At 38.9% G+C, this 114,520-nt stretch overlaps 15 protein-coding genes and 1 non-coding gene across 25 annotated transcripts in view; 10 read left to right on the top strand and 6 right to left on the bottom strand.

Moving 5' to 3' along the window:
- The first annotated feature begins 1,892 nt into the window (after window positions 1-1,892).
- bloc1s4 (biogenesis of lysosomal organelles complex-1, subunit 4, cappuccino) lies at window positions 1,893-5,981 on the top strand. Its single transcript, XM_063898862.1, has 5 exons — window positions 1,893-2,277; window positions 3,576-3,647; window positions 3,754-3,855; window positions 4,325-4,453; window positions 5,020-5,981. The coding sequence occupies exons 1-5, from the start codon at window positions 1,963-1,965 to the stop codon at window positions 5,116-5,118; spliced, it is 717 nt and encodes a 238-aa protein (XP_063754932.1). The 5' UTR covers window positions 1,893-1,962; the 3' UTR covers window positions 5,119-5,981.
- A 636-nt stretch (window positions 5,982-6,617) lies between these two features.
- Window positions 6,618-9,495, top strand: LOC134875208 (nuclear transport factor 2-like). 2 transcript variants are annotated; one of them, XM_063899675.1, is made up of 5 exons: window positions 6,618-6,775; window positions 8,068-8,188; window positions 8,343-8,414; window positions 8,571-8,669; window positions 9,182-9,495. In XM_063899675.1, the coding sequence occupies exons 2-5, from the start codon at window positions 8,084-8,086 to the stop codon at window positions 9,296-9,298; spliced, it is 393 nt and encodes a 130-aa protein (XP_063755745.1). In that variant the 5' UTR covers window positions 6,618-6,775; window positions 8,068-8,083; the 3' UTR covers window positions 9,299-9,495. The 2 variants fall into 2 exon arrangements, with proteins under 2 accessions (XP_063755745.1, XP_063755746.1); XM_063899676.1 differs by having other exon boundaries at window positions 6,684-6,817.
- Window positions 9,496-9,664: 169 nt separating this feature from the next.
- On the top strand, window positions 9,665-14,506 carry rrm2b (ribonucleotide reductase M2 b). Its single transcript, XM_063899673.1, has 9 exons — window positions 9,665-9,875; window positions 10,736-10,900; window positions 11,327-11,443; window positions 11,610-11,743; window positions 12,387-12,481; window positions 12,577-12,710; window positions 13,117-13,221; window positions 13,430-13,543; window positions 13,777-14,506. Exons 1-9 carry the CDS (start codon window positions 9,828-9,830, stop codon window positions 13,927-13,929), a joined length of 1,065 nt encoding a protein of 354 aa, XP_063755743.1. The 5' UTR covers window positions 9,665-9,827; the 3' UTR covers window positions 13,930-14,506.
- A 662-nt stretch (window positions 14,507-15,168) lies between these two features.
- On the top strand, window positions 15,169-22,696 carry mtdha (metadherin a). The gene is given in 13 exon segments (XM_063899101.1): window positions 15,169-15,589; window positions 16,425-16,523; window positions 16,709-16,820; window positions 17,070-17,237; window positions 18,136-18,186; window positions 18,395-18,513; window positions 18,515-18,569; window positions 18,965-19,042; window positions 19,141-19,212; window positions 19,418-19,545; window positions 19,731-19,841; window positions 19,938-20,037; window positions 20,144-22,696. Coding segments are annotated over 13 exon segments (1,509 nt in total). The 5' UTR covers window positions 15,169-15,241; the 3' UTR covers window positions 20,212-22,696.
- A 2,874-nt stretch (window positions 22,697-25,570) lies between these two features.
- laptm4b (lysosomal protein transmembrane 4 beta) lies at window positions 25,571-37,703 on the top strand. 2 transcript variants are annotated; one of them, XM_063900129.1, is made up of 8 exons: window positions 25,571-25,826; window positions 27,112-27,229; window positions 29,087-29,160; window positions 29,269-29,391; window positions 29,719-29,817; window positions 32,211-32,306; window positions 32,559-32,589; window positions 35,669-37,703. In XM_063900129.1, exons 1-8 carry the CDS (start codon window positions 25,734-25,736, stop codon window positions 35,857-35,859), a joined length of 825 nt encoding a protein of 274 aa, XP_063756199.1. In that variant the 5' UTR covers window positions 25,571-25,733; the 3' UTR covers window positions 35,860-37,703. The 2 variants fall into 2 exon arrangements, with proteins under 2 accessions (XP_063756199.1, XP_063756200.1); XM_063900130.1 differs by lacking the exon at window positions 32,559-32,589.
- Window positions 37,704-40,142: 2,439 nt separating this feature from the next.
- Window positions 40,143-42,767, bottom strand: rpl30 (ribosomal protein L30). The gene is made up of 5 exons (XM_063898432.1): window positions 42,677-42,767; window positions 42,514-42,562; window positions 41,868-42,013; window positions 40,833-40,963; window positions 40,143-40,245 (listed from the first exon to the last, which is right to left on the bottom strand). Exons 2-5 carry the CDS (start codon window positions 42,532-42,534, stop codon window positions 40,193-40,195), a joined length of 351 nt encoding a protein of 116 aa, XP_063754502.1. The 5' UTR covers window positions 42,535-42,562; window positions 42,677-42,767; the 3' UTR covers window positions 40,143-40,192.
- Window positions 42,768-43,332: 565 nt separating this feature from the next.
- LOC134874713 (nematocyst expressed protein 3-like) lies at window positions 43,333-49,605 on the top strand. The gene is made up of 3 exons (XM_063898841.1): window positions 43,333-43,723; window positions 46,040-46,411; window positions 48,942-49,605. The coding sequence occupies exons 1-3, from the start codon at window positions 43,633-43,635 to the stop codon at window positions 48,953-48,955; spliced, it is 477 nt and encodes a 158-aa protein (XP_063754911.1). The 5' UTR covers window positions 43,333-43,632; the 3' UTR covers window positions 48,956-49,605.
- An 87-nt stretch (window positions 49,606-49,692) lies between these two features.
- Window positions 49,693-53,235, bottom strand: rida (reactive intermediate imine deaminase A homolog). Of its 2 annotated transcripts, none has more exons than XM_063898842.1 (6): window positions 52,990-53,235; window positions 52,148-52,253; window positions 51,934-51,988; window positions 51,761-51,829; window positions 50,477-50,532; window positions 49,693-50,203 (listed from the first exon to the last, which is right to left on the bottom strand). In XM_063898842.1, the coding sequence occupies exons 1-6, from the start codon at window positions 53,052-53,054 to the stop codon at window positions 50,147-50,149; spliced, it is 408 nt and encodes a 135-aa protein (XP_063754912.1). In that variant the 5' UTR covers window positions 53,055-53,235; the 3' UTR covers window positions 49,693-50,146. The 2 variants fall into 2 exon arrangements, with proteins under 2 accessions (XP_063754912.1, XP_063754913.1); XM_063898843.1 differs by lacking the exon at window positions 52,990-53,235 and adding an exon at window positions 52,727-52,885.
- Window positions 53,236-53,349: 114 nt separating this feature from the next.
- Window positions 53,350-60,728, bottom strand: stk3 (serine/threonine kinase 3 (STE20 homolog, yeast)). 2 transcript variants are annotated; one of them, XM_063898839.1, is made up of 11 exons: window positions 60,509-60,728; window positions 59,247-59,327; window positions 58,931-59,059; window positions 58,456-58,570; window positions 58,001-58,165; window positions 57,699-57,866; window positions 57,375-57,512; window positions 56,727-56,852; window positions 56,442-56,646; window positions 56,097-56,290; window positions 53,350-55,906 (listed from the first exon to the last, which is right to left on the bottom strand). In XM_063898839.1, exons 1-11 carry the CDS (start codon window positions 60,529-60,531, stop codon window positions 55,754-55,756), a joined length of 1,497 nt encoding a protein of 498 aa, XP_063754909.1. In that variant the 5' UTR covers window positions 60,532-60,728; the 3' UTR covers window positions 53,350-55,753. The 2 variants fall into 2 exon arrangements, with proteins under 2 accessions (XP_063754909.1, XP_063754908.1); XM_063898838.1 differs by having other exon boundaries at window positions 53,350-55,912; window positions 60,509-60,726.
- A 335-nt stretch (window positions 60,729-61,063) lies between these two features.
- On the top strand, window positions 61,064-63,543 carry polr2k (RNA polymerase II, I and III subunit K). Its single transcript, XM_063898844.1, has 4 exons — window positions 61,064-61,174; window positions 61,380-61,447; window positions 63,083-63,175; window positions 63,302-63,543. The coding sequence occupies exons 2-4, from the start codon at window positions 61,387-61,389 to the stop codon at window positions 63,322-63,324; spliced, it is 177 nt and encodes a 58-aa protein (XP_063754914.1). The 5' UTR covers window positions 61,064-61,174; window positions 61,380-61,386; the 3' UTR covers window positions 63,325-63,543.
- Window positions 63,544-64,157: 614 nt separating this feature from the next.
- On the top strand, window positions 64,158-73,607 carry spag1a (sperm associated antigen 1a). 2 transcript variants are annotated; one of them, XR_010167115.1, is made up of 9 exons: window positions 64,158-64,714; window positions 66,197-66,296; window positions 66,878-67,030; window positions 67,717-67,874; window positions 69,599-69,740; window positions 70,750-70,876; window positions 70,985-71,122; window positions 71,787-71,887; window positions 73,071-73,607. XR_010167115.1 is itself a non-coding variant. In XM_063898840.1 (8 exons), the coding sequence occupies exons 1-8, from the start codon at window positions 64,369-64,371 to the stop codon at window positions 71,790-71,792; spliced, it is 1,170 nt and encodes a 389-aa protein (XP_063754910.1). In that variant the 5' UTR covers window positions 64,158-64,368; the 3' UTR covers window positions 71,793-73,607. The 2 variants fall into 2 exon arrangements, 1 of the variants encoding a protein (XP_063754910.1); XM_063898840.1 differs by having other exon boundaries at window positions 71,787-73,607.
- A 200-nt stretch (window positions 73,608-73,807) lies between these two features.
- Window positions 73,808-94,755, bottom strand: LOC134874709 (E3 ubiquitin-protein ligase RNF19A-like). Of its 2 annotated transcripts, none has more exons than XM_063898837.1 (10): window positions 94,607-94,755; window positions 83,867-84,685; window positions 80,450-80,658; window positions 80,101-80,245; window positions 79,653-79,815; window positions 79,275-79,389; window positions 78,831-78,989; window positions 77,465-77,678; window positions 77,112-77,255; window positions 73,808-76,778 (listed from the first exon to the last, which is right to left on the bottom strand). In XM_063898837.1, the coding sequence occupies exons 2-10, from the start codon at window positions 84,496-84,498 to the stop codon at window positions 75,965-75,967; spliced, it is 2,595 nt and encodes an 864-aa protein (XP_063754907.1). In that variant the 5' UTR covers window positions 84,499-84,685; window positions 94,607-94,755; the 3' UTR covers window positions 73,808-75,964. The 2 variants fall into 2 exon arrangements, with proteins under 2 accessions (XP_063754907.1, XP_063754906.1); XM_063898836.1 differs by lacking the exon at window positions 94,607-94,755 and adding an exon at window positions 93,261-93,409.
- LOC134875563 (U1 spliceosomal RNA) lies at window positions 94,599-94,763 on the top strand. Its single transcript, XR_010167229.1, has one exon. It is a non-coding gene; the product is annotated as a U1 spliceosomal RNA (small nuclear RNA).
- A 2,485-nt stretch (window positions 94,764-97,248) lies between these two features.
- Window positions 97,249-109,406, top strand: ptpn2b (protein tyrosine phosphatase non-receptor type 2b). The gene is made up of 10 exons (XM_063898993.1): window positions 97,249-97,493; window positions 98,245-98,335; window positions 98,441-98,541; window positions 100,289-100,387; window positions 102,211-102,348; window positions 103,385-103,594; window positions 104,011-104,172; window positions 104,822-105,021; window positions 105,122-105,217; window positions 108,576-109,406. Exons 1-10 carry the CDS (start codon window positions 97,437-97,439, stop codon window positions 108,595-108,597), a joined length of 1,176 nt encoding a protein of 391 aa, XP_063755063.1. The 5' UTR covers window positions 97,249-97,436; the 3' UTR covers window positions 108,598-109,406.
- Window positions 109,407-109,956: 550 nt separating this feature from the next.
- Window positions 109,957-113,520, bottom strand: psmg2 (proteasome (prosome, macropain) assembly chaperone 2). Its single transcript, XM_063898994.1, has 7 exons — window positions 113,320-113,520; window positions 112,246-112,417; window positions 112,101-112,159; window positions 111,788-111,906; window positions 111,526-111,705; window positions 110,438-110,558; window positions 109,957-110,277 (listed from the first exon to the last, which is right to left on the bottom strand). The coding sequence occupies exons 1-7, from the start codon at window positions 113,374-113,376 to the stop codon at window positions 110,197-110,199; spliced, it is 789 nt and encodes a 262-aa protein (XP_063755064.1). The 5' UTR covers window positions 113,377-113,520; the 3' UTR covers window positions 109,957-110,196.
- Window positions 113,521-114,240: 720 nt separating this feature from the next.
- The window catches only part of zgc:136493 (uncharacterized protein LOC692276 homolog), a 5,591-nt gene continuing 5,311 nt past the window's right edge, over window positions 114,241-114,520 (bottom strand). For all 4 annotated transcript variants that reach the window (XM_063898453.1, XM_063898452.1, XM_063898455.1 and 1 more), the window contains one exon: window positions 114,241-114,520. This exon is cut by the window's right edge and continues 166 nt beyond it. The gene's annotated coding sequence lies outside the window, so the exon portion shown is untranslated.

Below are 114,520 nucleotides of genomic sequence, written 5' to 3'. Positions count from 1 at the left end.
TTGCATCACTTGGTCACTTAATTGTGGTGCAGTTTTGTAGGTTTGGTTGAAATACAAATATAATGTCACATGACCTTTGATAATTCCAGGTCACCTTAAACAGGTATAATCCTGAAAACAAAAAAAAACTCATCAGTTTTTAGTTTCATTCCCACAGAAAAAGAACCACTGCTGGCAGTCAACAAAGTAAACAATCATGGCAGAGGCTGACATCCCATTTCTTCCAGCAACAGCACCTCCTATAGACGAAGAATGCATAACCAACTTGTAGGGTTATGACTTTATTTTTTCCTGGTATTAATGGAAGTGTTCATACTGTTTTGTAGCTGCATTAATCTCATGAACAAATGCCCCCTCAGTGAGCAAACTAGGTAAAGCCTGACTGATTGCTCATAAACTATTCAATGATAAACAATGAATAGCTCTTTCATTGTCAATGCAACCTACTTTCCATTATGTCATTTTGAAGTTTATTTGAAAACCCATGCCTGTTGTAGGCTGTTGTTAGGTTGGGTAAGAAACACAGGTCTAGTTTCAATGCAAAATAATTTGCTCTAGACATCACATGGTGAAGAAGCAATATCTGAAGGTTAACTCTATTATTTCAGACACAACAACTATGTATGTTCAACAAACAAATACCCCAGCTTTGTCTGAGGTCAAAGGCCTTCCAGCAGGAGCAAACTCCTTTCACCTCTCTGCTAATGAATGTTTGTCTGCTTTGTTTACCCTACATGCCACACTGCTCAAACAGCTAATAGATCATTGACACCCGACTGGTTGTTTGCTTTGGCTGTAGTCTGCTCCACCAATCAGCAGCAGATTGGAGTGTTTTTGTAGAACCCAAAATCCTGATACACAATCAATCTTGACTATCACTATCTCTGACTTTCAATCACAGGTGACCAGCATAGGAAGTATAAATGTTTATATTTTCAAAAGAAAATCACATGAATGAAGTCCTTGATGTGAAAAGTTTTAACACTGATTTGTGACAGAACAATGCTTCTCACATGGGACACAGATACTAGGCTGGCAATTTCGAGACTCAAGTGTACACTGATTAACGCTGACAAAGTAATGTTGAAGTTTAAATTAAAAACTGCACATCTGAAGTAAGAGTTATTCTAAATTTGATGTGCAAAAAACTTTTAGGAGATAACTTTTATGCCGCCCATTCAATTATTTTTACTAGCCATTTCTAAATGTATATATAATATTGAGGGGGGATCCATGGCTGAATGCAAAGTAACTTATTTGAGAGCTCATTAACTCTTTTACAATTTGAATATTTTGAAATGTGTAATAAACCTTAACCAATGCCATGCTTCTGCATCAGTTCATTACCGTGCAATAATTCTGGCTGCCATCTGCTGGTCGACATTGCAACGACATGAAATGTACAAAACGAGCAATGAACATGCATTCTCCAACCGATAAGGCTTTGCTTTTATCCAATTTGTTGACGATACAACCCAATGTCTTAAAAAAAGGAAAGACAAACTATGTAACGTCATATATATATTTAAAGCATTCATTCTGTTTAGTAGTTGTAGAAGCAATTTGTCATATACTGAATTAATGTGCAGTACAGTGCTACTGTAGTGCTCTTATAGAGACATTACATTATATTTGTCGATTTCAGCAAAATATTTAATATGCAACAAAATCTTATCCTTCACTTTGATGATGTAATAGCCTACATTTTGGGGTAAAATTGGACAGAAAATATTGATTCTAGCAAATTTTACATAGCATATCACAAAATCAATTAATGTTGTTCAAATAAAGGGAAACAAATAAGCTGTAGTTTATAATTTAAGTGGGACTAAAAGTAAAAGGCTGAAGTTTGCAACTCGCAACACTGTTCTGACCCTTACGAGCCACCGTCCGCTGCTCGACACACGTGATCCAGTCAGTTGACAAGGCAAAACACGGCAGTAGATCAGAAAGACGGCCGATATGGACCATCATCGGGTGGACAGGGTGGGCCTGCTGTCTCCCTTGGAGGAGTCCAGCGCTGAGATCAGCAGAGACAGCGGCATCGTCTCACAGAGTGCGAGCAGTCTGTCCATGGTGAGTGAAATCCTCAGCAGCGGCACCGTGTCGCAGAGCCCCAGCTTTGGCGCAGCAGCCAACGTTATCTCTCAAAGCCCCAGCCTCAACGAAGCAGCAGAGCCCGGGACACCAGACCTTCAGTCTCCGGAGCAGGACGAGGAACTGAGACACACCGCCCTCAGCTACTCCTCCTACATCAAGGCGACAGCTGGAGAAGAGGTTTGTGCTCAGAGCCGCCGCCAGTTTATTTAAAACACTGTAACTAGCTAAGTTAACGTTAGCTCTTTGTTTATGAAGTACTGTATCACATACTGCATTATTATTACTTGGCTCCAAATCCACTAGCGAGCAAAGCAGTTACTCTACCATAACTGCTAATTGACGTGGTTGCTATGCAACACTTAAGTAGTGACATGATTGGTGTGCTGGCACTGGTTCGTGTCTGCCATAACAGACCTTGTGATGTGGAGGTATGTCATGCCACAGATGGCAGGCTGTAGTGGTTATGTAGTAGCGAGTCAAGTTCTTAGTCAAAACTGTAAAGCCCAAGTCAAATACAAACGTACTGTATGCAGAGGTGTAAGAAATAGCATAATGTGGAAATACTGTAGAATTATAGCAATTATTGTTATAGGAAATGATATATCATTTGTGCTTTAAACTCCATGAAGTTCGGTACTACTACGTGTGGGCAAACAGGCTAATGCCTTCTGTAGTTCTGAAGAAAGCTTTCAAATGTAAAAATAATTTAGATTATGTCATTGTTATTTCTGCCTTGGTATTGTGTTTCTGTTTGATTAGTGCATGTATCCTTGCATAATTGTTGACCACATAATAGTCTTTACATTTATATAATGTGATAATATGTGGTGTAATCTTTCCTTCCTGTCAAAAGGACATTAGCTGTGATCATGTTGATTGTGTATGTCCTTTGTCAGGAAATTAAAGATTTACTGTATAAGTGAAAAGTCTAAAGACCAAGTAAAGTCACGAGTAATTAGTAATTCCTTACTCAAGACTGACATGCTTGAGTCCAAGTCATGTGACCCTACATTCAAATAAAACTGCTCATTTAGATTACTATCACAGACATAAAGGTTAAACTGAAAGTCAATTCAAAACAATATCCACACCAAGATGGTCCCTCAGTCTTCAGCTTTTACAGACAGTTGTATATATTTGTTGGAACTCAATCTGTTTTCTTATGATGGTCGACTGACCAAAATGCTGTCACCCGTAGTTGACATTAACTGAAAATGCGTGAGCTAGCTAGCTGGCTCTGTTGGAAGACAAAGAGCCCTGTGATTCAGCCCTGTAGTCCATGCTCACTCAATTTAAGGGCAATTGATTGAATTCCAGCTTTAACTGGTGTGTGGGGTTGATAATAAAGTGCACAGAAACAGTCTCATAAGCCCCAGGCTGGCAATCGATTAATCGGATGTCATTTCAGTTACTTTGTTTCTACATAGTTTGTGCACTTTTACAGATTATTATTATTATTATTTTTTTTCCTCTAGATCCTGTGCTTGGACAAGAGCTTGGAAGAAATGCTGACAAGAGTGGATGAGTTTGTTGGAATGCTGGATATGGTAAGCTATGACACTGAAACAACATATGAATGCACAGTATCCTATTGTATTCTCATTGAATAAAATGCATATTTGTCTCTCTTTTTCTGTTGGGTTTTTGTTCTAGATTCGTAATGATACCTCCCAGATAGTAAATGAAAACCTACCTCAAATCCAGCAGAGGTCAGATGAAATGAGACAAATATATAGAAGAATTGATAAGTTGGAGGTGAGTGATCATTTTTTTTTTGGGTTAGGGTTAAAAAGACTTAAATAATATAACACACATAGTTTTCTTGGTAGTGGGCCATGAAACTTTGGATGCAACATAAAATAAACAAGATTTGTATGCAGTGTTTTAGTCATTATTAACCAAGCAAAATATCCTCTTTGCAAGAGGAACGACTTTGAAACATATTGTAAACAAGATCATCTTCATTGGCTGGTTGTTTCCCCTCTTAAATAACAGAATAAAAACACTGGTCTATAAGCGCAGAATGTTCCAGTTGTTAAAATGCATAGAACCCACCCAGGAACCCATAGGAATACATTACTGCATAAATAAGCAAAACACTGCATAGGCTTGCAAAACTTTTAGCTTCATGTATGGTTTTTGTGTGTTTAATTTTCTCAAATGGTCTCAAACAGTGTGCATAGATCTCAATTGTATGTTGTTTTTGCTTCTGGAATGCCTGCAGGCCTTTGTAAAGATGGTGGGAGCTAATGTCAACGCTATGGAGGATCAGGTCGTGCAGGCAGAGGGAGAACTAGGAACGATACCCGGTGCTTTCAAGAAGATCTTCCGCAGTGTCCCAGGCTTCTTAAATGTGAGAACGCCTTCATGTATTTTGTAATAATTTTGTATGCTCAGTACCGATAAATGTTATGTTTGTTTACATACTAACTCTTATGGAAAAAGCAGGAAATGGTGTGGTGTAAAGCAATGATGTTTTCCAATAAACATTAAGAACATTGTCCAGCAAGATAGAATAGATAGATAGAATTGGAGGATAAACCCTCTTTATTTGTCACATGCATGCACACAGCAGAGCACACACAGTGAAATTAGTCCTCTGCATTTAACCCATCCTAGTACTAGGAGCAGTGGGCAGCTATCGTGCAGCGCCCGGGGAAAACGAAATGCGGTCTCTGCATTTGACCCATCCTAGTGTTAGGAGCAGTGGGCTGCCATTATGTACGGCGCCCGGGGAGCAGTGTAGGTAACCAGTGTCTTGCTCAGGGACACCACGGTGGCACTTGGTCTTTCGGGGACTTGAACTGGTGACCTTCCAGTTCCCAGGCCAAGCCCCTATGGACTTCGCCACCACCGCCCTAAAGCAAACACAACAAACAGCAATTGTGTAACAATATTCCTGTGTCCATTTAATCACAGAAACCGGCCAGCCCCAGAAGAACAACACCACATCAGCGTCAAGAAATCCCCAGCGTGTTCCGGACAGATGATTATTTCACATCACAGCCAGAGCAGTGACATCGAGAACATTGAACACAACACTTGGTTCTAACCTCAGAGGCCTGTTGGGTGAAGACTATAGAGACCACTTTTACTGCCATCCATTGCAAAATGATGTATTGGTGCAGGGGCCTCAACAAAGCAATAGTAGCCTTTCTGAACAAGTCACTGGAAGTCAAGTGCGGGAAGACATTCTGCATTTTTTGGGTGTCATTTTCCTGGCAGCAACAAGCACTGAACTGTAGCAAAATGTTTTTAAAAGTGCCTAAATGGGTCTTATCTCTGTCACACTTGTTTTTCCATTTGTGTGTAAAACAATGTCAGATGTTTGATTTGATTTGAAGTCAGGTGGACAAAGGAATCCCCCTTGCCAATAGGACATTGTAACCAAGGTACAATAGGAGGAACTGTAAAGATCTAACGATGCATTACATAAAGAATTAACCCAGCTTTTTTATAAATAACATTCCTGTTACTTGTGTTTGTAAAGACCTGCACGCTGTTATGATTTAATCTGTATTTCTAATATCTCATCACTCTCCACGACACAATATTGATCTCCTCTACTAAAGCATTTAATGTCTTCCATTTCAGGACATTTACATTATTGATAGCCTGATTAAGGCTCTGTGGGACATTTGCCGAATCTTTCATAGCACCTTTTAAAATAAAGCACACTTTAGGATTTGTTAGATCGTAGTTCATGTGATTCAGTTTTGTAACAATAACTGGAGAAAGCTTTAATCTCGTCCTTGGGAGACAACTGTACCTAAGAGATGTGATGTAAACCTTATTCATCCAACAATCAATGGCTACAGCTATAGTTTATTCTTTGATTAATGGTTTGCCAAATAGTTTGAAATAAAGACATTTAATTTACAGTTTGATCTCGTTTTTATGTTCTTTTAAATAATCATTTCACAGATGTTTTTGCCCTATGTTTTATGGCCCTTTTTTTTTCCCTTTACCCTACAACAGCCAAAGGCAGTAACTATTCTCACATTCGAACTGAGGAAGATATGGCTTCAAGGTTTTTGGACTGTCCCGCCAAATGTGTTATTGGTAGAAAGTTGGTGATCTCCTTAAGTTTCCATAAATTTATGGAAGTATTAGTTAAAGTTACTGCACTCCGCCTTTATAATACCTTCAACAGCTTTAGGTTTTGCCAATTAAAAGTACAATAATCAATTTAAGTATTATTTTGTATTCCTAGTGTCTGTTTTGAAATAATTAACAGAATTCTTAAGCAACTAAAATGTAAACTTTGAATAATATATTTTTTGTTAGCAGCTAACAACATCTTTGAGCCCTCAATTTAGTTTTTCAGACAACATCTCCATTTGGCCTGAAACATTCCTGACTCCCTTTCTAGGGTTGAGTCTGAATGTATTTGCTCTGAATGTAGTATTTACATCATCCATGTGATTGACAGGACTAGAGTCCAACCATTTTACCTATACCGTACTCCTGAAACATCCATGGTTGAAGGTGGTACAGTCGGGGAGAAAGAGTTCCTGACAGGCTGAACACAGGGCAAAACTATTTCAAAGTACTTAGCTCTTATTGGTCAGGTGTAAGCGACGTCATCATTTTGTCATAACTCTGAGGAAGCGGGAACCCACCATATTGCCTTATTGCCTGGATCCCCATGCTGGCTCGCCCGCCTATCGAAAAAGTAAGCTTAAACTTTTGGACACGATAAAGTACTGTTTTTAAGGTTAGTGATACCAAACAACAGCTTCCCCACTTGTAGTAACACGGTGTTGTAAAGACGAATATAACAGCGAGACCGCATTGAATGAAACGGTTCCGGAAAAAGTCGGATCTATGTGCTAACACTAGCTATAACTTTACGTTTTTGAATGGCGGTGACACTTTCTGTAGCTAACCCCAATGCTAGTCCGCTGCTTTCTGATGGACCTGATTCTGGTTCTAATCTTTTTGGGACTCATTTAATATTACAGATTGTGTGGCTTTGTCGAGACGTTACTCAGAGCAACTGACAACTTTTATTGCATGACTAGCAACTTCCACACTACAATTCAGCATTAAAAGTTTGAATTGTTGGTTTTGTCCCGTTTATCTGTTTTATCGATCCAACACTGGGAAAACTTGACACAAAACCCATTGTTAAGGAAATTCTCCAGCTGTTAATGCGTGGCCAAATTAACCGGCTGCATAGATAAATAATACGGTTGGCATGAATTAATTTCAATGAGAGACCACCTTCACAAATCACCTTCTACCACAACTTTCAAAGTGTTCCCAATATCAAGACATGGCATATCTGGGAAGAATGTTCCCATAGTTTTGAGTAAATATCCTTTTGCAGTGTTACAGTACAGTGTCAACATACCATCACTCTTGCCAAATTTCTTACCCTACGTGTCCTGGAACTATTACATTAAGTCGTACATTTTACAGTTTATTTATTTAAATAGCAATAACTGTAATACACTTTATTTCATTTCATTTTACTGCACACTATTTCATTTTACATTCGGTTATTGTATATATCATATTCATGTGCATATGACATTAAAACCTTTGAATCTTCAATGAAGTACAGTGTTAAAATTAAGGCAACCTGTCGTAGAATAAAGGTGTGAAAAATGTAACTCTAAAAATGAGCCAAGGTCTCAGGTTGATCTCTTCTCTATCATGAGTCAAGTTGTTATAATTGTGTATTTAATTGAGTGATTGGCATTTCTATTTAGGGTTGAATCCTTGGAACAGTACCATTTTGACATGTTAAAAGTATTAACAAAGAATACACAGTTTTTATTAAATGTGATCATGCCTGATTATGATGGTTGTGTTTTTACATTTTTGTATGTAATGTTCAAATAACTGAAAAGACCAGAACATTTCTATGTTAGAAAATATCTTTATGAAGTGTCATCAGTAAACAGCCCTTATTTGACTGCAGCTTTGACTGACTGCTAATTACAATACTTTTTTTTACAGATCCAAAGCTTCACAGATGGCTTGCGAAAAAGAAATATGGCAAAAGATTGGGGAGGGCTTTGTCCAAGAATATTACAACCAGTTTGACAATACCAACAGGACAGGACTGGGTAACCTATATGTAAGTGTGTTCATTCTCCATTTAATTATTATGTGTATTGATAACATCAACACTTATAAACCAACTAAACACACTGAACATTCGTAGTTGAAGTTACTGTTGTAGATACCGGATTCATGGTCAAATAAACATTGTGTGCTTGTAATTTCCTCAGTCTCCTGATGCCTGTTTGACGTGGGAAGGTTCACCTTTTCATGGGAGAGAAGCCATCTCTGGCAAATTAGCAGTAAGTGCCCTTTCTCATTGTATGCAAACATGTGAAAAAAGTAGTATCAAGTATCAGAGATGAGGAGCAGGCCAGTTTCCAGTCTGTTATCTTGATGTCAAAGTATCTTTTGTGTTATTGTACACTACTAATAATGCTAATGTTCCCCATTTACAGAACCTCCCTTTCAAGCGTATTAAACACATTATCACAGAACAAGACTTCCAACCCACGATAGATAGTTGTATCCTCATCATGGTGTTTGGACAGTTGCAGGTGAGCTGGAACATTTTTGTAAATAATCTTGGGTCTGCATATGTTAAAAAAGCAAGATGTATACAAGCGCCTGACTAAAACGGAGCAAGGTGCGGTGGAAACACTTTCCTTCTATAATGTTTAAAAAATAGGCTATAAATATAGTGGTATTTAATATACATTTCTTTCGAGAAAGATTTGTTTGTCTTTGATCTGATGATGAACAAATTATGAGTTTGTGAGTTGACATATAATGCGTATTTTGCCAAAGGAGAAATATAATTCATTTGTAATTATATGTTTCGCATGTTTATAAATAACATTTGGTGATTGACCTGCTACATCTGATTGTCTTTGCTGCTATAGTCCAAACAGCTGTCTTAATTTACAACTAACATGTTCTTTGAATATTTCATGAATGGTTAAAGAAAAGTGCTTGTGTGATGTATGCATAATACATTTCTGCTTTGGTTAAAAAATAAAAGTCTAATCGTTGTGCTAACAAATACTTCCAAAACTGTTTTTTGTAACAGGTAGATGATGATCCACCAATGGCCTTTCATCAAGTGTTTATGCTGAAGTGCCAAAATGGTGCATGGGCATGCACAAATGATGTGTTCCGGTTGGGGATTCACAACATACCGGTGTAGTGATCTGGATTTGTTGGTTAACACACTTTGACATCCAGCTCGGAGTTCATTTTTATAGTCATGCTTTCATTCCAAACACAAAGGAAAATGTGAAAAATATCTCCACATTTTCACTTCATCTGTCGGCATGCTATTTGTGTTAAACATTTCATTTTAAATTGCATTCCTATCAAATTAAAGAATTTATCATTCTGAAAGACTGGCTATTTTGTTCTTGTTTTACTTATTTTTGGTCATGAAAAAACTGCATTATGAGGAGTTGTACTGGATTTAAAGTGATAAGATTTCAACAGAGTTATTAAAGTCCATTCATACTCCTTATCGGATTTTATTTTTGTGGTTTTGTAATGTAGCATGTGTTGTGTATGAACACTAGAGGCGCTATACTCCCTCTGTGTGTCACTTAAAGGGTTTAAACAACAAAGCTACAGCTGCGTCCACACAAGGTTATGAGACAGAGTAATAGGTAGAAGCACCACGTTTAGCTCTCCGAATGACAACGACGGTGAAATAACAGTCTTCTCAGGAAATGGACCTCTTGAATATAAGTCGGCAGTCTGACCAACTTAAAGAACCGGTAAGCATGTTCAATACATAACTAGTAGCGCGAGCTAGCAAGAGGATACGTAACGTCAAGAACAACCTACACATTTATCAGTGTTTACTAATAAATGGAGGCCTTGTAAAGTCAAGCATCAGCAATTTAAATATTGTTGGTTGAATAAATACGATGTTAAATGTCATTAACTGGCCTTTTCTGCTGATGTAAGCTAACGTTAGCTAACCTTGTAGTGTGTTGTGGGATAAAACGACCGTCGAGAAAATGAAGTTCCTTTTGGTAAAACGATTCATAGAAAGTGAAAAAAAGATTTCTGTAAGTGACAAGTTATTCTCTAATTGAAAGCCTTTCATTGACGTGTGGTTATAAGTGCGCAGCCGCACTTTCCAATATGTTAACATCTATCAGAATATCTTCATTGTCACCATAAAAAGGTATCAAACAAAGATCAGTGGGACATTTTTCTTAATGCAGTAATAGAATAGACACAAATGAATAAAAGCAGAGGTAGTTGCAATGACAATGCACTGCAATAAGAAGGCACTAAGATTAGTTTAAATGTCAATGTTCATATTTACACAATTGACAGACGATAGGATTTAAATGTACAAAGTTTAAAATGTTTTATATAACTGTTCAGAAATATAGTAATAAGTAACAAGAAATGCTAAAAAATAAAATAGCCATAAATATTTTTAAGTCATTGTCGGTACAGTCTTTGAGGGGTGGATGTGTGTGTTTGTGTTTGTTAACAGTGGTTGTAATGTGTTTTTTGGTTGGACAGGGATGAGGATATAATGTAAATATATTCAAAACAAACCAGAAACAATACTTTATCAATTGTGAGGTGACAATGTGTTTCCTTGGTGTACTTTTAGAATGGCTTCAAAGACAAAGACCCAGACTGTCAAAATGGTACGGAGAAAGAGGAAGAACCGTTGCTCCGGGACAACCCCAGACGGTTTGTCATCTTCCCCATCCAGTACCCCGAAATCTGGAGGATGTACAAGCAGGCTCAGGCCTCCTTCTGGACGGTGGAGGAGGTGAGTTTCAGTTTTACTGTACAGAGAAAATATTGGTGTTTCAATCAATGGCTTGCTAAAGGGAACATTTTCTTTTAAAGTATAGTCACATCACTTTGAATTGAACATGTAATTCAATATGCTGTATAAACCTGAATGTGCAGTATAATTTAATTCAATATAAATGAAATAATACTGTATTATTACATAAAAAAAGAGATTCTGTTTCTTTTTTCCGGTTTCCCACAAATAAATACTTTTGTATATGTTAAAGCCCTACATAACAACAACACACCAACAAAACTAAGAGAAACACTGTCATCCCCCAAGTCTGGTATTGCTGGACAGACGTGAATGAAGCATGTTATCATGGGAGAACCTGATTAAGAGACAGAGAGCATCTATGACAGAAAGTTGTAGGCCTACTAATGATGTTGCTTCGTTCAGGTTGATCTATCCAAAGACTTGTCACACTGGGACCGTTTGAAACCTGAGGAGAAACACTTCATCTCCCATATCCTCGCCTTCTTTGCTGCAAGTGATGGTATCGTCAATGAGAACCTGGTGAGGGATTTTGGATGTTGCATACGTTTTAAGATTGTGTGCTTTTTTGGAACGTTTGCTGGGTAAACAACAGCTGGCACTAATGGATTCAGAGCATGATTCTACTTTCCACTAATAATGTGCCAGGGTAAAAAAAAGAAGATGTTTTTGTTTTTTTGTCTAACAGGTGCAGAGGTTCTGCCAGGAGGTGCAGGTCCCTGAAGCACGCTCCTTCTACAGCTTCCAGATCCTTATAGAGACTGTTCATTCAGAGATGTACAGCATGCTCATCAACACATACATCAGGGATCTGAAGGAGAGGTTAGTTTTCTTTATGGTCACATCCTGAGGGAGTCACTCTGACAAACTTACATGAAGGTGAAAGGTGAATTTGAAGCAATTTAAATCTACATTTTTTTTGTTATGTACGAAATGAGCAAGCAATCAGATTACACAGCTAGACATGTTGTGGTGCAATGAAACAAAGCTAACATTTAAACAAATAATAGGTAACTACATCTTAGAGACAAATTTGTATACAAATTCAAAGCCAACCGTTACATTTGCACCTGTTTATCACAGGCTGAGTCTACTCCCCCTTTGTTGCATTCCCAGCTGCATCAGCTTTGATGTACCTGCAGGTTAGGAAGATAACAATCTCATAGCCTCTTTATCAACAGGGGTTTCACAACAAGTTTTTGAACAGAGTACATATTTTGCTGCATTCCATTCAGTCGTTTACTTTACAAGCGTTCCACTTTCAGTTTTAGGCTAATACTTGATTTGGATATATTTGTTGAGAATTGTGTGTAAAATATTGCATATATTGCATTTCCAATAGTGGCATCAATAAAACAAGAAAAAAGTGCAAGTAATTGAATGCTATATATATGTACTGTATTTGGTATGCTGAGGCTATATGTTTGAATACAGCAAGTGATTTTGTATAATATGTGGGTTTCAGGGACCACTTATTTAACGCAGTCCAGACATTACCTTGTGTCAGACGAAAAGCAGACTGGGCCCTCCAGTGGATAAATGACAGCAAATCCTCATTTGGTAAGGAAGATGGAACTTTAAATACATCATATTTATATATATAGAGAAGCTTCTTGTTATCTGTAATTAATAGGTTTGACACTTTCTGTCCTCAGCGGAGCGCATTGTGGCCTTTGCGGCAGTAGAGGGCATCTTCTTCTCCGGCTCTTTTGCTGCAATCTATTGGCTCAAGAAAAGAGGACTAATGCCTGGCCTCACCTACTCCAACGAGCTGATTAGCAGGGATGAGGTGAGATGAATTTACAAACAAAAGACTTGTTGTTTGATCAAGGGCAGCTGGAAGAAAATACAATGGTTTACAAAATGGCGAGAGGGATCTCAGGCTACAAATATAAACTCCTGGCTTTCAGGATCAAGCTTAAGTTTAACTCAAATCTTGGACACACTTGCGTAATGGTTAGGCTGTGCAGGCAACCACAATGCTGACACACACGCAAAGAGTATATTACGACCTTTTTCAAATTACAGATTGGTCTAGGTTTCACATTTTTTAGAAACATTTGGAATAAGATCCAAAACATTTTTAAAAGTTGTTTTGAGATATTTGAATATGGAAATGGTACTTATATCTTCAATGGAGGATGTTTTCTCTCTTTTTATCAACTACTCTGACATGTATCCGGATGTGTTTTTAGGGTCTGCACTGTAACTTTGCCTGCCTGCTGTACAGCTACCTGGTGAAGAAGCCATCAGATGACAGAGTGAAGGACATCATCACCAAAGCTGTTAGCATTGAGCAGGTAATCAGCTAATGTTGGAGAGATATACTCAACCCAGAACCCACATTATAATTTGTGTTAACATACAGTTCATCTCTGCTTGTTTGTTACTGATTGCATTGTTTACATTGATTACCATTGCTTTACACAAGATATAATTTGATTAAAATGATATAGAATCTAAATCTTATTTAATCTAGACTTTTCTTTAACATATTTTATGTTGCAGGAGTTTCTGACAGAGGCCTTACCAGTGGACCTCATTGGAATCAACTGTTGTCTGATGAGGCAGTACATCGAGTTTGTGGCCGACCGGCTTCTAGTTGATCTCGGACTGACCAAGGTAACTTTTATATAATATACATACATACTTTTATATAATATACATACTGAAGGCCAAATGGTTATTACTCATTGAACCGCTCTATACTTTTGTTAGCTGTGTTAAAACATAGGATCCCTGGAATGAAAATGATTGAAGTCAAATAAAACCTTTGAACCTAACATGATAAAATAAATCAAGATGAGTTTGAAATAGTGAAACATGTGAGTGACCTTTTCTCTCCTTAATCTAAGGTATACCAAGCTGAAAATCCTTTTGACTTCATGGAGTCTATTTCACTGGAGGGAAAAACCAACTTCTTTGAGAAACGAGTAGGGGAGTATCAGAGATTTGGAGTTATGTCAAGCATGACGGGCTGTGAATTCACTCTGGACGCAGACTTCTGAAAAGGAAATAAGATTCTGTTACATTTTTTGTTACATTTCACCTTTTTATTTATTTTGTTAAAGAACTTATTGTCTAAAACTGGCCTAAAGTGTTGTTATAATATTATCAAGGAATTACAAAGGACAAATAAATGGTTGAAAGGTTAAAGCTGCACTCACACATTTTTTCCTACAGTTTGGTTACTCAACGTTATTTATTTATATACTATAGTATCATACAAACCCGGTGCCCAAAGTTCTTCACATAGACAAACACCGGGGATAAGAAATTATGAAAATAACATTAAAATCTAAGGTTGTAACATCACTCCAAAATTACAAGCCAGCGTTAAAGAAAGGTTTTTATCTTTAGAAATAGAAAGCTTGCTATTTATATCCAAAGGCAGTAAACTCCACAGCAAAACATGAATGTGTTTGGTGATAGGAATGATTATTCTGTTACTCATTGGAAATGTGAAGTTGGTTAATTGTTACTATATGTTTTATGAAGACTGCAGTTCTGGCATCTGGCCTTTTATGGTGGATTGCTAAAACATGTTGTTATTTTTACAATAAAAATGTTTTTTGTAAAAGTGAAGTAATGTTTTTGTTATCAAAATGTATTTGTGATGAATGATCTGTGTGAGAAAGCTATCAGAGAGGCACATTTATTCAACACCCTTTGTTTCAAATGTGGGTGATTAGTTGTAAACAGAATTTGATTACATGATTTGGTTCTGGTCCAATGTCTCAATTACTCTGGTCAATATGGTTTGGATTCAAATGATCACAATTATTCAGTGTTAATCAGAAGTGGAAGAAGTACTCAGATCTTGTACTTGAGTAAAAGTCCTGAAATCAAAAGTAAAAGGAAAAAAGTATTCGCATTAAAATGTAACAAAATGTTAATCCAAATCTGCAAATTAACTCAAATGTATTAAATAAATTTAGTGGAGTAACAGTACACGCTTTACCCCCTAATGGTAGTGGGGTACAGGTGCAAACTATCAAACATTGAAATACTAAAGTAAAAGTCCCTCAAAACTACCAAAGTACAGCACTTGAGTAAATCTACGTAGTTGCTTTACACCACTGGTTGTAAACATGGTTTGATTACAATATTTTATTCTGGTAGAAGGCCTCAATTAACCCAGTTAATATTGTTTAGATTCACATGATCACAATAAATCACTGTTCATTTACTGCGTAGTGTAGTTTTAAAGTGATTTCTCTATCAGTCAGATTACAATAGCCACTCCTCCGTTAGCATACGGATGTTGGTAATGATAGCTGACAGCAGTGAGCTAACGCTAGCGTTTCGTGGTTTGGAAAGATGGCTGTGGACTTGCGAGGTTTTGCTTTGGAAAAAGCCGAACTGATTTCCAGCCGCTTGAAAGAGCTGCTGTCTTGGGGACAAGAACATGTCCGGGCTCAGTTCGGGGTAGATTTGGGTCTGAAGCCTGAAGTGTACCCGACTTGGGTCATCCTATCTACGGCCGCGGTGGGTCTGTTCCTGACACTCTCACTGTCCTGGGCCGCCGTCTGTAGCGGTCTGTTGGTCGGGAAAAAGCGGGGATCCCCAGTCCCCCAAGGCAACGGAGAGCCAGGCAAGGCCAATTTTGCTAAAACTGCCAAACCAGAAGAACAGAAGAAGAAGAACAAAAAGAAAACGCTTGAAAAGGTGGGCAGGGATAAGGAGCTGCTGAATCATGGTTTATCAGAACAAGTGCGTCTATTCATTAATATCTCTTAACATAATTAACGCTAAACCAAGTGTTCACCCAGTTAGCGTAACCTATTTGTTACATGTTTACTCATCATTTATCAGTGAAGTTGAATGAACGTTAAGGTAGCCAGCTTTGATTTGTCATACATCACTGACAAGCTAAAGCCAACGTTAGCTTTGTTTACACAACAACAAGATATCTATGAACGCCATGTGTCCTTCTCTCAAAATACAAAAATAAACCAGTTAGCTAAATATACAATGAATCATGGTATCTCTTTTAGAATATGATGCTAACTAGCTAGCTGGTTATAGCGAACTGATAAGCCACTGTAGCTAACTAACGGTTCGTGCTAACTGGTTAAAATGTTATCGTAGGCCATCAATTATAATATAAAACACACTGCCCATTATAAGCACACTGCTTGCGTTCACACGTCTCATTAAAATAGTGACTTATAACGTGAACATGGTATGGTTTACACATTGCTGCTCCTAAAGCTGCGAACGTAGGTAGCTATTCTACAGCCTTAAGTGTTGTGGTCAGGTGTAACACGTCATTTAAAAGTGAAACACCGTAAATGCATCCTGTGTAGTTTAAGAAGTCTTAGTGGATTCCTCCTTCCAAAACGTTGATGGGCAATTGTTTTATTGTATGTTTATGAAGTGTACTTCAAAATTTTAAAAAGTTAGTTTCTTCTGCAAATTAAAGATGGGTGAACATACTTCAGATTGTGTTTGCTGAATGGATCATCAACATTTTAATTTGATGTCTTTGTTATTACCCCAGAACACTCAATCCAACGGACAACCAGTGGCTGTAGCACAACAGGAAGCTAAAGTGATCGAGGTTGTTTCCAAGCAAGCCCCTCGTATCAGAACCGAGAAGGTATGTTTGAGAAGAAACCGATGATGGGCAGGACAGCCAGTTTTATGAGACAGTTTTGTTGTTTGAATGACATCTACGAGTGTGGCATGGCCTAATTAAAAACCGGTCTACATAATTGACATTTGTATTTTTCTGTTGGATCGCATACTTTAATTCAATCTCTATATTCTTTTTTCCATCAACAGGTGCATGAGGTACAAGCCCCGGTGCAGGTGAAAAAGAACAAGAAGAAAACCAAGACAAATGTGCAACCAGTACAGCATGTGTCTACAACTGATGTTAAGGAACCTGATGATGGTAAGACTAATTTATTTTCTTTTTTCATAAGACTTGTTTGTTTTACCCAGTAAATGCCTGTCGTTCTCATTATTCTGACTTCTGCAGTTTTTTGATTTGCCTACATTTACGATTCAGTTTATCTGTTGGAGCCGGTGTCTTGGTTAAATAACCCACCAAAATTCATACCCAGTCAACATCTAAAATACATTGCTTTGCAGACGGTAAGTCGCCTAACCGCTTTAATTTTGTTTATTTGTATCCAACCAGGTGCATGGGAGACCAAAGTCAGTTACCGTGAGAAGAAACAGCAGCGCAGGAAAGACATGGGCTCTGGGGACTCTAGTAGCCCAGGAGGGGTGGAGGCTCCCAAGAGCAACGCAGAGGCAATTGTGGCTACAGTATCTACCCACACCAAGAAAAACAGAGCAAACCACGGTACATAGCAGTTTGACCAACATTTATTTAAGATACAATGTTAAACAGGCATTGCCAGGTGTAATTTCCAGGAGGGGCTATTTATATAGCACCTTTCAAGACAAGTGCTTTACAAAAATGAAAGACATTAAGAGCATTAAGAAGTAGTGCAGCATAAACACAATATAAAAAGGCATTTAAAAACAGTAATTTAAGAGCAAAGATAATAAAATAAACACAACAGCTATAGAATACATAAATAAAAGCTACAATGCAGAATAAAAATTAACTTGCAATGTTAGATAAGAACAGTTCGATTAAAAGCAGCGGCAAAAATAAATGTTTTCAGCCTGGATTTAAAAGTAGTAAGAGTTGCAGCAGATCTGAAGGGTTCTGGGAGTTTGTTCCAGATATTTGGAGCATAATAACTGAACGCTGCTTCTCCTTGTTTATTTCTAAGTCTGGGGACAGAAAGTTGACCCGTTCCAGAACACCTGAGAGTTCTGGATGGTTCATAATGTAGCAGGAGATCACAAATGTATTTTGGGCCTAGACCATTCGATGCTTTATAAACCAGCAGCAGAACTTTGAAATCAATTCTTTGACAGACAGGAAGCCAGTGTAAAGATTTCAGAACTGGAGTGATATATGTACCTATCCTTCACAGTGATTATTGTGGCGAAAATAGTGATTGGATGTTTATACAATGTTTGTAATTGATTGAATTATTCCTTAGATTCTTTAATATAAATTCACAGTTATTCTATAAATGTTACTTTAAAAGCTGCAGGAAATATTCTAAAAAACGTAAGAGTGTCTAAGTGGAATGTAGTTTATATTCCTGAATTTAACCGTTTTAAAACATTCCCCTCATATCTATTAATATTGCATATTACTGACGCATATTTCTCTCAAACAGACTCCCTGCATTCAAAAGCCACTGGAAAGGGGGAGACAGCTACTGGAGCTGGTAAAGACAAAGATAAACTATTATTCTTAAGTAACTGAGATTGTAAAAAATGAAACTGATTCCTTTTTGAAAATTTGATTTTATTACATGAGCTGAGATATACATGAATATGATTTCCTGGGTTTGGTAACTCAGTAATCTCAGCTCTAAATTACAGAAACTGCCGTTAGAATTTAGAATGTCTCTGAGTCTGTGTCCATGTCCTCAGTGACGTCCAGCCGCAGAGAGGAGCCTTCAGTCAATGGAGGAGGTTGGACTGACATGTCTGTTAAGATCCCACGTCAGATGAGTGCTGTGGATGGACCTAAGTGGAGTGCCGCCAGCACAGGCCACACAATACAGGGCCCCACCTAAGCCTCAATCCTGGGGACAGGAGACACAAGGTACATCCTCGACCTGGTTAGGCCTTTTCACTACAAAAATAAACATTGATGCAGAATTTACAGTGCTCCAGTCATCATTGAAGACTATGTCCGACTGTGCCCTCTGCTGGACAGAAGGGGCATAGACGTGACATTAAGGATTTGTACCATCATTGCTAAAACATATTATTATATTGTAGAGGGGTTGGGCTATTCTCAACGACAGTATAATGTTTCTCTACATCTACCATTATTATAGAAAACAGTAGGAAAAATATATTATTCTTAAATCAATATTTATTTTCTTATTTTTTGAATGAGTTGTCGGACGATGCCAAATCTGATCTCAACTGCTGTTTGCCAGAACAGCATTCCAACCATTCAATTATAATGTCTTGGTGTGTTCTCCCCTGCAGCATGGAGTAGCATTGATGGCCGTATAAAGACTGAGCCAAACACTGTGAACTTCTCCATGTTGGGACTAAACACCACAGGTTGGTATTGTTACTGTTTTAATTTGAGCAATAACTCATTTGGTATGCTTTTCTTTTTAGTACTTCCATCTCTGGCTTAATCACCTTCTAATTTTTAGACTCAATATCAAACTCAATGGAGCTGCAGTGGGCGAGATGCCCTGGTGTTGATGATGAATGGTCTGGATTCAGTGAGTATTTCAGCATCCCGTTTCATGCAGGACATACTTCTAATATAGCAGATAATAAAAAGTAAAAGTTCCAAAAGTATTTAGAGATGGTGTGTAGTCCAAACTTTCAAAATGTAATAAATGGGGAAAATGTCCATTACTCAAAACTAACATACTTATGAAATGGTATTGTTTTGTTTAACTGACATCCTGTGTTGTTTTTTAGATGGGATAGCAGCTGCAGACCCCAGCTCCGACTGGAATGCCCCGGTAGAGCACTGGGGAAACTTTGAGGCGCCAACTGTGGTAGCGACACCAGCTCCTCCACTGAAGGAACTGGCTGCACCCAACAAGGTTTCACTGACACTCAGCCAAATCACACGCATGGATAATTAGACATTTTAAAGATTCATGTATCGCTTTGTCTTAAGAACATTTTGAGGAGGCTTTTTTAATGCTTGTATGTCTCTTCTACTCAAGACTGTTAACATAACATGTGTTCGTAATTGTCCAGTAAATGTCTGTATTTGTTTTGGAAGGTATCAGAGGATGAGAAGGACATTGATGATGTGGCCGGTGGAGCCGCCAAATCCAAGAAGAACAGGAAAAAGAAGAAGAAATCAGATGAGGAGGCTGCATCTGAGGCTCAGGCAAGTAAAAAAAATACACAAAGCTGTCAGATTAATATCTTGTACAAACGGCAGCTTTCCAGTTTGTCTAATTGCATTACATTTCTTTGAATGTAGATGGTGAGCACAGTTCCTTTGGTCAATACAGCACCCAAACCCCAAGAGCCTCCTGTGCTGACCTCAAAGAAGCAGAACCCAAGCATATCCTCCTCCCAGAGTAAGTGTGCACAGCTTTATAGTCACTCACAGGGATGAAATAAAACAATAATAATATGGTTCTAAAAAAAGACGTGCTAATGTTTCTGTTTTTAATCTACTTGCAGAGAAGTCTGAGCAGACTGCGGAGCCTCCGAAGGGCTCCCAGAAGAAAAAGGTCAGACGGGAAACATGAGGTCATCACAGGTCCATATAAAACATATGCAAATGATTGTAAAATGTGTCACATGCAATAATTACAAGGTACAGTGTTTCTTTCTGAGCTACATTAACAGTTTGTCAATTACCAATACAAAGAGGAAACAAGCAGTGAATATCACATGCTTGGCTAAATACAGTGATGAATCGTGGTCCTATGGACTTCAATCTTAACTAATTTGCACTATTTGCTACACTGCGACCAGAGTGGAGTTTCAGGCAAGGTGGACTTGCAGTGGAGGTACATGGTTATGTAATTATTTTTTATGACATCAAGGGTGTTATTCCCTCCAAGGGTGTATGTTTTATCCCCAAAAGTAGAAACAAAATACAGGTTTTATTTAAATGTTTTGTTGTGTGAAAATTTTACTTATAATAGAAGCAAACATTTTTGCTCCCTAGAATATTGCACTTTGTTTTGTTTCCAATTGTTTGCCCCTGTATCAATTACTGAAATGTGTGTGAGGATGGGTTCCGATTTGTTCATCTTATTAAAACACTTGCATACCTGTACGTATATTGAGAGAAAGTTAAGGGTTGCTCGGATCAGACCCCCGTTTTGTCCTGGCCACGATGTGAGACACTTAAAGAGCTACAAAGTCAGAAACACAAGTCCACACTTTGTTTTGTGAAAAATATTAATCTAGATTATGGTTCAAGCTAAATTTCTATATGGATGGGTATTTTTCAAATCATTCTTTATTAGTACAACATTCGGTTTTACCGCGTTTTGGATGCTGAGGTGTGATTGATACGTCCCGACAGTCAGGGCTACAAAACCCTGACCATAAAACTACACACGACTGCCCTGACAAAGGTGTTCTCTGACTGCTGAAGCCTCATATTAGTTTTGGCAAAACTCTAGCCAGCATTTTGAACAGCAAAAAAGCATTTTGTACATTGTTAGTCAATCTATGAAGGTGTTACAATACAGACAGTATGGAAAGAAGATATTCTTATTATTATTATAGTGACTTATTACTCTTTCAACGTACAAAGTACATACAAGTGTTGTGTTGACATAGGTTTGTGAATCCTTTGAGTAACATCTCATAAAACTGTCATTTGAGTATCAACACTTGTTTCTTGTGGGCTGTGTAGTTTGTAAAAGCTCCTTTAAGAAGAAGGGCAGCTGTTATCAGGTCGTTTCACAGCAGTAAAGAAATGTTCCCGGCCTTAGAAACTTCTCCACCTCTTCACTGACCATAAGAGCGGTGTTAGTATGTTCCATCCTATCTTACCGTCTCCAAATATGGTTAGATACACTGAGGCCTGAAACTGTGATGACAATTTTTAGCACAAAATGGCTGAACAACTCATCAGTTTTGGATGAGCTCAGAATGTTTCTTCAAATAAAAGTAAAAATGTGGGTCATGTAAACTGATTGTAGAATCCCCTCGAGGACTCTTGATAACTTTCATGTTATACAGTTACATAGAGAGCACAGTAACTGATCGGAACCACCAGGGGGCAATGTATTCTGAAGAAGAGCAGTTGTGGGAATATCCCATAAAGCAGTCAAAATATTGAGTACCGTCCGTCCACGTTTATCATTTTGTTTGTGTTGGTCTTTTTCTGACTAGACTGTGCGTTCATTTTTTAGAGACTGAATGGTCCTTTCTGCTTTTTTAAAATGTCTTCTTCCTGTTTTTTGTGCTAGAAAAAGCCACGCCATATGTACAGATTGTAAGGGCTTTTTCCAGTCCTGTGATTGCACTGTGCTGACGGCTATATTGAGTTCATTTTTATGTCGATACATTGTTTTTTACTACCTTTTTGCAGAAAGTGAAATATGAAATTCCTTTTGATTAACCTAACTCCCCCGGATTTATGATGGGGATTTTTTTTAACATAAATTAAGAATGAAGACGTACACAAAGATATGATAAGGAGCAGCTTTAATTCAACATCAAAGTTGTTTTTAAACAAGACAAACACAATTACACATATTAAAGGAATTCAATTCCATTGCCTTAACCTGTAGTTGTATAGAACGTGCATTTTTTTAATATAGTTTTCAACTTATTGCAAGCTTTGATGTCAGAAATTAATTTCATCTTGCATGACTTTGATAATAGTACTTGTGTACACAATATGAAATGAATGATCTCTTGCTTTAACTGCTGGTACCAGCTTTTTTTTTAATGAGACGAGTTGCATTTTTTCTTTGGGCATCCAATTTACAGACACTGACAGGAGTCTGTTGTTGGAGGTCAGAGAGCCTTTGTGCATCGAGGTGTTGATCAGCATAGTTATTAGTGAAACTGATAGAACAAAATGATACGTCGCTGTGGCTTCAGGCGCCCTTTCGTGTTTAATTTCTACTGATGATTAAATGGATTTAATCAATGTATTTATATAATTGTCTCTAGGACATTGTTATGTGAATGGCTTGTTTATTAAGGAGATACAAATGATATTTCTATGTTTGTTTGGTAAAAATAAATGAGAATTGCTTGATATCACATTGTCAGAGATGCTTTTTTTTTGTCTTTTAAGACTGACACGACCTGAAGCATTTGTTAAACAAGTGAGGGAATTTACACACAACATGTAATGATCATTTTCACCTTTCCCCACACAAAACAGGATATCAAAACCACAGTGTTTACCATGTTTGATTTGCTATTTGAAGTCAGCTAAATCTGGGGGGTTAAAAAGCACACACACTGACCTCCCACAACAGGAAAATCTGGCAAGATAATATCTAAAACCATTGAAAAAATCTGAGCTTCGCTGTTTGATTCTTGTGTAGTGTGTGCCCCACATAAAGCCGACTAACCAACTCTATGGTTTTAATGTGACACAACACAATGATATTAAAGACAGGGCCTGAGGATAAAATGTTTATATTTATAGATGACTTTGACTGTTACATCCAGAGCTCCTCAGGCTAATTATATCGTTTTATATGTTGTCCTGAATTAGCACTGATGATCTGGCCACCTTTAATCATGTTTTAATGCCAAGATAAACTTAAAGTATGACTTAAGGGGCATTTTAATGCAGCAGAAAACCACACGCAAGCCATTCTGATATAAAGGTTTTTTTCTTCCTGTCCACCGGTCTCTAGTTTGTATGTATTCTGTCATACTAATCCCAAATCTATGATTAATACAATATGAGGATTTGTTATGTTATGGTAAAATCTGTATCAGCAGCCAGACCCTGGTAGAAGTGACCCTCCTGTGAGGCCAAACCGCTGCCCAAGTCAATGTAGTGAGGCAGTCGCATGGCACGCTCACAAAGCCTGACCCCCTTCATCTCATCGGCCTCTCCATCTCCTAAATCTCAGCTCTTTTAGGATTTACCCGTTTTTAATCTCCCAAAAACTCTGACTGTCCCTGTCCATTCACCTTCACTTTAGGGGGATATCAGATTTTGTTCTCATTATTCTTCCCTGCCAGAGGATTTTTGTACCCTTTTTTCTTGTTTGTTCATGTGACAGTCAGATATATTAATAATGTTAAAGGCCACCCTCTAATGGATGGTTCTGCAGTTGCTCAAAGCCCTGCTCTAAACAATAACTCGCTAATGCCATTTAAAAAATAGATTCATCAAAATGTACTGTGTCTGAAACCCATAGGCTTCACATATTACAATGCTGAACAAAGTTAGTATATTGTTGTGAAATCAAACAGCCGATGTAACAAATCAGTTCACCCCAACACTGGCTATGCGATTGTTTTGCAGCAGGTCTGAGAAAAAAAGGAGGCTTTGTATTTCTGCTCATTATGTCAGAGGCACTAACATGACATCTCCTGTTTAATATTTCATAAAAACTCTCTTTGGTGGAAACGGTTTGAAGCTAAAAAAAAAAATGGACCATTAGCTTGAGATTTCCTCTTCAGATTGTGTTCCAGCTTTGAAAGAGATGGCAGTCTGGTCAGTATTAAGTCATGGCAGGAGAGGAAAATCCCCTAATGTGACGATGATGCGGTCCACCCACCAGAGCTTAGTGTGTGGTCACTGGCCCATCTGTCAGGCTTGATCCTGGATGTTCGCACAGACAGAGAGAGAAATTGACATAAAATTAGATATGTGTCTCTCGTTCAAACACTGCAATAACACACAGCAATCCTTTGTTGTGTAATTTAGATTGAGACAGATATTTAAAAAGGATGGTAAATGCTTATACAGTGACATCTCAGTTGGTTTCATTGTATGACCTAATGTCAAGAATATATCGATGTATAAAATCAGGACACTGATTGGTCAACCTGCCTAATTTTAAGAGGCCGTCATGTGCTTTATGAAAAGTGTAACAGTTGCATGAGGGCACATACAGATTGACCCGCTACAAGAAAATCTAACAAATCTCACTATTTATTGCAGTTTTTAAATACAATATGGACATTACAGTAGCATTATAGTTGTACAATACACTTATTGGCAAAAAAAACAGAACAGAACCCCAAAGATACATCAAACTTTACAACAATACATCCAGAGGTACCACATATGAATCCACAAAAAGTACAACCACCAAATGCAGGTGTGTCCATGGATGTATTAGATTTGAGAACAATGTTTTTTTTCTCTTTTAGCCTCTTTTAGTTATTTAATACCTAAAAAAAACAATAAATGTTGTTGTTTCTCTAACTTTAGATGGTAGACAGTTAAATAGCTCTTTTAACATAGAGGAATGATCTTCCAAATTAAGTTTTGGGCTATGCAATTTGACAAAGGAATCCTCTCTTCTTTCTCCTCTCTGAACTGTGTTCAATTTTCCCAGGTTGGAACAATATAGGTCTCTAGGAAGTCTAAAAATCACCCCTAAACAGATATTAATGCAGGATTGTACATCATATAAAGACAACATCAGATCAAATAATGATGTTTTTTAAACTAGATGTAACTTTAAGACACAACCTCATGATCAAGTGAATCTAGCACTGATTTGACACCCATATCATGTAGGATGGTCTGTATTGTGCATTAATAGTGCATATTCCCAAACAAAACACAGTTTTTAAGGTCCACAATTTAGCCCTGACACACTCATGATATACTATTGATATAGGAAAAAGGACTGTTTGAGTGTTGAGTTTAAGGTCCAATGCACAAACGAGCACACACTCTACTAATTACTTCAGGCAATGGTAATGTTTTGACACACATTCGGGACTTCTTCATTGTAAAAGTAAAGTAGGACATATTATTACATTTCTCCCAGGAACAAAGTGTCACCACAGGAAATGTGTGAGTAAATGTGTGACAGCAACATGTAATAGCTGAACTGAAATATGTTGTTCGCATCCCTCGGTGAAAATCCTGGTCACGTGACTTCGGGATGAGCCAGATTAAGGGCTCTGGTTGTTGCCAGTCCTCCTCCAGTTGAGGAAACAAGCGAACATCGTCTCTGACATACACTGGATGTGGTGGTCCTAGCTCCAAGGACGCCAACTATTCCGTATTTTTTTAGGATCCTGTAGCGTTGAATAATTCATTTTCGGCGGCATTCATGAAATAACTTGAAATTCATAGCAGGATAACATCATGATTTCGCCGTGGGACCGGTGGTACTCGACGAGCTGCTGCCTCTGCTGCCATGTACGGACAGGCACCATTATTCTGGGAATATGGTATATGGTAAGTGAGGTTTTACACTCGATGTCAGGTGCAAAATGACAACAAATAGGGCTAAAAATGTAGAAAATTAGATGCACCGCTTAAGTTAGTTTGACCACAATAAAGCTATGTTAGCTAGCTGCTGCTGTTTTTTCTCATTTGTTTATCGCTTTCACTCATTTGGGAATTGCCATTTTGAGGATGCCCTCGGTTTAAAGAGTAATGTAACACAATTGAACTACGTTGCTAGTTAATTAACAGCTCACTGACCCTATTTTGGTTATACAGATTACAACGTAACCATATAACAACATGTATTGTGCAGCATAGTTTGCCGCCTGTTATTATTTCTAAGCTTACATTGACGTTTCACTTTTTGTTGTGCTGAAATAACATCACCTTAACATCCTATATGTTTTTTACATACATGTGTTTTATAGTTTGTTTCTGTTGTTGTCCAGGGCATAACATACAGTTTTAAACATAGTGCAATAAGCCTGTTAAATCCCTGACCTTTCGTAACCGTTAGTCCCCCTCTCTCTGTGACCCTACTACTAATCAACTCTTGTGTTCAATGAGAGCCAAAGCCTCACAAAGAAACAGATTGTGACCTCCATACCATGCTTTTACTTTCCACAGTGACATAAATAAGACATATGGTCATTTCTTCTAATAAAGCTGTTGGGACAGATGATTTACTGCACCTGTCTTAACAGTTCACCAAATACAATATAGGCCATCCATGTGATTGCTGAAACAGTTGGCAAAGTGTTCGATAACAATTGTGATAATCAAGTCATGATTGTATTGACTTTAAGCATCTATAATCTGATCATTTGCTGCTTTTCGCTGCGGTCATTGGGAATTTAATGTATTTGGATGTTTGACTGTTATTTGCACAAAACCAGCAATTTGAAGATGTGACCTTGGGCTCCTTGAATTTTTCATTTGTGGCCATTTTCTCACATTTCTTATCAGACAAAAAAATAGTCGAGTACTTTAATAAATAAAAAGAATAGCCAGTTGCAGTCCTTATCAACTTTTCATGAAGCTATATAGGACATTTGTCCAGTAGATATAACCACACTTAGCAGTTGGCCTTTATCAAATCATGAAGAGTAAATCAATTCAAAAACCTTGTCTAATAATCCTTCACCTAACCCGGGATTACTTTTCCATTTGAATTACTTTCATCCCACTCCAAAAAAGAACCTGATACATTTTTCTGAAGGTTAATCCAACAACGTACAAATGAATAACTTTGCTTTAAAATGTAATATTAATATTGATCTTGGTTTCCTCACAGCTCATCAATGCGGTGGTTCTACTCATCTTGTTGTCGGCTCTTAATGACCCAGTTCAATACCGCTACCACCTTACCAGCTCTGAACTGGGAACTGACATCGACGTCATGGACGATGCAAGTGAGTGAAAATAATCCCCTTATTGTTTCATATGTGAGCGTTCTCTATATTTGATTAAATGTCCTCAATGAAACGAGCAGTTATTGTTTCTTAAAATTTCATTAAATATTGAATACAATTCATGTAATTACTTCAGTTGTCAACTATACAGCACGGCTATTTCTTTAAAACAGGACCCTAGTGACATGTAATGGACAAAACATTTGAACAAAAATACAAAACACGTTGACACTGTTGTCTTCGTCTACCTACAAATGTTCTTATCTCTATACTTAAGTACAATATTTTACATCTCACAATTGTTATTTTGGAACACTGTAAATCTAAATGAACTAACTACCGAGATAATATCAAGTGTCATGGCCTTAACAATATTATTCTGGCAGCTCTGTCCGACAGTGCCTATTAAAATCAACAGCATGTCCTCAAAGCGCTGTGTGTTTTTACAGCTCTAAAATCATTATTCCTTTCTGCTCACCCCTTTTCTTTTTCCCAGAGTGCTGCTCTCAGCACAGACATAGCTGAGTAGGCTCGACTCCTCACAGAACAAATCAGTGTGCATGTGTATTTTCAGTATTTCCCCTCCAGCTGCTATCATCATCACAGTCGCCTCTGGAACACCACGGTCCCTGTCACTAGCTACTCTGATTAAAAACGACTGCTCCAGTTCTCTTTCTGATTAAAAGGTCCATCTTGCCTGACGCCGTTGTTGTTTGTGCAGCATCAGTCAAAGATTGTGAAACAGCGGGAAAAGATGGAGACCAGCTAATGCTGTGGTTTTGTAAAAGGCTGGTGTCCAACCTCACTGTGACCATATGCATAGGTTTAATTAAACTTAGCTCAGATGGCCAGTATTGGGTGAGGGGTGGCAGTGCATCTATTTATGCATGTATCGTTTATTTATAGTATGTGTTAACATCTGTCCCTCTGTCTAGTGTGTTGCAAGGGATTATGATGGTATGGTATCATCATTTCCTTGGTTTCAACACAGTATCATTACTGTAATATCGCAGCTGCTCAGTCATGATGATCTACAGAAGTTGCAATCAGTTTTTCATTCTTTTTTGATGTTAAGTCATTGAATTTGGTATGTTTTGCCCTTCTTAATAATGCAGAAAAAGAGGACCAGAGATTAATTGATTCTATTGTTTCACTGCTAGTACTGTTTATGATCCCTTTCACCAAACAGTACTAGGTAGACCTCCTGTTTTAACTTGATGTCAGTGAATCCCTTGTAGTTCAATTTAGTTAAACTCAATAGGCTTTATTGGCTGCTGCCAAATCACAAAAACAACTATTTGAGACGATGAATGCAATAAAAAAAGGGATAGAATTAAATAAATCATACAAAAACTGTTCATTGTAAAGGTCTTCCTTCTCTATTTCAATTCTATTAACTCGTATTTTTATTCACTTGAATTTTCATGTTCACTTTCAATTCACTCAATATAATATAAAAAGTGAGCACTAGTGAAATGTGACTTTGTTTAACAAGACAAACAAAAACCATGCGATGCAAAGTTTGAACCTTCTATAGATAACATAATGATCTTTGTCGGGGAAATGCAAGATATACTCTTTCTACATTTGACCATAAATGATAGTAAAACAACAAGATGTAAATGGATAATAAAGGACAGCCATTCATCTATAAATAAAAACATTAAATATACTTTGCTAAAGGGAAGATTACAAGCGTCTCATCAGTCAGTTTTCAAAGATGTAACTTGAAAGTGAAAGGGGCTTTATATTTAGTTACATTTAGCACAAATTGCATAACAATTAAGCACGTACAGTGAGGTCACTGCGCGTCACGAGTAATCTGTTCTCATGTTGTTATGTTTGTTTGTTTTCCAGATATCTGCATAGCCACTGCAATATCCCTGCTCATGATTCTTATATGTGGCATGGCAACATATGGTGCTTACAAGGTGAATAAACAAGCCATACAAATGAAATTCAACCGGACGTCTGAACTGAAGAAACAACTTGTCTTTTTTTCTGAGTCTCTTCATCTATTCTCAATCTCTCTCACATAGCAACATGCTGCTTGGATCATTCCATTCTTCTGCTACCAAATGTTCGACTTTGCCCTTAACACACTGGTAGCCATTAGTGTTGTTGTTTATCCCAACACGGTGCAGGACTACCTCCAGCAACTGGTGAGATCTATTTACCTACAATCAAATCTCCTACTTTTAATTATGTATTTTCAAACTGCAGGGTGGTTTTTGTTCTTGAAATATTGTATAAATGTAGAGTTAAGTAACAATGGAAAACATTTAATATTATGGAGTTGTTCACTGCTTTTTAATTCGTGTGATAACTGCAGAATAAAACAGGTCTTAGTTATGTTGATCAAGAGTCTATTTCTTGTAGGAATGAAGGTGAAGGTTGGAGGTTTTATCAGATGCTGATGTGTTAAAGGACACTTTCTGTCTTTTGTATCACTCCTGTTTATGTTATGTATGTGTATCCCTCTGTTTCAGCCGGGGACATTCCCTTACAAAGAGGACATCATGTCCACCAACAACATGTGCCTAGTTTTTGCAGTCCTGCTCTTCATTGGCTGCATCCTCTCCTTCAAGGTGAGCTCACAGAGCGTCTTTATCTCTGAAGATTCAAAGCGTCTGCCTCGCTTTAGCTTATTATTTTAACTCCATCCATCCATCTGAACATGAATAGAAAAAGGTATACTTTGAAAATGAAAATATGCAACACGTCTACACACTACACACACACACTGAACATGTGTCCCCTGTAGAGCTGCCTTTTTATAGATGTGCCTGTCATATTGCAACATAATTAAGTCAATTAAGTCCCACACTGTGTGCATACCATGCACTACGAACCATATGGCGTGTGTAATGAATCTGCCAGTGTGAACTTTCCCGTTAACAATGTTTTTCATGGGATTATCACAGCGTCGGAGAGCAGCGGGTCAGGGACAACAGGAAACCAACTCCAGTCAAGCTTATTCCCCCTTAATGCATGGATGACTCTCCAGGCGTAGCAATGCTCAGGGGCTCCGGGATGAGATAGGACAGGAAGTTTCAGTCATCTGTACAATCAAATCAAGTTGTTTTTCCTCTAAGCTCAGATTGGATATGTTCTCGGCAGATATCCAAAGCCAGAGCCGGGGTTTTATGATAGGAAGCAGCAACTGGAAGATACACTGCTGACTTTACAGAGAGAAGAGTTCTACATGTCGTGTCTCAGGCAGAGAGGCACAGTAGTATATGGGGTAGTTTAACTGCTTAAATTTCAGCATTTTAAGAGCAAATATAGATTAATATCATCTGAAATCTACCAGGTAAAATGAGTAGAACCTGTTTTGTATTGTCAGTACTGCACTGTACTGTATATATTAGCTATTGTAGTGATGATTTTTGAGTCAGTTCCCTGGAAAAGGGCCAGATCTGAAACCTCAAGGACGCGTTGAGTTCTGAGCACACAGGCAACACCTGCTAAAGTTCCTGCTGAAGCCAACATCCTCCACTTGACTGCACTTGACAGAAGAATATCTGCATGAATGATGGATACAGATAGACAGGAAGGGAGCAGGAGAGAGAAAAAAGGGATGCTGATGGACAGATGGGCGGATGAATAAAGAAATGTAAAGTATATGGGCAGGAGGTTCGAGCTCAGACTTCATATCAGTGCGTACAGCCAGCCACGCACATTATCATTGTGATTGAAACTGTCGGTGTCACAGCGAGGAGGTCGGCTCAGCAGATGGTAAAGTGATTGGAAAGCAAGCAGCCCGGTTTCCTGGTCGGTCCGTTGCGCCTACTGCTGGCAGAAGTAGCGACTCAGCAGGCTACTCACACACATACACGCATGCACAATGAACCTCCTGTTCTTCTGCCAAGTTGGACCAGCCTCACCAGAGTGCTACCGTAGCTTTTTACTGAGGGCAGGAGATGCCTGGTCAGTCGTCTTGGCTGAAATGTTGGTGAAAGAGCAAGAAGGACAACATTGTCCAGGAAGATATCCTTACATTAGTACAACTGTATCCAATCCTGAACTGTTATGTCCAAAAGGTAGCTAAAAGAGTGCTGCAGGGAGTACAACTGTTTGTAGGCCATCCCAGAAGTTGGCATCATGGATCACTCGACAAAAAGCCAATGGGTTGTTTCTATTTGATTTTGGATTATTGCCAAAATTAAGCTTTGTGGCCAACAGGTTTGAGACATACTTTTTTTCAGCAAGATAATATTCAGAAATGCACTCTAACTTGGGATTTTAAAAGTGTAAGTGCAATTACACAAAGTAAAAAGGATAATATGAGGCTATAACCCACCCAAAAATACAGCTGAATAACTACAATGTCCACATCACTGAAAAGATGGTGAACTTGTTTGGATTGATGACGTTTAATATCCCTTAAAACACGTACTCTCTTTTAGCTAATTGTTCATCGACTGCCTTTTAAAGTGAAGGCTTCAAAATGTGGGTTTTTTATGGGCATACTATGTCGTAAATCCCTAGAAGATAGAGAATATACCCTTAATCGTCCCAAAGACGTGAAATGTACATTCTGCATTTGACCCATCCTAGTGTTGGGAGCAGTGGGATGACAAATGTACAGCGCCCGGGAGCAGTGTAGGGAACGGTTCCTTGCTCTTGGTCTTTCGGGGACTTGAACCGGTGACCTTCAGGTTCCCAAGCCAAATCCCTATAGACTTCTCCACCACCGCCTCCTTATTTCAGGCATCTACCCATTAAACAAAACATCGACCTTGACATGAGGGAACCATAAATAAAAAATAGCTGACAAATGTTCAGGTTAGGACTCCTTTCTGCAGCACTCTATACCAATGTTCTATAAGGACTTGATATGACGCATCCATGGCATCATCATCCCTAACCTTCAGGGATGGATGAGGTGATGGCAAGCAGCCTCAGCAGTAATGAGAAGTGGAGCTGATGGTGTTAAAGGTCCCTGTTTTTTTTTCTTTTCTCACCTTCCCGGGTACAGGCCTACCTGATTGGCTGTGTGTGGAACTGCTACAGATATGTGAGCGGCAGGGGCACCACGGAGGTCCTGGTTTATGTCACCACCAATGACACCACGGTGAGTCCTCGCATCCACCCTCCTCACCACAGGGACAACTCTAATCTCCCTTTCTCAGATCATGATATAATTGCATTCACACAGCATTTTAGTGGCTTACAACGTACCTGTTTGTGGTAAAAATACATCCAGTAAAGGCTTTGAAAAGTAGCATTCCTCACTAAGTGTATCATGTTCTAGGCTCAAGCTCTGTGAAGTTTTATAACCCTATACTAATATTCAGATTGTATTTACATGTGTATATTGTTGCAGCTCAATGAGTTGATACCTCTAAATGTACAAGGTAAGGATTAGGCATCACTCGTAATGTGACATGTATGTAATAGATTACATAGCTAGATGTGTGCTTAGAGTAGCAGAATCTTTTGAACATTTTTGAAAGCAGTAAATGCTTAACTCATCAACCTCAGATTGGAAAAATGTTAGGAATACATATAACGCAGGAGGAATCTGTTCTTTACGGGAAACACTTTCCCTGCTGACAATTTGTATTGTAATTTGTGGTCTTTAAATAATAATAATAATAAAAAGATTAGAGCATACTGTATGCGATGGAAACTTCTGAAGCAATGGATACGAAACTCAGAGAGACATGGGAGAGCTGGAACTTGATGGCGAACATTGACAAGACATTTGCTGCAGCCACGAGTCGACAGAGCGGTTGCCCGACCAATAGTGAAAGCCTCCACTGTAGGAACAAGTTTGAACTAGTTTCCAAATGGATAATCAACATTCTTCCAGCGCCAGACTAAATAACAACGGACACTATATCTAAATAAAACTTGTATGGCAATAGAATGTGCACACAAAGCGCACCTGGAGCCAGATAAATAGGCGCCCAGATGTCCTAAACAATAAACTGTCTCAGGTCAGCTTGTGCTCTAGTCCTAAAATGTGCAAAACAGAGAAGCCCAGGCTGCCCCTCCTTAATGAAGATAACAGCCACCCAAGGCCGTTAGCCTATGCCAGGGGAAGACACAGAGGAAGGAATAAATGATGAACTGTGTCAAAGGTTACCTACCTAAGCAAAATATCCCCTAACTCTGTAAAACCTATCTATATCATCAACTTATCACAATAAAATCAGTAATCTCCTCCACATATCACAGTATGTATTGCCAGTTAACAGTCGATCAGAAGCATCTCGGTTGTCTGACGGTCAGTGAAGTGTCATTGTTGCTGTGGGTAGCAGCACAGTAGGTGCTGTAGATCCTCCTGAGCTGTGATTGGCCGGCTTTGCAGAGCCGGCTTTCTCCCTCGTCCATCATCCCACTTCGTCCCCGTCAGTGTTGACTCATGGGGTTTCTGAGAGGCTTTAGCGTCGTCACGCTTTCCATTTGTCTGTCCGTCTATCCGTGTGTCTGTAATCCTCCACACCGATACACAGCACATTAATCTGTCTCACCTGCTGTCCTCTCAATATGTAGCACCTCATCAGTCCATTTGTCCTTCCTCATGGACCTGACTCAGGAAGTAATCCATAGGGATTTATATCATACTGTGTGTCCTATGTCCACATTTCCAATACTCAATATGTCTGAAATAGAATACTCTGTTTAAAAAATACTTTATTAGGAAAACATGTTGAATGTAAAGCGTGCAGAGAGCCAACATAACCAAATTGTCAGTTCGGGTTAGCAGGAAATTACAGAAAATGTCTTATTTATTTTGTGTAACAAACTACATAAACAATATTAGTGTGTTGCTCAATGGTGCCCTTTTATTGTGTCTCAACCAGTGCCAGTGCATTCCTATTGAAGATTCATCGGGACAGATAAAGTAGAAAAGAAGAGTTATGTCCCCCAGTCATTTTTAATTTAAATATTTTCCAGTGGCTTTACCAAGCAAATATGCATATGCAGGATAAATAGCGATTAATAAATTAGCGTACATATATCTAATAAAGTACACAATCTGATGACAGCCTTATATCATTACATTAATGAAACCCAGTGCAGTTGTATACTAGAAAATATAATATTTGAAAAACAAAACAGCTGAGCCATCTAGGTCAAAGTGAAGGCTGCATGTTAATAAGAGAAGTATCTAATTACATCAAATATCCATGGCTCATCGTTTAGGCAGGATAAACAGCTCATAAAAGTATGGAAAGTGACGCGGTGTTTAATCACTGCCTTCCCTCTCCTCACGGTGGTGAGTGAATAGAGGTCTCCATCTATTTTTACTATTAGAAAGCCAGCAGTGTGTCTGAATGGCTTTTTACTGCCTTGAACATCAAGTACCCAGCTGCTTATCTGACGTGGTTTTATATAAACGCCATTAAAATGCACCAGGGTCTTCTCTCTCTCTCCCCTTCCCCCTTCTCTTTATATATCTCTGACCGTCCTCTCTTTTTCTGGACATGTTACATAATTGTCTGCTTGTCTGCTTCATTTCAAATCCTCTCAGTGATGTTTTCGCCGGGCCTCTCTGGCTGCTTCACAATTCCATCCCCTCGGAGCATATTCTCTCTCTCTCTCTCTCTCTCTCTCTCTCTCTCTCTCTCGCCCACTGAATTAGCAGCAGGGCTGGTTTTATAACACCGTTCACAGAGAAAAAACCGAGAGAGAGGCAAGGCACTCTGGCCTCTAGAGCACAGGGAAGTGTGTGTGGATGTTGATTGAAGTGTAAAAACATGGAGAAGAAACCAGCAACATCTACTAAGGCTGTATCTGAATCTCTGTCTATCTATAATCAAATGTACTATACTAAAGCGGCAAGAATGGAAAGGAAGGAAGGAAATGAATGGACTATAATGACACCATCAGCATTTCTTAGCTTTTACTAGCAATCCTGTCTATTGGAAATAAATGCGTAATGAATCGCACGAAGGAAGTGCGTCAACCTTTACGCAAACAAAACAGAAGGGGATGAAGCTTTTGATTTTTGCCAGCTTTCCAGTATGCATGTCAGTTCTTTGCAGTTATCGGACAGCGCAACAAAGACGTAACCGTGGAAAACTAAATGTAGTGTGTTGGAAAGTATTGCTCGATCTGTGTAAAGCAATCGCTCCAAAAATGAGCTCAATACCGGCATAAACTCATTTGCATTTCGCTGACGTCATCACACATAAAGCTTAGTAGTGGTTGTGTCGGTTGGAGCGAGGCAGAGACTCCACATGTGACTGCGTTTACTCTTATGTTTTGGAATATATTTCATACTTTTATCCTGTTGGCGTAAATAACTCGCTAAATGTGTTGCTACTAGTAGCTCTGGTAGCACCACCAATGATTCTTGAAACCCCATTTGGAAATGCTGGGGGGGGGGGGGTGGTTGGATAGTTGTCTTTTGCTCCTCTTAATTACGACACTCATTGGTATGCTTTGGAATGAGACACCTTCTGTTTTCTTGTTACATTTCAGGTTCTGCTGCCCCCGTACGAGGAGGCCATCGCTATACCCCCGAAGGATCCCCCTCCCCAGTATATGGAGGCATGAGGGACGTCCCCCCTGCTGGACCCCATACCCCAAACACCTTCCACATTTCACTCCCATCACTAGGACCCAAACGCTGGCTGGAACATGTTGGAAAGCAAGACAAAACAATGTCTTAGAGGCCGGTTTCATCTTGGTTCCCTGCCAAACGTATATTAGATTAGGCTGACCTCCATCATCTCTCCCCACCACCACCCCTGGTTGTTGTGATGTAATTTCCTCCCCCTACCCTCTCCTCTGTCTTCCTCCAAGGACAGTATCGCAGCAGCTCCACCTGCCACACCCCCCGTGGCAGCTGCCGTCCCACAGGCAGCATCTAAACTCTGGCTCCCCCCCTGAACACTCTGACCCAACTTAATGTGCACTTCTCTTTGAGGGAAACGTGCACCGGTTCGGCCACCAACTGTTAAACCCCCCGATACTGTGAATCTCCCTCGTGGTCTTTGTCTAGAAACAAACTACCTGAAGAGAGTTAGCGACAGAGAGAGTGAGAAGGAAAGCGACATACATGATCAGTTATGCAAGAGCACTTTTTTCAGAAATTGACAAATTCCTTAATTGAATGTAATGTCGAGGTATTTTTGTATGACTTTTTTGTATAACAGTAAAAATCTGAGAGAAAAAGAAGTGATAGTGAAAGGCTGAAAGGTTGTGATATCATCTATGTACTCATGGTGTGTGTCCTGCAGGAAATCGTAATGAAAATCCTCGACCAATACCAACTACGTCTTCCTGTTGTATCCATGTAAACACACTGTCTGTAATCCATTGACTGCCAGTGAAAAACCTTGTTCAACCCATTGATCTCCATCACAATATTCCAGTTTGCCTTCCTGTCTGTTCCGAGAAAGAGTGGCATTAATGATATCGTTCATAGAAGCACACGAACGTAAATATTTCTCACACTACAGGTTCACATCCAAAAAGGCAATACACAAGCAGTCAAATCTATAATGTGTGTGTGTTAAGGCGTGTTCTTATGTTCCCGTCGAGCTGCAGCTTCAACAGCATCATGTGTGTATTTTATTTTTTAATGTGTAATCTGATCTTTTTAGTTGAGATAACTTAGCTGGACTGAGGGCATTTTCCTATAAGAGCTGCTGTACATGCAGAGACTGTGTGTGAGTGTGTGTGTGTGTGTGCGTGTGCGCGCGTGCTGCGAGCGCTACGTGACATTATGATGTAACTCCTGATTCCTTTTATATGTAGTAAACATTTTCTTTGCACATGCAGCGATATCCTGTAGAGGTATTTCCTGTGCTGGTGACCTTTTTTTAAAACTAACCTTTTTGTTGATTTGATGGCTCTGAATCTAAAGCATTGATTTAGCTTAGCATAGTAGCACAAAATCAATATACAGTATATAAAGCTAGAGATGCTTGTCTTCTGGCTAAAGGTATTCAGGCAATTATGAGAATTAATAATGGAGCAAACCATATTAGACACACCTAATCCCCTTTTTCCAATAATTCCTATGAAGTATTTGCTATATCCTGTAAAAGGTTGCACTTTCCTTCAGACTATGCAACATTGCATTCAAGCACTCCCTAGTACCCTGAAGTGGTTTGATACTAATACTGTAGTTGATAATGTAGCCATTGCTTGGCCCCTTCAGTGTTTTCCCTGTGAATTTATGACCACTGCTTTTGCAAATCCAACAAAGCTGAAAATGTAATTGCACTTTAAAGTCAGCGTGAGCTCACTGGGATCTGTTTTTATTTGACCTTTACCACAGTATGCTGTAGCTAACATGTATAAAGTATGATCAGCTCCAAATCAGTGTTTTGCATTTTTAGAGAAGAGGTTTGTACAGTGTCTCGACCGGTGGATGGCTGATGCCTCGTTTAGTTAGAATCACTTCCAAGACTGTTCTCCATTTCTTTTCCACTCAAACACATCCTCTTGTTGAATCTGCATGAGCTCATGTCTCCATTCTGAATAATAAAAAGCAAAATCAGTCAAAGTGTGTGCTTCTGTACTTGTGTACTGATTGAGTGAATGGACCTATTTTATACTTAAGATTTTTACCTTCATCTTTAAAAATAGAAATGTATGTATGAACACACATTTCATTTAAATGACCCCCAGAAATTAGGGGGAAATTAGGCTGTATTTTAATGTATTTTGAAGTATTTAATGTCAGTGATTCACATTTGTTAACAATAGTTGTCTATTCATAAAAAAAGAGGATATGCTGCTATGCATGCGTGCATCCTGCTGCCCTCACAAACTCAGCATCCCTGAGTGGATACGAACAATTTGGCAGATCAGCGAGGATTTACACTGCTGCCTCAAAATGGACGCTGGCATTACCTTGAGACTGACAGCGGGCTACCAGACAGACACGCTCACCTACTTTCTGCCACTGGGACAGGACGGGGGAAACAAAACATAAGTGGGTCATATTTTGTTCCTTTTCTTAGTTGGATAAAGGGTTCGTACAATGACATCAACAAGTAGTAAGAGGAATCACCAGCCAAAAAATGTTTTTTGAAGAATTGATTAGCAGATTTTTTATGACCTGGTTAACATTCAGATTCTCCTCTAAATGTTCCTGCAACTATTTCAAATATCTACAAACAATTACAGATTCTTTCAATATATTAGTGTACACTTACTATCAAGTAATACCTCTACTCAATGTGTGTGGAAACTCATTGTATGTATTGTTCTGTGTGTTATGACATTTCCCAGAGACAGTGAGGAGTTTTTGATCAATGAATGTTGTGTGAGAGAATATAAAGCACTCAGCACCCAGTAAACGTTCACTGAGGTCACATACCATCCAATTTATGTTCCTATACAAGTGATCAATATTGAATTTGCTCTATGGATCCTCAGGGTCTGACACTCGGTTGCCTTGTGATTGTGATTGATTTTTTATTCATAGTTCTTCTAACTGGAAAAAACAATATACCATAAAGATCAGCAAAGAAAAAATAAACTGTACAGTAGCCCTAAAATGTGAAGTGCTGGAGGAGGAGTTTTATTTATGTTGGCGATTGTTCATGTGTGTTAAATTAAACCTTGTTCTGCAACCTCTTTTAAAAATGTCTTAATCTAGGGTAATATAATTGGGAATAAGAAAGAAATAGTTTAGGAAGGCATGAAGTGCGTTTAAAAACTGGGTCAGCAGACTGGACGGATGATGGACGGCTTATGTCTCTGGCAAGATGTTTGAGCCAAACCATGAAACTTGATGCTGACATCTATGGGATTATGTTACGGTAGAATATCTCTTTCCAGTTCATGATTATTTCATTTTCATCATAAGCAAATATAAAAGTGTGATGGTAATGAGGCATGATCCAAAAATCAGCAGTTGAGCCACTTCTTTTATTCTGCAGCTTTTTACCAAATCCCATGGTCCTAATCAGTGTATGACTTTCTTTCAGTTCAGTTCTTTTAGATAAAAAAGTAAATAGTCCCGAAAAAGGTCTGTGGCGGCCTCAATCTGATGTCCATCAGCATTACAGAGGCCTAATCCACCTATGCTACTAAACTGCTTATCAGCAAGGCACTCGACCCCTACCAGCTGCAGCAGGGCATTGACGCTGCAGTGTGACCTCTGGGAAAACACTACAGTGGTATTGCCTTTTATCCCCCTTTAAAAGTTTACATGCAGAGTTGAGTTGCACCCGCTGCCTATCGTCAACATCGTGATGTTTATTACGTATACTCTGCAATGGTTATGAGGCGAGAATAGAAGAAGCTCCATACCCAAGACCATGTGGGGTCTTACTCTAGGAATCACAATCAATGATGTACGAGTATTATTGCTAAAAAAAAGTCGATTTAGAGTCGATGGAGAATAAATGTCAATATAACTGAAGGGCTGCTTCAAAGTGCATCTTACACTCATTTCTCAAGCTGAACTGCATGATCACTCAATTATCATTTTATAGACGTAATGGGTGAAGATGGAGTCTCTTTACGATGGCTTCAACGTAAATAGATTTGTTTTTCTCCTGTGGCTAAAAATTAATGAACCACCTTGGCTGGCATTGAGAGGTATATTCTCCCTCAGGACATTAACATTGTGACAGGCATCCATCATTCAAGCCTTTAATATCTCTGAAAGGACAGAGTCCTATCTCGAATACAGTCAATGTGCTGGATCCAATACCACAGACCGTCTTCCCCAAGGTTTATGATCAGGGGTCAGTTGGGTGGATCATCGCACACACGAAGAACGATCAACTGTTTAAAATATTCTGTGACATGTGTAACTGTTAGCGATGCAACAGCTACACAGAGAGGATTTCCAACAGACCTAAGAATGTTATCTGTGAGTTTGATCACCTCTAAAGATTTCAGAGGACGCTGGTGCTCTCTGGTGGACACTTGCAGGACTGGCATTGTTCCGACTTATTTTGGATAATAAAGAAATAACAGCATACAGTTTACTGTTAACACCGACTTTATTTATAACAACGGGGCGGGGGAACAGCTCTACTGGGGTGGCTGCTGCTGGTCTGGCATGCTCCTGATGATATCAGAATCGCCTGTGGAGAAAAAGGGCAAATCAGGAAACTCTGTCACCAAATGTACAATGCACTGCATGAAGCAGCTTATTTATAATACCTCGTAACAATATAAAGAGTAAACATTATTGGGGGAAAGTACCACTTGTTTATTCATATGATATTTTAAGAAGGTCAAGAGAAGTGTTTTAGCAGTCGGATGTGTTGAGTTGCATGTTTATTAATGCAGTATACATCATACATGTGGCTAGTCTCTGCAGCTTAAACAAAGATTAAAAGTGTACGAAAACATTCACAATAGAAGCTAAAAAATGTAATAATTGTATAGATTAAATACAATTGTGTCAGAATTGGCCTACCAATATATTTAGCAAGGAATCGGTTTGTTAAATTAAAATCTGTATTCCGTTGAGCAGAATTAAAAATGATGTTGTGAACTTTTTGGTGTTCGAAGTGCTGAAGTTCAGAGCTGCTAGGAAAGTCCCACTCAGCGCTAATATAACTTCAGCAGCTTTGCCCAAACATCCAAAGAACAGGCTCAACGTATTTGGCATTAAAAAGGAGAGGGCTCAAATTGACAGCACCAAAATGCAGAGGTAGGAACTCACCAGGGTCAATGATGGCCAGTGTGCACACCCTGAAGTATTTTCCGCAGGCTGTGCCGAGCTCAATGTTGTTCCCACTGTAGTGGTGGACACCAGTCTTGGCCAGCATGGCATAGTACTCAACCTCAGATTTCCTGGACAGGGCAGAAAGAGGAAAAACGTTAGCCAAAGTAAAAGATTCAAATGCAGGTGACCCATGTTTAAGACAAAAGGTGCCAAAACTAAACACCAAGAGTCAGTTTGTAACCTGACAATACATCTAAAGTAAAAGAGGCACTATGAGAGTTGTAATTGCAACATTCAATGCTAAACCCTCCTCTCTGGCTTAACCAGGGTGGGCTCTGCAGATAGACACTGCCACACTTAGTGTATCATTAGTAATGATTGAGATTATTTTTGTACCACTGAGATAAATGGTTTTTATAACAGAATCTACAGCTTTTAAATCTTCAAAAAGCTGAACATAACTTAAAGGCCTGGATAAATAAACAGGCCAGTCACTATGTTGTCCTACAGTTACTATTAAATATTTTAACCAATCTCTGTAATATCTGAAAAGGCATACACGCAATATTTAGTTGCTGTATTCTCTGTACATAAGATAAGTTGTACCTTTATTAATCCCTGTGGGGAAATCCGAGACATAATAATAACGGTTTATTGTTTCAAAATAAACATAAAAGAATTAAATGAAAAGTACTGAAATTAAGAAATGTGCATTCACCACAGAAAAAACAACAATTAAACACAAAATGTATAAATTACATAATTACTATATAGTCTGTTAACAAGTATGATATACCTTAATTTAAAGTGGTAACTTGTGCGATGTTGTCAAGTTATGTGCAGATTCACTGAATACGTTTTATATAGAAGCTATAGACTTATCTTTAATAGTTAAACACAATCCATAAACATACATATGCCTCATGACTTCTTGCTTGCAACAACAAGCATACAATAGCTATTGTTTCCATAGAACCATTCAATACATCGTCATTGAAAACACAGCTACATATCATCTTCATTGGGTATTACCTGAGGGCAGGGCAGTTGTTGGCCAGGATGACCAGCTTGGCTTTTCCCTGACGGATCATCTTCTGGGACTGTTTGTAGCCCAGCACGTATTTTCCACTCTTCATCACCAGCTGGAGACGGGAGTTGATGGACTCCATGGACTTTTTCTAAACAACAGACACCTCAAGTTAGTGAAGATTCACAGGCTACATATCCAACTTAACTACTTTCCATCGTTGTGTTCATGCAAAAAAAAAAATCAAAGTGGGACATAAATGTGATATTTAACAAACGGAATCACGGCAAAAGTCAGCAGATCATAATGTGTTGTTCACGTACATTAATGGGAGTGTTACTACGGTTAAGACATTTTTCCTGGTAGATTTAGCATAATAGCATTAGCTACGCCGCAGTGTCATCCCAGCTACAAATGTTTATCGACAACCGTATGCACGGCAATAAACAGAGGGACAGTCGAAACATGCTTTCAAACTTTAACAACCGCTAACAATTTAAACGAAACTATGAAAATCGCGTGTAAATAATTGCGTTAACACATAGAGGTACAGTGCTAGCTAGCAGGCCTCAACAGAAACACGTCTCCACGTGAAGCAGCAGCCTGGCCCTGGTGCAGCGCGTGCAATCGGCTCGAGCAAACGCCACTCACCGTTTTCTTTGCGGCCACCATTTTTGCGGTTTAGTCCTGACCGGCCAACCTGCGGACGAGAGGAGAGGAGGAGAAGACTGTCGTTAATGTGTGGAGACTACAACAGTGTTACAATGTCGAATTCCTGGTGATTTTTATAAAGAATACTCGGAGCTCGTCTTACTGTGAGTTAACTCCAATATGGCCTCGGAGAGAAAGGAAGTCCCATCGTGCACTGCGCGGCTTTCTGTCGGTGGGTCTGCGCAAACGAGTACTGCGCATCATGCTGATTCTAGAGCAGCACAATTAAATGTATGAAAATATTTTGTTTGTATGACAGTGTATGACATCAAGCAAACATGATATTGACTCAAGCATGTCCCTTTTATTCAAATATCTTTATAAAAAGTCAAAAACATTAGTAATCTATAGTATAGTATCCCATACAAATAATCATAGGATGTACTGTAGTATGCTTATTGATTTCCAAATAGCTACTAATCTATATTAAGTGTTTAGATGTTACATCTATTATGTTTGATCAAAAATCTAATTCAACACTAATTTTGCTTTCACTTGATGATTTTGTAATGTTTTGATTGCAGAACTTTAATTATAATGGAGTCTCTTTATGTTTTCGTATTGCTACATTAAGGATCTGAATTCCTTCCAGTGGATTAATTCAGTGTTAAGATGTTTGATTAATTGCAATTGACAGTGGGAAAGATGTGATTTTGGCAGGTAACATTTGAACTTCCCAGCCCCAAGAGGTGGCCGCTGCACTCTGACTGCATAATGTATTTTCGCCCCTGCGCCAGCCTCCTGGAAACAGCCTAAGTTACAGAACACAACAGAAGCCCACATTTCACCTGTGTGACCAACTGTTTAGTGACCTGTAGCCACAACACAAACAGCTCAAGGCTTTTCTGGAGGAGGAAGCACGATGTGCAATTACGCACGGGACTAAAGGAATTTGACTAGCAGCCTGTCTCTATTTGTTCTCGTCGCGGAGACTCGCTGTCCAAAGCTTGGAGTTCTCTCCATTTAAAGAGCCGATATCTATGCACGACGTCACCAACGCCTCTCCTCATCCCACATCTCTGAAGTTTACCATCCAGTCCTCTATGAACACAGGGCAGGATGGGATGCTCCACCAGTTCCCAAACTTCAGCGATAGATCCGACTCGACCTAGTGCTAAACCCGAGGAGAGCAACGGAGCCAGCACAACAGGTGATGCTCATATATGTTCTACTTTCTGAGATATACTCTAAAATACAAACGAAATATGTAGAAGTAGTATGTTAAAATAGAGCTGTTGTAAAAAGTTCATTGGAAGCGATGATTTTCTAACCAACCTTACATTCTGTAGTTTCATATTTTGCATATAAAATATTGATTATGTGTTTTTTGTAGTGTGAGATTCATCTTATAGAGGTAACGCACTGAACAACCACAATTGCTTGATTCACTTTAGAGATGTAATTGAATGTGACATATCTGTAAGTATCAATTATTAATGTATTAATCAAAGTATTTTAGATATGTATTATCACCTTACAGTTTAAAAACGCCTTGTAAGATGTGGTTGGTAATGTTTTCATTGTGGAAGTTCACTGCCATCTCCAAATATAGTTGCATCATCAACACAATTCTTATGTGGTGAACGCTTCTCTGATAAAGAGGATCCTATCTACATGCAAATTATCCTCAATGTATTTCTCACTGTTCAGTATTTGATGTCTGTAGTTTTAGTGAGCCAGAGCTCAAAGTGACAGAATGGGAAAGTTTATTGTCATTATTTAACAGCGGTTTCTGGCTCGGTCCTCCCTGCGAGGGAGAGACAGTGGCATCAAAGCAGATTTGGTGACAGTCTACAGTTTCAAAAGGAAATGGAGAAGCTACTTAGAAGTTCCTTTGTTGTAGTATAGGCTATAGATGGCCCGGCTGCAGTACTCAAACTAACTAACAGAAGCTTTAATGTTAAACATCAACAATGCATCCTGTGTTTAAATTTAGCTAAGGAAACGTAAACACGTATGTGTAGGTTGTATGCTGTCAAATGTTAATATTTGCCAGATTATTAGAGATTACAATGAATTTGACTGTGTGCGAGCACTGTTTCACAGAACTCTAAAGAAGATTCACTTAGTGGGACCCCCTCTGAGCAAGTGTCTCTTGCTCTAAATCTCTCTTTGCAGTTCTTAAAGAGATATCACAGGCCTGTATGGAGACACATGCATGCAAGCTTACATAAGGATAGTAAAAATGTGTACCCTTAAAGGTATATGATGACATGAGAAACTGCCACTGACTCTGCACGAGTGAGTTTTAAGCTGATGTCCTGCAGCTGAAACTGACCTCAGACCTTCCAGTGGGTGAAGAGTAAAAAGAGAGTTTCCCCCCTATGATTCTAGTGTGTCATTGTCGTTGTCAACTAGCAGAATAGTTTCTGTCTTTGCTTACAAGTTTTGGGGTTTATCAGCTGAAAGACATTGAGAAGCAAGGTGTTCCTGCTATTATCATCTTGGAGGTCAGATGCAAATTTGTCCGCAACTTTTCTTCTTTTTGCATGTGGCTGCTTTTCCTTTGTCTGGTCCTACTTGTCATCCCCAAGACAGAAAGATGACATCCATTAACCCGAGGTTCAAACAGTTAAAGCAAACCTTTAAAGAACACCATTCTTTCTTTAACTCAAATATTGTGACAATTATGATGCACTTAAGAAAGGAACATACATCTTATTCATTCAAACATTGAAGTTTGATGATCAAGACTTCTTTTATCCATGCAAATACACTTGCAATGCAAATCCTTCTGAAGAAATGAGTACATGGTAGTCACGCACAGTATCAAACACACGGCAACCTGTCAACAGAGCTATCTGCAGCATGAGTGTGTTAATGTTTCTTAGAAACTCTCCACATAATCATTAACAATTGTGGTTCCAGTTATGTGACAGGGGGGATTCTTTTAATCTTCTTGTTACTTCCTTCACATTGCAATTGTTATTCACTGGTGTTTTGTTTTTGCAAGTTAGGAGTCAGCATGCAAACAACTATTATTGTATTACTTACTCCATTTTCAAAGTATGATACATGACAGTAGACATTATAAGACACAAAATATCTGTATTTCCTTCAAACTTATGAAATACAGTTGGAGTATTAACCACATCCTCGCTCCTCAGTTGGCCCAATTTTAACAAAATGTTTTGCATGGCACCCATAATTATAATAGTGACGTGTTAACTCTCTGGCTTTGGGTTATGCCAACACTGTAGCCATAATGTAGGCAACACAAACATCAAGTTAACAGAGCACAGTATTGATGCCCAAACAAAATAATATCCAAATGTGTACACATTTTTTTACTCGAAGCAGACAGAACAATTTCATTAGAGGCACATGGTTACCCTAAGCAACCTCAGAATATAAACACTAATTTGACTCTTGACCCTGAATTTTATGTTTTATTTATTGGTTTTAGATAATATCTGGATTTTTTTAATCAGGTGCCATTTTAACAGGCTACTTTTGTTCCTGACAGGGGCGGGCAATGAGAATGGTAAAGTAGCTGAGGACAGCGAAACTATTCCCGACCAGACACCTGCTGGCGGAGGCGATGCTATGCCTGCAAATAATCCTGCTGCAGCTGCAACATCTGCAGCCAGCACTCAGGAGCTTCAGTCTGCTCATCCTCCTGCAGAGGCAGCGGCACCTGCAGATGAACCGGCAGCAACTCCTGCGGAAGAATCGGAAGCAGCGCCTGCAGAAGAACCGGCAGCAGCTCCTGCAGAAGAACCGGCAGCAGCTCCTGCAGAAGAACCGGCAGCAGCTCCTGCAGAAGAACCGGCAGCAGCTTCTGCAGAAGCTCCAGATGCAACACCTGCAGAAGAACCGGCAGCAGCACCTGAGGAAGGTAGGTTAAAGGGTGTGAAAACTTAACTTGGACAGGTCAATGACAATCTTTTCCTTTTTTCGTTTAAGCGAATTTTAAGGACTTCCCAATATTGTTGGTAGAAACTGAATGTAGGGGAATCTTTGTCACATCTGTGAAACAGGTATTTTCTAACCACATTTGGAAGAAAACATTTGTCAAAATAGTGTGGTGTGACATTACAGGAAGGTAAGGTTTTTAGGGGTAAAAGTAAAGTTGTTACCACTGACCAGCAGAAACCTGAGCACTGCTCCACCTCCTGCATTAAGACCCAATAAAAACAGTGCACAGGTACATAATGTCCCTCCCGTTTTTCCCTAGACCCCCCACAGTCCCACTGCAATGTTAGTAACCAGGCGATACCCAACAACACACAGGCATGGCTTTTAATGAACACACAGGGGCGGCTCCAAACATTTGTTTATAAGTCACACATCTGATTATTTAGTTAGTATTTAAGAATCTGTCTTTGCAATGGATTAATGAATTATTTTGATTGTTAATTTCATTATATTGAAATATCATATTTGGACACACCAAGGAGTCTGTCATTAAGGTGCATTCTTGAAAATGTATTTATGAATATTTTAAGTTGTTTAAAGATACACTTTAATGAGACAATACTACAGCATGGGGGCTAACGTTTTAAAATTGATTAAAGATTGATTTTATGTTTTAAAATTTGTTTTGTTCTTACATTCAGATTTAAAGAAAATGTCAGTGCTAAACACTTTGACATTTCATTTATTTGGCTTTGAATATTACATTTTGTCAAATAAAAAGAGAACAACGATTTCTACCATAGAAGAAAAGTAAATCCAAACTAAATATTTTTCAAGAGTAATATTAAGTGGGGATAGATGTAGGATGTTTAAAAAGTGATGACTCATGCCTGAACAGTCTGTTAAAGTGTAACCATTGTCCTTTGAGGTTGTAACAGTTGTTAGGGCTATAGACCAAACATTTCGCTTTAACTATAGCAGGATCCACTCCTGATGTGCCTGCAAAGTCTTCAGCTTTTTAAAGCTCTTTCAATTATAAAAACGTTATGATCATGCACAAAACTGGTTGGTTTCAATTATTTTATTTCCAAGCTTTGTTGTTAGGATATGGCACGAACATTTCCTCCCAAACAAAACACACAATGTAGTCAAGATCCTTTTGTTGTCTCTGGAGAAAAAACTGAACCTGTTCACCTCTCTGGTAACAGGGAGATTAGCTAAATTACAAGTTAGTTATTACGACGCAACAATAGCTGCTTTGAATTCCATAAGAGTGACTGATCGAGTGACTGCAGGTCTGCACAGTGAGGATCCCTGCACACTACATTATCATCTATACATGGAGGTGCTCCACAGGGAGCTGTGTAACACAATGCAGTATCACATCACATGCTATCAATTCAATTATTGCTTCATGATGCAAATGAAAGGCAGTCAACTCATAACATCAGCTCTTCGTTTTCCTCTTAGTCTTATGCAAAGTGTCTTCCACTGCAATGCAGTTTGGAGAAAGATGACAAGGTAGTAAAGTTACAGTACTGGCTTATGCAATGGGGGAAACAAATGTATTTCTTACATTACCATATACTGTATTGCCTCCACCAATGTTGGGTTTCTATTGTTTTGATCTACCCATACCTTCAAGCATTTATTTAGGCAGTTATCTGGAGGAGGCGCCATCACTTGTTCAGTGCATACATACATTTAGATATATGGTAATGTCAGCACTCTCCTTACCCTTTGTCTGCACTTGACTGACCCCCTTTAGTGTCCAACTTTAATCACTTAGTTCAACTTTCACACAGCTGCAGTTGGCCGGCCTGCACACACCTTGTGTGTGTGGCTCAGTTTGTGTGTGTAGGTGTGATACCAACATTTTGTTGTCAATGTGGTTTCATTAAGGTGCAATCTGAGTCCACAGAGAAACCAGAGCATGCCAACATGTATAGGGCTTTCACTGACAATGAGCGATGTTGCCCCTGTTTCACAGCCAATGGAGGGAGATGATCGAGTGTCACTTAAGCAGCTCAAGCACTCCTGATGGTCAGGGGTGAGGTTTGGTGAAGTCTTAAAAACAAAAGTCATGAAAAGTCACATTTAGTTTTAATTTACATAGTTTTACATCTTGAGTTTAAGGGTATTACAGGCAGACTCAGTAACAGTATCAGTAACTGGTCTTAACGTTATTTTAAAATCATAATCAAGCATATTAACTTACGTCCTCCAACGGCATCAAGCCATGCAGGTAGGTACAGGTTTTATTTGTCTAGTGTTTTGGATTTCTGCTGCAAACATATAATAGAGGGGATAGACATTTTTTGTGGTGCTCATAGCATTGCAAAAATACATTTGGAACAGTTGTCTTGTCTGTGAAGAAATAAACATTTGGTTACTCATGCTTATCGACAGCTTGCTCTTGTAATTTATGAAAAAAAATATGTAAACCAATGTTTTTATTGGTTGTTAACATCTTCGCCACCTGAACATATTTCCCCTCTTTTTGTTTTCAGCTCCCAGTGAGTGAGGAGCAACAAGAACGACTGCACAGATGAGTTCTTGGAAGTTTCTATCTTTGTTTGTCTGCACAAGTAAAATTATGAGTAAGATGTTGCCTTGTTGCCAAGATGCAGACCCTGTGATGAAAAACAACTTTCAGTCAGTGTTCCTCAGTCATCACTGTGCCTTTTTCTCTTCATTACATTGTATGGCAGCCATTTCTGCTTGCAAATTGTATATTAACATAGCTCTGTGGCACTTATGTGTTTTCATCATTTCAGGGTAATTCAAATGATAAATTGTCATGGAAATTTCTATTTATTTTCTGTATAGAATTATATTACAAGATTATCTTTGATTAAACTTGAAAAACATCCTATACTTTTCTACAAAATCATCACTCTAAGGAAACCAAAGCCAAAATATATCTGATTTATGAAATCATATTCTTCTTGGGTTGCTGGCTTTGATTTTACAAACGTGTTTGTAATGAGTATGAAGAGCTGTTACTATGAAGTTAAACTTATGACTGTTAAAATTTATATAAAAGCATGAATGAGAAAAGTGTAAATGCTTTTTTTTGTTTCTGTCATGATCTCTCTCTCTCTGGGAAGACTTCCTGAAATCTGTTATAAGCTATAAACTGTCAAAAGAATAAAAAAAAAACCCACCTTAAAACGTGTAATGCATGTCCTTTATTTAAGCTGGATGAATACACACTATGTCGGATGTTTTGTGTCAGGATGAAATAATCTTTATAGGACAGGAGGTTTTCCTACTTTTTATTCATTAGTGAGAGCTGTACTTTCAAAATGTGTTATAATATTTATCTGGAAAAAACTGGATATGACTATCAAAACCAGAAACTGCACCAAGAGGAAGTTGAATCTGGCCTCTAGGGAATGTTAGACCGGTTATACAAATACAATCCTTGTTTATCATTACAGTTCCTTTTTGTGAATGAAGCGTTGATACATTTTAAGTTTTTAATCTTTAGTTTAATAACAATGAAAGTATTTCAGCAGTACAGTCAGCTGTTAAATCAGCCATTAGACAAACGTCTATCCTAGGACCTGAAATTATGGAAAAAGAAAGTCAACAAGATCCTAATTTGGTCTTTCATGTGTTATTTGGAAATTCCTTGAAAGGCTTTCACTGTACAACTACAAAAGGTCACTTGATGGTTGCTCTACAGCTTGTGTGTGATGGGGCCATCTAGTCAGGAGTCTGAAAGAGGACCGAGAACAGCGACTGCCTCGATCTCCACCAGCCCGCCCTGAAGAGAATAAAAGAGACAATGATGTGGAAATTTGGCAATCTGGGTATTACGTTTTTTTGAATGCAAAGCTTCTGTACAGTGATAATGGAACAATGTTGGTGCTGAAATGTGAGGGACCAACAATAAAATTCGGTAAAAACTAATATAGAGAACATAGATGATAGGAAATACAGGGCTTGCACAGCTACCATAATCTCTATCAGTACAAATGTATAGGAAGTACACGACAAGGTACTACAGTTTTATTTTGGTGGACATGTTTTTACTTACTCTGGGAAGAGCAGCGACTTGATAGGCAGCTCTGGCAGGAAAGTTACTGGTGAAAACTGGAAGAAAAACATTTATATTATAACTAAAGCATATTGGGAAGAGACATTGAAAGATATTCTGGCATTTCACACAAGAAAGCAGTCTTATAATAGAGAGAAATCCCCACATGCAAATACAAGAAATCAGTAATCAGAATGTCAACACTGTTTCCTAGAAAATCACAATTCAGAGGAAAGATGTCCTCTCCTTGCTTTCCTCAGGGTCAGGGAAAGTTTCCTGAATTGAGTAAAGTCAGATGGGAGAGCTCAGAGCCTGTACCAGAGGCAATGGCCCGTGCAGGAAAGCTTGCTCTGAGGGTTTGGTTACATCAGTGTGCCTGCACAGCGGTGTCCATTTACTACTCAGTGGGCACAGCGGCTTCCATTACATTGGTCTGTTGTGATCCAGCAGGAAATGCCCTGACTGAGCAGCCTGTGACAGGAGGCCGAGGGAGCCTCCAGAGAACTGCTTCACCAGCAGGTGTTTCCTGAGAGATGTTGGTAAAATATGAAGCACTGCAGGCAGAGATCCTGGAGTTTGCCACTGGAATAATGAACTACTATTTCACTGTGAATTGCGATCAACTGTGTACTTAATTGAAACACTGTTTACATTTGAACGTAAGTTAAAATCTGTCCGTCCCTTTACACCTCTCAATCTCCCCATTTCAACACTGTCACTTTCTAATCAAGGTTAAAAGTGGGAAACTGTACATTTTAAAGCAATGAACATATTGTGAGAAAATGTAGGATATGCTGAGACATAAGCATATGGGATAACATTTTTTGAATCTAAATGAATTATAATATCATTTCAATATAAAATGTTTTTCAAAATTAATTCAAATGTATTAAATCCAGATATTAATTAACAATTTGAGGAGGGATAAGGTAGAAGACTTATCGATTCAAGCACATTTAATTATGCCTTGAATTATAAAATCAAAACGCAATTGTAGTAAACTACGTCAGTTTGACATTGTAAAATTATTAAATTATAACAGTAAAGGTAAAAATATGAATGTGAATTAACTAAGCTGTTTGTATAGACCACTTGACAAGCGGAAATAACAGCAGCTCTTACAATCTTGGATAAAGGCTGCCTCTTAGTGGCTGAAGAGTGTGAAAAAAATTAAAACGTACAGTACATTTCATGAACTTCCAAAAATGTACTATTTGTTTACAACAATCTGCGTAGTAGCAGAAACTTTAAAGCAGCAAGCGTGGAAATGAAGTATTGTTTTACATGTTTTGTAGACCTCATTGACGCAGTTGAAGTCGTTGATATCAGCGAGCAGCACAGTCGTCTTCACCACTGAAATCAGAGAGTTTACTCCGTCAGAGAGTTTGTTACGTTTTAACATTTAAGCTATATAAAAACACATAATAAGCAGCAGCTAAGTAATACTGAGATCTCACCGTTGGTGTAGTCACAGCCAGCAGCCTTGAGGATCTCCCCCATATTGACGAGAGCCTGAGGGACAACACACATTGTGAGCGACATCTAATATCCCCTTTGATAATCTTGAAGGTTAAAATTAAATCACTTAAGGAAGGAATGATAATGATTACTCTGTGGAAGAAAATGTCAGACAAAACCCAGAGATAGATAATCTGTCACGCTAAGTCACACCTGTTTGGCCTGGGCCTGCACGCCTCCATCTACCAGCTGACCAGAAGCCACCTCCATACCCAGCTGACCCGAGATGTACATGGTCCTGTCCACGACCACCGACTGACTGAAACACAGATAAACAAATGTTTGCTGCAGGTGCACTTTAAATATCTGAACGACATGAGTGTATCATCAGTTCAACAGCCATCCTTTGACATTCCCTTTTTTCTGGTTGTTATCAAGGCACATTTTATTACCCATTTTACCACCAGACACTACAATAGACAAAGAACCTTGAACCTTATAGATACATCAGAGGCCATTCTGTGTGAAGTCACTCCCCCCTCACTGACAGGGGATTGGCCAAAGCAGAAACTCCCCTCATTCCCACACTGTGCACTGTCTGAATTAAAATCAAGAAAACTAACTAGACTCCACACTTTTTCCCCCTTCCAAGTCCATTAATAGTTTTTGAGTATTCAGTAAAACATGCTTTAATCAAGTAATAAGAAAACAAAACCATGCTTTTTTTCCAATTCTAACATGTATACTGTTGTAAAGACGATTTAAAGTATTTTACAGGACATTAATCCTTACCTGTATATGCCCTGTCTGATAGGGGCTTTAGGTGTGTAGGGGATTTGTCGACGAATAGATGCCATTTTAACCCAGCTGTGTCTCTAACTCTGAAGTGCTTCTTCTGCAACAAGTTCAACTCTGACTCTTTTTATGGGGCCATTTTCAGTTCATTGTACACTAAGACCCGCCCCTTTTAAATCATGCATTAATTAAAACATTGTGCTTCTGCACCCCACGTGTCTCTTTAATATAACATGTAAGAACAGTACCGGTTCTGTTACCTGTATGGACCGATGGCAGCCGGGGCAGCTGTTGTGTTGACGATCCTTCTGATGAGTGCAGCCATGTTTAATCTTCCAATCTTTCTACACCGTACCGTAGCTGCGAAGGAAGAAAGTTGTTGTGGAACACTTTATGGGAAGCAGCAAGAAACAGTTGCTGTCGTAAATCTTACCGTAATGTATGAAAACAAGAGCACACCGCATTTAGGAGGCCCTGTCACTAAAAAAGAAATGGGCGTGCAAACAAAAATGGCGGCGGCTGTATTAGAGTACTTACGGTAAGACAGGTGGTCATTCATGCAACTGCGAGAGTTCGCTCAAAGATTCAAGTCTAAATAAGATAAACGCATTCCAGTGATGTTATGGTTAACTATAAGTAACTTTATTATTTCTTGCACCTTTTCAAAATAAAGTATTACAAACAAAAGATAATAAATTAGGTGGTTCAAACTTAAATGCTTACATTCCACTCTACACTCAAGTCTTTATATAGCGGAAACAACAGAGGAATAAATGGAAACAAAATTATATAGCTATATGTCATTGATTTCAGATAATTATACATATGGCCGATTATCCACAATGTCATATTACAAACAGGGCTTTTTTTTAATTGTACAGAGCGAATAATTTCTGTTAAAGCTGAAAATCCAGCTTCCATGTAAACAGTACTTTGCACTTAATACAAAAGCATTCCACTTAATAGCAAACATAATTATAAACATGCATAGATTAACACGTGGAAATCAAGCCACATATATTTGACAAAAGGCAGAAATAATAACAGCCGTCTTAGCTACAACATTTTAACCAGCGTCACAAAAAAACATATTTAATAAATAAATTGTGAATGCTTGTGTTTAAGTTGCCAATGCACTGCATACCGAATTAATGAAAATAAGTCATTGGAAGGCTGTTAATGTTTTAAGTGAAGAAGAGGTAAAAAAAACACAGTCAGATATGATCATTTAAGGTGATTTCAATTTTGATTCAGGTGTTTAAAATGTCTCATATTTTGGCTCATTACGGGGACATTGTCCACCAAATGAGACTTAAGGTAGAGTTCTAAGAATAAGGTATGATAAAAATGACAATTAATATGCAGCAAGTATGGGTTGAACCATCAAGACTGCGTATTAACATTCATATGTAACAACAACCTGCAGATTTAATGTAAATTTGATTTAAAGACATAATTCATTCAAAGATTAACGTGTCAAACCAATGTCATAACTAAACTACAACCACAGCAGAGCAGTTTGTGACCCTCATTAATTCAGAGTAACAAGGGCTTTCAAATAAATGTTGACAAAATTAAGCTCAACTGAAAATCTGATATCAACGCAACATATTTATAATATTTTCAGAATAAATGCATGGATTAACAACCAGTTTTGCTTTCCTTAAATCAGTTTAAACCACAGTATAATGGATCACTGCACTCACACAGTTTTACAGTGTTAACATCATAAATAGTGTTAAGGGATTGAAAAATAAGCACGTGTCGCAAATCACACGGCAAATCTTGATTCCTTCAGTTATGATCAGAAAACTTTACTGTAGAAATAAGGGACAACAGATGAATGGTAAAGGAAAATATTATCAAAAAATCTTAATTTAGATAGAAGATGTATGGGTGATGCAGCAGCTCTGTTGTCTGTAGTTTAAACACCCAGTCGTTCCTTTGCATCTTTTATCGCAAAGGGAGTCTGTTTATTTGACTCTTCGGCGATCTAGTTATCTTTATTGAGGGCTGAACTGTCATGGTCTTGTTTACTGCTCTGCATATAGTTTAAACGTTGTAGAAAGTCAAACTGGAATTTGAAGTTGATCACATGAATGGAACAATAACAGAAACAATCTTTAAAGTCAATCTGCAGGTTTTCTAAAGACTCCAGGTACATTAAAATAAAACAGTATTGCGGAATGCTTTGCTGTTATGATAGTCAGTTGTCTTTTGTCTATGGAATGAATTCTGCTGCCAACTCTGGATTTCATTTGACAGTGGATCATTTAACAAGAAAAAGCTCAGATGTTATATTCATGGAAAGCAGAGAAGAGCCAAAAAACAACTTATTTACCCAAATGAAAATTAACAAAATAATAAACTCATGTTTTTCTGGTGCTCCATAATAACATGCATGATCCGTTTTTCACCGCCCACATGATTTCCTTCACTTCTGTCCATGGCTCATTTTAAAACCAGCTATCAAATATTTAAGGCATTCTCAACATCATCTTGATTGTCTTTGGTCATTGTCAAGCCTCCACAGCTTTTGCAGGTATTTCCAAACTAGGCTCTATATTATATTTACAGTGATAGTGAAAAGTCTGAGGAAAAAAGACCACTTGTCATGGACCACTGCTATTATTCTGCTGCTACAGCCAGAGGAAAGGCTTCCGGACGTTGGAGGGGAATCTCAATAGTGTGACATGGAATGTAGTTTCATTTGGAAAAAAGGGGAAATTATGGTGAGACTTTCAGACGTAATATAGCCAGGCCTTAAGTTTTCTCTTTGGCCGCAGTCCTGAGAATCATTCATGGTAAAGCAACTTTACAGGAGCTGAAATATAAGATTTAGATGGATTATAGAAAGAAGGAAGAGAAGTGTAGATTCAAGCAGCCTAAATGGATCTCAATAAGCCTTTTATAGAGGCCGCCTAGCAGTCAGGCAGGTACATTAAAGTCATCTTAGTTCCTCTGAGTCAATGGGAAGTAAGTTTTGAATCAATAGTGGCTTTGGGAGACTAGAGGGAGGGGCATTTAGAAGTTCTGTTGTCTTCTCTTCTTGGCATCCATGGCATCCAGGATGGGTTGCCTTTTGGCAGTGTATCGCTGCCGGAGCTCCTCAATCTCACGCTCCATCATCGGATCCAAGGCTGTAAGGCGCAGCTGCAGCTCCTCAAAGTCCAAGTTCTTCAGCTAGGCAAGAGCACACAAATTAAAACCCCAAAAAAAACCACAAGATGGATGATGAGTCGTTTTCAGGGTAAGAACAGCTTCTGTTTTGCTATTTTTGCACAAAGGCACTGCAGCTTATTCCTTTAGTTTAAATTCTGCTCTATTACAGTAGACCCATCACATGTTCATGAAAAATGTTACTCACAAAGTCAAAGTCTCCGTCCTGAGGCACTTTCCAGTTGTCCGGGAAGACATTTTTGGACTGGATGTGGTAGCCGGGCTGCTCCTGCGGCTGGTTGTGGTTGTAGTTCTCCTGCTGCTGCGCTGCCTTGTTGGAGTCCTGCTTGTCGAAATAGTCCATGAAGGACGGACGCAATGGCTGCTGCGGGGTGGCGTGCCCTGTGGAGGAAGAAGAGATCATTTATTCTCTTTAGTTAGTACACAATTTCATTTAAATGATGCCCTAAGCCTCCATTTTACTTTGTAAAATAAACAGCAAGGTTTGGTAGAAACTGTGAATTGTGAATTAACATCATGTGTGTGTGCTCACTTCTCATGGATCCATGGTCTTCCTCCTCCTCTTCATCGTCATCACTGTTGATGACCATGGTGCCGAGGTCTGACTCCAGCATGGTGCTGCCGTGTTCGATCATGGTCTGCGCCCCGTCACTCATGGTGCTAGTGGCCCGCATGGTTCCTGCGCCTTCAGAGCCCGACTTCACCATAGTGTGGGAGTCCACTTCCGTCTCCTCCTCCTGGAAAACATTTAAGTCATAAGGCATCAACAAATAGCCTTCCAAACAAAAGTCAATATTGTTGTTTACAGCATACATACAGAGTTGTCGTCCTCCTCCTCCAGCTCTCTCTGCTGCTCCTGCTGCCTCTTGGCTTTCATCTCCATGGCCTCAGTTATCAGGTCCCTCAGGATTGAGACCGGCTTGGCCTGGTTGATAAACTGGTGCTGGACATTCACAAGAGCAGTTTTGTGTTAAAGTTAGGGGCCTCATTTGTATAAAAGGTGATTTAGCCTTATATTAAATTTATAAATGCGTGGATAACTAAAGCCTATAAAATGAATTATTATGGCTATGAAATAACGCATAACTAAATAAGGCAATATACATCTAAATGAATGTATATCAAAGTATAGTTCAATAATAAATATCATTTTAGACTGTTATGTATTCAGGGAATACTTATTGTTAGCTTCCATTTGTGATAGTGTAGTTTCTGAAAAACATCATCTTTTTAAATAAACAAATATTTTTACATTTCTTTCTTTCATATGTATTTAATTCATATAACTTAAATGGAATTCCATGGCTGTCTGACACTGTGACATAAAGTGAGCCTTATTGTTATTTTGTTCAGCCTTTGCATGTTCACATGTCAGGGTTTCTTCTTATGCGTACACTTGGGCATTAAAGTTTTTCTATTACAAGTTCATATCGTTGTGCGAGTGTGTGTGCTTCCTTCCTCTCACCTGTAGGAGCTGTGTGGCTGTAGCTCTCTGCTCGGGGTTTTTAACCAGACACTTCTTGACAAAGTCTGTGAATTCGTCAGACCAAAGCTCCGGCTTCCTGAATGTCGGAGGAGGGTTGGTGGGGATCATGAAGATCGCCTGAAGAAACACAAAGACGTTTTAAAAGTCAGATAGAATACAAAAAATCAGAGACTTATGACAAAATCATGTCCGAGGCTTGTTCTTTAGGGGCCTCTAATCAAAATATCTACAAATGGTCTGCTATACAGCTGAGTTTTCTAGGCTAAGCACCACTTATTCATCAAACTATGTTTTTATACTCACTCTCATGGGATGGATGTCCGCATAGGGGGGTTTGCCCTCTGCCATCTCTATGGATGTGATGCCCAGGGACCAGATGTCAGCCACACAGTTGTAGCCGATCTCCTGGATCACCTCAGGCGCCATCCAGAATGGAGTACCAATCACAGTGTTCCTCTTTGCCATTGTGTCCTTCAGAGATAAACAAATAAAGTTATTATTGTGAAATTTCATTTTTTTTTTATCACTTTATAAGAATTCAAGAAATCTGGGGAACGTTTGACAAGAGCAATAACTTGGATGTCAAACAAATACTTAAATGTTACCGTTAGTTGTCCTGCAACTCCAAAGTCAGCCAGTTTGGCGTGTCCCTCAGTGTTGAGGAGGATGTTTCCTGCCTTGATGTCCCGATGGATCTTCCTCATGAAGTGAAGGTATTCAAGACCCTTTAGTGTCGACTTCAGGATAGTAGCAATCTCCTCCTCTGTCAACTGATAAGATAAGCAAAACAAAGGGATGAACTAAGATCCGAGATTAAACTAAAAAATGTGAATAATGTAGGTATGTGAGGTAACATTTTTTATATTTCCCTCACACACACAAAAAAATCAGTCTACTGTGATTTGCAGAACACTTAAATTACACAGAAATGAAACCAATAGTTGTATATATAATAAACCATTAGATTGAAGTTAAGGAAACATAAACTGATGAGTTGGGAATGTGAACAACCAACTCATTTTAGTACAGCCACACACACACGGCCTCTGTGAGCACACACCGTCTTGTTGCGCAGTCGGATGATGTCAGACACAGAGCCGGCTCCACAGTACTCCATGACAATCCACAGGTCTGTGTTTTTGAAGTAGCTGCCATAGTACTTCACTACGTAAGGGCTAAGAGGAAATGGAAAATAAAAGGGTTATCAAGAGAGAACCCAACATTTTGCTTAAAACTAAAAATAGCAGAAGTGAAAGAACTCGAATAGATCTAGACACAGAGAACTGACGTTGGCCCCAGCTAACCAGTGCTTAAATATCAAATATCTTCAAGTCAAGTTTTGAAATCGGGTAATGGTAAAACTTTTAGCAAGTACTTATTCAATAATACAACTTTAAAATGTAGTACAATAACCAAAAATATCTTTTCAGCGAAAGGGTTTGACCAACTTTGAAAATGTCTTTAAGTTAGTTGCTGGGTTAATCTTATCTCTGTAGTGAGTTTGGAAGTAGAGGGCAGCTGTGTGCTCCGTTCACCTGTCACACTGCTGCATGATAGAAATCTCCTTGATGATCTCCTGCAGGTCAGATTCCACAGGAACCTGCTTGATAGCCACCACCTGACCCGACTCCTTATGGATGGCTTTGAACACGCTGCCATAGGAACTTAAAAACACACAAAAGTTTCATTTACAATGTGTTGCTAATATTACTGATATTATTAACAAATTGATGGTCTACACAAACAATAAGGTGGTGCATCGAAGTAAAGACAGTCTGAGGATGGACTTAAAATAGTTTCAGTCGACAGCATAAGTGGAAACAGAGATTAGTCATGACAACAACCTCTTACCCTTCACCAAGTTTCTCTAGAACATCAAACACTTCCTCTGGTTGTTTGGTCAAACTGTCTTCACTCAGCTTTTTCAGCTTGCTGGAAAGAAAATGGAACAAATCAATTGTTGCTGAGTATAATAGTCGACTACAACAAGTAGTGACACCAAACTAAAACAATATACAGCAGGAGCAGCTGAAATGAAAATAAAATGGGCTTTCAGCTTTGACAGTTCCAGTTTCTAAAATAGTTTCTAGTATTATCAGTGCGAGTTACATAAATTGAATGCATTTGAGTTTTTGGTTCTGTTAGGCACTAAACAAACCCTCTAAATATATCTTTATCAACCTAATGTAATGGGGTATTTCTTTTCAGAATGTTCTAACATTGTGCAGACAAAGACAACCTTTTAAAGGTTATATTAAAATGAAAATGGTCTTAATCTGCAGCCCTAATCGGACACTTATAATTGAATGCATCAATGTTACGGTTTCTTATACTTCCTGTATAAAAAGGTGTAATGGGTAAATATAGGAGAATAACAGCAGGTTATATCATGTTATTGATAACAGATCTTTCTCCCTCTTAGGTTAAAGATGATCTTAAGATAAGATATTTTTTATTGATCCCAATTTGGGAAATGTTTTCGTCATAGCAGCATGTAGATAAGACATTGCACGTGAATTAGAAGTACAAAAAACTAAAAGGTAAAATAATAAAATAAAAACAAAAACAGTTAAGATAAACACATCAGCAGTAGAAGACAAACAAAACAGTGATTATATACATTTCAATAAGGAAGGATATATACCCATAGAGAACATCTATTGATTACACAATATCAATATACAGGATTAAATGCAGTGTACATCACGATAGGCCGTGCACACTGCAAAGGTGGTGGTTATTCGGAAGACAACCACATATATCACCATGGCACCAATTAACAATATGGTTGCCAGGATACTTGTTCGTTTAAACGAACACACACTTCATTATTTAAAAGGTAATGTTGTACTTTATGTCCAAAAACACCAATCTGTTCCCTAAAGGGCGCTACAAAACAGTTTCAAGTTACCTAGCAACCAAACAAGCTAGAAAACAATTACAAAAGAGCTTGTGATCTTGGTCAAAAGCAAAGACTTAATTTTCTTAACAAAGTTAAAGTTTGACAGAAAACTGGAAAAACTAACTAAGTTAGCATCAGCTAGCTGACGCCTACGTTAGCCTTTTAGCTAGCTAGTTAAAGCACGTTTAAAGCCAGTCGGCAGAGCACAAACCTTTTGGGCGCAGTTGGCTCCATGATGGGTGACTTTAGAGGATAAAGGGGAGCAGACTAATGGTAAGTTATGACAATTTTGGGGCCAATAGTCAAGATGTGAACATTGTCGACAGAATGGTTGTTGTCAAAAACTAGTCCAGGGCCAGCTGAGTGTCCGTCAGATGATGGACACAGTTTGGGAACACACGTTTCCGACAGCGTCCTCTGTTGGACCGGAGTGCAAAACATTACTTCTGCCATTGTAGAAATAGTGAATTACCTGCAATGTATTTATTTGATCCAGCCTGTTCCAAATACGCTCTTCTTTCGTTTACAGATGTTAACTGTTCCACATGCACGTTGTTGAGAAAGTGTAATAGTCACTGGATTAATGTGATACATTTTTACATTATAAATCAGTAAATAGCCTATATTTCGTCAGAGGTGGAGGAGGTACTTAAATCTTGTACATAGGTAAAATAAACAGAATGTAATAACAACATTTCTGTCATTATGACTCATACATCCTTGAGGAAAAAGAAAAAAGAGCTTGACTTGAAGTAGTATCTTCTGACCAATCATAAACAGCGTTGCTCCGAGGTGACCGCCTGACGGTTGTACGCATGCGCACAAACAGGAGTTCGTGCGATGTGAAGAAAGAGAGGTAAAGAGCGTGTTAAAAACGGTGAGTTGTCTTACTTATTTATTTTATATATTTCACTCTTGTTCATTTGATACCAATACTGCATACTGGGATTGTGTTAAGTCTTTTTGTTGTTCACTGCGTATGCCGGATGTGGCAGTTTAGTCTAATCATGTCGATTCCACCATGCTGTTTCTGTGTTAGCATGTTGTAACAATACAGATGCTGCTTCCCCTGTCTTTTGTAGAGATAAAATGGACCCACAGAAAGATGTTCAGCCGCCTAAACAGCAACCTATGATCTACATATGCGGAGGTACATTACAGCTGCTTGTGTTGATTGCAGAGTGAGCCAACGTCACAACCGTTACTACTGCTAACCATGCTAAAGTTACTTGTGCTGTTACATTTCATTATCTGTTATCCAATGGTGAACTTTAACTAGGTACTATAAGTTTAGTACTGTAGTTAAGTACAAACGTGAGATACTTGTGCTTAACCTTAGTATTTCTATCATCTGCTACGTTATACTTCCACCACAATTCAGAGGCAAACAGTGTTGGAAGTACTCAAATCTTGTACTTAAGTAAACATGGACGTACCAGAGTGTAGGAATACTCTGTTACAAGTAAAAGTCCTGCATTGCAAATTTCAAGTAAAAATAGAGAGAACAAGTTTTAAAGGAAAGTACTTGAGTCAATGTACTTATTGTCAATATTTCACTTTTTACTGCCCTTCTATGAATGAATAACTTGCTTTGAAGAATCAAATTAAACAAATAATAATAATAATGTAATCCTATATTATTAAAGGTTGAAAAAGATAACACTGTATTGATCCAATTGTGGATTTCACAAGCTACCTGTCAATATTTAAAGTATGTCTATACTTCATCAATAAGTGTAATTCAATAATATAATTTGTATTATTCTGAAACGAGTCACTCTGCATAATGAACTTGTAACGGACATGTTCAACACTGTAGTATTACTACTTCTATTACTACTACTGAGTATAAGATCTGAGTACTCTGTCCACCTCTACTGTTAGTACTGCCATCACTACTTCTGGTATAGTGCCCTGCTACAGTACGATTACACACAGTTCTTGTAGAACAATAGCAACAATGGTATGATTTTTAATGTTGTGTATATACCAAACAATTGTCAAATATTAATCAAATAAATATGAAAACCCTCACAGTCCTTATATCAATTGCTCCAAATAGCACATGATATAAAGGCTAAAGCTAGGATAGGTTCAATATTTTTGAAACAATTCTGGATGTATTTGTGGAAATTCTCCTTACATCCCGACAACACTTAGTAAATAAAATGTAAATAAGTTTGTGCACATTATTTTAAGCCCAAATAAGAATTATTTGACCGCCTAACTTCTAACCTACCTGTGCAAAATCGCTGCGCGTCACCGAAGTCTTCTACAAGATGTTAGCTTGACAGATGTGAGTACATTGCAATAGATTTGATCATTGTTTAGGTCCATTATGATATGTTTACCTTCATAATGATAATGTTTTGGATGCTGCTTTTGAGGGAGGCCTGAAGAGACATGTTGACAGTGTTGCCAACTTGGTGGCTTTCTCGCTAGATTTAGCAACTCTTGGAGCTAGTGCTGCTAGCTACTTTTATTGGGAACGAGTTGTCAAAACTGGGCTGGTGTTGTTCGGTTAAATAATAAAAGCCTACCCCCGCTTTAATGAACTTTTGCAATGTTTTTATTATTATGTCATGCTAAAACTACACTAGAAGTTAGACATAAAATAAACCCCCAACAACCAACTACAGGCAAAAACTGAATCATCAGCAGACTTATAACAGATGTCGATCTATCTGCAACAAGGTTATATATGCCTGATAGATTATAATGTAGATGTACCAGGTTTTTATGGATACACATGATATTTTCTGTAATGTTCTTTCTTCATTTGCAGAATGTCACACTGAAAATGAAATTAAGGCCCGTGATCCAATCCGATGCAGAGAGTGCGGTTACAGAATCATGTACAAGAAGAGAACAAAGAGATGTATCCTTTTAAACTTTTATTCTAAAAAATTAATAATATGTGATGTCAAAACATATTTTTATTGTAAGTCAATGTATGAACTGAATGCTATAATACCTGTCCATTTCCTTGACTCTTTGATTACAGTGGTTGTCTTTGATGCCCGCTGAAGAAGAGAAGAGCAGCTCTTTTGATTTTCTCTGATTTGTGCTGTTTTTTTTATGAACACTGTAAATAGTTAGACTGACAACTCCATGGAATCTGACCTTCAGGCCTGGCTTCAGATTTCTGTGCTATGGTTGAAGCTCAACATTTTCATTGCCACACAAAGTGTACTGTTCAGTAATGAATGAAAGGTTTCTGTTTATTAAAAAAAGATGTTCACTGACCTTGATTGTGTTCGCTTATTTTCTCATTTGATTGCATGTTTCATACATATCTTTTTACATATGTATTCTCACCACCCTTACCAAGTCAGACATTATCACATTTGAATGATAAAATCTACATTTAGCAATATTTGCAGGTCTAACTTTCCCTCAGTTCTTCTAGATAATTATTTAGGTTGTTTGCCCTATATCAAAGCGAGTAAACCATTTTATTATTTAGTTGTAATTTGTTCCAACATCTTGATACCCCTATTAACAAACTCAACGTGTTGTGACCCCTGCTGGTTGCGTACTTTTACCAGCTTTAATCAGTTCAACCAACGACTGATATAAAAAAGATTAATTAAATACTGAAACAATATATCGAATCACTTAATTTGCAATAACAAATGCATATTAAACAGAGTTTGAAAAAAATAACTGAATTTTGTGAATCTAAATAATGTAAAGAGCAAATATTCTGTACTTTTACTTGATCATTTGCAAATATAAGAGCATAAAACAATAAATCATGTTATTAGGTTTGTTTTCCTGTTATTTCGTCTTAACATTTCTGTGCGTATTCTTGTATGTCACCAGCCACCAGAGCCCTTTACTCTGAAGTCTAATCCGAGGCTCCCCCATCAGAGCTGTCCTACTGCAGCACTGCATCGCTGTGGCACTTCCCCCTATCGGTGACGTCACCTCTGATACCTCATCCAGGGGGTGTGTCCAGCAGAAATCCCCAGCCAGGCTCGGATGTAGCTGCAGCTCTGCGAGAGAGGGAGAGGCAGAGGCAGGAAGGAGGGAGGAAGAGTTTCAACACACCGCAGAGGGAGTACAGCCATGGGGAACGCACAGGACAAACCCCCAGGCAGCGGAGGAGGGGGAGGTAGATCGGATCAGGCCACAGCAGGGAGCGGGACGAGAAGCCGGAGTGGAGGCAACGCGGAAAAGACCTACAAAGCTCCGGGGAAGGGGGTGGTTAACGGCTCCCAGAGGGAAAACAGCCCTGCTGGTGGACAGCAGGACAACCCTGCAGTGGACACAAGTTATCTGGACGCCCCTGCTGGAGCCCTACCCCCTCACCTGGCCCGGTTCAAGAACGCAGGGAACCACCTCTTCAAAAATGGACAGTTTGGTGACGCCTTGGAGAAGTACACACAGGCCATCGATGGATGTACTGAAGCAGGTAGGGAAGAAGTGAATCATTTGTGTATTTCATCTGAGAATTCATGTCACGAGCAGCATTTTATCAGATCAGAAACACCTCTGTTGATTATGCTAGTTTAGGTTTAACATTATATTTTAACTCTCAGATATATCTCAGATTTGTAGGAGCTATTCTGAGTTGCTAATCTTGACGTACACGTTATCAAGTACAATACAAAAATAATTAAATATCCTGATTTGACCCCATCAGGGTGAATACAGTTTCATGCTGAATGAGAGCTTAATGTCATAGTAAATTAGAGTATCAGGAAAGAGGTTTATGTGCTTTGTTTAGTCTGTAACATGAAATAACGAGAATACCCATGACTATTTCCTAAAGCACATGGTTACATATTCAAAGTTCTTATTTTGACTGACCAACATCTCTAAAATGGATGGATTCTATACATATCTGGCATTTTTGCTTAGAAAATTATTTTAAAAAAAGACTTTCAACACTTGTATGATACTCTTACCTGATACTTTCCCTTTATACTTTATTTATAATTGTTTTAAAACAACCTTAAGGATGGATATGTGTCACTGCAGTGTTTTTGGGTGGTGACAAGTCTTAAGCAACTTCAGAGGAAGTCAAGTCACTGATGTAGAAACAAAAAACAATGGTGACAGACAGAAAGCCTCGCTATAGCATCTATGTATGTAAGAGTATCAGATACAAGTTGACTCAGAGTGTCTTGGCATCACGATCTACAGTATCCCATGTCAATTTGAAATGCATCATGCCTGTAGTGCTGCACAATTGCCTTTTTTAAAAACCAAATCAGCATTCAAGTGCCTCCTTCGTTATAATAATGATTATAGAGAACGAGTACAGGTCCTTTTTCAGATCCATCACTTGTGTGAATTAGTGACCTAGTCATCACCAGTTTCTAGTCTAACATCGCCATCATTGGTGATTTGTGAATGCAGTGTTGGCATGAGACAACACTGCTGACCATAGATAGAGTAGAATGTGCTGGTGCATGGGGGCTTTTAGATGAGATTGAATGTCATGCTGCACCTTTACGAGTACGCAGCTAACTTTACTCTTGTAGCTGGCAAGATGAATAGTTTTTTTCTGCGGCACCGGAGACAGGCTGACAACACTTAATTTCATAGCACAATAAACAAAGAGATCCTCAAAGGAAAGCACAGAACACAATATTTGATTAAGTCTTTTTTTTCCTTATTGAAAAACAAAGACAATCAGTAGGAGTGTCAGCACTGTTGACATCAGTTTCAAGGCACTGAAGCAGCACATAATAACGGATGCTCCGCTGGCGGTTGTGAACCTGCAGTGGAGGCTCAGAGGAGAAGGGATAGTGCAAAAAAGGACTCCATCATCCGTCGACCTCTTACAGCCTCAGCCCCTCTGGACAGTCTACATTTGAAATGTAACCAACATACAATACTCTACAAGCATTGTGTCTTCTGATAAGTGTGATGTATTTGTTCCCTGCAGGAATCGATAGTCCAGAAGACTTGTGTATCCTCTACTCGAACAGGGCAGCCTGTTTCCTGAAGGATGGAAACAGCACAGAATGCATACAGGATTGTACCAAGTATGTAAACTCTATCTGTAGGCCAATCTATACATCTGCTTTTTAAGGAGTACTCCACCGATTAAGCACATTTTAGGGCTCATGAGAACCAGATCATCATTTTTCTTGTCAAATCCTGGCACCTTCATAAACCACAATGCAATTCTATGCTAGTATAGGCTAATGTAGCATTGCCTCTCTAGCTTCAAGCAGAGATGAGGAGCAGGCTACTTAGGCCTGGTAATCTCACTTCTTTTTTTAAATCTCCATACCCCCAGATTATTTCATTTTTAGTCAGTTTATCCACAAAAGACTTTATTTTAAATTGTACTAACAAGCACAATTTTGATAATAAAATCTGTGTAATTCCCTTTGTCTCAAATAAAAGATTTTAGCTTATGTAATTAATTAGGTTACATTTCAACAGTTAAGCTTGTATGAGGTAAGTATCAGTGAATAACACACTATGGGAGTATTTGTAGTGTCAGGAATTTCTGTCACATGTTTATGAATGCTACAGATCAGCCAGGTTACACTAATGACACAACATGTCGATGCAGACAGTTTGATCCTCTGTTTCTGCGTGTCTCTGATCCTCTTAGGGCTTTGGAGCTGCAACCCTATTCCTTGAAGCCCCTGCTACGCAGAGCTATGGCCTATGAGTCACTGGAGCGCTACAAAAAGGCCTACGTGGATTATAAGACGGTCCTGCAGATAGACACCGGGGTGCAGGCGGCTCATGACAGCGTCCACAGGTCAGCTGAAAAGAATCGCACTTCACAAACTTTAGCTAATGTATGTTTTTTTGAAACATTGACACAACCAGTGTCAGTTCTATGAGAGTTATATTGTACATTATGCATTAAATAAAGGTTGAAGAGAGTTTTAATTGTGTGACTTTAAGGCCTAAGAGTTTGCACATTTTCATACCTTCAAACACTGAAGAAACGGCTCCTCTTTGATTCAGCTGCTGTTTGGTAGAGTTATGTAAGAGAACATGTGGTTTGTGGTAGGATTCTTCTAATTACACATTTCAAGAAGTTTATTTTTCATTTTTTGTGGTGTTAATAGAGTTGTTCCACCGCCATCGGAGTTAGTTTTACTTAGGGTGAAACAAAAACATCTTTTATTAACCTGTTGTGTCTCAAACATGTTCAGAGTGAGTGTGTGTGGTATGGTTTTGGGACACAGGCATATTCACATTTCAACAATAAAAGCACTAATCTGAATCCACACACACAGGTGTTTCACTTTCTCTTGCTAATATATGTAGTGATTGTGTGGACGTTTCACAGCAGGCACATTGACATGTTCGAAAAACAACACATGTAAATAGTCAATTGATGACTTAACCCTGCAGTTGTTGCAGCATTGATCTAGCTAATTACAAACACTGTTTTGTGCTTACTCTGCATGTTGTGCTCTCTGTGTCCTCTGCTAGGATCACCAAGATGCTTATTGATGAGGAAGGACCCCAGTGGAGAGAGAATCTTCCAGAGATTCCCAGCGTCCCTCTGTCCGTCCAGCAGCAACACAGAGACAAACCAGTCAGCGCTGAAGTAGCTCAAGCCCGAGCCGCCAGAGCAGCGCAGGAGGAGGGTCAGTGACATGAGTGAACTTGCTTCCTGTTAGCTTAGTGAAGAGTCATTTAAAATACAAACCTGTGCTAAGTGGATTTATTACCTCCTAGTCTTTCCCCTAAACCATTGACAAGCATGCACTCACTCTCTGCAGGGTTATAGCTATCATTGTTATAACTGTAATGCATAACTGTATCTTTATTAACAGGGGAGATGCCTTGGTTTGTATTCCTGCTTAAACTAGAGTCCTATTTTTCAAAGGGAGACCACATACAGCAACATACACAAAAAATATAGTCATAGACAAAAGAATTGCCAAAAGGGAACACAAACTTTAAGCATGCTGACCTCACATCCTATACAGGCCATCTAATGGTCAGTTTTGTAACGATGTTAATCAAAAAAAGATTGACATTTACTTTGGATCTAAAAGCATTTAACGGGATAATTTCATTCAGTTTCCAGTGTTACCTATTCCATGCCAGTATATAAAAATGCCTTTTTCTTATGTCAGTACGGGCATTCAGGACAGAAATTGCCTGAAAGCTCTTTACTGTCTCTTTAAATATGGCCTGGTGCATTTTGGGTGGTAACATTTGAAATTGAACCTGTACATGATGGAGTCTTTAAAGCAGCAGCAGCAGCAGCAGCAGCTGTAGAAGTCGGTCAGTGAGAATCAGTTTGTCAATGCTGACGACGAGCAGTGGTGAAGGCACTCATGCTGGGAGTGTGTGTGTCTGTATGTGTGTGTGTCTGGGTGGGTCATCAATAATGCAGAGGAGAAGGCGATCCACACAGAGCGTAGCGCTGCTGTAATGGAACAATCCAGGTCAGGTTTCCTCTTAGGCAGCTTCAGCTTATCACATTGGCCAGAAGGCTTCAAATGTTTTATATCTTTAGATATATATATATATGTATTTTTCTTTCTTTTAAGCCAAGAGATTAGACATACACTATATTGATGTGTAAATGCTCACTAGCTAAAAGTTAATATATTGTAAAAAATAAGTCCAGTTAAAAGAGGAAGGAAAATGTTAATGCACAAAATAATGAAATAAAATAACAAATACAAGACAACAAAATAAATGTATATATGCTATTAAAAAAAACAGAAAAGAGTAGACATTTAAAAACTTAAACACACCACCATCTATTTCTACCTTCCCCCTTAGTGTCTACCTTTAGTCTAGTTTTGATCTCTATATATACACTGTATATTACCTCTATATTCAAATATATTGAAAACATGTGACGTGTGCGCTTTAAAAACATACATGCACCGTCATAGAGATAAACGGCTGCTTTGTATACGCCCATACACAGGACTTGCACGGGTAAAGCAGATGAGCTAAACGGAGACATAAACACTTAATGAATATAGCACACAGACAGATCAGACCTAATCTCTGAATAGCATGCTGCTGTTGCTGGGGAAACAGATGGGAAGTGGCTCAGCCTGTGGTCAGTGTTTAAAGGGACAACGTGTAATACCTGGCCACCTGCTCAGAGTTAAAGGGGGCAGCATTTCACCTCTTAAGTTGTATTCATCAAAGCAAACGGTGTTAAAATAAAGCGTGCGTGTGTGTGTGTGTGTGTGTCTCGGCACAGCAGTAAGCTCAGTAAGCAGAAGTTGACTCATCCCCTCAGGTCCAATTAGACCGCTGCTGACAGGCTGAATGTATTTATTGATCACTCTGAAATTCAAACCAGTTTTAGTAATCAATTGCACATTTATTTCAACAGCCACAAAAAAAGAGGCCAGGTTCACTTTACTAAAACGTGAAGGCAACGATCTGGTGAAGAAAGGAACCTTCGAGAAGGCTCTGGAGAAGTACACTGAATGTCTTGCTTTAAAACCGGACGAATGTGCTCTCTACACAAACAGGTAGGCATGAAACAGCCATAGCGGGCAACTCGGACCCTTACCCGCACTCACATAGCAGAATATGCCCTTAATTGAACTCTGAAAAGAACCTTGCCTGCTTTGATGCTACCGGCAGATTACTTTTACTTGAGTATTTCAATTTATTTCAATCTTACACTTATACATTTTAAATGTTGTACTTTTTATTACATAAATAGAGTTTAGATATTCCACACATTACATAATCTCTATACCCTTCCTGTCCAGTGAAAACTATACAAATCTAGATATGTGATTTTGATGATTTCTGTTTGTTTGATAAACTAAAGAACTAATTGTTCCTTTATTATATTTAGAAAATCTCCTACTTTTAAAGTTAAATTAACTATTTAAATGTGTTATAATTCTTAGATCAGCTTGTGATTGTATCGGCTAAAATATGCTGTTTTCTCACAGGACAGCGACGCTTCCATCTAATTATGATCTTTAAATATAATGCATTGTTGTAGATTAAACTACCACTCGGTAAATAAAGGAGTTAAAACGAACACAACCATAAACATCAACAGCATAAAATGCAACATAGTGCAGTAATCTTATTCCTGAAACATTATCAGGGAACATCTTATTACAAAATGAATACTTTACATACTTTACGTACATGAAGCTGATAACACTAACATGCGTTTACTTAAGTAAGGTCTCCAATGGAGGTGGTGTAGTAATGGAGTGAAATATCTTTACTGTATTAGTACTTTTAGCCTATAATATCTGCTTTAGACACTAAGTAGCTTAATAAACTGTTCAAATGGAAAACCAAGCTCAGGATGTAACATACTACTAATTATGAAACTGACTTGGTATGTCCTTTAAGGGCTTGGTATGTCCTTTAAGGGCAGTTTAATAGGGAAAACAGTAGAGGGCACCACACCATCATCCATAGCTTCCATTACGTGCAGCAGTGTCCTGAAAGACAGAGATGGACATGCTGCTTTATCTGACGCCTGTCCTCTTCTCTACTCTCATCCAGGAGCATTTGCTTCCTGAAACTGAATCGTTTTGAAGAGGCCAAACAGGACTGCGACTCCGCGCTGCAGCGGGAGCCGGGCAACAAGAAAGCCTTCTACAGACGAGCGCTGGCTTATAAGGGTTTACAGGTGCCTATCACTCCCCATCATCGACACTCATTTAGTTGAAGCAGAAGGGTTTGTGCATCAGGATTTTGATGTTATATTTCATATGCGTCTCGTCGTTTGTCTCTGCAGGATTACCTGTCTGCCAGCAGCGATCTCCAGGAAGTCCTCCAGCTGGACCCCAATGTCCGGGAGGCTGAGCTGGAGCTGGAGGAGGTGACGGGTCTGCTGAGACAGAGCCTGATAGAAAGCAGCGCACACACCCCACGGGTAGAAGACTGAGCAAACACACATCCACAAATACACACACACAATCCTTTAAGGAGTAATTCAGTGATTCTCAATATAAGGGGAAAACTGAAACATCCTTACCTTATACAATTAATGAATATCTCTAAATCACGAACAATTTCTTATCAACACTGTCAGATTTCCCATACTGGGCTTTAAATTAAAGACTAGTTTTATTAACCGGATTGAATTTAATGAATTAAAATGAAAATATTTATTAGAACTTTGAATGGCTTCCCTTCAACAAGTACATACTACTACTACATTTCATTTCCAAGAAAAAACAAAATGTACATTACATTAAAATGTAATGAAATAACATTTGTTAAGGAACCAGAATCAACCAGTTTTTGTTTTCTTAATTAATCAACTCTGACTGTGTTGACATAAAAAAGAAACAGAAAACTACAACAGTCCTTAATCATTTAACATCTCTACCTTTTTAAAACCACAAGATATAGGACAAATAACTTTCAAGTACAAAATGCTTGAATACTCAAAGCAAAATCTTCCTTCTTTACTTTATTTATATAAGTTTGAAAACGAAACACCACATAGATTTTATGCCCTTAACGGGTTAATTTACAAAGACACAGAACAAACTAAAGTGACATTGAGGCTGACTTTTGCTCATTTCTTTCAGGTTTGATTTTTGTGGACAAGTCTGGAGGCAGAGGAAGTTAACAGGTTTACTGAACTGATGCAGTTATGGAGGAAAAGGACTCTTTAAAGCCATCGACTGCAGTAAGTAACACCTGTAAAAATGGAAATGACTGGCGACGAATCCTGGGACAACCAGCTTTTCTGTTCTGCACCATCTGCAATCTGTGCAAACTGCACCATAACTCCTGAGTACACAACCTTACATAACAGGCAGCTTTATTAAAAAAAGGCTAAAGTCGAGGCACCCTTGACCTGCTTGCACTATAAATCATTCACATTATGATGTAATGTACTGTTCATACAGTCATGTTTTATGGTGGAGTAGCACGGGGGAAAGTGAGTGTAATATGTGTGCCTTATTGAGATTTCTTCCGCAGTTTGGTTGAAATACGCCAAGATTTGTTCTCTGATTTGTTTTTAAAGATATTGTGTTTGCTTGCAAAATTGGTTCTCTGAGCTCATGACGAAAGCACCGTAACTGATTCAACTCGACTGTGTTGTATATGTAGATAAGCAACTCCCTAAAAGATTTAAAGAGTGAACAAAAAGTATTTTCTTGTATGTATCCGGCTCTTCCAGCTCTTCCAGCTATTTCAAGACATTTGTCGTTGTTTACATGTACTTTCAGCTGCTATTTACTAAAGCCAACCTTTCCTCTGAAACAATATCTACAGGTGTTAAAACTTTAATTTAGGATGGTAAAATTATAATTTCCTACAGTTAGAATATCCCCACAGCTCAGTTAATCAGTTATTGTTAATAATCATTTGTCACTTCCTTGGTTTAGGTAATATTCTGCAACAGCGTTACTTAATCCTGTACTGTAAAACTTATTGTGGGTCTCAGGTTTCATCTTGAATGTAACCAAGATGATGCGTGTTGTGTGAATAGGTGTACCGTATTTATGTTTGGAAAGTTTCTTTATCAGAGCATTATAGTTTTATTAATGACTCATAACTCCTTACCCTTTGATCTGATTATAGAATCCCTCATACATCTGCAGTGGGGTGAATTGCAATTCGATATGACCCAAAGCAGTCCAGTGTTAAAAAACGGAAACAGCTTGTAGTCTGGATTCTCTATTGTCGGATTGAAGTCTCTTAACTGAAAGTATTTGGCATGCTGAAGGTAAACTGCCCAGTAACAGGCCCCGCAGCCACGATCAACAAACAGGTGTTTCTACTGGTTCTGCCTCATTAGAGCTTCCCTCAGGTCTGTGTAAAGAAAGCGTTTGATTGACCACTATCTGTTTCTATTGTTACAGCCGTGTGGGAAACACAAATAACACTTGTGTACCTCGAAATACCACCTTACACTAAATGATGGAGATCAAGAACCGCAACTGTCTCTGCGGCAGTGACACTTTTGTGAAAGGCCAGTATTACCTGTATCGAAGGACAAATTAGTCTCTTTTTTTTTTTGGAACTGCTGATTCTCTTGCCCTCACTTCAATAGGAGCCGAAGTCTTTTTAACCTAATACCTAAAAACACCAGTGTAGGAGTGCAGGGCATTTAAATATCTTTATTTTGAACATGGCAAACAATGTAAATCTTTGACTCGCACAATGTGCCACAGCTTTTGTTTCATTAATACTTTGATGTATCCATTTGGTTTGTCTGATTTTAACTATTCCCCCCCCCCTTGCGTTGTCTTAATAAAAGCATAAAAAAAACTCAACTAAATGAAAACACTTGATATGAGGCTTGAAGTGTTGCTTTGTGGAATGTAAGAGCATGTACTGTATGTAAATAGTTTGGATGCAAATGTAAATAATAAACTGCTACATGGATGCTTTAATGAGCAATGCCTTTCTGTTACTCCATGGGTAAGCTGAATGTGTAGCCAGAAGGAGAAAAAAGGAGTTGATTTGATCCTCTCTGATACCTTATGGTGTAAAAAAGGAACATAAAAGCGGAGCTGCTCCTTCAGAAACTTGACAGTATAAGAATGAAAATGACTGAACTAACCATATTGATGTAAACAATACAAAGACAACAGGCTTGATTGAGAATTTTATTCTATAAGGATATGCATTTCCATGCACATTATAAAGCAATTAGTTAGGGAATATATACTTTATCAAATAGCAGAGTTTTCTTTTGACCAAGTTAGAAATAGACCTGGCACTTGTCTTCAAATAATAATACAAAACTCACAGAAATTTAACTCTCTTTTTTAACAGGAGGAACATTAACAGGGTGGGAGTATCCTGCAGCTGGAGGCGTTTAAGGTGCATCAAAACTGTTTTAGGTGACATCACAGCTTCTCTTATGACCAACTCTTTACTCCCAAACAGCCCCTGCTGAGCTCGGCGGGTTGACATCAGAGCAAAGTTATCTGTAGTGAGGGTGAAGATTCACAACAGCTGCTGAACAACATCATCAGATAATGAAAATGCTGACTGCTTCGGATAAACAGGCTTTTATTTCCAACAGGAGCTGAATATAAACACAGCTGAAGTGACTTTGGCTACTTTAGGGAAACATTATTAAAATATTATTCCTTACAATGACGTGAGATTTAAATTACTGGTCCAAAACCCGGTTAATGGCCTGAGTCTTTGGTCAGCTAAGCATGCTAGTGTGGCAGCTAGCATTAGCACTCAGGGTAGGGGCAGTAATTCGTATCAAGTTAGAAGCATTTTGAGGAAAACATGATAAATTCTCTCAGGATTTTTATGTTTATCATTTGAAGATGCATATAATTAGGAAATAAAAAGAAAGTAAAAACACTATACAAAGGATTTTCTTCTCCAAAAGGCACTGTGGGTCCAAAAAATATAAAATTATTTGCATTTATCATTTGTAATGATTTTAAGAAAGACAACTTAACACATTGTAGTTAAAATACACTCAAAGGCTCTGAATCAAAAATTATATTTTGATGTTGATTTTACCGAGGGATAAAGAAAAATGTAATTCTATTATCATCATCATTCATTCACTACTGTACATTAAACCACTGACAGGTGTGTGTGCTCACATACACAAGAGGATCGCATCAGAGCTGTTATATAGTTACACTGTACTTGTTGATTAGTAATTCAAAGCTTAATTTCCTTATTGCAAAAACATTGTTTGGTTGACGTTCCGTTTTAGTGACCGATCACTAAAACAAGCCCCAGAAAATATTTTAAAAAGGCTACATTGTTATATTTTAGAAATCTGGCTTTTCTTAGTTCCGTTTAAAATTCCCTTTCTTTAATATAGCTCTCATAAATCCATGATATACTAAATACTGCAGTGACGACTCGCACAGGTGCAAACCACTAATAAACATTTGAACAGTGCAGACAGAGTTTTGTGAAGAACAGTCTTAAATCCACATTATTTAAAAATGGCTACTTTAAACTCAACACAATTCCCATCCGGTCATACTCAAGGTTTGGACCCAAAACAGGGCTTCAACATTAAAACAGACTTTCCCAAAACGGAAAATAAAAATAGGCAAAGACAAAGCACAAAAGAAAAATACAGGAGTCACATTTGAAAGAAAAGCTAATCTTCTTATAGATGATTATGGAAAATAACATGTGCTACTGAATGGACTGGTCCCTCTTAGGTTCGACAATCCTTTAGCTGTTTTTTTTTAGGCTGCTTTAAGAAGTCACAGAATGAAGTGGCGGCACGGCGGTGGACCACAGTGATCATCACATATCCATCCCTGATTCATGCAAAACAGATTTGTGCAGATGACACAAGGGAGGATGGCTTCAGGCTTTACAATAGCAGCTCGATTTACGAATCAAAGAATATCAGACATCTGCATGCTCCTCTCTGGGCTCTGCATCGAGCTTGGATTCAGAACATCATTCAGGCGTCAGACTCTGATGAAAACATTAATAACCTACTTTACAACCTGTCCACATACATTCAGCTCCCCCCACTAAACACTTTCACGGTCACCAAAACCTTTGTCTTGAGTGACCGAACAGAAACCGCTGATCTGTTTTGACCTGCTCCCATTTTCACAAATCTCTCTCCAACGTAGACCTCGACCCTTTCAGTATAGACAACATTCACATAATATTCCTGGCTGCCTCTACAGCAAGTAAAAATAGAATTAAACTTAAACATATTTGCTTAAATTTAAGCCAAAGGCTTCCCAGGACGCATGGTGGGGAAGTGGTAGCACCGCCAACACCTGAAGAAGATCCTTTAGATTTCTGTTTGTATACAGCGGGTCCGTGTAGGGCTTACAGGCTGCGCGGCAGTGTTGTTGATGCTCTCTTTTATTTTCTTGTCCTTCTCCGGCTCCGAGTCTGCGCAGGCGCCTCCACTCTCCTCACTGATGTACAGAAACATGCCGCTACTTCCCTCTCTTGGCGAGGCAGGCGGGGATGAGGAGAGCAGGCGGTGAGTGAAGGATACGTTGCTGCTGTGAGGATGATAATGCTCCGGGCGGTCGTTCTCCACCTCGGGCATAGGTGTGATGGTGACGTCACTGAAGGCGGTGGTGTGGTGATGAGAGTGGTGGTCCGTTTGGGTAGAGCAGGGAGCATGAGCCGGTCTTGAAGTTTCAGGGTCGGAGCAGCTAAGCTCTGATGAGAAGTGGCTACAGTGAGAGTCGGCCACTGAGGGCAGGCTGCCGCTCAGGGAGGGAGAATCGAACTCTGAGGAGTTGGTGCTGCGCTGCTCCAGGAGCTGAGCATCCATATCTGCTCTCGTCTCGTTTATTTTTGTGTCTCCTCTGCTGCAGCTGCTGCTGCTCGCTCTTTTCCAAAGCTTTCCTCTGCTCTTCTTGCCTCCTGATGTTGAAGCTTCCTTTGACCAGGGGGACGAGGGGCAGCAGTGGTTCTCATGCTGCACACAGCAACTGGTGGAGGGGCATGAGCAGGCACCACCAGCAGCACCTTTGAGGCCGACGGTGCTACTGCTGCAGCTGGCTTCATCCAGGCTGCTGCTGGCGCTGCAGTGCCTCACTTTCCCCTGTTTGGACTCCACGTCCGCCTGAGCATCCAGGCTGTTGTCTCTGCCAAACAACATTACAAGAACAAATCATTTTAGTACAAGTGAAGTCTATCTATAAAGCTCATTTTATAAACTCAATGTGCTTCAAAATAAAAAGCAAAACATATAGAACGTTGTATTCTTTAGGTTAAAGAGGAAATAATTATAATGTTAAGTTGAACAACTTCTATTAAAGAGATTCACTTTTATTTATCAAGAAGCAACTGTTTTTATGTGCTTTCACCGTCTTTTTTTGTCAGACAAACAAACACTTGAACCACAGTGCTAAAGGTACTAGTGGACTAGGACAGGGATTTCTTTTTAAGAGATAGTAAAGATTAAGTAGTCTACTGACCTTTCCAGAGGCATATAGGCACTGAGGATGGATCCTGCCATGGCTTTTGTGCTGGCGTTGTCACTGATTGTCCCAAGACTGACGGTGGCTGACTCCCCGCTCAGACTGCAGCGCTCCTTTTGGACATCAGCCTGCACTTCCATCCTGGAAATAACAATTAAAACAAAATATTCAATCATTTGTCAAGTCTCAGTGAGGCAAAAAACACCTGAACAGTACAATGAAATCTATATACTTAGCCATACTGAAGATTAAAATCTAATAATAATAATCAGCATGCACTACGAGTTCCTTCAAATTGAAAAAACATGTATAAGAAACGTAATATTTGCCAGTCAAATCCAGTTTATTACCTGTTGTAGCAGCTGCCAGAGAGGCTTCCTGTGATGCTGGTCCCAGCGAGGGCCGTGGTACTGGCGTTGTCACTCATGTTGTCGCGCTGAGTGGAGCTCATGCCGCAGCGCTCCATGTGGCTCCCACTGACACTGAGGCCCGTCAGGCCGCCGACACTCGCTCCATCTCCGAGGCTGGGATTGTTGAGCCTAGTCTCTGCCACTGAGGTCGTGTCTAAAGGGGACATGGGGCGACAGGAAGTGTCATTTTGATCATTAAGAGAAGCTTCTGACTTACAAAGAAGGTCCATGAGTTATGTGAAGCACATAACTTTCGGCTTGGGGAGAAGAAAAAATAAGTGAGGTTAAAAGGAGCATGACGTAAATAAAGATTGGGCCATAGAGAGGAATTTTGCCGGCTATCCTAGATAACAACAGCAAACAAAAATGACTTTGAGGTCATGAAGCAAAGTTCATTCTTCTGAAGTCACATAATTGACATCATTGACTTCAGAGACTTTCATCAGCTTTAAATTCATCCTGGAGCAACAGATTGATGAATTCTTAGGTCTGAATAAGTTCCATCATCTCTCTCACTTTATTTCGCTGGAAAGGTCAAAGTCCCGGCTGTCATTTGGACTCATAAATACCCTACGATATAAGCCTAGTCTCCCTGAACACCTCCTGGAAAGCAAGTCTGACAGTGACATACACACTATGACAGGAAAAACCACTGACACTGCGTCAGTCATTTCACACCATTGCACAACTGAAACAACTGGCAATGAATGACTCGTATGTGCACACAAAGCCACTGACCAACGTAGGGGTATTTCTGCAGGCCGAACAGATTGACAAGAACACTCATGTTCCAGCAAACAGCTACCACACATATTTGTGCAGCTGGCATTTAGTTAATATCCAGGTGCTGTGCGAGAAGTAAAACAAGGTGAATGTACAAATAATGAGGACATGTACGCCAGTCATTTCGCACCCCTGCAGGACTCAAACTCCCTGTCAATCCTTTTGGCAATTCGGTAGCTATGAATAATCCATGCGTACACACAAAGTCACAGACCAACGAAGGTGTACGAATGTGCCAGCACACGGCTCCAACAAATATTTATGTTATGGTTGCTAAGAAGCTGTTGATATTTGTTCAGGTACCATCGATAATTCCACATAAACCATTCTTCAGTCAGTGTATGACTAGATTGAAAAGGTTTCTTATTTAAAAGTACACAGAATAACTAATAAATGGAGAGACTGGCATTTAAAAAGGTGTGAATGAAATGCAAAAGTAGTAGAAAGTGGTACTTCTGCCTCTTAGATTTTTGAATAGTCAGTAGGAAATCAGTGGCAGTGCTTCTGTTATAGAGGTGCTCACCTGTGGCTGCAGCCCCGCTACCTATGTTCTCATTTTCGTCATCAAACTCGATTCGCACCCCTTTGCCGTTTCCAGCAGACACTCCACAGCCTCCGCTCCGGCACAGTGAGATCGGGACAACTCCATAGACGTACGCCAGCATGATGGGGACACCAATGCCTGCACATACAGTGTAAACACACACTTTAACAGCAGAATATTTATCTGGGTTCAATGTTAAACAGTTGGAAGCATTTCGCAGAAATTCTCAGCATATATCACAATTAGTTTAGACAGTTGAAAGCAGAAATACAAGACCGGCATAGGACACATTTTGGGGGTTATCTTCAAACCGGATGATGCTTTTGTACAGCTTTATACATGTGACTCATAAAGAAAAAATATTTGAAATGTTGTGGAGGATAAGGAAGTCAAAATGGAAAGGAGGGGAAACTTTTTTCTTACCGACAGTGACTGCTGCAACTACAGGCGACACGATCACAGACAGCGACACCCCGCCAGCAATTACCAAGTTCCTCTTGTGTTTAGAGATGTCCTTGCCCTCATAGCGATTATGGATCTGAGGAGGGAAATCATTTTTTAATTACCTTTGAAAAGGCCAAGAAAGGCTAACACTGTTGAGCAGAATTAAATGGCGAGATTCTTAACAGTGTTTTAAAGAGTTGTGCAGAAAGAGCTTATAATGCATTCCACAGAAAATGTCTCAAAGGTCCAGTCCAAACCATACCACATGTCCTGATTGCGAGGTTTATTCTACAAATGATTTAGATTATATATATTTAGTTCGATATTATCCCTCAGCTGCCTGCTGCAAGCTCTCACCTTTCTGCCCACATAGACTGGGATGCCAATGATCATTGCAGGAATGGCGATGCCGGCTATGAGGGCGATACCCACGGGTGCGCCAACCAACGTGCCGAGCTGCCAGAGGATCTTCTTCTTCCTGCTCCACGGCTTCTTCCCCCAGAAGGTGCAGCCTGATGGACTGAGAGGATTGGAGGGAAAGAGGAAATGGGTTTTCAACAACAGAAAGAGTGAAAATAACCACCACCATAAAAATGAAAACTAGGGATGTAAAGTAAGTAGAAACATAATGGTTTTCAATTCTGAAAGTTATGTAATTATATACCTTAGCTTCTTTTTCTAATACAATTATTAGTCAGTCCAAAGAAGAAACATTCAAGAGGCAGAAATCACTGAAGGAAACACAACTTCATTAACTACTGAGTGTTATTAAACTGTTTTGTTTGCTGCATGACGTTTGCCTCACCTTAAATAGTGTAAATCAGAGATCTCCTTCATGCAGAGCCAGCAGAACTCGCAGCCGCACACAGCGCAGGTCATGTGATTACAGCTCCCATCATTCATCTTGATAATGTAGGCGGCACAGCGAGGACACGGCTTGATGTCATCCCCTAGTGAGCGTTGATTGAGGTAAAAGCAAGAGAAGAGTTCAGTGCTTTTGGGAATATGTATAGTGCATATTGTACACTGTGGCCCAGGGTTGTAATACTTTCTACATGTATAATATATATAAACTAACTGTTGGAGCTCTACTGAGGCTAAAGCTGATGGAACAGTGTGTTCATTTCAAGTTCATAAGTGTATTAGTGAATTACCTGCAGCTCCGCTCTCCTGGCTGTAGCTGAGGGAGGAGGACCTGAAACTTCTTAAACGGAGGCTTTGGGCCCTTTGTTGCCGTGCGGAGTCACATGTCTGGTTGGGATGCCACAGCTGCTTGCAGTGGTAGCAGAACTCCGTCCCGCAGCCATCACGCCCACAGGTGATCTTTGGGCAGCTGGCACAGCCAAACGCAATGACTGCATAACTGAGAGAGAAAGCAGATGCAGACAAAAGGGTGGTTAGTTTTTGCTGGTGGATGTTAAGAAGAACACCAAAGGGCTCATCAGAGTATAACACTGGAGTGGGTAAATGTGCTCAAAGTGCCAGTTTCATATCTATGGTCTGACGTGTTGGATTTGATCTTATTTTACCCATTTGGGTTATGATTTTGGTAGTGTTTTATTTATATCTGTTTTATACCTATGTATTATGTGCAGATTTTTTTGCATTATTATAAAAACATTAATTAAGAGTCAAGGAAGTTGAAATAATTACAAACTACTGAATCCGAAATCCATCGACTCAAAGGTTTGTTAATTAAATCAATATAGCTGATTATTTCACCAGTGTATGTATGTTACAACAAATCAGTACTGGCAAAATCAGTTCTGCATTTGTCCATAATACCATAATCAATCATCACAGCGGCTGCCTTTATTGAGCATTACATGGCATGACTTGGACAAAAACCAACATTTGTTTTGATTCATATCAAGCAAATCATAAACGACTTGACAAACTTGTCTGGCACTATAACAATTACAGCCACAGTCATTTATAACACAACACAATTAGATGCGAAGACAAATTGCTTTATTATATGTGAAGTAATAAAATTAATGGTAGCAACTGTTTTTATTCTTGCTTGCTGACAAAAAAGCCAACTAGTGTCCCTCTTGTTTGGAAACAATGACACACTAATCATCGTTTTGTAGAAAGGAAAACTTTAGATAATGTAAAAAGCAGAGAAGAGCATATGTAGCACATGGCATATTAATAAAGTAAGTAAGACAACCTCGGCTAAACCCTGAGATGGTTGCAGCCTTTCAGTCCTCCCCAGCAGGGTTATCATGGAAAAGTTTGAAACACATTTAAAGGAAAAACAAACCTCAGGCTGACAAATAAACTGGACTTAATTGGATATCACTGTGTCAATGACTGAGGAGAGTCTGCAGCCTGCATGAAACCTTCAGGGGATCAACTCAAATACCACCATACAACAGAACATACCCTGTTCACCAATATCTTTATTTATACATTTAATTATTTAAAGCAAAGCCTGCAGCATGATGAAGCTAAGTCAGAATAAATCTGGGCATCAGCTGAAGATGAATTGATAATGAAAATAATCATTAGTTGTTGCCCTACTTGGGAGATAAACAAAAAGTGATCAATTTGTTTCCCCTGCGCTGACATTCAAGAACCTGAAGGTTTTTGAATGATAATAAAAATGTAAAAATGGGACAAAGAAGGAAAAACAATCATTTGGCAATACACCCTACAGTAGAGCAAAAAGAAGAGGTTTAAAGGCCTTTATTTGCTCGAGTATAATTAAAAACTCTGCACTGGATTTCTCCTCACAAGTTGGAAAAAGAAGAGTAAGGGTGGACTTTACTACTCCTATGATACGGTGAAGGAAACAGAAAACAAATGCGTGGTAAATGACGTCAGGGCATCATTTACGATCCTTGTAAAATGTTTCCCTAGTACAAACTGACACACTTAGCAGTTTAGCATCGGGGGAAGTTTGTGTGGGCACAGTACACCTACAGGGCCAGGAGTCTAGACAGTTTCCAGCCAGACTCCACTCACACCTCAGTGAGGCAAACTAATGGCAAATGTTGTAGAAGTCGTAAAGTGGAAGGGCAAACTCCCAAATGGACATTTTGGTATGAGCATAAAACTATGTACGACACCACTGTTAAGTCCAGACTGTACACTGCGAACAAATACAATATTAATCTCTCTATGTCTAATGTTTGTTCGGGGGATTCCTGCCTTTGAGAATTGCTGAGCAAACGCAGCCCAATAACTTGCGGCTGTTATTATACAACAATTTAGAGCGGCAGCAATAACCGGCAGAGGCTGTGACAGTGAGCCAGAGCTGAAGTGATTAGATGACGAGAGCAAGATGAGCTGAAAAAGGCTCATGAAAGAGCCATTATTCAAACAGACAGGGTCGGCAGTGTTGATGAAACAAAGCCCGGAGAGGAGAGGGAGGGAGAGAGGGAGACAGAAAGAGGGGCAGAGAGAAAATGAAACCAACAATAAAAGCCTGAAATGAGTTAGTAGCTCGTCCGAATCACTACGAAGCAATTTACATGATTTCTTTACCCTTTAGAAACACCAATAGACTGCTGCATGTGTGGATGAGCAGTTTTGATTATGCTGCGTATGTGGTTGTCACGGCCTACAGGTGCAGTCAACAACAGGTAGAGCGGGGCGTACCGCAGTGAGCACACAGGACATTATGTTAGCTTCAGGCCTGTGAGCAAACTGTGGAATCCCTAGCAGCTCTAAACATACAAAACTCTGACCTGAAACTCACCTGTCATCTTTGTGTGAAAGAGGGAGACCAGAACAACACATTCTCCCTCCCTCAGAGAATCAACGAGGTTTTGAAACATCTTATTTTGGACTGTGGCTGCATGAGTCAAATTTACTAATAATCTAAGCTGCTGAAAACACAAACTCAATACATGTGCATCTAGTAATTGGCCAATCATGGAGTTTTGACCTGTCTTATTTTCCCTTTTGTTATGTTCTTCATTGTTTTACTTTCTTATTCCGTATGGTATCCTTCTTATTATTTAACATGAATTTATCCTCCACCCTGAGATGCAATAAAGAATGTTTCCGGCCTTGTTTGGAAAATGCTTGACAGTAATTAAAGGTGACGACGATGACAACAAATATAATTAATAGCATCGTTACCAGCTTTAAGTAATTTGAGGTTTTAAAAAAACGTCAGGTATGGTGTGTTAACAATAGGCCTCTTCATCACCTGCTGCTCACCTCTCTTAGCTGACTCATCGGGGCTGACAAACAGGTCTATCAGAGCTACGAGTTATTTTTAACTCAGGCATCAATGCAGAAAGTAGGGTGAACTTCAAAAGGCCAGATTACAGCCTTGACGTTTCCTTATTGTGGCTTCTCACTGTGTTATTTCTGGACTTGTGTATCAGACGCATCAAACATCAAGCACATCTCAGGGAATAGAGTCGTTTCCTTGTTGTTTTTCTTTGGCTAACTTGCTTGACAGTGAGGTGGACTACACTTAATATGCGAAAAAGAGTTCAACTAAGATGATCAGTCTTCAATATTTAGATTTAAATAAATGTCTGTGAAGTCACTATCTATCCCCCAATGACACAAACGATAATTGAGCCTATGGTTTTAGCTCTGATTCTTACCCGCAGTCGGGGGCCGGGCACCAGCGGCAGTCAGGTTCAGCCACCAGAAACCTCCTCAGCATGAACTCCTCGTACTTCTCCATGAGGGCTCGATCCCCCAGGATCAGCTGGATATCATGGGGATTGAAGCGCTCTGTGCACTCGGGGCAGCAGATGTTGACACGAGACTCAGATATCTCGATGCGCAGATACTGTCGCAGGCAGTCTGCGCAGGAGCGGTGGTGACAGGTCATGATGTCAGGGAATTGGTCGCGTGCATGGCGCAGGAGGCACAGAGGGCACTCCAGCATGTCTGATGAAGAACCTGACACTGAAGACGTGGACACTGCGGCCAGCGCCGAGAGGGAGGACGTTTTCTCATGGACAGTCTCTGCCGGGACGCTCTCTGCGATGACAACTCCGTCCGCGGCAGCTGTAGCCTGCAGATGCCTCGATTTGCGCTTGGTGTCGCGGTCGGGCCGTCGGCGACGACTGAAGATTGCGTGGAGGGACAGGCGGCGCTTTTTGGGGGTCTTTCTAACTGAGGGGAGGCTAACAGAGGAGGCAACAGAGTGAATGTCTCGCTCTGAGCCTGTGCTGCCATGATGCTGCTGGTGCATGATGCTCATCACAAGAGAAGGGGTGCTGCACATCAGGAGAGATGAAGGACAGGGAGAGGGAGGAAGATGGACAGGATGGTTTAGGGGAGGGGGGCTCGACTGCTGTTAGCTAGGAAATCATGGCTGGAAGTTGGTAGGAGGTGTGGAAGTCTGTAGTGTGGTCCGTCCCTGGTTGATAGCACAGTGATGAGATGCAGATGTTCAGATGTAGAACACCAACCTGACAGAGAGGGAAACAAGAATAGGAAATCAGGTACAGAGCCAAATCTGAATCCATTCACTTTTAATGAGTTCTAGCAAAACAGAAAAAAATGGACGATTCAAAATACAACACAACCTGGGACAGCTATCAAAGAGGTGTTGTGTGTTAAGTAGAGGCCATCCCTTTGATAACGAAATATTTTCCTTCAGCCAATTTTTTGGGCGCATCATGTGTGTACGTGCATGTGAGACTGCTTATATAAAAGCTCTGAAAGCTCTCCCCAGAGAGTGTGTATTAGTCATGTGTAGGCAAAACAAGACAGAATCCTTTGTTTTTTCCATCATAGATCTCAGATGTGGCCACAGCTGTGTTAGTTTGCCTCTTGAGGAGCCACACCTCGCTTCAAGTGTTTCCACATGCTCTTATTTTACACAACATGAACAACTAAAGCATAACATATTTGACAGCTGTATTCAAGAGCACTGGCAGGGGATTTGAAGAACTGCAGTTTGAAGCTGATGCTACGCAGAAACAGAGGAGGACACGTATATTTTAAAAAGTAGTGACTTTTAGGAGAAGTACAGAAATAAATCCACACAGTTAATGGGTGTGTTGCTATGCAGGCTTCCATAATGTTAAGAAGAATCAGCTTATGCTAATGAATGTACACGTTTTATACGCTTCTACCTTGAACTCGTACCTTAGGAGACAAAGTAATGGAGGGAGTTAAATCAAAATGGAGTGCCAATCTCACTATTTGTTTCCAACAATTCAACATTTTCTCAGAAATCTTTGCTGCATTGCCATTTCATCACAATATATTCCAGAAGTTTAAAAAATAGTTTTATTAACAGTTGAATCCCAGCCTTTACTTGTCAAGAGTCTCAGTTGGGAAATAAGCAATTTCAATGCTAAACCATCGCACTCAAAATATATAGTCGCTTTCTTTTTGCAAGCCAGTCCAAAATCCACTTTATAATGGGGCATTGGAGGCGAAGTCCATAGGGACTAGGCTTGGGAACCGCAAAGTCAACTGTACAAGTCCCTGATAGACCAAGCGCTACCGGGTACCAGCTGTTCCTGAGCAAGGCAGCGCTCCTTACACTGCTCCCTGGGGGCCTTACATAATGATAGCCCACTGCTCCTAACACTAGGATGGGTCAAATGCAGAATGTACATTTCCCCTCCTTCGGACGATTAATCGATATTACTTTCTATAATCAATAACAGTGCCTAATCCAGTTATAATTTGACATTGTAATGTTGTTGTGTTCCCACATGAAGTGAAGAAACAGTTTGTTTTATTGATGTCCTCACTTTTGTCTATTTCATCTCCCATTTAGAAAACAACGAAGCAAAGCAAATGAATGACATCAGCAAGAAGGGCTGTAGCACATTGTGCCCTGGGGAACATTGCATATCTATCTTTGTTTAACTTCTCAGCACTTGTAAGCCACAGGAAACTCCCCTTTAACAATAATAAGAGGGCTATTAAACATGCGCAGTGTCCTTGCCTGATGTTCTATTCAGAGTATCACCACTGGGATTGTTCTTATGTAAAGGGTGATAACAGGGCTGTTAGGTATTGGACACAACACTTAAAGTAGTAGAGCCGCTTTTTATTCCTGATACCAGACAAATACACAACTGCAGTTTCACTGGCGGGTCGGACAAGCTCACAAGACGTTTCCTTGAGTCCATAAAGGGTTTTTCTCTGAGTTGCCAGTGTCATTTTTCATTTCTTAATATAGCTCAATTCGGCCACTAAGTCATACTTATAACAATATCCTTTCCTCGCTCGTTAAATATAGGGTACTTGCTGTGTGAAATACAATTTTTCAAATAAACACCAAATATCCCACGCCAATTCAAAGCCAAACAATAAAATAAATAAAAGCCAGTAAACCAACATGATCTGGAGATGCAGAAAGGGCTAGATGTTAATATGCAGCCATCTTTAGCTGACTTCAACGTACAAGTACATTGGACGCAAAGTAACCTAAATGTTTGTGAACCCAAGATAACTACAATTGTAAAAAAAACAGAAAGTCTAAACCATAATTGCACGACATTAAACCATTAGCACTGCAGCCAGGTTGTAAAGACTGTTTTAATTGCTTGTTCTGACTTGCTTTTTAAAACCCAAAGCCTGCATATGACATCTGAAATTTAAGCACCACATAACACCAGTGGGTGAGGCGACATGAGATGACAAATCAGGCAGTTTGATGGTGTGACTTCCTTGAGGTGTGTCACAACTCTAAATAGATCCCCCTTGATCTGAAATTACGATAAAAGATTGCACTCGCAGACCCAGTTCAGAGACATGGCTTTAAACTGTAGCCTGTAAAACCTATTGTGAAAGCTTAACCTTGTCCGGCAACATTTGTAAACGTTCAGATTTAAATCCTCCTTACAGTCGTACAGAGCCATTTGGGTGTCTAAATAGCTTCCAAAGTGTTGGCTCAGCACTTTAAATCCACATCGTAACAAAGTAGATGATGAATTTGGTAAAATAGCCAAGTCATGTGAGCAAGAGGACGTCTTTAACAAGTCAGAGGAGGAATTCTTAAGCAACCCACAAGTGAATGTGAGATTACAACCCCAAGGTGTAATCAAACTGGAAAAAGCCCACCTCGGCACAGAACCGAGAGTGAGTTGGACTTTCCATCTGACTGCGGTCAGTTGGTGCGTTTGTGTTTGTGCACGCACACGCATGTATTCAAGTTTTGTTTCCCAAAGGCAATCACATGCAACCACGGCTCACACACTGAGATGGTGTCCCAGTTCCGGAGACAACTCCAGGGCAGGATTCCCACAGCGGCAGAAAATAACCTTCCTTCAACTCTTACAAATCAGCTGATGCTACACCATGACTACCATTGTAGTATAATTTAAAATGTGCGGTTTTCTGTTGAAGAGACAGGCCCATTCAAGGTTACTGAATTTCTTTATAAGTCACACTATAATTTGTGTGTCACAATTGACTAGGGGGAAAAAATAGTAACAAAATGTGTCACTTGGGGCTGAAGTGGTAGTGGTTTTAAAAAGCATGGCACAACGATATTGGCTTTTCCATTGCAATAAACCAAATAAATCCAGGTTCCCATTGCCTGTAATTTTGCAAAGAGACAATTAGGTGCATAACCAAATTGCAATGGAACGTTTTATGTTACTGCAAATCTGTGACTGCAACATGTCACGTTGAACCCTGTTTTATAAATACGGCTTGTATTTCTTAACACAATTAATAAGCTATAAAAAAGGACTCTCCTGAATATTGATGCTAAAATGTTCCACAGAGCTACTTCCATTACCTGAGCAGACAGATGACTATAGCGAGAGTAAACATTGTTGCAGATAAGGGCCCTTTAATAGTGTACGCAAGCTACGCGGACGTAGTTGTAAACGCAAGGTTCACGCGCGTATTTTTAGTACATACAGAACGCGCGTCAGTTGCTGTGCTGTGCCTTGTCAGACGCGATACACCGCTCATCCCACAGGGGGTAGCAGAGTCTCCGGTGTCTTGTCTGTCTGGTAGAAAAAAGGAAAATGGCTACAGAAGAGGAGTGCCTAATTTTGCTTCTCCTGAATCGTCAGCAGCTTGAAGTACTCAGCAAGCCAACCGAGACGAGAAAGTATTGCGGGGTAGCCGAAACTCAGCCGCTCCCGCCACTTTTTGCTGCCTGCTTCCATTTTTTCTGGGCTCACACGAACCGGTCCCTCATCTGCTTCCACTTTTTTTTTGTGTGTATTTTTTTTGTTTTAATGGTATCAACATCGATATCTGGGTCCAGCGCTATTTCTCGCCATGCATTTTCAACTGCGTTTCTGTCTGAATGTGAAGCGCTCGCAGTGTTATAAAGATGCTGGTGCACACAAACCATAGACTGTATATATACAGTCTATGACACGAACTAATTCACAGAGACGCTCGTCGTTTTCAGCTGCTATAGTACTTCTTCTGTTAATAGCGATTTAGTACAGTACAGTACAGTAATTCTCTTCAGCGCCCCTATCAGAAACGCGTGAAATGGCAGTCGCGCTTGCATCGCGTTACAAAACTCTGGACTACACATTTTGCTACATAAGTATGCGTCAAACCCTCCCTGCGTAGCTCGATGCGTTCGCGTAGCTTGCGTAGACTATGAAAGGGCCCTAAAAGTCCTTTTCATTCTTCATTACCAAAATAGATCAAACATGTCAAAATTTATCCTTGAACCATTCATTGGTTTCAAAAATATCAGCACCCATCAGTGAGATGTGCCACAGTCTAATCAAAAGGGTTTTTTAGTCCCAGATACATTGACAAACAAACCAAAGTAATGATTACCGCCTCACATAGTGATATTAATAGATAAATAGTGTAAGATATTGATTTAAAACACATTCCTGGGTGTCATTTCCAATGTGAAATGTACTTAAAATGTCAGCCAAAGATAATTGTAACTGTTCATTTGTTCATGCTGATATGTCAGGCCGAAACTCGAGGTTACTTGCGTAATCTGGTTTCACTTTGTTGCATTTAAAAAGAGGAAACAATGACTTGGTGAAAATTTGTTTCACTCTTTGGATACCATTTATACTGATGCTGAATTTCTACACCAATATCAATAATTTAGTTATTCAAATCTAATAACAATATATCCAAAAGTATTTTATATTCACATGACGAACACACTTATTTTGACATTGTGCACATATTTTTCAGTGTGCTGGACGGACCTTTCATCTTTCAATAGCGGTCACACCCTTCATAGTTAACCTTTATCAAAACAAATGTGTTACACTGGAATCCAGACAAACGTCCAATAGATTAAACAGAAACAACCGTCTTTGGGCTCTGGCATTTCCTGTGCGCGGTTTGGACTTTGGGACTTTTTCTAATCCATTTGTCCTATTTTTCACAAAGCTGTGGTTGAGCTACCTCCAGTTTATCACATTCCTGATTATAATGCAAACTCTGAAGGTGCCCATCATCTTAATTTGAGAGAGTGTGTAGTTGAGTTGGTGTGTGTTTTAGATGGGACTGTATAACAAAAAAAAGGCAATCCATGGTGCACTTCTTAATGCTGCAGTCCAAATTTAGGGTTGGAAGATGATGGTTTCCTGGGGTTTTGTGAAAATGGTAGCCTATGCCTACCTTCAAAGAAATCCCACATACAGTCATTAGCTTCCACTCCTGGAAATGTGAGTCACAAAGGGCTCTGCTGCATAAAATTCATCACGTAAGCTAATTTCCGGTGACATTCCAGCTGGACGACAGACTTCCTGATCATGACAATGTGTTCAGTTATTATGGCTCGTGACAGAGGAACAGCCTGCGGGACAAACTCTATACAAAAGCTACCTATTTTTCACATGACATGTTTACATATGACATTGGGAGGAGATATTACAGTTTTCTCTTTTAACCGTCACTGCTGTCTACAGCACAAGACACCATCCCTCAAGCAAATTAAAAGAAGTTATTGCTAGACTGCCGAGCATTCATCAGGTGTAGGCCAACTTTTTTTCAGATGGAAATCTAAATTACCCTGTAACTTAACGATGCTCTGTTTAGCTATCATCTGCCAGCCAAAATATTAAAATAATGTCAGTAGTTCAACGCAGAGAAGGGACAGCAGGCACTGAAGTGAATTCCTCTGAGGCTGCCTTCACGCTATTTACAAAACAGTGAGAGTAATAGCCATCAGGGCACGGTACTTTTCCACTTTATCTGGTGCCCTATGATGAGGCAGTTAAACTAACGATGCAGCTGGAGATGCAATGCTTAGGTAGCAAATTCTCTGCAGTATAAAAATATCTGATCAGGTCTAAAAGCTGTTTAAACATGAGGCGGAATTATTTGCCACTTCTCCATTCAGCACCATGGAGACAGCAAATAGATATGGCTTCTGTTTGCCCCTGTGGCCGAATGGGAGATCCTCATTGCTATCTGCATTTAGAAGGTAGTCTTTATTGCCCAGTGGGGAACTGAGGGACCATATGTCTTAAAGCTGCTGCCCATTCATTTTGATTACAGCTTAATTTCTCCGCAAAGAGGTTGTTGCACTACTGTATGTTCTTCCTACTTCTAGGACCGCAGTACCACAATATACACTTGGTTAAATCTTAATGCAATTTTCTAAGATGCTTTAATTATCCAATCATGTTTAGAAGAGGGTGTTGGTCCTCCATGCGTAACGCACAGACACATGCTCACAAGTGAAGGAAGAAAAGCCATCCTGAGTAATCACCAATTAGGTTTAGGTGTTTGTTATCTTTCCCTGGTTCACAAATGTTTGTCAGGTCATTTATCAAGTAAAAGTCATGACGAGTGAAAATGTGTGTAGATAGGAACAGATTATTGCACAAAAAGCAAATGTTTGCTTTCTATTGACAGCCCATGGGTCTTGTGTGTGTGTGTGTCACATGCAGCTGTCTGGCCGTCAGTCAATGTTAGACTCAAACCAAGTTAGAAGAATGATGTTCACAAATTAAATGTTTGGAATAAGGATTATTACATATCAGATCTACAACATTGTTACTGCGATCATTATGTTGTCCCTAGCACAACTGACCAGCAAATGTAGGTCAAATAACCAGAAACTAGTTTGGACTAGATAATATTTACTGGGTAAATTAAAAAAATAGGATAAGAGTAGCTTTTTCCATAACAGGTGCCATTTAAGTAAACCTGTTATTAAGAAAGTTGCTTCTCACATAGGGAGCAGTACGTACAAATATTTGGCTGTCAATCATTAGTCCTTTTGCTAAACTGCGGAGTTCCCCAAGGAAATATGATCAGCCCGTTTTTTGTTCCTAGTGTAAATTTATGACACTAAACAGGTATGTAAACATGACATGTTCCTGTATGCAAACGACTGGTATTTACTGACAAAAACGTGGCTCAGTCAAGGAAAAGACTGAAAGAATGAATGCTTTTCCTGGTAAAACATCAGTCAATTACTGAGTCTGTACACTCAGTGGCAATGTACAAAGTGCAGGTTGGCAGGTATGTATTTTAATGTATTGTCCCGCAAAACAAAGGCATACTTGTTAGTATAGGTGTGTAAAACTAACAATATATTGTTTGTAAATGTACAGTCTGTCATTATCGTTCAAAACACGTCACTGGGATTGACGGTGAGAAATACCACTGAAGGGTAACACTGGTCATGAGATGAATTGTAAGTAACATCATTCAGCAAATATTACTGAACGTAAGCACAATAACAGCGTAATTCGGGTCTGACACTATTATTGAATTTTACCGGTAGAGGGCTTCAAAGCACTCTTACTAACTCACTGTAATAGTTTTTGATCTAACATTAAACATGAAGTACTTCCCGTAATTGTTAGGTTATCTTTTCAGTAAAACATTGTTGACTGTGCTATACAAGTGACACCCGAAAAAAATACGCAGACATTTCCAGTCATTGAATGATGTCTGTATACTAGGAAATTAGAGTTTGACTTAAACTAAACTGAAATTTTAGAAGAAATCTATTTAAAATGGGAGACCAAATGTTGAACTAGTACTGGATGAATTATTAGTATGCATTGCACTAATTACAATTCTGACCTATGTGTCTGATCTCTGTTGTTAATATCAAGTGTGTATATTTTGTCGATCTCCTACTTTAGTAGATTTTGTATATCCAGCACCTTAAAGTCCTGATTTTCACATTGTGAAGCAGGACATTAATGTAGCTAGTCACCAGCCTATGGTCCACTGCAGTCGAAGTGGGTCATATAAATTATGAGCTCAATATACATGAAAAGTTGATTTAATTATGTTGTCTTGACCATTTCCAAGGATTTATGGCGAGCAACTTCTGCCATTTGTATTCAATAGATTTGCAAACCTCCCCATGTTTTGTCGGAGCTCTGTGAATTGCCTTCATAACCTTAGGCGTCCATCTGTTACTATTACTAAAATAAGCAGTATTTTATTATTGTACAGTATTCAATTAAACATTTTGGTTTGAGCTCATCTACTTCTATTTTACATGTAGTCTACTTCTGCATTATTTGCACATGGGTCACCTTTTTTCAATTCCGTTTTTTGATGCGTCTGTCTAATATATTAAATATATATTTCTGTTGCAAATGTTAATGAAACCGGGGCTTAAGATTTTCATTTCCATAACTCAATGTAGCTACTGTCGAAATGACCAAATAACCTTTGAATCTTATAAACAAATGAGGATAAATGGACAGAACCAAATTGTGTTTACATTTTCACCTGGATAACCAACGTTAGCCCGCTAGCTAGCTAAAATCGGTTTCGGTTAGCAGGAAAGCTAGTACCTAACTTTAGTCGCCCAAAGAGTTTAAACCCAGCTGATCTTTGATGCTTGCTAACCCGCCGCACAGTAACATCGACACTATGGTTAATCCGAGTAATAGTTTTAGCAGTCATAAAACATAATCTGGTGCCAATAGAGGGTTTGACACGATGTAGAGTTTAAGATAATTTACAAGCTAACAAAGCTAAAAACTGCTAGCTGCTCGTCAGCTTCGAACGGGAGGAAGTTGAGTTATGTGAGATACTATGAACCAACCGTTAGCTAGTTCTGGCTGTAAAGATAGTCTCACACACACTTACCGTTATGTTGACATCTGGTCTCCCTTTACTTCACAGCAGAAGTACACACCGTTATCTCAATTTCTGAGTAAACCGTACATTTGTTGCCGAAAACTTCGCAGGACAGGCAATGGACATTCCCCGAGTAAGTCTGACTGATGATGTCAAGCTAGGGAACAAAGTATCTGCAAACAAACGTCCCACTTCCGGTCGGAATGTGTCCGCTTTTCACAACAAGAGACACGTACCTTTTTTGACTACATGTTTCTTATTCAATTTGACTATAAACTTAAACTACATTTCAGATTCAAATAGTGTTTCTTTTATTTCACAATATTTATTGAAAGACTTTCGGATCTGAGTAACAGTAGTAACATATAATAACATTAAATAAAAACAACATCCACTCCCCTTCCAATCATAGTTTACTTAACAATGCTTCTTTTTTTAAAAACTGTATAATATAGGTCTGTAAATTAGTTGTGCCCCTTTTATTCTAAAAATGTACAGGTCTGTCTTGATTAAGAAATCCTTATGTCAATGAGAATGCTGTTTAATTAATAAAGGATGAAAGATGCATTAACATATGCATAAATTTGTCCAGTTTTGTAATTAACAAACAAAAAAGTTTTTAGAATTTAGACATTATAATATATTATAAATGTGAAATGTATCAGTGGAGTAAAAATGTTTTCCTGTCAAATGTATTGAATTATCAAAAAAGTAGTATGATCTTAAATGATCATTATAGACAGTACAATTAACTGTGAATTGTTGTCAACCTTTAGTACTTGAACAAATGTTGCTTACAATAGTTACTCACCACCCCTGGAAATAAACGCTGTGTTTTGGATGTGATTTTTAATTCCCAACGATGACGTTATTTATCGCTCTACAACCGGAACATATTTTCGTGAAAACAGTTGTTGACTTGACACGTTGTCAGAACACCCGACGAATGTGACCTCCAGTCCACTAGGGGTCAGTAGCAGAAATGCCAGTTGCCTCCAGAATTAGAGGAAAAACTGAAATTTGTGAAAACAAATGTGTTTTTTCAGTCTTTCCCTGTGAAATGTTCAAATGTTGTCGTTGTCATTTAAACTTTATGTTATGCTGTTGTTGGAGGCAAATAAAAGCAACGTAATTTTAGGGACTGTTTTTATGTAAGAATTGCATTGCATGATGGGATGTTGCCATATATATCCCAAGCAAAACTCCAATAATAATTTTCAGCCTCAATACACAAGTGTGTCCTCTATATTAAAGCCAGGTTTTGATCAATTGTTTATTTCCATTGATTTCAATCACTTAATATGGTTTGTCTGGGAAATGGGTTCCCATCTAACGACATAATAATTCAAACTTACCTGGCAAAGGAGATTCCATGATCACGAAGGTGGATCCCCTACAGCGAGGCGCGGCCGTTGCACTGACGGGCACGCTGAACTGTACGAGTTCCTCGGATGTAGGAATCTCGACTCCAAAATATGTGGTAGTGGGGGACTGCGTTCGCGCTCTCCCCTGACATGTTGTCAACAGTAAATACGTGAAATAGCGGACTTGTCAGTCGGAATGATATATGTTAACAGTCATTATGGACAGTTAAGCATTCTGATAAGAAAAATGTCTACACTCTTTACCACAATATGTTATAGGTCTCAGATATATGCGTAACGTGAATGAAGAGTTTGGCTCGAAATACCAAACCTCAAAACCCAATGGTGCTCTACGAGGAGATTCAAGTGACAAGGGGCGGGTGTGTTACCTTGGTCGGTTATTGGCTAATGGTTACACTACCCCAAAAACATTGTGACATCAAAAAGATGCCCAAATCGGATCAGCTCATTTTCAGACTTTTATAAATGGACCAGGACAAAAAGAGGAAGAACCCAATTAAACCAATTATTATTTTTCTAATCCACTCCACCCCAGAGCGAAATAGTTTCATTCCACTACAAATAATGTCCCTTTACATTAGTCAGGGGTTGTCTTTGGTAACCAGTGAACTTGAGAGTCAATTTGTCATACATCCATCGTTTAATGTGTCCCTGGTATCACATGGGACACTAGCCCTTTAGTACAAGAGGGCCTCTGTGTTTTTAAATGTATGGCCGATTTCCTAAAGGCTTTTTGATCAGTACTTTGAAAGAGAACATTGTTTTCAAATTTAGTGTAATTAGAAAAACAATCTAGAAATAAAAACAGAATACCTTACGTACCATTAAGTTTCCCTTCAAGGTGGGAGAAGAACTCAGATCTTGTACTTGAATAAAAGTAGTACCAGTGTGTAGGAATACTCTTTTATAAGTAAAAGTCATGCAATAAAAATGTTACTCAAAACGTACAAAAGTATTAGCATCAAAATATACTTAAAATACCAAAAGTATTCATCATTCAGATTAGTCCATTTCAGAATAATATACTGTATACGATATGTTCTCATTATAATATTGATGCATTATGTGTTTATCAAAGCTGGTAAAAGTGCAGCTAGTTTGAATTACTATGTATACTTTGTTAATTCCAGGTGTAACTAGAGTCTTATTTAAGAGTTGATTATAATTCACATCCTTAATCCGAATGTGCAAAGTAGCTAAAGGTATTAAATAAATGCAATGGAGTAAAAGTACACAATTTACCTCTGATTTGTAATGGAGTAGAAGTACAAAGTACATTAAATGGATAAACTCAAGTTAAGTACAAGTATCTCAAAATGTTCCTTAAGTACAGTACAGTATTTTATTATCCTTGTGTGAATCTGTACTGTGCGTTTTTTATTCTCACTCTGTTGCTGCTTAAACTCCTGAATTTCCCCACAGGGATAAATTACTAAAGGTACATCTTATCTTATCTTACTTGAGTAAATGTACTTAGTTACTTCCCACCTCTGCCCCTCAGAGACTTTGACATTATGACAAAACATTATTGAAAACATCATGAACATAGTATACATTAACTATATCCATCACTGTAACTATATGACACAATACTCAATTATGGCCACAGGACAATATATGCACCACGTATATGGAATTCAGCATAATATACCATTTCTTTAAAACTTTGTTTCAGGATATGAAATCACTTTATAATAATATTCAGAAGGTTTTCAACATAGCCGGCAGGTTGTAGTAAGCTGATATCAGTGTCAGGGGGATCATCACATCACTGTCAGAGTCTTTATGTTGCAGACAGGTCCAACTTGTACAACATTTAAATAAGCACACCATCTCATGGGGCCTTTACTCATCTGTGTCCTAGTAACCTGGCTTGAAAATAAAATAAAATGGAAGAAAGACATTGTTTAACAATTGCATTAAGGTCGACTGTTCTGAGTTTTACGATTGATCCCTCCAAATATGCAATTATATCATTCAAGTGAATCACAAATGAGACATAAAATGGAGGTACTTAGAATCTAGGGCTAAGATATATAACCATAAATAAATATAAAATAAAGTAATTTGGGGTAGACAGTATTGCACATTAATAAACTCACTATAAACCGGATTGTAGTAAATGCATATGGCCGATGAGAAGTAGTATATTTACATAGGAGGATATACACAGAGGTGAACAATGTGTAAACAGTAAATAAACATAAATAAGAATTTGTATTGGATTTTGTTTTGTTAGTACTGAATAAATGGGCCTAAGATTGTATAAAGAAGAAACCTGATCTGACGTAACTTTTGTAAAATCATTTAAAATATATATGTTTTTGATTTTGTGTAATTGAAGTCTTTTGACCATACATTTTTAAAAGGAGACTAAAAATTGTTGTAATAATTAGGAAAAAAGTTGCCTTGAATGCTGTAACACAGATTTGGGGGAAATGTATACTGTATGCTTTATAAAAAGTCAAACCGAGAGGACAAAAGTTGATAGGACCACTCAATCGTACAAGTACAAGATGTGAGTACTTCCTGCCCCGCTGGTGTTTGTCATCTCTTCGCTCACTGAATATCTTTGTTTGTTTTTGACAGCTACAGAAGGACCTCTGCTGACGCATGCGCACATGTCAGTTTAGATGTCAACGGAGACAACGGACAGTTAGCGTTAGAGCTCGTATCGGAGGGAAGTAAAACTGAATTTCACTTAGAGCTACTCTAGCTCAAACAGCGTAATGAGGTAGAGAAATTAGACAGATAATTAGACTTACTGTGATTACAATTGACTGGCATCGCCACGGTGAAAATGGACCAGGAGTTTGAAGACATAGATTCAGAGGGCCGGTGGCAGAAACTGTACCTGGTGAGTCTTTTAGCAGTTAGCATGAAGCTAACGCAGATCAGACATCAGCGCATTAATGTAACTGTAGGAAGATAACGACTAGCTTATCAACTAAAATTCATTTCTCGCCAAATTCATAATTTTGCCCCTTATTTTCATATGTGTTTTGTTTGTGTACAGACAACAATTCAATATGATAAATGTTTCCGTAAGCTTAGGTTTAGTGTTATCAGCTGCTGCATGTGGTATTAGCCATGGGTGGAAGAAGTACTCAGATATAAGTAAAGGTAGCAAAATTATTTGTAGAAGTACTACACTCACTTGTAAAGCCCTGCATCCAAAACCTTATTTAAGTAAAAGTACAAAAGAATTGGCATCAAATTACACTTTAAGTACCAAAAGTACTCGTCATGCCTAAAGCCCCTTTTCAGAGTCTTATATATGAAGTTACTGGAGTAAAAGTAGCAATACATTAATGACAAATACTCCAATACAAGTAAAAGTCCTACATTCTGAAGTAAAAGTACATAGGAATTATGTGTCCTATAATGTCATGCATATATATGAAACTATTAGACAGTTGTTCCCGAGTTTTATTTTTAGAGATGCATTATTTAAAAAGTGTATCCTATGTTTCTTATTGCACTAGAGCTGTTTTAAAAATGCAGTGGAGTAAAAGTATAAAGTTACATTTAAGGAAAATACTTGTCCCCTGTCAGGGAAACATAAAATGTCAATTCTTGTTTCAAAACCATCTTTCTTTTGTCTTCAGGAAATAAGGAATCAGTCCCACGAGTGCTCTTACAAAGTGGCAAAGTATCCAGAGAATCGCAACCGAAACAGATACAGGGATGTCAGTCCATGTATGTAAACGTTTGTGGAAACAGCTTACTTTTTTTTTAACCTTTAACTATGTTTGTCAATGTATAACCGATCACCAAACAGTTTTCGTTATCTCGCTGCTGCAGTTGATCACAGTCGCGTGAAGCTGGAAAGCACGGACAATGACTACATCAATGCAAGTCTGGTGGTCATGGAGGAAGCCCAGAGAAGTTACATATTGACTCAGGCAAGTTCAAGGCTCTTTATTCAAATAAAAACCATCATGCAAGCAGGGTTATTATTTTTTTTAAAAACTAAACAACAACATTTAAATTATGTCTTCCGATTGTTGGTTTTCCAAACAATTGAGCGCATTCATTGATGTCAGGTTGTCTAGTCTTATCAGATCATTTGTGGCTATGTTATTACTGTGATCCTGATAAGGAGCGCTTGTTTGCTTTAGCTAAGTCATTTATTCATGCTTGGAGTCTCCGGTTCCTTTGGATAATGTTAAATGTATGAGTGTGTGAGGTGTAATGTAAATAGAAAGTAAAGAGCATTTTAAGAACGTGTGCTCTTACAAATTCTATGTCGGAATATTTATTTAAAATACTTAGTAATTGCCCTTTTCATTTCAAAACAGCAAACCAAGATTTGTTAAAAAACAACAATGGATATGGATTAGTTTTATAAACATATAAGCCCAGAGAATAATTAAAAGAAGGTTATCTCTTAGTCATACAGTATTTTGCATATACTCTTAATACACAAGACAAAAAGCAAGCAAATTAATTTATTGATAGTTTCTTATTTGAGAGCAGAGATAAATCGACATTAATGTCTAGTTTTTTCTCTGTCCTCAGAACACACTTGACGACAGACAGGAACCACCAATGTCAGTATTCACCAGGCCTGTAGAGATGAGACTTATTATACATAGCAGAGAATAAAGCTATTGTACTATGGTTAACGTCATTAATCAGACGTCTGATGGCAGAAGATAAACCTCCAGGGAAGAATCTGTGTGAGGACAACCCTTGTTGGATACTTTTTCCCTTAAGCAGACTGGTCTTAGTCAGGACTGATCCTAGTCAGCTGTTTGGAACTGACGTTTGCTTGCACAATTATAAATGAAAGCCTTTTATTGTAAAGATAAATGCTGTCTTAAGGGGGGTTTGTGTGCCACCAGTGCAGTTGGGTTCAAATCATTCTCTGACATAGAAACCAAGTCACAATTCAAGAACACCAGAGAGGTTTAGAAAAGATAAGTCTCACCTTTTGGTCTGAAGCAGTTTCGTTCTGATTTGTGCTTTCGAAAGTGTTTTATTAATAGAACATTTTTCATTAGCGTCGCTATGTGAAATATAGTCTCTAATTAATTATATTTTGAGGGTACATGTCTATCTTTGCAATGCTATGATAATTAAAGTCAAATACGTGATGTAAAGGCTTTCTTAAAGCCAAATGAATCAGGGTATGAATGGACAAATAGTGATGTCTTTGGACCACAGAAGACTGCAGCTGATAAAACATATCCTTCCTCACCAAGTAATACTGCTCTGAATTCTGATTCAGTAAGTTGAAAACAACAAGACCTTGTGCAATTCAACAGTTTGCGAAATTCAACATGACCATCACCTTCACCTGTCAGATTGTTTTGCATAATGGAAAATATGAGAAGTAAAAGATTTGATGTAATGCTGGCTTCTGTACATTAATTTAGGAATCACTCTCATGTAATTAAACACATTTGCAGCAGTATGGTATTTATGACATCCAACAGTGTGTAACTCTACATTGTGTTTTTTATTTTAATCCTATTATTGTTTTTAGAGACAATCCTCAAATTAGATACATCTAATGTTTGAATACGCCTGAAAAAAATGTGAATGTGTTGATTATAAATGATTTACTAAAGTCCAACTGTACTAATTTCCTCCTGTCATGTAACTGATAAAAGTGTGTTTGTATGTGTGTGTTATTTGTGTCCACAGGGCCCCCTGAGGAACACCTGTGGCCACTTTTGGCTCATGATCTGGGAGCAGAAGACCAAAGCGATCGTTATGCTTAACCGGGTCATTGAGAAAGGCTCAGTAAGTAAATAATATAATAATAAAAGAACATCCTATTGTCAGGTCTGACATCTGTCATGTCTGGTGCGACACCCACACAGAAATACTGAAGGAACCACAAAAAGACTAATCACACACACATACACACACACACACACACACACACACACACACACACACACACACACACACACACTGTTAGAGTTTGCAGACTGCTCACATGACATTATTTGTACAACTTGTTTGATTAATCAGGGTCTGTTCCACATGTTAAAACACATATTTTGTGAAAGCGGGGCTAAAGTAGAAGACTTACTGTGCATGTATGTGAAAAAATGTAAACGTCATGCTAGCGAGGTTAGAAGGAGTCGTGTTTTGGTCTGAAATTGCATAAAATCACGTCATCCCTGAAGGGAGTTTTACTAAAGGTTTCAGAGACTTTATGTTTTCATGTGAACAAAAGGGTTGAGAAAGTCCTAAAAAATAACCCCGTCTGTGTGGACTCTGCCTTGATTTCTGTTAAAGTTCCACTGTGAAGCTTCTCCTATCAGCAGGATAAGAGGAATTCAGTGTTTTGACAGGGAGTTCACAGATGTATGTGAGGAACTGGGATGCAGCCAACACTCTCAACTCTTTCTTAAATCCTGTGATCCTGTGATGTGCCGATTACACACACACACACACACACACACACACACACACACACACACACACACACACACACACACACACACACACACCACGAGCAGCTTTGATCCGTCCCGTTCTCAGTAAAGCAGCTGGAGTGGATATCGCTGGATCATGAGATTCACTCCCCAGCGGTTTTCTTGGAAATGGCAGATAAAAAGTACCTAGTCCAAAGATATTATTAACCTCACTCACAAAGATGTTTATATGGGCCAGCAGAGAGGGGGGGGGGGGTTACATAATCCACTTATCCTCAACACTTCTGCACATTGCCTGCTTACTATGAAAATGGTGTGTTATGAGAACTTTGCTGTCGATAATATAAAGATACCTGCATGACCAGTATTTGATGACCGATAGCTTTGCTGTGTACTGAAAGTGCAACACAAGATCAGGAATGGTCTTGAAATGTATCTGAAATAATTGTAACTTTGTGTGAGCATTGATTCCACGATTATACTCATAAAAACAATACAGTTATGATAATGATGATAATAATAATCAACATGTTATAGCACATTTCATACTGGTTTTGTTTTACAAAACAGGAAACTCTAAAACAACTGTGAAAAGGGGAGACCTGTAAAATAAGAACCCTTTAATAGCTGTGTGTATATTCAAATGCATTCCTGTTTTTTTCTTAAGTTCTAAAAATACTTAAGATATAAAAATACCTTATTATAAAACATGAGAAAAAAAGTTACAGTTTAAATACATGCAGGAAATACAATGTTATTTTTATTCATTGAAATGAAATATTAATGAAATATTTTAACTGCCGTCAGAATTGTATTTAAAGAAACACAAAAGGGCATAAAATTAGACGGGGGTGTTGTAAAATATACAGGAAAACAAGGCTGTGAAACAACAATTTAAGGCTGTGTAGTTGTTAATGATTCTGTTCATGTGTGAAATGTTCCATGTGGGTGTCACATGTATTTTATTTGAGTGTGACCAGGTATCTGTGAGGGGGAGGAGAGGAAGCGGATGTTTTACTAAGTGATCTTTTCCTCTAGGATTAAACTGTCCTCCTGTTAGTCATCAGCTGCTTTGCCTCAAGGCTTCTCAGCTGGCATCTGCTTTATGGCATATTTCTTTGTCAGATTTGACTTGATTCAGTTTCTCTGACCACATGTGTCTCCTTTCTCCCCTGACAGGAAAAGTGTGCCCAGTATTGGCCCACAGCGGAGGACAGGGAGATGGCCTTCAGAGACACACGCTTCCTGGTCACGCTGCTGTCCGAGGACATCAAGTCTTACTACACCACCAGAACGTTGGAGCTGCAGAACATGAGTGTAGGTCAAATATTGTTCTTTATTAACAGGGGGCATTCCATTTTATAGCTATTAAGGAGAAGTGAAATGGTATGAGAGTGTCACACTAATTTGCATTACATGGACATGTGTTGTCCCAGGCTTCTTAATACTGAACACTATCTGGATTCCTTTAAACCGATCATTATCTGCTTCTCAAGTCTGTTTGTATAACCTCTAGTTAATGCACACCTAAGACTAAGAGGCTCAGATGTAGTGAGCAAAGATGGATGATTTAATCTTCCAAAGCCCTGACTTACTAAAGCTGACATCACTGTTGTTGACAAAACCGAAACCAGATCAGTTCTGACTCTTCAAATGTTCATTTATTTTTAACAAGTGTATCAAGAAAACAAGTTGTAATCGTGTTTTCTTCCTCTATTGTATGTATCGTAGTGTGAAGATGTTGTACTTGTTAGGTCAATGAAAGCAATTTGGCAGCTGATAATTTATTGGGGATACTGTTTTGATCAGCATAATTTCATTATAATACCAATTTGGCATCCATCCATCATTAATTGACCCTGATATGTATTGTCTATCCGTTCTGAAAACATCTGAGACTCATTGTTCTCTGTTTTTACAGATTACCAGAAAGATCAAACTGAGTTTTATGTTCCCACGCAGCAAAGTATTAGCAGTGTGTAGGTTTGGAGGAAATGCAAATGATCTGTAGATAATGCATCAGAGCAATGAAACTCAATGTTATGATTTTTTTCCAACAAATTTTTTCCCCGTTTTTCAAAAATTACAATATCAGCAACTAAAGGTTAACTGCCAAGGTGATCACAAGAAAAAAAAAGCATGAGAAAGAAGTAGACCTATGCTTCGTGGTGAGTTTTCAGAACATGGTTCCTTGCATGAATTGAAACTGAAACAGTTTGACTTGTTTGCTTAGTTTATCACTCAAAAACACAACTGGGATGGCCTCAAGTCACCTCAAACACAACGTCTACACATGAGCAGTAATTACTTTTTTCTTCCTGCTAATAAAGCATCTATTTGTCTCCTCTCACAGACGGGGGAGAAGAGAGAGATCTACCACTTTCATTACACCACGTGGCCAGACTTTGGTGTTCCCGATTCCCCAGCGTCTTTCTTAAACTTCCTTTTCAAAGTGCGGGAGTCGGGAGCGTTGGGGCGGGACCACGGGCCGGCGGTGGTGCACTGCAGTGCTGGAATCGGACGCTCCGGGACATTTTCATTGGTTGACACGTGTGTGGTCCTCGTAAGTTCTCATTTTTGTTTGTATGTATTCTGATTAAAGAGGAAGGAGAAAAACAAGTTTGTTTTTTGCTACAATGATTTGAGTTTACATTTAGACATTGAGAGGTAACAGTGACCCAATTCAATCAATTATGCCATGTCCGATTAGCACTTGCCAGACACTCAAGTAACCTCATCTAAAGCCTTTGACTGAAATAAAAGCATGAATGAGGACTGGTAAATTGTTAAAGTGACATTTTAAATAATCTGTACAGATGTTGTTCCCTTTTATTACATTAGCGTTTCATTTCAGAACGGTCTCACGTTACTCACTGACACACACTGGCCATGTTTAACAGTGGCTCAGGTTTACACTTTCCTCAAAACTCAACCATCAAAGGGAGCAGGGGGTTCAACCTGTCATTCTGTCCTGACCAGATGGACAAGAGGAAAGACCCCTCGTCGGTGGACATCAAGAGCACCTTGTTGGACATGAGGAAGTACCGCATGGGCCTGATCCAGACCCCGGACCAGCTGCGCTTCTCCTTCATGGCGGTGCTCGAAGGATCCAAGTGCATCAAGGGAGATTCCTCTGTACAGGTAGCTGCACCATGTGACCAATTCACACTTAATCAGTAATATTGCTCAGATTATCCAGGACGCTGCTGAATTTGGAATTTGGCTGTAGAGAAAAACGTAAATAATGACAGTTGGCCTGGTGATATTTGTTTATTAAATACTCCACAGTTATTCAGTGTGTGGGTGTGTGTGTGAGTGGAGAGTGAGTGGGATTTTCCTTACAAATATTGAGTCATACAGAAATACTCACTCTTAGTCATGACCCATTAGAAGTGTGTGGGACCATGACCTCTGCCTGTTTGTTCTTTTTGATTCTGAATATATTTGGGTTTGGGACTGAAAAAACAAGGAATTTAAAGACTTTGACATTAGGAACACCTTTATTTATTTAGTTCAGGTCAATGACCCGACTGTCTGACAGAGCGGTGATTTGCGTGCATCAAGCCGCAGTTTGTATTCGTTCTTGTAGGCGGACATCTCGAACGTACATCATTTTGATCATATTGTTTTTTGCAGCTACATTATTTTGTTGCGTGTTATACATTTTTGGATAATATCCTTTTACAGAATGACCAAATATAAGCTGTTTTGATCCATGACAAAGATGAACGGGGGGTGTGCTTTGCCAAAACGATCAGCGATTTTCCCCTTGTGTTTTCCCGTTTTGTAGAACCGGTGGAGGGAGTTGTCCAGGGAAGATCAGGAGCCGATATTAGAGTCTCCTCCCTCGACTCAGCCGCAGGCCCGGTGTTGCAACGGCAGCCAGCGTGGGGGTCAGCAACAGGGAGAGGGAGGAGACTACAGACAGGACGCCAAAGCACCAGCACAGTCTCCCTGCAAGGAGCAGGAGCAGGACGGCGGCACCACACAGTCAGTACTCTCTTTGTTCATAAATGTTCTCAATAAAAGATGTGTGGTTTTTAGTTTTGCTGAACAGCTGTTTACCCATCATCCTCTCCTTTCCTCGCAGCAAGCGACGCAGAGAAGACAGCATCTCCAAATCAGGCACAGCCAAGACAACCCAAAGCAAGCCCAGGACAAACGAGTCAGAGAAGAAGAGGAAAAGGTGATTATTATATATTATGGCTGAGACCATATGTTATTATTCATACACCAAGCGTCAAGTTGTCGTTACCCTCCACGATGATTGGTCGAGCACCGTCACAACGTCACTTCTGTGTTCATTAAACACTTTTATTTTGACTTATATTAAGTGTGATAAGCAAACATGTATGTAATATTCAACACAGATTGTAAGAACTAAGTCTAATCCATCATGCTTCATCCATTTGTTGATAAAAAGTAAATCCCTAATAATGTTATTTCTTAATGGGACATCTTATTGCATGTTTCCTAATAGTCCCAAATACTTTACCCCTTAAAGCTTTATCCGTAACGTTTGTATTCAAAGTCTCGATTAAAATCAGAGTGCTGTGCAGCTTTTCTTTTCTTTTTGCACGTCTAATCATTCTGTTTAAACATTTCTGCACTTCTACTCCTATAATATCATTGTTTAATTTCTAGATTTAGATCCCTCTTGTTGCTGTGAAGAATTGTTTCCAACTCGTTTTATTTTAACACTCCAGACCACTATAATTTCAAGTTGGATGTGATCATTTCCAACATTTAATTATTCGATTTTACCAAATGGAATCCATATTTTTGGTTGTTTAGCCGTTCAAAACCAACATTTTCACTGCAGTCTAAAAACTGTTTTGTCTTCCTTGCGGCACACAAAGGGAAGTAGCGACATATATTACCAGGGCAGGCTATTAGCTACTTACCATCACCGTCAATTACATTTATATAACCACAGTTAAGAAATCTGTTTGAGTTCTAACACTATTAGCCATGGCAAAGAAGGAAATGAGCCACATTTTATTCCCTTATTTCATTAGCTTGTTGCCTACATGTATTTATTTTGACATAAAAGGAACTCACAAAGTATATTCATTAAAGAAAATTGATTTAATAAAAAACTCAGCCTTATTATGTCAGACATTTGCTTTATCGAATGTATATCATTGATATTCGGTACAGCCCTTTTTCTAATTTTCCTAGTTTCCTTTTGACAAAAAGGAAAGTAAATGTTTCAGTTTAACCTCTTGAACTTTCACTTTAACACTTTTATCCAACCTCTCTTGTGAAGCCAAAGAATAAAAGATTTATTCATTTCTTTAAACCCTACAGAGGAAAGTCAGGCAGGCTTTCCCAATGCATGACTCAACAAAATTACACTTCAGACATAGCTGAGGCTTTCTAATTCTGTCTCCCTCCCTCTCTCCACATTCTCAGTCATTTTAGTGTGTATCTAACGGACATCTACCTCATGTTCTCTTAAAAACAGATAGCCCTGATGAAGCACTTATTTCTAATGACTGTGCACCTCCAGAGTGAGCTCACTAAGCCATTTCTCAGAAGCCGTGCTTTGTTGTGTGAAATGTCAGTGTTCCAGTAATTCGGCCCAACCTGCATCATTTCTGACGCGCTCTTACTCTGCTGTTGTGGTTCTTCTCGGACAGTTTGGGCTGCATTTGCTGCACATGACAAGAGCTGGGCTGTCCAGTGGGGGGCAGTGTATCTTTACCCCCCGCTGAGACAGCTACAACAACCACGAGGAGCACATTTAGAGGACGAGGTTTACCCGCAGCTTTTAAAACGAACAACCTCTCTTGTACATGGAGGTGTGTGTGTGTGTGTGTGTGTGTTTGTTTTTCATTCTGTTGAGGTTTTGCTCTCCTTTTCATGTCCTGCTTTGCCCCTGTGGTTTGGAGTTGCACTTCAGCATGGTGTGTGTGTGTGTGGTTAAGGTGTTGAAGCTCTGAAATGTCAGGATGAGTTTGAAATACGCAAACTGCTAATTTTTGCTTTGCATCAAATTAGCTGGAATCCTTTTTTGTCGTATTCGTAAAACACGGGTTAAGTCATCAACCGCTAAAGTCCCCCCCTCCCCTCCCCTCACTAAACCACTGCTTTGCTGCTGTTTTGTTAGCAAGTCCTTTGGTTAGGACAGACACGATAATGTATCATACAAAGGAAGTGACTTCTCTTCCTGGTTGGGGCCGTCAGCCCTTTACACCAAATGTGTCGGGGCTGAAGCTCGTGAGTTTGTTGCATGATTCTGTAGTTTGCTGTTTTGAGAGATGTTTCATAAGGTCTTCTTTATGTTTCCTCACTTTAGCATGGCAGTTTTTAATGGGTTTGTTGGTTTTATATTATATTAGTTTCTGTTTTGGCCTAAAGTTCGACTGGGTTGGATGTCTGAAATTCGTCAGGAGATTCATGATGGGTCTTAAAGGGCCTTTGCTGATATAAAACTTAAGGACTAGTTAATAATCTAAACTTTTTGTTGTAATAATGTAGATTTTCGAACTTTAGAGCAGCAACTCATGATTATTTATCATGAATCAATATCTGTTGATGAATCCATTTAAGGTATAGAAATATAGGATATTAAAAAATACCTCTTACAGTTTTTTTGATATATTTATCTGAGAGCCCAAAGTCCCATCTTTGCAAACCTTTTTTTGTCTGATTAAATACAAAACAAAACCAAAGATATTCATTTAATGACAATTGACAAAAAATAAAAGGTTAATATTTGACATTTGCTTCATAGTTGATTTTAGTAAGTGATCAAAAGTGTTTCAAAAATGTTTTCTGTCAACTAATCGATTGATTGATTAATACGCTCAACTCTTCTCTCATCTTCAAACCCCTCTCATCATAGCGGGATGATACGCAGATAGTTAAATCTAATAACGTGTGCTAACGCTCTGCAATATCTAAATGAAAATTGTCTGAAGATGTTGGAGAACATCTGAACATGGTGTGAAATGTTGCTTATTAAACAAGATGGCTGCTTTCACTGCATTTACACTTAATCTAATGTTGGTATGATCAAAGTGATCCAAGACGCCGCATTGTGCCACGATTAATTGTTGATTTGTTTTATCTTGTTATAGAGATGCACCAATTGAAATGTTCTTTCTTTTGTCGGAAGTTTTTCCTGACTGACCTATTCTGATTTCCTTTCTTTCTTTTAATATTGGCAGCATAGACAAACTATATTGTTACAGAATACCATTTTGTGGTCATAATACAATTTGACCTATAAATATGTACAAGGTACAGGACCTTGTATATATCTCTCATTGAATTTCTACATAACAATTCTCCAGGGTATAGGACAAATACAATCCAACTGAAACGTAAATGTTTTACTTTCCCGGAACAATACAGTTGCATCAATATAACACACTATATGTAATTTCCTCCATGACTCATCAACTGGTGCATCTCTGTTTTAAACGTAACTTCATTACGTGGCACGGGTTCCTTTGATGACTCTTGATCTTCACTGACACTGGTAGGAAAAACTGTTCTGAGTTCAACCACTTAAAATACTTTGTGTCTTGTGGCAGGGTGAAAACCAGCGACTGTTAACCACCTCAACCTGCGGCCGTGCACCTACAGCTCTGGCAGCAAAGCCAACACCGGCAGGGATCTCCAGCTCTCTTCACCACTGCGTCCTTCTTCCTCGACTCCAAACCTCACCTATCTGTCCAGCCCTGAAACATGGCTCAGCTCTCCTCTCTCTTCTTCCTGTTAGCAGCATGTCACTCCTCGGTGCTCCACCTCACTCTTTCAACCTCTCCTAAACTGTTTACAGCAGACACTTCGACAATCTTTGAAGACGTACACACCAGCGCTTTCTCCCCCAGTCACACCTCAACCACCACCTGCTTTTGGAGTCAGAAAATCTTATTTTTTGCTTTAATATTATTATTATTTGCAGCTTCTCCTTCTATTATGCCTGTTTGCATTCATGAAATTAAGAATGATACTAGAGGCTATGCATTGCCAATTTGTAATGCTGTTCATATGTGTATTTTTAGAAAGAAACTTTTTTCAGAGGCAAAAATGTTCTATTTTTTATAAGAGATTACTTGAAGTTTTTCACAGTGATGGAGGTCGGCTAAAATTAAAGCACTGCCTCCTCCCACATGAGAAATTCAGTGGCATGTGATGTTTCCATGATGTACATAGTGTTCTTTTTAAAAAAGATATGTGTAAAAAGACATATTTTTGCTTGTAAAAAACAAAATGAACGACAATGTTACAGATTTGAATCCTGCGTATAGAAACCTGATTTGATGACTTGTTCTCCTTTTGAAATGAAAATGTCTTAAGTTTCTCTGTCTCTTAGAGTGTAACCTACAAATAAAACTGGTATTATCTAGTTTACAATACAACCGGTCTTGCTCCTTTCTTTTTAGCTTTTATTACATCATAGCACTATTGAGTCAAACTATACCTCTAAAAATAATTGCAGGACAGAAAAGACAATCCTTATCCTCCTTAAGAACCTTTTTGATGTTAAAAGTTGTTTATGGCTCATTTAGTTAGTTATATTTAACATGCATTTTATAGCAAGCAGTATTTCCCAGTCCCTTTTTTAGAGGCAAACGTCCAGTTTATGGTTTCCTTCCCAAAAATGCTGTCAGGACATTCCTTTCCCACAGGCAGTCCTACATAGCAACCACCAAAAACAATGATGCCGACAGAGCAAAACCACAAATTGGACTAAACAGCTCGACAAGATCACAGTATGATGAAGTGCCTGTCTTTTCACCACAAGTAGTTGTAATTTGTTTGTAGGAAGGAATCAGGTTACAGAGAGGCGGGACTACCAGGAATACAGTGTGGCATACGGCCAACCACTTTCAGAAACACGGGCAGAGGCGGGGTCCGGTGAGAGGAACACAACCATAGTCTTCATCCTTTTACAGAAATCACACTGCGTTCATGTCGCAATGTTTTATTTGAAAATCACATTCAAATGCTGCAAAACTAAAAAATAATATTCCAGAAGTGCTCATTTAGGTCAATTCCTGTACATGATGTTTTTGTTTGTGCACCTAAAAGATTAGGATAATAAAGAGGAAGCTGTTGGGAAGTACGTGGGTTCAGAACAGGTAAACAAAACAAAACAAAAACATGGATATGAGATTTTGCTGCTTTTCCCAGAAACTAATTATAAGCTTAAAAGAGTGCTGGAGGAATACCACTGCCAAAAAGGAGATTCCAGGATGTCGGGATCTTCCATTTGTTGGGCTTCTGGCTCTGAAATGTGAAATCAAAATGATAAAGTTATACTTTTGACTCACACATTACAGAATACAGTTTCAATTACACTGTAACAGAAACCCATCTGAGGCAAGTTTCACTTCTCTTATTATTTTCTTACAAACTAAATAATATTCGTGGCAGGTTTGTCACTCACAGGGTCGTCCAGCAGATGAAGCCAGTCGTTGAGGTGGTTGACGAGCGTGAAGGCGTCTGGGATGTTGTCTCCTTCCGAACAGAAGAGCAGCAGCACAGCCAGCGGGATGTCCTCTGTACAGCTGAACACACAGAGGAAGGAACATTGAAAACACCCCCGATCAGAACCTGTTCCTGGGTTGTTCAAGCGTGTGTTATTTTGATATTATCATGATCAAGGAGAGAGCTCGAGTATGTCTCACATGCAGAGATGTAATAATAATAATAATACATTTTATTTAGAGGCGCCTTTCAAAGCACCCGAAATAAAAACAGTACCAAAGAACAGTAACAGGGGACACGTAGCACTACAGTGAGTAGGCGGATCTGAACAAGTGGGTTTTGAAGAGGGACTTGAATGTGGTGATTGTGTCAGATTGTCGGATGTGTGGGGGGAGAGAATTCCATAGTTTGGTCGCAGTGCAGCTTAAAGCCAGAGCACCCATGGTGGCTAGGCGTGGGGTGGGTCGGTTAGCAGGCCAGCAGAGGAAGAGCAGAGGGAGCGAGAGGGGGTGTACTCCGGAAAGTACAATAAGGACTGCATTTAATGAGTACATCATATTCAAATTCTAAACAACCATCTAAAAAGGTCAGGAGGACTAGCTTAAGGTAAAGTTAACAATAGGGGTTGTGAGACAGAAACAATGAGATATTTTGGCTAGATTGGATTGAATGAAATGTAAAAAATAAGGGTTTTTAATCGACTAAAACAGTACTACAATTGTTAGTGTATTCTTCGACTTAGATGAGTCTAAAATGCCAGGAAGCTCACCGGACTAGGATGAAATCAGAAAGGAATCGAATACCACTCAAAGTTTAGTTTGTTGCTGCAACTGGTTCATGTCAAAAGGAATTCACAACATTGATTTTACTTCCTAAACTTGGATGAATAAAATGATTCATTTAAACATGTAACATTTCCTATTAACCTAAAAAATGCACACAATTAATCCATTGAAATTGTTTCCTTCCTGTGTTTTAAGATGAATCATGTTTTGAGGTGTGCATGACGTTGCTAGCAGGTGGACGATGCTCTCTCTCTCTCTGTACCTGTCTGTGTAGAGTCCTTTGGTTATGCCTCCTCCAGGGACGTAAAGGCGGGGCTCTGTGTTGGTGTCCGTCAGACCCGGGTAGGCTGCCACTCGCTCCATCTCCCTCCAGCTGAGCTCTTTCAAGGCGTCCGCGCTTTCCTTCAGCAGGGAGGGAGTGACCAGGTACCTCAAAGGAGTGCTGTATGGACAAAAATCTGTTAGTCCAGATGATGTAAACAGCACAGTAATGCAGCCATGATGTGGAGGGTGTGTTTAGGTACCCTTGCATCTGCTGGTCGTCCCTCTGGTAGGCCTGACTGCTGGACAGAACGACGGTCCTGGAGAACCCGCTGGATTTGATCCAAGAAACGAGCAGCTGACGGAACTTTTTGGATTTTGACTGCAATTAAGACAGGAATTAAAGCTACAAATACAATACAGCAAATTCAATTACCGGTCTGTGGAAACACAACAACACCATAATGAAAAATAAAGATGTAATTTATGATCACTTAAAACCTATGTTTGTTAAAAAATACTTAGTTGGATCAAATAAGAAGTTAAACTCTTGCTGGTGCAACAGACTGGTTTTACCTGGATAATTGGTGCTCGGATTTGAAGAACTGCCAGCTTCAGATCTGTTGCCATGTAAACTGTTGATGAGATAAAGGTTGAAAGATTATTTGTGGTCCAATTTAAAATTATAAAAGTGAAATTTGCACATTTACTTAGATGGTACCTTCTGCAGGAGTGTGCAGCTCCTCAGCGTTCTCCTTTGAGGTGGCGTACGGGTTGTTTCCCGTCATGGGGATGAGGCAGTCTGTGTGTATGTAGCCCACTCTGCTCATGTTGAGAGTCGACACGATGAGGTCCACAGACAGCTGGCCCACATTACCAACAGCCACTGCTGGCTGGGGGTTGAATAAATAACACATAACAATTAGAAACACTTTTGACAATAAATACCTTTTTGTTTCAGAAAGCGGCTGCCTTCATAGTTCCAGACTCTCATCTGTGAGGATTCGCTGCTTTCGCTGTTCTCAAATAAAAGTTCATTCGCTCGGCTCTGGCTGACAGGCATTTGATGTTATTTTCAGACAATATTAAAACCAAGGAATTAATCCAATAATTTACAGAAATAATCAGGTGAAAACTTTAATTACAATCCATTGCAGCTCTAAATGAATTATTTAAAGGGTAATAAGTAAATGAAAGTTCAAGAGTCATAGTAATCATAAAACGTATATACACTAACAGTATATCAGTCAGAGACGCCCCTGCATACTTACTGATAAACGCATAATATCACTTTCACTATGCGGGACTTTTGGACTCATTTGTATATGGACTGGTGATACAGGGTGGCATTATGAAGCTTCTTAACACCAATAAAAGAGCAAACCTTAGGATAATAACTTAGCCTAGTGAAAAACATCCTGTAATCCATTATAAGTCAAACTATTCGCAGAATAATGTCTAAGAATTGCAACATAATGACAGATTTCCCCAAAACATTTGCAAACTTATTTAGAGGAAGGTTTTCACAATATTGCCTATCGTTACATTATCTATGTTATCAGCTTTGCGGATATGCTGTTTTACTTTCATAAAGGATCTGAAAACTTCCTGCAAGGATGCGTATCTGTGATTTTGGACTATGTATTTAAATAATAGTGACATGTACTTGGACTTATACTCTGTTCCCAATAGATAAGACAAATTGTCAGTGATACAGCAAACTAAAATGAAACCACGCTGACTCGTTAGAAATAAAACACACTATTAACATCACTAGCACATCGCTGTCACTCACCATGACGAGGGTGAAATCTTTGAAGCAGGGCGGTGAGTTTTGTGAAGAGATAAACATGATGCCGTTTATCAGAGCTTAACAGTTACTGATAAAGTAGATTTAACTGTAATTATTTATATAAAAACTATTTTTCTCGAGACAGCTTTCACTTCTATTTTCATGCCTGTCTGTGAGGACCTTCTCGCTCGCCGTCGCTTGCTGATGATTGAAAATGTTTAGTACCCGCAGTAAGTGCCTGAATAAAATGTACATTTAAAGTTTATTTTTGAAAAGAATATTTAGTAAAAATCTGTTGCGACTGTCTCTATCTTTTTTGTTGACCTAGCATACCATTTTAGGACATATATTTGACATAGGTTTTTTATTATAAGAAGGCATATTTACGGTCAGACGCAAGATTTCGTGCGAAGTAGAGATGTGCAACTCCCATTTTTGTAAAACAGTAACATCTTAAACCCAACATTAACATATTGGTACTCCTTTGTTTATTATAAAAAATATGCTATTTTGCATTTGAGTGTCAGCAATTTTGTAAAGGGGAAGGAACAGCTCATGGGGTTACCCCACAGTGCAGACTGTTTCAGAATTGCACATGGTACATTTCAGAACATGAAGGAAATCATTTTTGATTGATTTGAAAATTTTAACGGTAGTGTTTCATGTTTTGAGATGTTATCTCCTTTTGTAATTTTGAGGCAAACATACTGTATATAGCTGTCTTTTATTTCAGGTGGGTTCCTTTTACAGCCCTCAGGTTTTTTTTGCATCCCACTTTTTATACATTTTCATTTTAGTACTTGTTTTTAAACAAGCACAAGTAAAGAACTGGTCTTGTGTCAATTTAATGGAAATATTACTGACTGACCTTAATTCAGTGGGTTCCTCAAGTCTAAGGGAGTAATGAGTGAACAAGATGCAATATTTGAGGTAGCTTTATACTTTTTATTTATTGCAGCATGTACAAAAACAGTTTTTCCGTAATTAAAATGTAATGGTAATGCGCAATGCTAACATCATCATGTAATTTCATATCTAACATTGGTTTACAGAAGAGTGACATTAAACAAGTTCTAGCTGATATTGTAGTTATCTTAATGTTACATTAATACATCTTAATTAATAACAGTAACTATGGCAGATAACAACATAGGAAGATCAACAGGTAAGAATGAACCATAAAACACTTCTAACCATGGACAGA

This window comes from Eleginops maclovinus, chromosome 13, assembly GCF_036324505.1.
Source record: "Eleginops maclovinus isolate JMC-PN-2008 ecotype Puerto Natales chromosome 13, JC_Emac_rtc_rv5, whole genome shotgun sequence".
NCBI lineage: Eukaryota > Metazoa > Chordata > Actinopteri > Perciformes > Eleginopidae > Eleginops > Eleginops maclovinus.
This window is presented reverse-complemented; position numbering and strand designations above follow the sequence as displayed.

Bases quoted from the DNA above. Each gene is read 5' to 3' on its own strand.
- bloc1s4 (XM_063898862.1), top strand. From the start codon at position 1,963: ATGGACCATCATCGGGTGGACAGGGTGGGCCTGCTGTCTCCCTTGGAG. The intron at 3,648-3,753 runs GTAAGCTATGAC...TTTTTGTTCTAG, and splicing joins TTGTTGGAATGCTGGATATG to ATTCGTAATGATACCTCCCA. The intron at 3,856-4,324 runs GTGAGTGATCAT...GAATGCCTGCAG, and splicing joins GAAGAATTGATAAGTTGGAG to GCCTTTGTAAAGATGGTGGG.
- LOC134875208 (XM_063899675.1), top strand. From the start codon at position 8,084: ATGGCTTGCGAAAAAGAAATATGGCAAAAGATTGGGGAGGGCTTTGTC. The intron at 8,189-8,342 runs GTAAGTGTGTTC...TAATTTCCTCAG, and splicing joins CAGGACTGGGTAACCTATAT to TCTCCTGATGCCTGTTTGAC. The intron at 8,415-8,570 runs GTAAGTGCCCTT...CCCCATTTACAG, and splicing joins CCATCTCTGGCAAATTAGCA to AACCTCCCTTTCAAGCGTAT.
- rrm2b (XM_063899673.1), top strand. From the start codon at position 9,828: ATGGACCTCTTGAATATAAGTCGGCAGTCTGACCAACTTAAAGAACCG. The intron at 10,901-11,326 runs GTGAGTTTCAGT...TGCTTCGTTCAG, and splicing joins CCTTCTGGACGGTGGAGGAG to GTTGATCTATCCAAAGACTT. The intron at 13,544-13,776 runs GTAACTTTTATA...CCTTAATCTAAG, and splicing joins TTGATCTCGGACTGACCAAG to GTATACCAAGCTGAAAATCC.
- laptm4b (XM_063900129.1), top strand. From the start codon at position 25,734: ATGATTTCGCCGTGGGACCGGTGGTACTCGACGAGCTGCTGCCTCTGC. The intron at 25,827-27,111 runs GTAAGTGAGGTT...GTTTCCTCACAG, and splicing joins TTCTGGGAATATGGTATATG to CTCATCAATGCGGTGGTTCT. The intron at 32,307-32,558 runs GTGAGTCCTCGC...ATATTGTTGCAG, and splicing joins TCACCACCAATGACACCACG to CTCAATGAGTTGATACCTCT.
- rpl30 (XM_063898432.1), bottom strand. From the start codon at position 42,534: ATGGTGGCCGCAAAGAAAACG. The intron at 42,014-42,513 runs GTGAGTGGCGTT...TCTGTTGTTTAG, and splicing joins TGGTGGCCGCAAAGAAAACG to AAAAAGTCCATGGAGTCCAT. The intron at 40,246-40,832 runs GTGAGTTCCTAC...TTTTCTCCACAG, and splicing joins ACTGGCCATCATTGACCCTG to GCGATTCTGATATCATCAGG.
- LOC134874713 (XM_063898841.1), top strand. From the start codon at position 43,633: ATGGGATGCTCCACCAGTTCCCAAACTTCAGCGATAGATCCGACTCGA. The intron at 43,724-46,039 runs GTGATGCTCATA...TGTTCCTGACAG, and splicing joins CAACGGAGCCAGCACAACAG to GGGCGGGCAATGAGAATGGT.
- rida (XM_063898842.1), bottom strand. From the start codon at position 53,054: ATGGCTGCACTCATCAGAAGGATCGTCAACACAACAGCTGCCCCGGCT. The intron at 52,254-52,989 runs GTAACAGAACCG...TCTGTGTTTCAG, and splicing joins GCTGCCATCGGTCCATACAG to TCAGTCGGTGGTCGTGGACA. The intron at 50,204-50,476 runs GTAAGTAAAAAC...TATTCTCTTCAG, and splicing joins AAGTCGCTGCTCTTCCCAGA to GGCGGGCTGGTGGAGATCGA.
- stk3 (XM_063898838.1), bottom strand. From the start codon at position 60,531: ATGGAGCCAACTGCGCCCAAAAG. The intron at 57,513-57,698 runs GTGAGTATAAAA...GTGTTTCTTCAG, and splicing joins CGGACATCCATCCCATGAGA to GCGATCTTCATGATCCCCAC. The intron at 56,853-57,374 runs GTGAGAGGAAGG...GTGAATGTCCAG, and splicing joins CAGCCACACAGCTCCTACAG to CACCAGTTTATCAACCAGGC.
- polr2k (XM_063898844.1), top strand. From the start codon at position 61,387: ATGGACCCACAGAAAGATGTTCAGCCGCCTAAACAGCAACCTATGATC. The intron at 61,448-63,082 runs GTACATTACAGC...CTTCATTTGCAG, and splicing joins TATGATCTACATATGCGGAG to AATGTCACACTGAAAATGAA. The intron at 63,176-63,301 runs GTATCCTTTTAA...CTTTGATTACAG, and splicing joins CAAGAAGAGAACAAAGAGAT to TGGTTGTCTTTGATGCCCGC.
- spag1a (XM_063898840.1), top strand. From the start codon at position 64,369: ATGGGGAACGCACAGGACAAACCCCCAGGCAGCGGAGGAGGGGGAGGT. The intron at 66,297-66,877 runs GTATGTAAACTC...TGATCCTCTTAG, and splicing joins TGCATACAGGATTGTACCAA to GGCTTTGGAGCTGCAACCCT. The intron at 70,877-70,984 runs GTGCCTATCACT...TTGTCTCTGCAG, and splicing joins TGGCTTATAAGGGTTTACAG to GATTACCTGTCTGCCAGCAG.
- LOC134874709 (XM_063898837.1), bottom strand. From the start codon at position 84,498: ATGTGCAGCACCCCTTCTCTTGTGATGAGCATCATGCACCAGCAGCAT. The intron at 79,816-80,100 runs GTGAGGCAAACG...CAATCCTCTCAG, and splicing joins TCTGATTTACACTATTTAAG to TCCATCAGGCTGCACCTTCT. The intron at 76,779-77,111 runs GTCAGTAGACTA...GTTGTTTGGCAG, and splicing joins GCCTATATGCCTCTGGAAAG to AGACAACAGCCTGGATGCTC.
- ptpn2b (XM_063898993.1), top strand. From the start codon at position 97,437: ATGGACCAGGAGTTTGAAGACATAGATTCAGAGGGCCGGTGGCAGAAA. The intron at 102,349-103,384 runs GTAGGTCAAATA...CTCCTCTCACAG, and splicing joins TGGAGCTGCAGAACATGAGT to ACGGGGGAGAAGAGAGAGAT. The intron at 104,173-104,821 runs GTAGCTGCACCA...CCCGTTTTGTAG, and splicing joins AGGGAGATTCCTCTGTACAG to AACCGGTGGAGGGAGTTGTC.
- psmg2 (XM_063898994.1), bottom strand. From the start codon at position 113,376: ATGTTTATCTCTTCACAAAACTCACCGCCCTGCTTCAAAGATTTCACC. The intron at 110,559-111,525 runs GTACAGAGAGAG...CTGTGTGTTCAG, and splicing joins AAAGGACTCTACACAGACAG to CTGTACAGAGGACATCCCGC. The intron at 110,278-110,437 runs GTGAGTGACAAA...TTCACATTTCAG, and splicing joins TTCATCTGCTGGACGACCCT to AGCCAGAAGCCCAACAAATG.